This window comes from Somniosus microcephalus, chromosome 13 (assembly GCF_052327205.1).
Source record: "Somniosus microcephalus isolate GS21.2 chromosome 13, FLI_Smic_1.0, whole genome shotgun sequence".
Taxonomy (NCBI): Eukaryota; Metazoa; Chordata; class Chondrichthyes; order Squaliformes; family Somniosidae; genus Somniosus; species Somniosus microcephalus.
The window spans coordinates 169,727,487-169,858,353 of record NC_140999.1 but is presented as its reverse complement, the minus strand read 5'-3'; the positions used below and the strand labels follow the sequence as shown (position 1 = coordinate 169,858,353).

Below are 130,867 nucleotides of genomic sequence, written 5' to 3'. Positions count from 1 at the left end.
AGCGAACAAGGGAGGGGGGGGGACTTTTAGTGTGGAAAGGCTGCAGGTGGTTTGCGGCGGGCGATTTAAAAGGTGTTGGTTGCAGACTGTGAGTGGGGGGAGGGGTCCACCGTATGCTAATGTGACACTTTTAAGGTGGCACTGAAAATCCAACCCTAGCAGCACGGCAGCGCAGAGACGGGGCAGGACTAGAAGTTTAAAATTTTTATATTCTGTGCCCCCAACCGAGAGGGTCACCACACAGTAGCCGCCGACGTCCATTGAATGGGACTTGGACGCCATAGAAATCCGATGGCGCGTCGGCAGGACCGTGAGGGAGTGGCTACATACCGTGTCTGGGTGAATAAAACTCTCTGTGCTCCCGCTGTCGATTAGGCAAGTGGTGGCACGGCCGTTTACCGTGATATCCATCATGGAGCTGGATAGATGATGAGGGAGGGCTTGATCCAGCGTAACGGAGGCCAGTGTATGGCTTAGTGAGTCGGTATGGTCGTCCGACGAGACGGTGGTCGAGTCCGGAGACGAAGTGGCGGTTGAGTGTGGCGGATAAAATGGCGGCGGCCATGCGGCCGGAGGTGCACAAAATGGCGGATAAGATGGCTGCCCCCATGGTTCGCACGCGGCGCTGCTGGCGTTCGCTGGTTTCCCCCTGCAGGCATTGGCGTAATGGCCTTTCTTCCCGCAGCCCGAGCAGGTAGCGGTCTTAGCCGGGCAGTGCGCTCTAGGGTGTTTTAACTGGCCACAGAAATAGCATTTTTGGGCCTGGTTACGGGGCATCGCTGCGGTTCTTACCGGGGGCGGCTGTCCCAGTTGATTTCGGGACATCGCTGCAGCAGTTGGTGCCGGGGGCGGCGGTCCCATGTCCCACGGTCGCGATGGCCATGGCGCGGCGCCGTTACGTGAGTATGCTTCGAGGTTTCGGTGGGCCGCATCTAGCGAGAGCGCAAGGGCTACGGCCGTCTTCAGGTCGAGCTCCTTGCTTTCGAGCAGTCTCTGCCGGGAGTAGTCGGACTGGAGGCCCCTGACGAAGGCATCACAAGTAAGTCCCTCCGCGTGCCCCGCAGCCGTTACCTCCTTACAGTCGCAGTCTCTGCAGAGTGTCTGTAACGCCCGTAAAAATGCCTCTACCGATTCCCCCGGTTGCTGCCTGCGGGATCCCAAGAGGTGTCTGGCGTAAATCGTGTTCACTCGGCGCGTGTATTGCCCTTTTAGTAGTTCGAGGGCCGCCGTGTACGTAGTAGCATCCCGGATGAGCGTATATACTTGAGGGCTCACCTGGGTGGTCAAAACTTTTAGTTTGTTCTCCTCCGATGTCACGGCGGAGGCTCCTAGGAAGGATTCAAAGCAGCTCAGCCAGTGTTCGAAATTGGTTGATGAACCCGCTGCTTGAGGGTCGAGGTCCAGGCATGCCGGTCTGAGGGCTCGCAGCAACGCCTGCTGTTGTTGCTGTTCAGGTGTCGCCATTTTACTTCTAGTTAATAAAATTGATACGCTTATCAATTACTCCATAAAAGACGATGAATCAGGAAGGTGATGAAAAGGCTTTTATTAACTAGAGAACAGAGCATGCCTCTCATGGGTGGCTGGTTCCAAGAAGGAAGTGAGTCGGCGAAACCCCCACCTTTATACCTGGTCATGTGGGCGGAGTCAGCTGAGGCATGCCTTGGTACACAGCGCCACCCAGAGGTAACAATATACAATAACAGTGGTTTACCACATTCCCGCCATGATGTTCTTCAATAGAAGCCTAAGATGTCGGCTGGATTTGATCAAGCCAAACATCAGAAGGGACGTGGAGAACCGGCAATTTCAAGGCATGAATGAAAGGCCAACTAGAACCTTCCAGATAGGTCAACAAGTTTTGGCCTGGGACTACCGTACCGAGAAATGGCAGCCTGGAACTATTTGCACACGACTAGGACCACTGATGTATACCGTGGACATTGGAGAAAGCATAATAAGGCGCCATGCTGACCAGATCATAGAGTCATCCGAAAAGGGACATCCTACACCACAACTCTATACGCCTAATGATGAAGCAGAGATACCCATAGTATCTACCTCCGATCCGGTGATACTGGAACCAGATGAACCCGACACTGGCATTCAAGCCGAATCGACCTTGTCAAAAGAACCTACTGCACCACCAAAAACTACTACATCACCGAGGCGTTATCCAGACCGAGTCAGGAAGCCTCCAGAGAGACTGACTTATACGTGATTAACTGCCGCAAATGTGTAGATTCTTGTTCTTGTAACATGTTAATTAATGATTACTTAAAATGTTATGTATTGGTTGTCTAAAAGGGGAGGAATTGTGGTGTATGTGCCTTTAAGAGCCCCTGTGTACTGTAATGCCGGTAATGGCCACTCGGGCTATATAAGCCTGTATAGTGTCTTGTATCTGTTAGTTCACCTCCAGACTTTGTTCAGTAAACACCTGCAAACCAACTTCTGCATTCCGTGTCTTCATTAACACACGGATACAACAAAAATGTACTGTGGTTATATAAAAAGGAAATGGTGCTGAAAAATGTTGACTACATTTTGTATGGAGCAACAGAACCATATTATATTAATAACTAAAAACGAGTCGATCAATGATAAATTCATTTTTCTAACCAAATCAAAACATTTTGTGCATGGGTCTTTCTACATGATCTGATTAGTTCCTTCAGTACAGTGATTGATCTCAAGTTAAACATCTCAAGAAAAAATCCTTCCAAAACCACAAAATCAGATTCTTATGAACACAAAAGGAAATCTCCTGCAAGTGAATTTTACTGGAAATAAATGAGATGTTTGTGGAAGATTAAAGACTGTCTTACTAAGCAAATGTAGTCTCTATAGTAATAAAGATCTCAATCTAACTCATTTTTTGGGACGTGAACCATAAAAGATAAAATCCTGCGCTGATGTGGAGTTAACAGAGATGACCCAATTCTGCTTTCACAGCTGTTGATGAGTACAGTGAAGTGCACAGGGAAACCAAACAGCAAAGATAATTTCATCAACGTGAGCATATCTTAATGTTGGCAATATTTCAAACTGAAAAATATATGATGCATTTAATCAAGGGCTGCTAAAGTACTAAATATATTAATCTGGGCAAATTTTCAAAGTGCAAAATGAGTAGAAGGATTCACTAAGTGGCATACTGCAATGCTAATGCACAACACTTTTCAAGTTAATTGCTCCTTTCTTTCATGTACTCCATAGGACATGCACCAACCAGAACCAAGTTTTCAAGCTCCTTGTTCCCAGGACTCTCCCACTACCATTCCATGCCAGCGGACAGGAAATGTCTGGCAGTGGCCTGGGTTGGCTCGATTTTCCCTCCTCCTCAGGAGAAGAACCTGCTATATGCTTGGCCCTGCCACACAGCAACACAGTTGAGATCAAAAACTCAATCGTGCATGAGCCCACATCCCTCTCCTCCATATATTCAGCTAGTCACAGTCTGTTGACCCTTCCTTCTCCAGCTAATTTCATCAAGATGTCTATGAGTGCTCCCTTTCTTTTGCAAACAAGAAACCAATATTTTGACACAAATTGGAGCTAGCACAAGCACAGATTCAAGGAACCAAATGGCCTCATTGTGTGCCAGGATTTTTACAGGGGTTATTTACTGGTCTCAGTGCTGAAAGGATAGACTGGAACACAGCAAGCTTTGTATTTGGTAAGAACTTCCATGCTCAACCTGTCGCATTTCCTGGTGTTAATTCTAATTTCTTTGCATGGCAAACTCCTGCCTTGAATTGAGTCTGTCAGTGAGAGCTCACCTAAGGGGATAGGAGGAAACCATTTGCATCACCAGCTCATAAAGAGAGTAATGACAACACCAGGTAGATGGCCCAAGTATGCATGCCAGAACATGTTGCCTATAAAACCTGGTGCATAATTATCACTGGCGTATGCCAAGCACTCACACAAACTCAGTTTTTTTCATTGCTTATCATGAAAACTCTACTTCATCAAGGCATATATGCAAGCTGCAGTTGGAAGCCTTGGCATACTCAAATCTTTGAAAGTTTACACATGTAACACAACTGTTAAGTCCGTGAATGATTGAGACACGGACTAGCAGGAGAGAAAACAAACAGATCTTTACTGGTGGAAGTCCATAACGAAACTAAACAACAGAGGCTCTCTAGCGCCTTTTATACAGGGGTGGTCACTGCCGTTACTGCAGTCTGAGACCAGTTATTCTCTTAAAGGTACATACACAACAATTCCTCCCCTTTTAGATAAACAGTACATAACATTCATTTAACAACTAAATGATAACGAATTACAATCACAATTACTGTTGCTAGATACATTGGTTAAGTTTAAGCAATTATAAGTTCAGTCTTTGAGGAGGCTTCCTGATTCTGTCTGGATAACGCCTCTTTGGGGTAACAGGTTCTTCTGGCAATGTTGAGTCGGAATCAATGTCGTTGTTTGGTTCATCTGCTTCCAATATTACCGGTTCTGCGGTAGCTGCAATTGGAACGTCGATTTCATTACCAGGTGTATCAGATCGTGGTGTGGAGTTGACGTTTTCCAGTGACTCTAGAATCTGGTCAGCATGGCGTCTTACAATGCTCTCCCCAACGTCCACGGTATACATGAGAGGTCCTTGTCGTGTACAAATCATTCCTGGCTGCCATTTCTCAGTGCGGTAGTCCCGGGCCAAAACTGGTTGCCCTATCTTAAAACTCCTGGTCGGCCTTTCATTCATATTCTGAAACTGCCTGTTCTCCACATCTCTTCGGGCATTTGGCTTAACCAAATCCAAGTGGCATCGTAGTCTTCGATTGAAGAACATCATGGCTGGAGTTTGGTTGGTAACCGCATGTGTCGCATTCCGGTAGGCAAACAAGAAGTTGTCCACCTTGTGTTGTAGGGGTATATCTTCATTACACATTGCCTTGCTAGCCTTCTTGAATGTTTGGACAAACCTCTCGGCCAATCCATTAGTGGCTGGATGATATGGGGCAGATGTGTAATGCTTAACACCATTGTTCTTTAAGAACCTCCGGAACTCTTCAGACACAAACTGTGGTCCATTGTCAGAGCAAATCTGTTCAGGCAGCCCATTCCTGGCGAATATGGTTCATAAAACTGTGATAGTTTTTTCTGTGGTGGTTGAGGACATTTTTATTACCTCTGGCCACTTTGAATGTGCATCCACCGCAATTAAAAACATCGAGTCCATGAAGGGACCAGCAAAATCAATGTGCACCCTTTGCCATGGAGATGAGGGCCACTCCCATGGATGCAGAGGAGCTTGTGGTGGGGCGTTTTGGACCTTCTGGCATCCTGCACAGCTCTTGGTCATCTCTTCGATTTCTCTATCGATCCCCGGCCACCACACAAACGCTCTGGCTAAGCTCTTCATTTTTACCCCACCCAGATGACCCTCATGAAGCTCATTGAGCACTCTATCTGTCAACTTAGGTGGAATTACTACTCTGGATCCACACATCAAGGTTCCTCTGCACACTGACAGCTGTTCTCTTCTCGGCGAGAATGCTGGCAGCAGTGGTTCGCCATGTGCTGGCCATCCCTTCACCGTTAAATCATAGACCCGTGATAGTGTCAGGTCATTCTGTGTTTCCTTTACTATGTTTGCATTCGTCACAGGAAGACATTCGACTATGGTCGAGTGGAATAACTCCATTGGATCCACTGCAAGGTCTTCTTCTTCCACCGTCGGCAACGGTAGACGTGACAATCCATCAGCATTTCCATGCTGTTTAGTTCCTTTGAACTCGATGTCATATTGGTGTGCCCCTAGGAAAAGGGACCATCTCTGCAGCCGTTGTGCTGCCCTTCTGAGGGTTGAAAATGGAGACAAGAGGTTGATGATCGGTTAGTAGAGTAAATTTTTGACCGTGCAGATAGTGATTGAACTTCTTCACCCCCCACACTAGGCTGAGGGCCTCTCTGTCAATCTGGGCGTAGTTACGCTCGGCAGAAGTTAACGAGCGTGACGCAAAAGCTATCGGCCTCTCCAAACCATCAAGGAATTTATGTGACAGTACCGCCCCAATGCCGTAGGGAGACGCATCACACGCCAGCCTGATTGGCAGTGCTGGGTTGTAGTGAGCCAATACTTCCTTTGAAGTGATTAAGTCCTTACTCTTCCGAAAAGCACGCTTACAATCATCGCTCCATTTCCATGCTACCCCCGTTCGTAGCAGGGCGTTCAGTGGGTGCAGAATTGTCGACAAATTCGGCAAAAACTTATGATAGTAATTCACCAACCCGAGGAATGACCTCAGTTGTGACACATTTTCAGGCGCTGGGGCCTTAACAACCGCTTCAATTTTGTCAGGGGACTTATGTAACCCCTCTTCATCAATCACGTGGCCACAATACGATATCTGTTTCTTAAAAAATTCGCACTTGGTGCGGTTGGCTCGCAGCCCATGTTCCCGTAGTCTAGTGAGCACCTGTTCTAGGTTGTTAAGGTGTTCACTGTCATCTTCACCTGTTACAAGGATGTTGTCCAAGTAACACTGAGTCCCCGGAATCCCTTGCAGGACTTGTTCCATCGCTCTTTGCCATATCGCCGGAGCTGATGCTACTCCGAATACCAATCGATGATACTGGTAAAGACCTTTGTGAGTGTTTATCGTGAGATACTTCCTAGAGGACTCTTCAACCTCCATCTGCAAATATGCTTCTGCCAGGTCAATTTTTGTAAAACGCTTTCCTCCAGACAGCGAGGCGAAGATGTCTTCTATCCTTGGAAGAGGATATTGTACTGTGCGAAGGACAGGGTTCACCGTCACCTTGAAATCCCCACAGATGCGAATCTTCCTTGGCTCTCCGGACTTATTGCTTAACGTTTTCTTCATGATAGGAATGATGGGTGTCGCCCACTCACTCCAGTCAACCTTAGACAACACGCCCGCCTTCTCCAGATTCTCCAGCTCTGCCTCGACAGCTGGGCGAATTGCATATGGTACCGGTCTCGCTTTGAAAAACTTGGGAACTGCATTCTCTTCTATTTTTATCGAGGCGGTTACGCCTTTAAGCATGCCCAGTTCTTGTTGAAATACCTCTTTGGCGTTAGCTAAGATTGTTGACAATCGTCCAGGAGTGACGTCTTCATCTTTTTTACCGTCCACCGTCATTGCATGAATGGAATGCCAATCTAAGTTTATCTTCCTGATCCATTCCCGTCCCAATAACGGTGGTCCACCATTTGGCAGTATGTAGAGATACAATTTCCGTATTTTCTTGCCATTGTATTTGACAGGCACCCTTATTTTTCCTCTGGGGTATACTTTTTGCCCTGTATACGTCGTCAAGACGATGGATGTCTCTCTCAAGGGTATGTGTGAAAATAGCCGCTCGTAGTCTCGTCGATTCATGACGGTTAGCGCTGATCCTGTATCCAATTCCATTTTAACTTGGGACCCTGCTATCGTGAGGGTGACCCAAATGGTTCGGTGATCCACTTTTGCAATTACATTGTGAAGTTTGAGACAGCTTAATCTCCTGTTCTCGGATTCACTATCGCTCATCTGGTCTTCGGAACTACTGTCCGTCATCTTTTGTACTTTCTTGTACGGTTCCTTAGTAGCCTTTTTGTTGTCGCTGGTCTTCTTCCCAGACCTACAAACTCGTGCAATGTGTCCAATCTTCCCGCATTGTCTGCATATTTTGTCTTTGGACCAGCAGTCCTTCTGGTCATGGTTAGTTCTGCCGCAGCGATAACATTTTGCAAATCCCCGTGTCATTTCGTGGGTGCCGTATTCCTGTGGTTTTTGTTGAATTTCTGCAGCTCCCCTGGCTGCTGCTTCATACGATACTGCCACGCTGAAAGCCTTATCTAGCGTCAGCTCTTTTTCTGCGAGTAACTTCTTCTGTGTTCCTTCACTCAGGAGTCCACAGACAAATTTGTCCCGTAAGGTATCTGCCAGTCCTGCTCCGAACTGGCAGTGCTTTGATAGCTTGCGTAGTTCCGTAAGAAACTCAGCATTGCTCTCATCTTTGTGCTGAGTTCCCCTGTGGAATTTAAATCTTTCTGCTATCAACAGCGGTGCAGGGTTTAAGTGTTCCTGGAGGACAGCAACAATTTCGTTAAAACTCTTCGCCTTCGGTTTGGCTGGAGTAATCAGGTCCCGCAATAGGCCATACGTTCTAGCGCCCATTAAGTTTAGCAATATCGATGCCTGTTTCCCCTCCGCTATATCGTTTGCCTCGAAATATACCTCGACTCTTTCCACATACGTGGTCCAGTCCTCTAATGTATTATCAAAAGCCGTGATACAGCCAGTCTTCGGCATCTTGCAAATCTAAAATGGCGCCTCCCGCGCTTTGCCTTCTTCCCTGATTTAACAAAATGGTGCCTCCCGCGCTTTGCCTTCTTCCCCGCTGTTGTTAGCGCTGCTTTCCACGGTTTCTTGCGCGTATTCTTTTTCTTTTATTATTTTCCCGTCGTGGAGCGGACCCTCTGGGACACTTCCCTCCCTCTTCTTAGGTCCGAACGCTGCCCGGCTTCGAAACACCGGCCGCGCCCTGTATGCTCCACCCTCTCTCTCTCTCTTTGCTTCCCGACTCGCTGCCCGGCCCCGTTGAAAGGCCACCTGATCGAGCTTCAGCCCGCCGCAGCCCAGGAAGGATCAGAGCACTACCTGCCACCAGCCCGATTAGCTGGGAAGCCACGGACCGAGGAACCCAGCCTGGCTCTGGAAAGTCGCTCCTGCAAGTTTTTAAATCGATGATTGACGGTCGACGCCCGTTTCTCAAGTTTCAACGGCCTCTTTTTTTTTTTTTCTGGCTCCGACCTTCAACAACGTCGTCGGAGCTGCTGCTGAGTTGCAGGTAAGTTCCTTTCTTACTCGTCGCCAGTGTTAAGTCCGTGAATGATTGAGACACGGACTAGCAGGAGAGAAAACAAACAGATCTTTACTGGTGGAAGTCCATAACGAAACTAAACAACAGAGGCTCTCTAGTGCCTTTTATACAGGGGTGGGCACTGCCGGTACTGCAGTCTGAGACCAGTTATTCTCTTAAAGGTACATACACAACAACAACCTAGCTGCATGATCTCTCACTGACACCTAGGGTGGGCTGCGGGTTAGGCAGTTGTCTGACTCTGTGCTCCTTGAACTTGTAATATGTCAAGACTACTTCTCTACTTTTTCAGCAAGATGGCACATAATACAAGAGAACAGAGCCAAACTGGTAAAGGGCATAGAAATGACAAGTCCTTGACTCTCTTGGTGGAAGCCAACCTGGACATTCTAGGAACAGGGAAAGATGAATCCACAGGCCTCCTCCAAGCTCAGGGCTATTACCAGCCCGTCCGTCTTGTACCCTTTTCCCACAGAGAAATACACACAACCACACATTACATGTAGTACCATGTAATGCAAGCACTGTTTGAAGGTATAAGAACATAAGAACATAAGAAATAGGAGCAGGAGTAGGCCAATCGGCCCCTCGAGCCTGCTCCCCCATTCAATAAGATCATGGCTGATCTGATCCTAACCACCAATCTACTATCACAGAACCATCTCCTGAATCTAACAGAATTAGACACACGAAATAGGAGCAGGATCAGGCTACACGGCCCCTGGGCCCGCTCCGCTACCCACAGGGCCATGTCCGATCCGAACCTAGACTCATGTCCAAATTCCTGCCCGCTCCCCGTAACCCTTAATTCCCTTTACTTCTAGGAAACTGTCTATTTCTGTTTTAAATTTATGTAATGATGTAGCTTCTACAGCTTTTTGGGGCAGCATATTCCATGGACCTACCACCCTCTGAGTGAAGTAGTTCCTCCTCATCTCAGTTTTGAAAGAGCAGCCCCTTATTCTAAGACTATGCCCCCTAGTTCTAGTTCCACCCATCATCGGGAACATCCTCCCCGCATCCACCCGATCCAACCCCTTCACAATCTTATATGTTTCAATAAGATCGCCTCTCATTCTTCTGAACTCCAATGAGTAGAGTCCCAATCTACTCAACCACTCCTCATATGTCCATCCCCTCATCCCCGGGATTAACCGAGTGAACCTTCTTTGTACTGACTCGAGAGTAAGTATGTCTTTTCTTAAGTATGGACACCAAAACTGTATGCAGTATTCTGTTATGTATTGTGTGTTCTATTGTGTGTTCTCCTCCCACCTGTGGTGGCGCTGTCACAGGAGATAAATGGTTGGGTGTTCTCTGTTAAGTTTTAGCTCTCTTTTTCGGAACTTTCCAGAACTTCCTTTCCTTCTAATAAAGCACTTCATGTTTGAATCTCTGAGTTCTGAGTCCTAAATTGCGTCTAGGTAGAAAGGTACCGACACAACAAGTGGCGACGAGGAGCGGATGAATCTGCGTACGTTACGGGTGCAGTGAGTAAACAGAAAATTTAATTTGAAACGTGAGATGGCTACTATATTAGGAAACATCGGTGACTTTGATGAAAATGTGGAGCAATGGAGCGCATATACGGAACGTTTTGACTATTTTGTATTGGCGAATGTGGTAGCAAATGAAAAGGTCGTGCCTACCTTTTTGAGTGTAATCGGGCCGAAGACTTTCAATTTACTTCGCAGCCTCGTGCAGCCAGATAAGCCAGGAATTAAAACATATAAGTGTGGTAAACCACTGTTATACCTGTCTGTATGTGTATGTGTATTCCACTAGGTACAGGTCTGGACGTGCCTCGGCTGACTCCTCCCACTATTCCAGGTATATAAGTGACTACCTCCCAGTCCCTTAGTATTCTGGACGGGTCGACCACTCGAGACTAGACCTTCATTCTTTAGTTAATAAAAGCCTGGTTGTTACTCGCTAAACCTCAGTATTTTGAGTAATTGATGGCGCATCAATTTTATTCACTAAATTTTTTATAATGGAGAAGATCCTCACACCAGCATGCCTGGACCTGGACAGTCGGGAAGCGGACGCTTCCACCAAGTTTGCTCACTGGCTCATGTGCTTCGAGGCATTCCTGACTGCCTCCACTGCGGTCGTAACGGATGCGAACAAACTGTCTGTCCTGATCTCCAAGGTGAACCACCGAGTGTACTCAGTCATCCGGGACGCGACCTCGTACACAGCCGCCCTCCAGCTCCTCAAGACCCAGTACACGCGCCCTGTGAACGAAGTTTACGCCAGGCACCTCCTGGGGAGTCGCAAGCAACAACCTGGGGAATCGACTGAGGAATACCTCCAAGCACTGTCCGTGCTTGGCCGGGCCTGTGGGTGTAAGGCGGTAACGCCCACTAAGTACACGGAGGAACTGATCCGGGATGCCTTCGTAGCGGGCCACAGGTCCAACTACACCCGACAGCGACTGCTGGAGCAGAGTGACCTCACCCTCGACAAAGCCTCCGAAATCGCACTAACGCTGGACGCAACCTACCGGGGCATGGATGCCTACTCCTCTGCACCGTGGACGCCGCGGGGAACGACAACCTGGGACACGGTAGGACAGCCCCATAGCACCGTGCCACCCCAGCCACAGCCCAACAACGGCCCAACCACCGCAGCAGTGTCCCAAAGCCAGACAGCAGTATCCCAAGGCCAGAAATGCTACTTCTGTGGCCAGGCCAAACACCCCAGAGCGCGCTGCCCGGCGAAGAATGCGACCTGCTCGGGCTGCGGGAAAAAGGGACACTACGCTAGCGTCTGCAAGGCCAAAGCCACCCCGAACGCCAGCAGCGCCGCGTGTGGGCCGTGCGAGCCGCCATCTTGGGCCCCCAACAGCGCCGCGTGTGGGCCGTGCGGGCCGCCATCTTGGGCCTCCCCAGCCATGTGCGAACCACCGCAGCAGCAGCCATCTTGGACGACTCCAGCCACATGGGAATCATGGACGCCGCCATCTTGGACACCAGCCGGGACGCAGCAGGCCGCCAACCCCCCCCCATCTGATACCCGCAGCGACACACCGACCCCTACGCTGGCCTCTGTTACGCTGGACCAAATGAGACCGCACCAACTAGCTCAGTCCAAAATGGACGTTAAGGTAAACGGCCATGCAATAAACTGCCTTTTTGACTCTGGGAGCACAGAGAGCTTCATCCACCCCGACACGGTGCGGCGTTGCTCTCTCCCAGTCCTGCCTGCGCACCAGCGGATTTCTATGGCCGCCGAGTCCCAGTCAGCGGACATTGGCGGCTACTGCGTGGTGACACTAGTAGTAGACGGGACTGTGTTCAATAATTTTAAACTCCTGGTCCTGCCCCAACTTTGCACTGCCGTTCTACTGGGGTTGGATTTCCAGTGCCACCTCAAAAGCGATACGATGGCGTATGGTGGCCCCCTCCCCCCACTCACAGTCCGCAGCCAGCAGCCTCCAAATTGCCCGCCGCGCACCAGATGCAACCTCTCCACACTCAGAGTCCCACCCCCCCCACTGTTTGCTAACCTCACCCCCGACTGTAAGCCCATCGCCACAAAGAGCAGGCGATACAGTGCCGGGGACAGGGTTTTCATCAAAACCGAAGTGGAGCGGCTCCTGAAGGAGGGGATTATTGAGGGCAGCTCCAGCCCCTGGCGAGCCCAGGTTGTGGTCGTTAAGACCTGCGGGAAACAACGCCTGGTCATCGACTACAGCCAAACAATAAACCGCTACACCCTGCTGGACGCCTACCCACTCCCCCGCATAGCTGACATGGTCAACCAGATCGCGCAGTACCGTGTTTTTTCGACCATTGACCTGAAATCAGCGTACCACCAGCTTCCCATCCGCCCCGAAGACCGCCAGTATACTGCTTTTGAGGCAAACGGCCGCCTCTATCACTTCCTTAGGGTTCCCTTTGGCGTTACCAACGGGGTCTCCGTCTTCCAAAGGGAGATGGACCGGATGGTCGATCAAAACGCGCTGCAGGCCACTTTCCCTTACCTAGACAATGTGACCATCTGCGGCCATGACTTGCAGGACCATGACGCAAACCTCGAGAAATTCCTCCGCACCGCCCAACTCCTGAACCTGACATATAACAAGGAGAAGTGCATATTCCGCACAGACCGCCTCGCCATCCTTGGCTGTGTTGTGGAACACGGGGTCATCGGTCCCGACCCGGACCGGATGCGTCCCCTTATGGAACTCCCACTGCCCCACTGCCTAAAAGCTCTGAAGAGGTGCCTAGGGTTTTTTTCCTACTACGCCCAGTGGGTCCCCTACTATGCAGACAAAGCCCGTCCGCTGATCAAATCCACCTCTTTTCCCCTGATGGCAGAGGCCCGCTCGGACTTCCACCGTATCAAGGAGGACATTGCCAAAGCCACCATGCACGCAGTGGACGAATCCATCCCCTTCCAGGTGGAAAGTGATGCGTCCGACTTCGCTCTGGCCGCCACCCTTAATCAGGCGGGGAGACCTGTGGCATTCTTCTCACGAACCCTCCAGGGCCCAGAGACCAGACACTCCGCGGTCGAGAAGGAGGCCCAGGCTATTGTGGAGGCTGTGCGTCTTTGGAGGCACTACCTGGCCGGAAAACGATTTACCCTGCTCACTGACCAGCGTTCAGTTGCTTTTATGTTCAACAACAAGCAGAGGGGCAAAATCAAAAATGACAAGATCTTGAGGTGGAGAATCGAACTTCCCACCTACAATTACGAGATCTTGTACCGGCCTGGGAAGCTCAATGAACCCCCAGATGCCCTATCGCGTGGCACCTGCGCCAGCGCGCAGATCGATAGGCTGAGGGCCCTCCACAATGACCTCTGCCACCCGGGGGTCACCAGGTTCTTCCACTTCATCAAGGCCCGCAACCTGCCTTACTCCATTGAGGAGGTCAGGACCATGACCAAGAACTGCCAAGTCTGCGCTGAGTGCAAACCGCACTTTTATAGACCAGACAGAGCCCACCTGATAAAAGCCACTCGCACTTTCGAACGCCTGAGCGTCGATTTTAAAGGGCCTCTCCCCTCCTCCGACCGCAATGTGTACTTCCTCAACATCATTGACGAGTACTCCCGTTTCCCGTTCGCTATCCCCTGCCCGGACATGACCAGTGCCACGGTCATTAAATGTCTGAACAGCCTCTTCACCCTGTTCAGTTTCCCCAGCTATATCCACAGCGACCGGGGCTCATCGTTTATGAGCGACGAACTCCGCCAGTACCTGCTCGCTAGGGGTATAGCCACAAGCAGGACCACCAGTTACAACCCCCGGGGGAACAGACAGGTGGAAAGAGAGAATGCAACAGTTTGGAAGGCCGCCCTACTAGCCTTAAAGTCTAGGGGCCTTCCGACCTCCCGCTGGCAGGAGGTGCTCCCCGATGCGCTCCACTCGATTCGGTCACTGCTCTGCACTGCCACCAATGCCACCCCTCACGAGAAAATGTTTGTCTTCCCAAGGAAGTCCACATCGGGGACAGCGTTACCGCCATGGCTGACGTCCCCAGGGTCGGTACTACTGAGAAGACACGTGAGGACCAATAAAACGGACCCCCTGGTCGAGAGGGTCGACCTCCTCCACGCCAACCCCCAGTACGCTTACATTGCGTACCCGGACGGGCGGGAGGACACAGTCTCCATACGAGACCTCGCACCCTCGGGGACCGCTGTTACCCACTACCCATTACCACCCCCCCCACGACACCCTCGGGGACCGCTGTAACCCACTACCCATTACCACCCCCCCCACGACCCAATATCCAACCCCAGCAGCCGGCTCGCCTTGGACCGTCACCCACGAGGACTACACTCCAGTGCCCCAGCCTACACGGGACGCGACGCCGGAAGCTCCACCACCCCTGCCGTCGCCACGTCGATCACAGCGGCAGACAAGACCTCCGGAGAGACTCCAATACACGAACTTTTAAATACACTTCACCCCGCCGGACTCATTTTTAAACAAGGGGTGAATGTGGTAAACCACTGTTATACCTGTCTGTATGTGTATGTGTATTCCACTAGGTTCAGGTCTGGACATGCCTCGGCTGACTCCTCCAGGTATATAAGTGACTACCTCCCAGTCCCTTAGTATTCTGGACGGGTCGACCACTCGAGACTAGACCTTCATTCTTTAGTTAATAAAAGCCTGGTTGTTACTCGCTTAACCTCAGTCTTTTGAGTAATTGATGGCGCATCAATAAGCAACTAGTGGAAATTCTTGGAGCACATTTTTCACCAAAATCTCTGGTTATTGCTGAGAGATTTAGATTTCACAAACGGAATCAAGAGGAGGGGGAATCAGTGACGATGTTTATTGCTGCTTTAAAAAGGTTGTCGGAACACTGCCAGTTCAAGGAGGTGCTGAATGACACCATTGGAGACAGACTTGTGTGTGGTCTGCAAAATGCAGCCACACAGAAGCGCCTTCTTACTGAGGACAACCTTACTCTTGAAAAGGCCATTGAAGTTAGTGTCTCCATGGAGATGGCGGAAAAGGAGGCTCACCAGTTGAGTTCAACAGGGAGAGTTCACAAGGTGTCATCTGAGCCTAAAGGTGCGCGGAACGGCACATGTTACCGTTGTGGGAAAACGGGCCATCACGCTAATGATTGCTGGTGTACGGAGCTGGAATGCCGAAATTGTGGCAAAAAGGGTCACATTGAACGCGCCTGTAGAGGTAAAAAAAGAACAGACAGAGCTGGGAAGCATGGAAGCAAAATGCCTGTATTTGGACAAGAGAGGAAAAAGAGTGCAGTATGATGGAACAAGCAAAACAGAGGGGAGCGACACCTCTGAGGAGGAAGAGGTGCACATACTGACGGTTGCAGGTGGTTCAAATGGCTACTGGGTGTCACCACTGGTGGAGGGACAATCAGTGCGGATGGAGGTGGACACAGGCGCGGCTGTGTCCCTTGTTTCAGACACTGTCTACAACAAAATGCTAAAGCATCTTACCCTTCAGCCAACAAACATTGTGCTAAAGACGTATACCGGCGAACCTGTGGCCATGAGAGGCGTCATTGAGGTGACAGTTAAATTGAACGGACAGACTGCAAAACTGCCACTATATGTGGTAAAGGGAAATTACCCATCGCTACTGGGATGTGCATGGCTAGAGAAAATCACGCTGGACTGGCCTGCAGTCCGCATGATGTCAAAAGGGGAGTCAGGTCTGACTGCAGTGTTAAACAAACATGCACAACTCTTCAATGGGGAACTTGGGAGCATGAAAAAGATCAGCGTGAGACTGGACATTAAACCTGACAGCAAGCCGAAGTTTCACGAAGCCCGACCTGTACCCTATGCAATTAGGCCAAAAGTTGAGGCTAACTTGGAGGCCTTAGTCGAGAATGGAGTCCTGGAGCCTGTGAGCGTGAGCAAATGGGCCACACCCATTGTTCCTGTCCTGAAAAAGGATGGATCTGTTAGAATCTGCGGGGATTTTAAAGTGACTATTAACCCGGTGCTGTCTGTGGAACAGTACCCTCTTCCCCTCATTGATGATCTTTTTACGGGCCTGGCCGGAAGGCAAAAGTTCAGCAAAATAGACTTATGCCAGGCTTATCTACAAATGCATGTCGATGACAAATCAAAGGAGCTGCTGACAATTGTGACACACAAGGGGCTATACAGGTACTGCCGCCTTCCGTTTGGAATTACGTCGGCCCCTGCTCTATTCCAAAGGGCAATGGATCAGATTTTGAGTGGACTGCCAGGAGTCCAGTGCTACCTGGACGACATCCTTGTCACTGGGACAAATGAGGAGGATCATCTTCTGAACTTGGATGCGACACTACAACGACTGAAAGAGTACGGACTCAGAGTTCGTAAAGATAAATGTGAATTCTTTCAGTCTTCAGTTGAGTACCTGGGGCATGTGATTGACGCTACTGGCCTGCATAAGGCGCCGCCAAAGGTCAAGGCGATCGTGGAGACCCCAGCATCCCAGAATGTGAGCCAGTTACGTTCATTTCTGGGGCTACTTAACTACTATGGGAAGTTTATTCCAGACTTAGCAACATTGCTGAAGCCATTGCATCAGTTGCTATGTCAAGGCAAAACATGGAAATGGACTGAACTGTGCAACGAAGCTTTCGCCCAAGCAAAGAAAGCATTGCCGAATTCGGAGGTCCTGACACACTTCGACCCAAAGCTACCCGTGCAGCTAGCATGTGATGCATCACCATATGGTGTGGGAGCAGTCATATCCCACATCATGCCTTCGGGTGAAGAGAAACCTATCGCCTTCTCATCACGCACCTTGAACAAGGCCGAGAGTAACTATGCGCAGATCGAGCGCGAGGCCTTGGGAATCGTTTTTGGAATTCGAAAATTTCATCAGTACCTGTTTGGGAGAAGGTTCACACTCCTGATGGACCACCGTCCATTGACTTCAATCTTCGGGCCCCATCTCTCGCTGCAAGCAGGATGCAAAGGTGGGCTTTACTGTTGTCAGGACACACATACGACATCAAATATCGCAAATCAGACTTGCACGGCAACGCAGACGGTCTCTCGAGGCTACCCTTGCCTGTTACTCCCCCAGAGCCTCGTCAGATAGACATCTTCTACTTTAGACAAGTGGAGGGAGCACCTGTCACTGCAGTTCAGGTGCGAAGGCACACCCGCAACGATCCAGTCCTGTCTGAGGTAATGGACGATGTCATTCGAGGGAGAGTGATAGGAGATTCTCCTCGTTTGAAACCTTACGTTTCAAAAAGAAATGAGCTCTCCGTCCAGGCAGGTTGTCTTCTTTGGGGACGCCGTGTCATCATTCCGCCACCTCTGAGGGAACCTATACTGCAACAACTTCATACAGGCCACAGTGGGATGGTTCGGATGAAGGAAATAGCAAGAAGCTACTTCTGGTGGCCAGGTCTCGATGGGAATATTGAGGAGAAAGCCAAAACATGTTCCCCATGTCAAAGGGTCCGGAATGTTCCACAGCTGGCAACCCTACACCCCTGGGATTGGCCTGCAGAAGTGTGGCAGCGAGTACATGTGGACTTCGCCGGTCCTTTCGAAGGGAAGATGTTTATGGTGGTTGTGGACGCTCGCAGCAAGTGGCTGGAGGTTGCTGTGATGAGGTCTACCACGGCAGAGAAAACAATTGAGAAACTTGGTGAGATGTTCAGCCGTTATGGCTCACCAGAACAACTCGTAAGTGACAACGGTCCACAATTTGTATCACAGGAGTTTGCAACCTTCCTGCATGTGAATGGTGTCCATCAGGTCTGCGCCCTATCATCCCTCTACTAACGGCCAGGCAGAAATGTTTGTGCAAACTTTGAAGCACGCCTTGAAGGCATCGCAAGGTCAGGGCTCAATCCACCAACGTCTGAACAGCTTCCTGTTGTCCTACAGGAACAAGCCGCATGCCACAACCAAAACTTCCCCCTCTTCGCTCATGATGAAGAGGCAGTTGCGGACAAGTTTTGACTTACTCAAACCTCCAAGGGCAGAACAGGTTGTCCATTGTCAACAACAAGCTCAAGTTGAAAAGAAAGAGAAAAGAGCCAAGGAGAGACGGTTTCATCCGGGAGAGCACGTCCTAGCTCGAAACTACAACACTGGACCGAAATGGGTTCCTGCTATGGTGATCGCGCAGACGGGCCCTGTGTCTTACACAGTTGAGACTGCTGAGGACGTCTGGAGAAGACACACAGATCAACTGTTGCTTGGAGCAGAGACAGCCACAGAGGCTCCAATGGCTGGTTGGCCTGAACTGTTTCCGGATGATACCGCAAACCAGTATCCTTTGCCACAGTGCTCTTCTCCAACACAAGAAGTCAAAGAGACTGTTCCACCTGTGCAAACTCCTGACTTTCAACTGACACAGGCACCTTCTCCATCTAGGCCTGTGTCAATGCCTACTGCTGTGGAAGCCAGCGATGACCGCCGGTATCCTGTCAGAGAGCAGCGGCCTCCAAGACGCTTGGATCTGTAGCCTTAGCGACTTACCCACAAGACTGGGGCAGAATAAACCCCAGGGTAAAGTCAGGGTTGAGGCAGTCTACCTCTACCCTAGGTTCGTTGAGTGCATTGAAAGTAACTTACCTGTTGAGGAATAATGTGGACCTTCCATTTAAGAGGGGAGGAAACGTTATGTATTGTGTGTTCTATTGTGTGTTCTCCTCCCACCTGTGGTGGCGCTGTCACAGGAGATAAATGGTTGGGTGTTCTCTGTTAAGTTTTAGCTCTCTTTGTTCGGAACTTTCCAGAACTTCCTTTCCTTCCAATAAAGCATTTCATGTTTGAATCTCTGAGTTCTGAGTCCTAAATTGTGTCTAGGTAGAAAGGTATCGACACAACATATTCCAGGTGCGGTCTCACCAATACCTTGTACAACTGAAGCAATACCTCCCTATTTTTATATTCTATCCCCCTAGCAATGAAAGCCAACATTCCATTGGCCTTCTTAATCACTTGCTGCACCTGCATACTAACCTTTTGAGTTTCGTGCACCAGGACCCCCAGATCCCTTTGTACTTCAGTACTTTCCAGTTTCTTGCCATTAAGATAATAACTTGCTCTACGATTTTTCCTGCCAAAGTGCATAACCTCACACTTTCCAGTATTGTATTCCATCTGCCAAATCTCTGCCCACTTACTTAGCCTGTCTATGTCCCCTTGCAGGTTTTTTATGTCCTCCTCACTCACTACTTTCCCTCCCATCTTAGTATCATCTGCAAACTTTGATACGTTACACTCGGTCCCCTCCTCCAAATCGTTAATATAGATTGTAAAGAGTTGAGGACCCAGCACTGACCCCTGCGGAACACCACTAGTTACTGATTGCCAGTCTGAGAATGAACCATTTATCCCAACTCTCTGCCTTCTGTTAGATAGCCAATCCTCTATCCATGCCAGAATATTACCCCCCATCCCGTGATTTTTTATCTTAAGCAATAACCTTTTGTGTGGCACCTTGTCAAATGCCTTTTGGAAGTCTAAATACACTACGTCCACTGGTTCCCCTTTATCCACCCTAATGTTACTTCCTCAAAGAACTCCAGCAAATTTGTCAAACATGACTTCCCCTTCATAAAACCATGCTGACTTTGTCCTATTAAATTATGATTATCCAAATGTCCTGTTACTGTCTCCTTAATAATGGACTCCAAAATTTTACCTACCACAGATGTTAGGCTAACCGGTCTATAGTTTCCAGCCTTCTGTCTACTGCCCCTTTTAAATAGGGTGTTACATTAGCAGTTTTCCAGTCTGCCGGGACCTTTGCTGAGTCCAGGGAGTTTTGGAAAATTATTACCAATGCATCCACAATCCCTACCGCCACTTCCCTCAAGACCCTAGGATGTAAGCCATCAGGTCCAGGTGATTTATCCGCCTTGAGTCCCATTGTTTTACCGAGTACCACTTCCTCAGTGATTTTGATCGTGTTTAGCTCCTCCCCCCCATAGCCCCTGTTTGTCCAGTGTTGGGATATTCTTAGTGTCCTCTACTGTAAAGACTGATACAAAATATTCATTCAGTGTTTTTGCCATCTCCATATTTCCCACCATTAATTTCCCAGTCTCATCCTCTAAGGGACCAACATTTACTTTAGCCACCCTTTTTCTTTTTATATAACTATCTGTCTGTTTTTATATTTTTTGCTAATTTACTTTCATAATCTATCTTCCCTTTCTTAATCAATCTTTTTGTTATTTTTTGCTGTCTTTTAAAGTTTTCCCAATCCTCTATCCTCCCACTAGATTTGGCTACCTTATATGCCCTTGTTTTTAGTCGAATACTATCCTTAAATTTCTTTACTTAGCCATGGATGGCTGTCTTTTCTTTTACACCCTTTTCTTCTCAGTGGAATATATATTTTTTGGAAGTTGTAAAATAACTCCTTAAATGTACACCACTGATCATGTACCGTCTTACCCTTTAATCTATTTTCCCAATCCACTCTACTCAATTCCGCTCGCATACCTTCATAGTCTCCTTTATTCAAGCTTAGCACGCTTGTTTGAGATCCAACCTTCTCACCCTCTAATTGAATATGGAATTCAACCATGTTATGGTCACTCATTCCAAGGGGATCCTTTACTAGGACATTTTTAATTAATCCTGTCTCGTTACACAGGACCAGATCTAAGGTTGCTTGCCCCCTGGTCAGTTCAGTTACATACTGCTCAAGAAACCCATCCCTAATACACTCAATGAACTCATCCTCAAGGCAGCCCTGCCCAATTTGATTTGTCCAATTAATATGATAGTTAAAATCCCCCATAATTATAGATGTTCCCTTATTACAAGCCTCAACTATTTCCTGATTGATACTCCGTCCAACAGAGTTGCAACTGTTCGGAGGCCTATAGACTACGCCCACTAGTGTTTTTTTCCCCTTATTATTCCTTACCTCCACCCAAACTGTTTCATTATCCTGATCTTTTGACCCAATATCATTTCTCTGTATTACAGTGATTCCTTCCTTTATTAACATAGCCACCCCACCTCCCCTTCCTTCCTGCCTGTCCTTCCTGATCGTTAAATAACCTGGTATGTTTAATTCCCAGGCAATGTCACCCTGCAGCCATGTTTCTGTAATGGCCACAAGATCATACCCATATGTAGTTATTTGTGCCATTAACTCGTCTATTTTGTTCCGAATGCTACGTGCATTCAGATAGAGAACTTTCAAATATGTTTTGTGACACTTAGTTCCTGCTTTTGCCCTTTTTATTACCTTACCTTTTACTCCATACCTTCTGCCCCTTCCTGACACGCTCTGGTTTTTAATTTCCCCACTGCTACCTAAGTCTATGACCTTCTCTGTTGTCATTTTTATTATTTACTCTCTAGGAACCTCCCCCTCACTAGTTAGTTTAAAGCCCTCTCTACAGCCCTAGTTATATGATCCGCCAGGACTCTAGTCCCAGCACTGGCCAAGTGAAGCCCATCCCAATGGAACAGCTCCCTCCTGCCTCAGTACTGGTGCCAGTGTCCCAGGGAGCAAAACCCATTTCTCCCACACCAGTCTTTGAGCCACGCATTTAACTCTCTAATTTTATTTGTCCTAGCCAAATTCGCTCGTGGCTCAGGTAATAATCCAGAGATTATTACCCTTGAGGTTCTGTTTTTTAATTTGACCCCTAGCTGCTCATACTCCTTTAACAGAACCGGCTTCCTAGTCCTATCTACGTCATTTGTACCAACATGGAGCACGACAACTGGATCCACCCCCTCCCACTGCAAGTTTCTTTCCAGCCCAGAGGAAATGTCCTTAACCCTGGCACCGGGTAGGCAACACAGCCTTCGGGACTCTCGCTCTCGGCTGCAGAGAACTCTATCTATCCCCCTAATAATACTATCCCCTACCACTACAACATTTCTATTTACTCCCCCCTCTTGAATGGCCCCCCGTTCCACGGTGCTGTGGCCAGGTTGCTCATCCTCCCTGCAGTCCCTGCTCCTGTCCCCACAGGGAGTAAGAACCTCAAACCTGTTGGACAAGAGCAAGGGCTGCGGCTCCTCCAGCTCTACCTCCTGGATCCCCGTACCTGCCTCACTCGTAGTCACACCGTCCTGTCCCTGACCATGGGCTACATCTGAATTAATTAACTTCATAGGTGTGACCACCTCCTGATACACAGAGTCCAGGTACTTCTCCCCCTCCCTGATGTGTCACAGTGTCTGAAGCTCAGACTCCAGCTCATCAACACAGAGCTGGAGTTCCTGTAGCAGCAGACACTTGTCACAGACGTAATCACCGTGAGCCTCAATGGGGTTCACCAGCTCCCACATCTCGCAACAGTAACACATCACCTGCTCCATTCTATGTAATTAATTAAATTTTTAATTGTTAGTTATGGACACCCTCTGCCCGATTTTAGATGCTAGTATCCCCTTTAATTAATTGGATTTAAATTAAATCAATCCCTCTAGTTACACCAGTTAAATGGTTTACCAACAGTCGCTCTGCACCAGAAAGGCCTTATTAACTACAACCCACAGAGTTAAAGTTTGAAAAGAGCACCTAACACCCCACTTACCCTAACTCACACTTACCCAAACTCACAGCACTCTTTGATGACTCGCACTAGGACTGGTCTTTTTATACTGTTTGTTTGTTTACAGTCAAATGAGTCACCCCTGCTGATTGGTTAGAATACTGGTTTCCACTGCCTGCTGTGCCAATTTACTCCTACTGCAGTGTAACCTTGTTTTACTCTTCTTAAACCAACAGAATCCCAAATATTTAACTTTTCCCCTTTACTTAAACTGCTTAAGTAATCTTATCAAGAATGATTTAAAGAGAAATAACAATTAAAGAACTCTCACACTTACCCAAACTCAGAGCACTCTTTGATGACTCGCATGCAGGTCTTGGAGCCTGCATTCAATCATTTGTTCATTCTCTGTTTTTGTAGACCTGTAAGAACAGCGAACCAGAACTGCCAGTGGCCCAGAACAAGACTCCCTCGCCAATACTTTCAAGCACCAGCACAACTGCTCACATCCCGATGGAAGCAGTTAGTGAGCTTCAGGAGGTAGATTTGGGTGAATGACACTGCATTGATGAGGAGGAATCTTTCGATGCATATAAGTCAGAAATTACTGACATGAATTAACTCCAGAGACACAAAAGTGTTAGCTGTTACAGGATACATTTCACATTGCGGATGACAATTTATCACCTTCCAAAGCGCATTAACTATATTAATTACTTACGTTAATGAGGAAGAAGGGACGCAAAGGAAAACCCTTTGAAATGTAGACCTGACATCACAGTACAAAGCACTTAACCTCATTAACTTTTCACTGGACACAATTTAGGCACACCTGCTCCACCCGACCCCACATTTAACCTTTTTAAAAATTAATGCCTGGTATAATTGGCATCGCTAGTAAGGCCAGCATATTTTCACCATCCCCAGTTGCCCTTGAGAAGGTGGTGGTGAGCTGCCTTATTGAACCGCTGCAGTCCGTGTGGTGAAGGTACAGATATTCCCACAGTGCTATTAGGTAGGGAGATCCAGGAATTTTACCTAAAGACGATGAAGGAACGGCGATATATGTCCAAATCTGGATGATATGTGACTTGGAGGGGAACTTGGAGGTGTCTTAATCTAAATGTACACTCTCGGGAGCCGCAAGCCTACATTTCGTTGTACTGCACTTGTGCACTAACAATGACAATAAAGTTGATTATGATTATGAGGTGGTGGTGTTCCCATGCGCCTGCTGCTCTTGTCCTTCTAGGCGGTAGATGCCGGGGGGTTGGCAGGTGCTATTGAAGAAGCCTTGGCGACTTGCTGCAGTGTACCCTGTAGATAGTACATACTACAACAATGCTGCGGCAGTGGTGGAGGGAGTGAATGTTTAAGTAAATAAATGTATTTAATTTCTGTGTTTGAGGAGAAAATATTGTAATAATTTGAGGGCATTGAAGTAAAATTCAGACAAGTGTGCATATTCCTTATCATATTCATTTTTAGGACAACCTGCATCAAATAACATTTTTATTTTGGATATGGACACAAGTCATATATATTTGTCCTGCAAGGTATATGTAATCAGGAAAAGGGTTTCACAAATCGCAGGCCAGAAATTATTGCTGGTGCTATGAGTGGATGAATGCTTAGCAGATTTATATGACAAACAGGTCAAAATAGCAGACTGAGGAATGGCATCAATAAGCATCCATCCACAAATATTGCCAACAGGCTTCTGTTAAAATAATAGAGGAATGTAATATGAATGAATAAGCATCCATTTGCTAAGATCACCAATTGTAATTTCTGTCTTTGCATCTACTTGGGGTGGTAGGTTGGTCATTGCATGATGGGATACATTTCACTGAGTTCCAAATCTCGATTCAGCTTTTGTGGAGAGATTCTGAATGAATTGAAAACTAAAAGTCCAAAAGGCTTTATCTGCAGGAGATACAACTGCTCACAGCAGCCAAGATAATACTGTTTAACTGGATTTGTTTATTCATTCTGAAAGTCAAACATTATACATTTTAGCAGATTTTCTACTAAATCCATGGTATTTTTACTAACTTGATTCATTTCTATTTTTTCCTAAAACTTTTTATTGCAAGTCTTTAAAGAAGGAATATCTTTGAATGCTGCTAACTTTTCAACTTCTTTCATTTCCATACCTATTTTTTAGAATTAGAAGTAGGGAGCGGTTTGTCAATATCGAGGACATTTAGAAATGAGATTTATGATCATAAGATAGAAACTAATTGTTAAATCAATGGGACTGGTTATTTTTTAAGAAAGTGTGCAAAATAGATTCATTTAATTAAAATCAAAAATGACGAACAGCATCATTCCCAGTTAACTGAATAAATCAAATTCTATTACAAAAGCAAAATACCGCCGATGCTGGAAATCTGAAATAAAAACAGAAAATGCTGGAAATACTCAGCAGGTCAGACAGCATCTGTGGAGAGAGAAACAGAGTTAACGTTTCAGGTCGATGACCTGGTGAAGGGTCATCGACCTGAAACGTTAACTCTGTTTCTCTCTCTACAGATGCTACCTGACCTGCTGAGTATTTCCAGCATTTTCTATTTTTAAATCAAATTCTGTGTTGATTTCAACAACAACATGTCATGATTTTCATCGATGTGGTGGGAATTAAGATTACTTGATTCACTGTACTTTTCCATGGAAGCTGCAAATCAGAGTCCTTGGCCATTCTGATGGTCCTTTGGATGAGATGTTAAACCGAGGTCCCGTCTGCTCTCTCGGGTGGACGTAAAAGATCCCACGGCACTATTTCGAGGAAGAGCAGGGGAGATATCCCCTGGTGTCCTGGCCAGTATTTATCCCTCAATCAACATCACAAACAAAAGGTCATTATCACATTGCTGTCTGTGGGAGCTTGCTGTGCGCAAATTGGCTGCCACATTTCCTGCATTACAACAGTCACTGCACTTCAAAAAAGTACTTCATTGGGGCGCCTTTAGGTCGTGAAAGGCGCTATATAAATGCAAGTCTCTTTTTTTAATTCCAAATGACTGCAGTAACCTGGATTGGTGTGCAAAAAACCAACCAGTTGTGAGAACTACAAAGCCCAGAACGCACTGCGAGCCACACACACATACACAGAAAGTGATGATGCGGGGTTGAGGTACTTCGCAGAGATTGGTGACGTTGGCGGCAGGTTTGGTGTGTGCGCGAGGTTCGCGCGCCGTTTCCAGTGGCGAGGAGGAGGAGGAGAGCGGGCCGAGATTCCACGTTATCTGCGAAGGCACAAAGGAAAATAAAAGCGCCGCTCGCCGCCCGAAAAAAATAATAAACAGAAACGATGCCGCGTGTTTACGTGGGAAGGCTGAGCTACCAAGTTCGCGAAAAGGACCTGGAGCGGTTTTTCAAGGGTTACGGGAAGCTGCTGGAGGTTGATCTCAAAAATGGGTGAGAGGAGAAGCGAGGACGAGGGGGCTGAGCCGGCCCTGGATTCAGGGCCCTCGGCATTCACTTCATTCCCACTCGCTCACTGCACCCTCGCTATCGAGTTGTTGTTGTTGTTGTTTCCCCCCCCCTATCCGTGGTTACATCGGATCTGGAATGAGCCAGCGGGGGAATCCCGGACTCCTTCATTTCGCTGCCGAATCAAGGGGAGGGGAGGGAGAGAGTTGCCGCGTGGATGAGCTGTGTTGGGGATAAAATGGCGGCAGCAGGTTGCGTGCTGGCGGGGTCAACAGCTGGCTGTCTGGGGCACGGCGGAGGGGGCAGCTCAAACCCGGGGTGTTTAAAGCGTGTGCACACTGCATAAAACTCGTGCATTTCTCCCCACAGCCTCTTGTCCCCACCCCTTGCATTTGTTAATTCATACTGAAATTGCACTCGGATTATATTTACAGGGAGTAGTACAACCTAATGCACCGCCCTCTCCCAGTTTAACGTGATACTTTTCTGCAAGGAAATGTGCATTAGCATGTTTTTGCGCTAGACTTGATGACTTTTTCCAGATTACGTTTGCCAATTGTTGCAACCTTCTCCTGTTTCGCGGTGTATGGTTTCCACGTGGAGCGACGCGTATAATAATCGATTCTGTCCTAAATGGGATATTTTTTATTTACATTCGGGTCTTAAAACTACCATCTCAGTTTATTTTGCGAATTGAGGTCTTTAAACCGTCGCAAAACCGCCGGAGTGTGTAGTATTTGACCAGCTCTTGCAAAGCCTGAGGTTATGGCAGTGGTTGGACAGAACCACAATAATCTCAATTTTAGATTTTTGATTCGAGAGGCAATGAAGGTAGTTCTAAATATTTAACTGTAGCATATGCATAATGAGGGGTTTTGAAGGAAATGGGGAAAATTGTTTTCACTAGTTTTGACTTTGTAATTAAAGGGCAATTTATCTGCAGTGTTCGGATGTGAAATGTCCTACCAGAAATGGTGGGGGAAGCAGAATCCATATTGGCTTTTAAAAGGGCAATGGATATTTGGAAAACAATTTTTAAAAGGGTTTGAGGAAATGGGACTAAGTGATTCTCTTTTAGAGAGATGGCACAAGTGTGATGGGATAAATGGCATCTTCTGTGCTGTGAATTTGATGATTCTAAGTTGGGGCAATCACTTTAAATGTTACGAATTTGCAGTTTGCAACTTTCTTTCTCGTCTTTAAGCCTCAGTCCGCTGACCCTTCCAGGGACTTTCTAACTTGTAGTCAGACATGGTTTCATTACTGTAACATTAACCCATACCTAATAAAATAAACTGAAGTAACTTTTGCCCTTTCATCCTCTCTCATTCATTTTTCCTTATTTTGAATCCTATTTAACTTTACTGTCAGATGTACAGGAAACTTTGGTTTATCTGGAGGTTAACTGTCCGGAATGCTCGATCCACCAGCAAAATTCAGGAGTCGGTTCAGTAAGTTTTTTTTCTTTTCGTTGCTTTTTTTTCACCAGTCAGGCTCTGCAAGGTCTAGCTAAAGCTGTTGCTTAGCTACAGAGACGCTTGCAAGCTACGGCTGACTGTTTAGAAGCTGTTGCAACAGGGTTTGTTGCTAGATACGGAGCTCAAAAGCTTCCGTATGTTTTAACATTAGCGCTGGTTTGTCCGGCAGTTTTGATGGGACGGCAACAGCTCGGTCCCGTCGGTGCCGGATATCACAGTTTCCTGTAGTCTGTTTGTTTTTGAAGGTACGGGAATTGCTGATGGATGTCCCTCTATCAGAAGAACCTGTATGTAAGCTGTTCATCAAATGAGCCATGGACAGATGTTCTGCAATGTTTTAATTGATGATTTCCTTCAGATACGGATTTGTTGAGTTTGAAGATTCACGTGATGCAGATGATGCTGTTTATGAACTGAATGGGAAAGAGCTTTGTGGCGAGCGCATAATTGTGGAGCATGCAAGAGGACCACGTCGTGATGGGAGCTATGGCGGTGGTGGTTATGGTGGTGGTGGTGGTGGTCGCAGTGAGTGGTTCAATATCTCGTGCAACATATCTTAATTTCTATAATTTTTGAATTTGCTTTAAAAAATTCTAACGGTATTTTTATTATTTAAATTGTGTAACAATGAAAGTGTTCATCCAAACCTTGTTAACGAGACCTTGATCTTTTAATTAAAAGAATCCAATGAGGCTAAGATGTCTGCCCGTTCCGATTGACCTTGGCTTTACCTTACAATATGTAGCCTTTGGCGTTTGGCTGACCTAATGGAAGCCATGACGACAGCTGCCTTTGCCATTAGACCCTGGGTGATGAGGATGCCAAGGGTTAGACATATCTGGTTAATCTGAACTAGGTGCCTGTTACCATATGTGTGTTATACCAAACTTCTAAAATCTGCTAGAATGTAAGTACATAATGTAATATTTAGTTTTAATATTTGGCAAAATATATGCAGACATGCATGGTAACATAATTGTAGCATTTAGTATAAATACAAAATGTGTGGCAATTAATTATTAACAATGAGTTTACTTAAAATTCTGAACTATTTTCATTGTCTTATTCAAAATATTACAGATTTGTCGTTAAATTGAGTACTTACTGACTTTCTGTTAAACCTCTTAAGGCCGTGGTGGTTATGGATATCGAAGAAATGGGCGAGAGAAATATGGACCACCTGTCCGAACAGAGTTCAGGCTCATCGTTGAAAATCTTTCAAGTCGTTGCAGCTGGCAAGATCTAAAAGTAGGTGTTGGAAGTACAGATGATTTTCCAGGTAATATTTAACAGAAGTTCCATTGTTTTCTGACCATGGCTTTATTTCCATTTTAAAGGATTTCATGAGACAAGCAGGAGAAGTGACCTATGCAGATGCTCATAAGCAGCGTATGAATGAAGGTGTCATTGAATTCAGGTCTTACTCTGATATGAAGCGGGCTTTGGACAAGCTGGATGGCAGTGAAATCAATGCGAGAAAGATTCGATTGGTTGAAGACCGGCCTCGCAATAGACGATCTTCCTCTGGCAGTCGGTCACGGTGAGTGCCCTTTTCAGTGCAGGCTTGCTACAAAATCTTTACTCGATAAATAAAGTTGCAAGGGTACAGATCTTTGTTAATTAAACTTGTATTGTTGTTTGCACTTAGTTTGCTGCATATAGATTTTACAAGTGTATTCATGAATACATTTTTTTTTTAAAGTTCTGGCTAATTTAGTAACTCCTTAGGAGAATCAGACTCTAAAATCCTAGTGACATTGTGTACATTGAGAGTGAACTGAAATGCAGTACTGGAGGAAGCTGCAGCGGTAGATTTGGAACAACCATACACTGAGGGCAGGGGTGCTGGGTGAGCAGGACAGTGGTACACAGAATGTAGGTGGTGGGGAGTAGGAGTTTGTGTAAGCAACAGTGCAAAGGGCTGATGAGGGGAATGTTAAAGGATTTTGGAATTGAAAAAGGCATGGGTGATAGGTGTATAGAAAGAAAGACTTGCATTTATATAGCGCCTTTCACGACCACCGGACGTCTCAAAGCACTTTACAGCCAATGCAGTACTTTTGAAGTGTAGTATAACTGTTATAATGTAGGAAACATGGCAGCCAAAATAGCGCACAGCAAGCTCCCACAAACAGCAATGTGATAATGACCAGTTAATCTGCTTATGTTGGTTGAGGGATAAATATTGGCCAGGGCACCGGGGATAACTCCCCTGCTCTTCTTCGAAATAGTGCCATGGGATCTTTTACGTCCACCTGAGAGAGCAGACGGGGCCTCGGTTTAATGTCTCATCTGAAAGACGGCCCCTCCAACAGTGCAGCACTCCCTCAGCACTGCACTGGAGTGTCAGCCTAGTTTTTTATGTGTGCTACCAACTGAGCCACAGCTGACACTCTAGATGGGAGTCATGCTCTCGCAAGCATTGGCATCACAGGAGCACGAAAGCCTCCCTACCACATCAAGGTGCAGTCCTTGGGGAAGAAATCCATGAAGCTGGACCGTGGACCATTCAAGAAAGCAGTGGAGAATATTTAGTTGGAACAGATAGTTCAGATGCGCAAGATAGCATTGTTGATTTGACATGGCAGTCTTAGTGCTGTGGGTAGGACAGGGACAAGATTGAAGGAATGTGAACATGGATTGGTTGGAAGAAAGAAGGAACTTGCATTTATATAGTGCCTTTCACAACTTCAGGATCTTGTAATGTAGGGTAACATAACAGCCAATTTGCACACATCAATGTTCCAGAAACAGCAATGTGCTAAATTGCCAGATAATTTGCTTTGTTGATTGGTTGTAGGATATTTGTTGGCTTGGACACTGGGAGGACTCTCCTGCTTTTCTTCGAATTGTGTCATCTTTTATGTCTACCTGAGAAGGCAGACTGGGTCTCGGTTTAATATCTTGTCTGAAAGATGCAGCAGCCCCTCGGTACTGCATTGAAGTGTCATTCTAGATTATATGTTTAAGTCTCTGGAGTGGGGCTTGAACCTACAACCTTCCTAGTCAGAGGTACGACTGCTACCACTGAACCAAGGCTGGCCTTGTGGATGTAGAGCTGGATGGGGATTTCTTTGAGGACCATCAAAAGGAAGGACATGTTGAGACGGTGTGTAGCTGTTTGGTGGGCTCAGTCGTTGGACTCTTGCCTCTGATTCAGAAGGTTGTGGGTTCAAGCTAACACTCCAATACATTATTGAGGGACTGTCATTCCTCTCCGGTGGATGTAAAAGATCCCATGGCACTATTCAAAGAAGAGCTGGTCAATATTTATCCCTCCAACCAACATCACTAAAAACAAATTAGCTGATCATTATAGCATTGCTGTTTGTGGGTCCTTATATGCATATTGGCTGCAGCGTTTCTTACATTACTACAATGACTACACTTTAAAATACTTCATTGGCTGTAAAGTGCTTTGGGACATTCTGAAGTCATGGAAGTCACTATAGAAATTCAAGCCTTTCTTTTGCTAGCACTTTAAACATTTTCTTTTTGTGCCTATGCCTGGGGATGGTTTTGTGGGCCTGTGCCGTGTCAGTTTGTGCCACTGTGAAGAAAGGTTCCAATCATGTTACTGCCTGACATCCACATGAACTATCCATTGCTGGATATTGATTGGGAAGAATTTGGTATCTACCTGCTCCCCAATGTATTCTCTTGACTTGGACACTTGAGGCCAATGGTGGTGCTGTCCTCCAGCTGTGATTGGCTAACTTCACATAGAGCACGGATTAAACTTGGGTCCGCAACGTCTATGTCTCAACAACGCGTTGAACTGACTTGGGAGCTCACAGTGCTTTAACTGATTGGGTATCATAAAAATAGGAATGACAATGACATTTAAAAAAAAATGCTGTCCTTAATTAGATACGTGGTTAATGAGATATTTAAATTCATGTGCACATTTCACCATAAAATAACTCTCAAAATCACTCCAGTCATTGTGGGTAGCCATATCCCTTTCAAGTAATATTTTAATTCCCAGATCTAGGTCTCGAAGTCGTCGTCATTCTCGTAGTAGAAGTCGTAGGAGCAGCCGAAGCAGATCTGCCAGTGCCTCAAAGAGCAGGTCACGTTCTCGGTAAGTAAATTATTGAATGACTTTGTATGGTTAGACTGTGTTCTTGGAAGGCACGTTGCACAGATTATGGCATGGCATATGTTGGGTCTATTGGGCTCTTAAGCATGATCTAACCTTACAGAAATTGATGCAAAATGGTACAAATTAATTGAATTGCAACTTCTTACTGAAGGTATGTAATACTGCCTAGTTATTTCTTGAAAATTTCCATGCTTACAATAATGGCATGGGCACAATATAAGCAGAATCTCTAATAGTGATTTACATTTGGAGTACTTTAGAGATAACTGGGCCATGAGTAGAATTCTGGTAACTCCCAATATCGTACGGGTGTGTCATGTGTGGCCCTGAGCTATGGCAATTTGGCTGTTAAAACCCAACCAACTTCCCCTCATTTGCTTTTTTATTTCAGTTTATCCCTTTTGAATTTTGTCGACTGTTTTTGCGCTGTTCACCAGCTTCTGTCCATATCAGTAACTTGGGGTATATGCAAATTATGGAAACATTAATTTGCATTTTACGTGGCCCAAGGCTCCATGGTAGGGACCATGTAGCCCAAATGCAACACCTGCATTATGGCATTGAATTTTATTTGTGTGAACATTCCATTTTTAAGCTTGTCTGGAGTGGGTGGAGAAATGGGTCATTTTTGTAGTTTTTTAAAAATGCTTTTAACAAGTGCATATTCTCAATTTGTCAGCAGTTCAGGAGAGTCAAAACACGTTGCCTTGATAGTGGCTCAAGGATTCATGTCTATGAACAATTGGATTGTGTTCATGCTTAATGTATCTACTGTATTTATATTTGAATTAAGAGATCCAGGCTTCCTTTGTGAAGTTGCTGTTTCATATCTTAACTTTCCAGAAAAAAGTCACATAATTTCAAATGTTGCATCAAACCACAGTAGTCTGTTCTTGGGTGCTGAAAATGGCCTCCTAAATCGAATTCTTTGATTTATGAATTTCTTCAAGTTTGCCACAAAAAGATTTTGGGTGTCCATTCTGTTTAACTATCCTGTACTTAATTTGCTTAACTAACTTCAGTAATTGATGCAAGTTCTTCATTTGTGCATAGGAATCTAATTTTATTTTCATAGATGAAATTTATTCATTTAGAATTTGTACAGGCACAAATTTCTTCGCTCAAAAGGGTTGTGAATCTTTGGAATTCTCTACGCCAGAGAGCTGTGGGTGCTCAGTTGCTGAGTATATTCAAGACCGAGATCGATAGATTTTTGGATACGAAGGGACTTGATGGATATATGGGGATAGTGCGGGAAAGTGGAGTTGAGGTAGATCAGCCATGGTCTTAATTGAATGGCGGAGCAGGCTCGAGGGGCCTATTTCTTATGTTCCTGTCTACAAGTGAATGTGGAAATTGCTTTATTTTTGACCTGGCTGAATGGTGCTCACCATGGTGATTTGTGCTTCTTGACGCCTTTGAGTGTTTTCTCCCCCTCCCCATTTGTGCATTAGAGTATTGATGGTTCATTGGGCTCAATTATCTTGACATTTTTGCCAAATTTTCTCCCTTATCTAGAGGTATTGACTTTTATAACTTCCTGAGTGCCCTCTGGAACTTTGTCCAAGTAGCCATTATTTCAGTGGAGTAGGGGGTAGCTTTTTATTTGACCATAGGAAGCTTCTCCTGTCTTTACTGGATATAGCACTTCATACGTTTAGTGAGGGCTGGCCGTTGGATAGCAGTCAACTGGGAGCCCTTGCTGACTGCCTCTTTTTTGCTTTTCCTAAGCCGGGTGGGACCTGAAGAACAATTCCAGTGCTAAGGCAGAGATTAATCAGCTCAGCATACTGAGCGCTTTCTGATTTGTATCCAAATCAAATCAACTTTTATTGTCGTTGTTAGTGCACAAGTGCAGTACAACGAAATGTAGGCTTGCGGCTCCCGAGAGTGTACATTTAGATTAAGACATTTAAACATTCAACATACATTTGGCTTGTAATACATAAACATAACCATAATAAAGTGCATTGGCAGATGTGCAGGCTTTAGAGTTTATTTGTGGAGTTCAGTAGGATGACAGCCCTGGGAAAGAAGCTGTTCCTAAATCTGGTCGTACAGGTGCGAATGCATCTGTAGCGTCTCCCAGATGGCAGGAGGGCGAACAGACTGTGGCTGGGGTGGGTAGGGTCTTTGATGATGGACCGTGACCTCCGTAAACAGCGTTTCTGGTATATGTGCTCTGGTCGGTAGCCAGGTGCCGGTAATGCGTTGGGCAGTTTTGACTACCCACTGCAGGGCTTTCCGGTCATAGTAGCTACAGCTGCCATACCATACTGTGATACAGTTTGTCAGGATGCTCTCTATTGTGCAGCGGTAAAAGTTAGAGAGGATCGTGGTGACCGGTTACATCCCTTCAGCCTCCTTAGGAAATATAGGCACTGCTGGGCCGCCTTCACCAGAGAGGAGGTATTGAGGGACCAGGAGAGGTCTTCCGTGATGTGGACTCCGAGGAACTTAAAGCTGTCCACCCTTTCCACCACAGCCCCATTGATGTGGATGGGGGTGAGACTTCCGCCTTTAGACTTCCTAAGTCCACAATGATTTCTTTGGTTTTCTTGATGTTCAGGGCCAGGTTGTTATCGGCGCACCACTTCACGAGATGCTGGACCTCCTCCCTGTCGGCTGACTCATCGTTGTTGGTGATCTGGCCTACTACCGTGGTATCATCCGCAAACTTGATGATGGTGTTGGAACCGTGAACAGCCACACAGTCGTGGGTGAAGAGGGAGTAGAGGAGGGGGCTCAGCACACATCCTTGTGGGGCCCCCGTGTTCAGGGTCGGGGGGAGGAGGTGTGGTTACCTAATTTGACAGACTGGGGTCTGTTTGTTAGGAAGTCCAGGGTCCAGTTGCAGAGGGAAGTGTTCAGGCCAAGAGTTTGGTGGCCAGCTTGTTGGGGACAATAGTGTTGAATGCTGAGCTGTAGTCTATGAACAGCATTCTGATGTAGGTCTCTTTACCATCTAAGTGATTCAGTGCCGAGTGTAGAGCAGTTGTGATTGCATCCTCCGTTGATCTGTTTGCACGATAGGCAAACTGGTGTTGGTCAAGAGAGGTGGGAACACTGGCTTTGATGTGAGCCAGGACCAGTCTCTCGCAACACTTCATTATGATGGGTGTGAGTGCGACAGGTCGATAGTCGTTCAGGCACGTCACAGCCGCTTGTTTTGGCACAGGAATAATGGTAGCGGTCTTGAAGCATGTAGGGACTACTGCCTGGGCCAATGACAGATTGAAGATGGCGGTGAAGACATCAGCCAGCTGATCACATTCCTTGAGTACCCGTCCAGGGATGCTATCCGGTCCAGCAGCCTTTCGTGTGTTCACTCCGCGTAGAACACCCCTTACGTCGGAGGTCGACAGAGTGAGCACCTGGTCTTCCGGGGGTGGCAAGGCTTTGGTAGCCGGCTCCCTGTTGAAGCGAGCGTAGAAGTTGTTATGCATTTGCTGCTCACTCAATAACTTCTGCACTGGTTTTTTTTTAAATGCAAGTCATTTGGCATTTATGATTTTGTATCTAATCTCTCACAGCAGTCTGCCTTGCTAAATTTATTGTGCAAAAAGTGGATGCTTTCAGATGGAATAATAAATGTTCTTTGCATTTCTACATCCAGATCACGAACCAAGGATCATTCCAGGTCCAAATCAAAGTCTCCAGAAGGGAAAACTAAATCGAGAAGCAATTCCAAAGTCAAGTCTGATCGGGGCTCTCGTTCCCGGTCTCCAAGCAAATCGAAATCTGAATTGAATAATAAATCACACAGCAGATCTAGATCCCCTCAAGTAAATGGTAAAGGAGATGCTAAATCAATGTCTCGTTCGCGTTCAAAGTCCCGCTCAAGATCAAGGGACGTGTCAGTTCCTACATCACCAGTGAAATCAAAGCCAAGATCAGAAAACCTGTCTCCGTCCAACTCTCATTCTAGATCAGTGTCTCGCTCCCGATCTAGATCTATGTCCAGGTCCAGATCTGGTTCTAAGGATTAGCAACAAACTTCTCTCGAACGCTGAATTCCAGTTGGATGTTTTCCTTAAAATAGCTGTATATGTAAATGCAACTTTGAGACTCCAGATTTTTTTCAAACAGGTGTTTTTCTTTCTAGTGTAGAGTACAGTATAGGGATGATTGTATATAAACCTTCAGATTATTAAATTCTGTTAAGCAATAAATGCAAATATAGCAGTTGCTTTTTTTTCTATTGATAACCTTTTCAAAATGTAATGTGCTGTTTGAGGGTAGTTTTGATTTTATTTTCCTATTTTATTGCTGGGGTACTGCACAAAATATTGTGCATGAAGAACTGTCACAGAACATCTTGATAGTTACACATTATTTTAGTGCCAAAACTCTACTTTTTAGATAAACAAGTAATACGACTGAACTTCCACTTGAGTTCAAATAAGCGAATTCAGCTCCCTGGCATAACTATGCAGCAGGCATCGAAGTACTTTTGTGGAGGTGACAAGATTATAATTGTGTATAATGCTCCCTGAAGTATCCAATGTCATGCTTAGGTACCCTGAGCTGTGGTGGTTGGTGTATATGTAGTTATGCCATACATATTAACAATGTAATCTTGTCAAGCTTACATGTAGCTGAGAAGAGCTTTGTAGGCTAAAATGACTTTTCTAAATAACATTGCACATATTGTATGGGACACAATGAATATGCGCAACACTCCACTTACTATGAAAGTAATCTATTCTAATTTAGATTGTTGATCTTTGTGCAGGCCAGCATTTTCAGATGCATGGATTTTTTTTTTTTACACCTGGAACATATTTGAAAATATGCATGGTTTCAATAAAGCATTTTATTGCATCTTTTGTAATTTTATTTCTTGTGGACTTCACTGCTTTTTATGTCTTGAATGTTTAATAAATGCATATCTTGGTAAAGTAGTGGATGAGTACAACAATCTTTCTAAAATTAAGACTTTTCAAATTGTTCTAAGCAGGATGACTACATGTCAGAGCATGCTGCATAAGATGCACAAGCCAACTTCAGTATAATAATGACATTTAAGAATTCCTAGGATGGAATTATGGTGTACTTGCACCGTGCCATTTTTTTTTTTCAATGAGAAATCCAGGAAGTACCTGATGCTAGCTAATTGTAATCTGTATCTATTTCAGCACATATGCACACAGCTCTGTTACCCTCTTCTAGCACTGTGGCCAGTGTAACTTAGTGCAGCATGAAATGTATAACACATGTTTTTACAGATGTAATGTTCACTAGTAGTGGAAAAACTTCATTTGTTAAATCTGAGATTCCCCACTTTTCTCTGGCAAACAATTGATTTGTAAAATAGATTGCATGTCTCGCAGGCAGAACAACATTTGGCTGCGCAGAGATCTAGAATATTTGTAAAGTGGGTGGTGTCATTACTCCTTATCAGTCATTGTAATGTAGTTACTGAAGAGTTGGTGGGGGGGGGGGGGGGGGTGGCAGCTGATTCCATTAATTTCTCTCTTCCCATAGTGGGTGAAGAGTGTTGTAACAGCTGAAACTGCAGTAATGCCTGGCATCGTTGGGTGATTTGCAGGTTGGAGGGAAACAGTTTTGCTGTTTGATTTACTGTAAGTAACAATTGAAGTGTTTGCTTCTTTTGTACAAAGACTTGGAAAAACCTCATTTACACTAGCTTTTATTTTGGGGTGAATAAAAAGGGTTTATGATAGTTGAAACTCACTACTGTTGGGCTTGAATTTTTAAACTTTTCATTATTGTGTTTTCTTGCAGTGTCACTTTCTAAACCATAGGCTTGTAAATTGGTGTCTGTTGGATAACTGAATTTTTTATTTGCTGTATAAGGTTCTGCAAGAATACTGTTTCTTAATTCATTCTTAGGGTGTGGCTGCTGGCAAGGCTGGCATTTATTGCACATCCCTAGTTGTCCTTGAGAAGGTGGTGGTGGGCCACCTTGAAATGCTGCAGGCTGGTGTGGTGAAAATGCTGGGTGGGGAGTTTCAGGATTTTGACCTGGTGAGTAAGGAACAACGATACATGTCCAAGTCAGGATGGTGTGTTACTTGGAGCTCATGGTATCCTAGTTGGTGAAGATTGCATGTTTGGGAGGTGCTGCTAAAGAAGCCGTGCTAAGTTGCAGTGAAGTAGTGCACACTGCAGCCACAATATGATGGTGGTGGATGTGTAGGCTAGTGCGTGAACTGCTGATTTGGATAACGGTGGCTGTTATTGCAGTCGTATCCAAGCAAATGGACAGTATTTTATCACACTCCTGATTTGCGTCTTCTAAATGGTGTAGAGATTTTGGGGAGCCAGGAGGTGGGCTGCTCACTGCAGAATACCCAGCTTTTGAAATCTAGTAGTCATGGCATTTATGGGGCTGACCTAATGGAGTTTCTGATCAGTGTTGGACACCCCAGGATGTTGGTGGAGGACTCTGATGGTAATCCAATTTGATATTGAGAGGTGGTTAGTTTCTCTCTTTGGAGTGGTCATTCCTAGCACTTGCATGATGTAAATGTTACTTGCCATTTACCAGCAGTGGCCAGCTTGGAATTACAGAGCTGCCAAGATGAAGGCACACTTACTATTGGTGAATTATGAATGTGCAGTAAACAAGGTAGATAACTTTTACCCAAGCCAATTGATTTAATATTAAAGGCATATTAAGTATGTGTAATTACACTTGAAAATGTGTTTGCTCTTTCTCTTTACATTTTTTACCAAGAAGGAATTTATGAATTATATTTCCTGAATAATCTGACAAATTTTGGCGCAGTTGAGATTACCTATCTGAGCACCAACCAGGCACTTTGTAAAATCTGAAAATAAAAAATACAGGAAATGAACAGTTGGTTTGTCAGCATTCAATAAGAGGAAAGATAACAACAGTCTTGGTACAGGCTATTTTTTTTTTTAAAGAATATTCCTTGGTTAGGTAGAAGATAGCCAGATACTGAGTAAATTTGCTCTGACCCATACCAGCTGTTGCATTATGCCAATATTCCCACAAAATGAAAAGAATAGTGAGGCGTTTTACACTGAGGAATTTCATAAATAAAAAATGTTAACTTAATTACAATTCCAAAGGCTCATTTTTATAGCTGAAGTATATCATAAAATGATTTGCAAACGTGGAAGTTTGGTCAGAGTGCTTTAAGGAATGTTAACAATAGTAACCCAAGTAGACAAAGGTTTTCGTAGCGTACCACGGCGGTTGTGGAGAGTCATGAACGTTTTAGAAATAGTAAAATGTTGTTTGGAAAAGTTGCGTTGAAATGTAGGATGATTTGGTAAAATAGATAGAAGTATGTGGGCAATGTGTCAAACACTAGTAAAAAAAAGAATGCTGTTGAGTTGGTTGCAAAGACAAGTACAGATGACTTGCCGGAGATATAATCCAGGGACTGAACCTCATCCACCGTAACTGTTGGACATAGCTGTTAACCTACTACTTCTGCAAATATGGTGTATATTTTGTGTTGTCAAATGCATCCAACTTCTTCAGCTTCCAAAGAACAAAAGCTAGCCAAAGGAAAGCAGCGCAATAATCACAAAACGTTTAATTTTTCATGTACAGCAACAACAAAAAATTGTAAATTTAAAAATACAGAAATCTTACAACCCTGGGGATACCCATCGCATTGGACTGTAGGGCGATGGTGAACTCAAGGTTCAAAGCCTGTGGAGGAGTGTGAGGTTTTCATTAGCATCTGCCTATGTAGTATCTTGACTAGGGGGCGGAGGTGGGTGCTGACAGTGGAAGATTTCTGAGTCTTACCCTGCAATCTTCAGAACCTTATAATTGCGGGCGGGGACTTATAACATCGACTCCTGGGTGCTTAAAATAGTTTTAACAAAATGTTTTCCAATGCATCTGAGAAACAAACTGCTAAAGTTTTGAATAAGTTTTTTTCCCCAAAAAATGCTAAAGTAAGCAAAGAAAATTAAAGCGTGGGGAATTCAGGATGAAAAGCTGAGACGTACCAGAAACACAAAACAAAAGCTTATTTGAGTGTAAATGCAGAAAGGGAGGGTGACTAACACCAGAGAGCGTAGCACATGCGCACGAACAACACTCATCCCCGCAAGCCAAGATGCGAGTGAGCATTGTATTGGTAAGAAAACCAAATTATTTCAGTATTAGTAAAAAAAAATATATAAAATACTTAATTTTTTTTATTAAAAAAGGACAAGATCCCGCTGGGTAAATAGCGTCAGCACTTATTTTACAGTTCGACAATATTTTTTTCTCTTGCGACCAAATTGATTCATTGCCTTTCAGTTAATTTTTTTTTACCGCGGATGTCACTTTTTAGCTAAAAAATTAATATAAATGTTTACATTTGGTCAGGAAACCAGTGAGAGCAATGCACACATTTGATTCAGAGGTGCCGTGCAATGTGTGCGGTGGCAATTTGTGAATTTGATACCTTTTTCAATGCTTGTAACTTTTCGCTAACTGTATCTCTGCTGAGAATTAAAGACAGAAAATTGGGGAACGACAACTGGACTGAGTGGCGGTGGATCCATCGCTTGAATTTTAATTCAACATGTATCCAAGTCAAAGGCTTGTATCCCACTTAATTTTACAGTAGCTTCTGCTCTTGGCTGACTGTCAGCTCCGCCATTTTGGTAAGAAATGAAAACCTATTGCCTGGTTTTATTAGTCAATAAAGATGAATGATAATTCCTAATGAACGATCAGGACATTCACCGCACAGGTAGATCTGCATATCATGCTTGATTTTATTAAAATATTTTTTTTATGATCACAAATGCACGCTAGTAAGATTTTTGCCATTTAAACTGCAGCGATTTAATGACATATTTACAGTTTGCTTTAATTAATAAACATTTTTGCAGTTATTTTTGATCATTTTGCACAGGATGTCAAATATCCCTTTTTGTCGGTAATTAGTATTTCGTTTTGAGAAAATCTATTAAGAAAATTTTATTTGTCCAGCAGTATTTATTTATTGAACGCTAGAAATAAAGAACATGTTATGTATATATTGACGAGAAGTATATTTTTAAGTTAATTCATGCGCTGTGTGTTCATTGTAAAATGAAAAGCCAAGATGATTTAGTTCACGTTGAATATCACCTCATTCCACAGTGCTATGTTATGTGTGGGTTAAATACAGAAACAGACCAGATTCAGCAAGTATGCAGGTATTGAAATGCTGGAATTTTTGTTGTTGTTGAAAATTGCTCTATTTTAATTGAATACATTTATAAGCCTTTAAAATTCTTAATTGCCATAATGAGATTTCCCTGGTGGTCGATTGAATCTGGCAATTGATTATAAAGTAATTGGGAAAGGGGAAGGGGAATGCCATTTATGTAAAAAAGCAAAAGAAAAAAGCAATCTGAGAGTAGTTTACTTTGCATGACTGATAAAAAAATGATAAGGTACTCCAATTGGGCTATGTTGTCGACAAACATTTACTTTTTGATAGATAAATAGCTATCACATTCTAGTATGACAAAAATAAAATACTGCGGACACTGGAAATCTGAACCAAAAACAGAAAATGCTGGAAACACTCAGCAGGCCAGGCAGCATCTGTGGAGAGAGAAACCCGTGTTAACGTGTCGGGTCCATGACCTTTTATCAGAACTGGAATATGTTAGAGATGAACAGCTTTTAAGCAAGTGCAGAGCCAGGTGAAAGGGGGTGGGGGCAGGGGAGGGAGCAGGAAAAGAACAAAGGGAGTGCTCTCTGATAGAGTGGATGGCTGGAGTGATTAAAAGACCAAAGTGATGATAGCACAAGGCAAAATGAGGTGACAAAATATAGGTCCAGAGGAGGTCTTAATGGTTAAAGCAGAATAGCAGAGTAGGCGGGAAACACGGAAAATCTGGCAAAGGGAAGGGTTCAATGGCCTAGGAATGTGGTGGAAAGGCAGGTAAACCCCAGGAGTGAACCCTGCTGGCCGTGTACCTACAGGGAACCCCGACCAGCCCACACTTCCTCCACTTCCAGTGTCTCTGAGGCAGCCATCCTCCATTACTAGCACCTGCTGCCTCAGAGAAAATTGGAGCGGTGGTTAACGTTTAAAGTTGTTAAACTCAATGTGAAGGACGGAAAGCTGTAAAATGCCTTGTAGAAAGGTGCTGTTCCTCGAGCTTACATTGTGCTTCATTGGAGCAGTGTAGGAGGCCAAGAACAGAGAGGTTATAGTGAGAATGGGATGGAGAATTAAAGTGGCAACCGATCAAAAGCTCAGGGTCGTGGTTGTAGACTCAACAGAAATGTCCAGCAAAGTGATCATCCAATCTGCATTTGGTCTCCCAAATGTAGAAGAGACTGCATCGTGAGCAGCGAATACAGTATGCTAAGTTGGAAGAAGTACAAGTAAATTGATGTTTCACCTGGAATGAGTGTTTGGAGCCCTGGATGGTGGGAAGGGAATAGTTGAAAAGGCAAGTGTTGCATCTCCTGCGCTTGCACGGGAAGGTGCCAGGGGAATTGAAGCAGGTGATGGAAGAGTAGACCAGGGTGTCATGGCGTGAACAGTCCCCTCGGAATGCTGAAAGAGGAGGGAAAGGGAAGAGAAGATGTGTTTGATGGTGGCATCCTGTGGGATTTGGTGGAAATGGCAGAGAATGATCCGTTGAATGTGGAGACTGGAGAGGTGGAATGTTAGGACAAGGAGCCTATCATGGATCTGGGAGGGAGGAGAAGGGATGAGGGCGGAAGTGCAGGAAATAGAACGGACATGTTTGAGGGCCCCGTCAACCACGGTGGAAGGGAATCCTTGGCTGAGGAAAAGGAAGACATTGCAGAAGCTCTGGTGTAGAAGGAGGCATTGTCTGAACAGATGCACTTCCAACTGGTTCTGCTAGCTTCACTTACGTTTTCTTGGAAAGCAGATATGAGAAATACAAATTATACTCCTGTATTGTTTTGTACGTTACTCGTCAGCAGCTCTGAGGTATGCAGCAATGGAAATTGTTAGATCTCTCTAAAGTTTGAATGAATAAAGCACATACTTTCTGTGTCCTACTTTTGTCAGTCACATGTTATTGTTTCCTGATCAATCAACACTCCTTGTCATTTTCAGATGCTATTTTGAAACAATTCCACAGCTATAACATACTTTTTCCAAAACTAGGTTGAATACTAAGTGCAATTTACTCCCAGTACTTTGCTGTACTTATAATAATTGAAACACTTTTTGAGTTGTGTAGAGATTAGGCCAATCAGTAGCTTATCTCTAGTCTTTCAAATAATCAGGATCGACTGCCAACCAATATGGTGGGTATATTGTGTTTAATCAGAGTTTAAGACGGAATATAACATGCCAGTTATATAGCAAAAACATACGATCGTGACAAGCAGCTGGTACCAGTCCTGATCGGATAGATGGCTGGCGTGTGTGAACAGTTCTCTGGCTTCCGCTCTCTCTCTCTCTCTCTCTCTCTCTTTCTTCCCCCCCGCTTGGTTCTCCCCTCCACCGTCTGTGTGGACAAGCACTCGGGGTGTTACATTTATTCTCTTTTTAGGGGTGGGCCTGAGGCCAAATAATTGACAAGACCATTTAACCTATAGAGGTTCCTCTAAAACCTCATCACCCAATAACACATCAAGTTCTTTGTCTCGATTCTTGGATGAAAGCCCTCCCCAAAAGGGGGTCTTATTAATTCATCCAATTTGTCTTATTTTTTAATCTTTCTGAAGATTTTTTCTTTGGAATTTGTGTCTTAACTCTTGGCTCCATCTTCCTTGACCCAGCAAGTACAAGGCCCGACCCTGTCCCTCTTAATCATGGCCCCAGCCAGAGCTATCGCACTTTAGCCAGTCACTATCTCATTTTCATCTAGCAAATGGCCCATTCTAAGATGGATACCTTAGCCTCCTCAAATTCCTTTCATTCTATGTCTTGTCCTAATTACCTTTTAATTATCCCTACAAGCAGTTTTGTTAAGCTAACACCAATTCCTACATTAGCATTGTATCATGGTTATTAGTAATAATAGAAGAAACGTAGGCATTGAGCCTTAGTTAGTCCAATTAGAGAAACATAAACAAGGTTGAAATCCGAACTTGAAAACAAGATTATTTATGACCGTCACACTGCAGAATGCAATAACATCCGCAGGGAGCCAAAACACAAGTAGATTCTACACATCTATCTAATTATTCTAATACTAGTCTGAGAGACTTTCTGTCTCTAGTTCTAATACAATCATGTAAATACAGCATTACTTGTGTCACAGTTTTATCCACAAAACCAAATACATTTTGAACACCCCTGATTTCTAACAGTTGTTGTCTTTTGCAAATTGTGATTATCCACAAAGAATTCCTGTAAAAACTGAGGAGGGCTCCCTATTCTTGACATAATTGCCCTTTGGAACTCTTGAAATCTTCTGATACAATTACTTTTAAAACCCTGAAGAAATCAAATATTCTTAGCAAGCCTCGAATGAAGAACCAGTAAATTCTTAACTTGCGACTTTGTGAGTAGGACTGATTGTTGAATTTTGTAAATTTCCTTCCAGAGTCAGCCGCAATCAGCTGGTGAACCATTATTAGAATGAATAGCAGAGTGGGATTGGAGGTCCTGATACCCAGCAGTGTGACTCCACCCAGTGATGTCAGCCTACAGGTGATAACCAGCAACAGCTCTACTCAGAACACTCGCCTGTCAACTAAAGCCTTCATTATTCCAGGTACGGTAATGTATAAATAACGAAGGACACCTGTAGATAAAATATAGATTATATATTATCTTATTTCACTAGACAATACATGCTTTATGTTTTATTCAACTGTAATAAGGTGGATCTTTTCAACATATTTGGACAAATTCTTAAAGAATGCAGAATAAAAATATTCAAATATGGATGAACAAGCTTTAAATTCCAAGATATATTTGTGTTGGTTGACAATATTTTATATGTTGTAGTGTAGGTAAGTCCAATTTTTGCTTCACACATGCAGTGGTAGGTACTTTGAAGTTGGTATTGTAGTCATGTAATTTACATATTTGGAAATATTTAACGTAAGGTTTAAGGAGGGTGATAGATACATCATTGAAAGAATAATAAAATCACCAGTCATATATTGAATATGCACAATAACATGTAAATCAACGTTTATTCAACTTGTGAGAATTTTGGAAAGGAACAATTGACTCTTAAACATATTTGCACATGGGAAAGGGAGTCTGAAATGGCTTTACCGATAAATGATCTCTCCATCGATAGAAGAGGAGCACATTGTGGGAATGGGAGTGATGCACGTTTGGGGGAAAAGAAGAAAAATAGAATACAAGGTGTAAAGACGGCTTCTACTGAGTTGCTATTGTTAAGAAAATAGCAATGTTTAGTATTTCAGTTCTAGTTCCATGTTCAGTATGATTTGATAGCAAAATACTGCGGATGCTGGAAATCTGAAATAACAACAGAAAATGCTGGAAATACTCAGCAGGCCACGGATGCTGCCTGGCCTGCTGAGTATTTCCAGCATTGTCTGTTGTTATTTCAGTATGATTTGAGTTGGTCAGGATCAAAGCAAACTGAATACCCAAACTAAATGTCATATTTATATTGGCCATCAGGTATCAAGACTAAAAATGTCTTAAAGCATTAGCAACTGGAATTATTTTAATTTGTTTTTAAATAAGGATAACCTAGCATTTTAAAATATATTTTCAATCCAGTCATGTTTGTAACTGCAATATAAAGTTGACTATTATGTTAAGAAAAAAGCATTAAAATATCAATATAAATCACATTATATAACAACAAAGGTCAAGATTTTTTGGTTGTTACAGTTTTATTTTCTCAGATATAGGTTTGTAGATCTCAAAGAGTCAAAGAGTGTAAATGTGTTGTAGGCTGGTTAAATTTAAGTAAATATTGCCAGATTTTGCTTGTGTTTGCTTTCTTTCAAATATAAATTCAGTTAATCCAGCAGAGAGTAATCGAAAACATCAGAGTTTCTCCAGAGAAAACCCAGGTGTTTCTTTGCCAATCAAAGTGGAACAGCCAGACAGCACTGTGCCAGTGACTGCAACAATTAGTCCGCAGATTAGCGGAGTGCACAAATGTGACATGGTCAGTGTTTTGGAATGGAAAGATGGGATTGCTACCTTACCTGGGAGCAATTTGAAGGTTAGCATTTCTGATTGAACTTATACAACATTCATCCTTTGGTCGTTTTACAAAATATGCTATATAATAGGTACAGTCCATGAGCAAATGGAGGCATTTTCTATTAGATCATCATTTTCCTTTCCCTCTGCAATCTTTTTGATTTTTTCCCCTTGCTCCTTTTTGGAAGAAATTGCTCATGTTGTGGTATTGTTGCTGGTTAATATCTCTCCCAATTTTTTTTATTTTGTATGTCTGAGCCTGGCTATTGAGTGACAGTAGCTATGCAGCTGTATGGCCATCGCAGCTAAACCTGATCTAAATTTCACAAATTAAGACTTCCATTAGGGGGAATGTTGATCGTAAAATGAAGCAAAAACTGTGGCTGGCTTTTCCTTCCGAGGATGCTGAGGCCAAATTAAAGTTGCTTTTACATTGTGGCAATATTGCTGACGACTGGCACATGGGTCCTGCCAAGTTGCTGGCACTGCTAAAATTACCCTTATTGCAAATATGATTGGAGCAAAGATCCAGTTTTTACTTGGTCTTCCAATCTGCCTCTGCCTCCTGAAGCTCTGTGGACAATTCAATAAATGCATTGATCAGCTGCAGATGAAATTCCCAAGACATTGTCGAGATTATGATGTCCAAATGTCAGTACTTTGTCCAATTGCAGGTGCACTTGCATAAAAATGCTGCAGGATGGTTGCTTATACATGGAACTAGAAGGTTTCTAATACAGGAGGTGACATAGAGAAACAATAAAGTGAATTAAGTGCAAAGTGTTGCTTTTATGGGTGCATAGAAAATTCTCTCGCACTGGACAGTGCCTGAATTTGATGCATAACCTGGCTACCAGCCTTCTGGCTGCTGTTGGAGGACAACAGCTAGAAGGTCCCAATGTTTGACAGTACATTAACAGAAACTTTACATGAACATTGCATAAAACACCCAAGGGTCTACCATTGTGTGTTGTTAGTTGGTATGGTTGCACTAGGATGAGGGTGAGTGTGAGGGGTGGCTAGTGAGATGGAGATGTGATAATGTAGATAGAGAGGGATGGGTGGAGGTGCAAGGTAAGTTGGTGTGAGTACGATGTGCTGGAGTAGAGTAGGGAAGGCAGAGTGATGGGGATGTGATGAGTGGCACAGCAGGATGAGGTTGAGTGTGGCTTTGCAATAACGCTTCATGATCTGCTGAGATGGAGCAGCCTGGTCCTCCTAACAACATCGCTGCTTGTGTCCTCCTGTGCACTGTGCAACCAGGCTGTGTTGATCTCCTGGGGAGGTCTCTTCCACCCATGGGAAGGGAAGAGGAACTCCCTGTGAGCTGTGACTCCCTCCATAAGCATATGGAGGGAGTCATGGGAGAGCCTGGGTGCAGCCGTGTATCTCTGTGCAGTGCTTGTCAGTGTTTGCAGCACCTCAGTGCTGTAGAACACTGACAGCAGAACTGTCAAAATAAATTTGCGCATGGTCCCCTTAAGGAAACCGGCTGATGACTCGTCATCAAATGGTGTCATCAGACCTGCTTCCTTCAATTGGCCAGGAAACGTGCTGGGCGGGCTTAACAAGCCCAATCAGCAAAAAATCATTTCACAGAGCGGGCTGAAGTCAGCAGCGGGGTCGCACCCCGCCACCGACCCCGGCCGCACCAGACCCGCTGAGGTAAGCGAAATCGCTACCTTAGTGTTACTGTTTTTCGTACATGTTGCACCTGGGGATTAAGTGCTTTCCAAGTGCAAAGCACAGAAAAGTTGGCCCCAAAATATCTTATTGAGGTTTACCTCAGCCACTTTTGAAGATTGGTATATTTAATTAAAAAAATTGTTGGTGAAACCCATTTATTGTTTATATATATGATTACAAGGATGGTTTGATCACATATAGATTACAGAGGTTACACCACACTACTTAGTTTATGTAAAATTTACTAGGCTTGACAAGTAGTGTTTTCTATCTGGACTCATTACTAAAAATGAAGCTGATCTTTGTTCTTTTATATGTGTAGAGTTACATTATAAGTCACAGTGCCTAATGCAATAATGTATAAAACAATTATGAATATTTTTGATACTTTTATTGGCCTAAACTGTTTCCACTGGCAGGAGGGTCAGTAACCAGAGGACACAGATTTAAGATAATTAGCAAAATAGCCCTGGGGGAGGTGAGGAGACATTTTTTTTAACGTAGCGAGTTGTTATGATCTGGAATGCGCTGCCTGAAAGGGTGGTGGAACCAGATTGAATAGTAACTTTCAAAAGGGAATTGGATATATACTTAAAAAGGAAAAAGAAATGCAGTGTTATGGGGAAGGAGCAGGGGATGGGGACTAATTAGATAGCCTCCTTCTGTGCTGTATGATTCTATGATCTTTGTTATAACACATACTGATAGAGCAGAAAACAGCTGTACTAAATCAGTATGTGTGCATTAAATAAATGGGTTGTTCTTTCTCTGTTTTTCCACTGGAATTAAATCAAGAATCCGAACTGATTCTATTCAGCGAGTTTTTTGTAAGATCTGAACCCGAAATGAAACTTAATTTTAGGAGACTATTTTGATTCTTCTATAATATCACCGGGAATTAAACGGAACAAAAGTATTTCACCATTAATTTGTTAAATTAGTACCATTTGTTGCAGCTTTTTAAGTGCCTTTGTTATTTTGGTGGATGAGGGTTAAATAACGCATTTGTTTATTTTTGTAGTTCCGACTGAATGAGTTTGGAGTCCTGGAGGTTGTCAGCTCAGAAGGTATTGTGACAGAGTCAATGACAGAGGTATCTGTAGAGACCACAGTGGAAGCTGAGAGTGATGCTTGCAATGAGGCTGGCTGGAATTCAACCACTCCCAATGAATGTAAGACATACCTAGTGGGATATATATCGGTGCTTCTGGTTTCAGCCTAAAGTTAATTTCGCAGTGATGCAATCTATGCCATTGCATTAAATCTAAGTAAACAGTGAATTTTGAGTTTTATGCTCCACATTTTGGGAATTATTCTTCAGCTAGCCTTTTAGATAAATTTTAGGCTCGTTTGTAAGGGGAAGGGGAGAATGCACCACGCCTTTCTTTCTTACAATTTTCTTCTTGCCCCTTGATGCGCCATCAATTACTCAAAAGACTGAGGTTGAGCGAGTAACAATCAGGCTTTTATTAACTAAAGAATGAAGGTCTTGTCTCGAGTGGTCGACCCATCCAGAATACTAAGGGACTGGGAGGTAGTCACTTATATACCTGGAATAGTGGGAGGAGTCAGCCGAGGCATGTCCAGACCTGTACCTAGTGGAATACACATACCTCTACAGACAGGTATAACAGTGGTTTACCACACCCCTAAACACAATGACCCCTTTGCTGGCAAACATTATCACATGTGCCAGGGGCTATCCAGTATCTTCTCCAAGGGTCATTGTTTATGTTTGAGCCTCAACAGTAAACATTAGCAGCCAATTCCACTGGGATGGGCAAAGAGATATTTTAGCTGAGTCCAATTCTACCCTCATTCAATCCACATACATGTATCATTCCAGTAGGAGTTCATGGATAGCGATTGGGAATCCTGGACAATTTGTCCCTCCCTCACTCACAGGGACCAATTGCAACACTCTAATGTCAGTCCAAATGAAATCAAATAACCAGCAGAGACCAGAAATTGTACCTGGGATTTTCCAAGTCTGCATGGCTCAGTTACTCAGTAACTTTGCTGAACCATTTGGGCATCCAGCAATCATTTCCTGTTATATTATCTAGCACAGCAACTCTAAAGACTCTGCCAGTGGAGAATTAATTCCACTGGTTGAGAATTAAGACATACAGTCTGGAGTCAGTTATAATATTTAAAGTTGTGCCTTAATTAGCAGAATTAAGCCACTGATCTGTGAAAATGATTTTTTAAATATACTATACAGCTAGTTAACAGCAAAATGTGACTAACACAAGACAGAGAGTAGAACCCAAATAATCCTCAATGGCTCTAAAACTTCTTACCGAGCAATTGACATTTTATTCCTAAGTACCAAAATGAAATTCCTACCATACAGGAAGAAAGATGTTTGCTGAAGAAATAAATGAAGTTTCAAAAGCAATTTTTGTAGTTGAGGACTGATTGTTGAAAGGGTAACTAACATTTAGATAGGCAAAAAGTTGCTTACGGTAAGAGTGGCAATGTCAGATTCCGAAGTACCAAAGTAAACAACGAATAGCCTGGCTAGAAGAAACTGTAGCTGCAATATTCCATCTTGTGAAACAATGATCTAACACCTACTCCAGCTCCACTGATTTTGGTGACTGCTACATGGTTTTGCAAAACCAAGTTCTGTTCATATACAACAGTCTCAACTATTATCATTGCACGTTGTATAATATGCATTGCATTAATTTATATGCAATTGCTTTAAAACACATGTTCTTGACCCATAACCATTTGCTTCTCATGTTGTTTACAGTTCTTGGACAGTTTCTTTGTGATACAGTCCTCAGTTTATGACAGAATAGTCCAATATCACTTGAACAAAATCATGTCCTCATATCTCCATGTATTATTCTTCTACATCCATGTCTTCAAGATTAACATCATGTCATGATCCCAGAGGAGGATGAGATAGCAGCTCATCATGAAGAAGCTGTTATGGTTGAGGAAGGTGTTAAAACTCAAAAGCATCAACAAATGTGGGTAACAGATTCTTGAATATACAGTTGGGAAATAGATGGATGTTTCTCATATGGAGTTAGCTTCTACAGGGCCAGCAGAGGTAAGAGAAGCACATTGGTTCACAGGCATTGTTCCTTCACCTCCCTCACCATACTCCCAGAGTACACAGGAAGGAGAATCATCGAATTATACAGCACAGAAGGAGGCCATTCGGCCCATCATGCCTGTGCCAGTTCTCTGAAAGAGCTAAAAGAAGGAGAACTTGGCTCCATATGTTATAATCCAATTAATTCCACTGCTGTGCACTGTGAATTCAACCACATGCATATCATGGGGCATGGTTATTACAGCAGGACATCTATCTACTCGGTGTGCCGCGCGTACATCTCCCAGAGATGTCGGGGAACATAGGGTCTAATGAGAGGTAGGAACTGAATGAAATCAGTATTTGTAGGGAAATGGTGTTAGGGAAATTAACGGGATTGAAGGCTGATAAATCCCCAGGGCCTGATAATCTACATCCTAGGGTACTTAAGGAAGTGGCCCTAGAAATAGTAGATGCATTGCTGGTCACCTTCCAAAATTCTATAGACTCTGGGACAGTTCCCATGGATTGGAGGGTAGCTAATGTAACCCCACTATTTAAAAAAGGTGGTAGAGAGAAAACAGGGAATTACAGACCGGTAAGCCTGACATCGGTAGTGGGAAAAATGCTAGAGTCCATTATAAAAGATGTAATAGCAGAGCACTTGAAAAACAGTGACAGGATCGGACAAAGTCAGCATGGATTTACAAAAGGTAAATCGTGCTTGACTAATCTACTGGAACTTTTTGAGGATGTAACTGGTAGAATAAATAAGAGAGAACCAGTGGATGTGGTGTATTTGGACTTTCAGAAGGCTTTCAATAGGTCCCGCATAAGAGATTAGCGTGCAAAGTTAAAGCACATGGGATTGGGGGTAAGGTACTGACTTGGATAGAGAACTGGTTGGCAGACAGGAAGCAAAGAGTTGGAATAAACTGGTCTTTTTCCGAGTGGCAGGCAGTGAATAGTGGGGTACCGCAGGGATCGGTGCTAGGACCCCAGCTATTCACAATATATATTAATGATCTAGACAAGGGAACTAGATGTAATATCTCCAAGTTTGCAGACGACACAAAGCTGGGTGGGCGTGTGTGCTGTGAGGAGGATGCAGAGAAACTCCAGTATGATTTGGACAGGTTGGGTGATATGGCAAATGCAGTATAATGTGGATAAATGCGAGGTTATCCACTTTGGTGGCAAAAACAGAAAGGCAGATTATTATCTGAACGGCAATAGATTGGGAAAAGGGGAAGTGCAACGAAACCTGGGTGTCCTTGTGCACCAGCCGCTGAAGGTAAGCATGCAGGTGCAGCAGGCGGTTAAGAAGGCAAATGGTATGTTGGCCTTCATAGCAAGAGGATTCGAGTACAGGAGCAAGGATGTCTTGCTGCAGTTGTACAGGGCCTTGGTGAGACCACACCTTGAGTATTGTGTGCAGTTTTGGTCACCTTATCTGAGGAAGGATGTTCTTGCCATGGAGAGAGTGCAGCAAAGATTCACCAGACTGAGACCTGGGATGGCAGGAATGACGTATGAAGAGAGATTGGGTCGATTAGGCTTATATTCGCTAGAGTTTAGAAGAATGAGAGGGGATCTCATCGAAACCTATAACATTCTAACAGGACTAGACAGACTAGATGCAGGAAGGGTGTTCCCGATGGCGGGGGAATCCAGAACCAGGGGTCACAGTCTAAGGATAAGGGGTAAGCCATTTAGGACTGAGCGGAGGAGGAATTTCTTCACCCAGAGAGTGGTGAACCTGTAGAATTCTCTACCACAGAAGGCAGTTGAGGCTAATTCATTAAATATATTCAAGAAGGAGTTAGATATATTTCTTAAGGCTAAAGGGATCCAAGGGATATGGGGAGAAAGCAGGGATCGCACTGAATGGCGGAGCAGGTGCGAGGGTCCGAATGGCCTACTCCTGTTCCTATCTTCTATGTTTTTATGTTTCTATGTTTCTATAAATTCACCAATCATCCTCTGTACTGTGCTGTTTAATCATCATTCAGACCATTTTGAGGGGGACATTGGGACATCATCCTGTGACATCCTTTCCATCCTGAGGGTCACCCTGTGGAAATTTCCTCCTAAAGTTCCACAGATAGTCAACTTTCTAAACTGCAAATAAAAGGGCTATGTAAACAGTTTAGAGAACATTTGACTTTCACAAAGATACCAATTACCTCAAAAAATAATGTATTTCAGTCCAATATAGAGTTTCTGTTTAAACATTTTGATGTTGCATTTAGTTAGAATACATCTACACTTTAAACCATTACTCTACAAAAGGATTTTTGTTTGGTGTACAAAGAATAGTGGTGTTCCGCAGGGGTCAGTGCTGGGTCCCCAACTCTTTACAATCTATATTAACGATTTGGAGGAGGGGACCAAGTGTAACATATCAAAGTTTGCAGATGATACTAAGATGGGAGGGAAAGTAGTGAGTGAGGAGGACATAAAAAACCTGCAAGGGGACATAGACAGGCTAAGTAAGTGGGCAGAGATTTGCCAGATGGAATACAATACTGGAAAGTGTGAGGTTATGCACTTTGGCAGGAAAAATCATCGAGCAAGTTATTATCTTAATGGCAAGAAACTGGAAAGTACTGCAGTACAAAGGGATCTGGGGGTCCTGGTGCACGAAACTCAAAAAGTTAGTATGCAGGTGCAGCAGGTGATCAAGAAGGCCAATGGAACGTTGGCTTTTATTGCTAGGGGGATAGAATATAAAAACAGGGAGGTATTGCTTCAGTTGTACAAGGTATTGGTGAGACCGCACCTGGAATACTGCATACAGTTTTGGTGTCCATACTTAAGAAAAGACATACTTGCTCTCGAGGCAGTACAAAGAAGGTTCACTCGGTTAATCCCGGGGATGAGGGGGTGGACATATGAGGAGAGGTTGAGTAGATTGGGACTCATTGGAGTTCAGAAGAATGAGAGGTAATTTTATTGAAACATATAAGATTGTGAAGGGGCTTGATCGGGTGGATGCGGTGAGGATGTTCCCAATGATGGGTGAAACTAGAACTAGGGGGCATAATCTTAGAATAAGGGGCTGCTCTTTCAAAACTGAGATGAGGAGAAACTTCTTCACTCAGAGGGTAGTAGGTCTGTGGAATTTGCTGCCCCAGAAAGCTGTGGAAGCTACATCATTAAATAAATTTAAAACAGAAATAGACAGTTTCCTAGAAGTAAAGGGAATTAGGGGTTACGGGGAGCGGGCAGGAAATTGGACATGAGTCTAGGTTCGGATCGGTCATGGCCCTGTGGGCGGCGGAGCGGGCCCAGGGGCCGTGTAGCCTGGTCCTGCTCCTACTTCTTGTGTTCTAATTCTGTGTTAGATTTCAGGAGGTGGTTCTATTCACAGGGATTGGTGGAGACCTCAGGAACAGGCTGCCAGCTAGGAGTCCTTCAAGAGTAAATTGGGCTTGTTCCTGGCTGGGGTGGAGATCACCTTTTACAGAAGGTAAGTACTGCAGGAAATACAGGGACAGAGTGATCTCCTGGACGAGTTTCGATCGCCTAGATGGGTCGGAGAGGAATTTCCCAGATTTTTTCTCCCAAATTGGCCATTGGGTTTTTTATCTGGTTTTTCACCTCTCCCGGGAGATCACATGGGTTCGGGTGGGATGGAGAGTGGAAGTTGATTTGAGGTTAGGATCAGATCAGCCATGATCATATTGAATGGCGGAGCAGGCTCGAGGGGCCGATTGGCCTACTCCTGCTCCTATTTCTTATGTTCTTATGTTAATAATTTTGTCTAATCAGTTAGGGAGGGCGTAGCAGAAAGTTGCACCGCATAATGGATAGGATGAGTATTGATGGGCTTGATAATCTTTTCTCAGTCATTTTTTCATATGTTTGTATGACATATGGTGGCAGGTTTGGACAGATAAAACAGACCAAAAATAAGATATTTGGACAGAATTCAGTTTTCACCAGATGTAGAATTTACTGAGGCAATAATTTCAAATTTCTTACAGACTTCTATATATTTATATTATCAACCATGGGAACCCCATTGTTCACAGATACTAAAATAGTAATCCTGTTTGTGACTTTTAGAAATGTGTAGGTTGAATTTTATTTCTGAACCAGTTCATTCTGGATAGTACAGTTGACTAGAATGCATTGATTGCATTTTCATGTAAGTGTCTATAACCTGTAAATGGGGGGAGGCAGCAGGAAGGTGGCAAATTATGGATTGGTGCAAATGAAAGATTTTGTAGGTTGCCTTATTTAAATTGCTGGCCTGACTCTTACATTCGTGCAGTCAGTGCACTGTATTTTATGATTCTAGCTGTACCTTTTGAGATCAGTGTGGTTTCCATGTGATTGTTCTTTTAAATGATCAAAAAATGCTTTTACATGTGTGTCTTAATAAAATTTAAAGAAAACTTTTAAAAATGTGTTTGCAATTCAAAATGTAGTTATAGAATGCAGATTTCCTCAGTGATCCTTAACACAGTCCGTGATTGATGGTGAGGTACTTCCCCTAAAAACAGTAAGGGCAGTGTAGAGAGCGAACTTATCCTTGTTCCCCTGGGACCTATTCTGATGATTGGTTCAAGAGCAGCATAAGCAGATGCCTGGGAACAGGTTATTTGTTGAACTCCGAGAGGGAAATTTCCTCTCGTTGCTCTGTGTTGTTCCAGCTGCAGCGAAAATATGTGGAGAGAAGACAATTTAAATGTGTCAGCAAAATAATAAGCGTAGCAATCAGAGAAAGTCTTTTAGCTGTGTTAACAATGCCACAAACACTTAGGAATGTCTTGTGTTTGCTATATCTAGTGAACTCACAAATGCTTAAGTTATGATCAGAAAACGTTGTTCTGCTATGTTGACAGGAATCAGATGAAATCTTCTGCCTTTATGATGAAATGATGCAGAATATGGGGGAAATTTAAATCGGGGAGGGGGAAGATATAACTAACTGGTGGGCCAGTGACATCGTGCATTGCTGTGCTAACAGGGTGGTAGTTCAGATGTAAGTTTATCCCCATTATTCTCCCACTGTGAGCTCATGGGGAGATTTCCACTCTGCTATAACAAAATCATAAACTAATTTCTAAAGAAAGGATTCACTATTTTGTTACAAGTAGCACACAAAGAGAATCTTCCTCCTATTGGGTGGGGTGGGCGGGGGGGGGGTGGGGAGAGAAGAGAAATAAAAATGAATCTGCTTCTAATTTAGATACTCATTTTGAATATGTCTTCATTAATTATTCAGAAAAGAGCATGTAACTAATTAGAATCATGTTTTTAATTACGTAGCACTACATTTCAACCTAATTAGAAAAGCTTTGTTAATTACTTATAAATGTATAGTTAGGTTAATGTATTTCAAATTAATTAGTACACTGATTCTAATTAAAAGAATATTCCATTCTGGCCCTATAAAAATTCATAATTAACCTGATATTTGTAGCCACTTATGCTTTTTGAAGGGCCATCAATGTAAAACAGTCATTATTTTTGTTTTTGTTTTTATTAAACAGTTATTGGATATCTTTAAAATTAAAACATTTGAGAAATGTTACAGCAGATAATGTGAAGAGCCATTTATATGGTATGTTAGTGACATAAATTCCTAATGCCTCTGTCTAATACCGAAGGTTGTCTCCTGAGTAGCCAGCTGTTTATGTGAGAGAAGGCAGGAGAATTCTTCTGTTACTTGCATTGAATCAAACCGCCGCACAAAGCTTTCCATTGTTTCAACTTTGTTACAAAGCTACTCGGCTCTCTTTTTCAAGTTGCATTTCATGACCATCCTAGCTTATTAGAAATGTACCTTGCTACAATGTGCAAAATACGTAAAGAGGGGTTTTAACTGGGGGTGGGTTTCGGATGGGCAGTGAGCAACATCTTCAGTTCGAGATTCGGGCTATTTTAACTCCTGAGCCTCATTTGCATCCTGGCAGCCAGCTGCCTGACTGTAACGGGCGGCAAGAGGCCGCTGGCTTCAGGCAGGTGTCAATTTGCAGGGCCCAGAGGCCACCCACCGGCACCAAAGTACATTGCTGGGGGTGCCCTGCTCAGTAGGCCATTAAAATGCCATTGGGGTCCGAATGACATAATGGAATCCTGATTTGCATGCATTAATGAGGCTCCTGCCGGAGTCAGGTTGGCGCATCGGCTGCTTAAAAAAGGGGCGAATTAAGATGGTGGCAGGTGGAAATGGGTCTTTGCACAGCTATTTTAACTGAGTGTCCGCCTACCGTCTGCCGGGCAGGGTGCGTTAAAATTCGCCCCATAGCTTCAAAGGATTATGGGTTAACAAGGGTGGAGTCATTTAGTGTAGTACACCATTGAACTGTGGAATTTTCAAGACTGCCATTTTTCCATTTGAATCTATTGGAACTACCACCCTTTCAAAGATGTACTCGGATTCTGCATTAGCAGAAATTCTGGGCTAACTTCATTAAAGCGATTATAAACTTGACAGCTTCGTAGAAATTTTTTTCTTTAACTTTATCTACAGGGCAACATTTACCACATAGTCTTTATTATTAAGGTTACACGCATTGCTAGTAACAAATATAGAAACTATGTATGAGCAAAAAAGTGCCAGCAACATGGTGGGTGTGAAGATGCTGCCCAACATCTTCTCCCTGTGATAATGTAGGTGAGCTGCTGAGCTTCTGGTCTGCATTGCTTATTACCACAACAGGTGATACATTAATCTGGTACTCGATTAGCACCACTTACGTTTTTCTTATCAGTGTTCAGTTATGTTGTAAAGGTAAAATATAAAAGAGGCAAAATAATCAAGTAATCTAATACTGGAGCAGCAATATATTTTCTGGTATTTCTGAAATATTCTGACAAGTTTCAGTTTTAGCTAGACAAAAAAGCAGCATAGAATGTAAGTTCTAATCTTGCTCTTAATATTTCCTGTTACTTATATTTTGATGATGGTACAGACCTGTCACTTTTCAAGTTATTTTCTCCACATCCTTTAACGCTGGCCTCCCCGGGTCCAGTACCATCTGCAGGCAAGAAGGTAAGTACTCTCAGGCTTCTGCCAGTGGGTCGCTGACTGACTACTGGAAGGAATGCCACAGCAGCTTGCTAATGAAGTTGCTCTGAATTCTCCTATCTTCCCAGGTTCCCACTTGGCAGTTCCTAAAAGTGGTATGGCTGAAAAAAAGAACACAGTGGGGAGGATTTTTGGTGTGAATTTTGTCTCATTACCTCATGAAGTTATGCATTGACACTATAAATTATTGTCTAGCTGAACCACAGTTTTTGCCACCAACAAACAAATTCCCCTTAAAAAGATACGATAACATACCAATTGTTGTAGAAAATTGCAGTAATACAGTGAGAAACCTCAATCACCAAGGATACTTTTTGATCTTGATTCACCCTCAGGTAGATATACATCAGCAGTAAAACTGCAGGAATATGTAAACTAAATTTTAGTTGTTGCAGAGAATGCTTGAGGTAAAAACCAAAGTATCTCCTATATACGCCTCATACCCCAGGAACACCTATTGCTGTCCATTGGTATAAAATATATGTACGTGTGTCCACTTACTCAACCTTCATCTTATCAGCACTAATTAATTAGTCAATAGTTAAACAGAAAGATAAACAGTGTGTTCTGCTGGTGAAGTTCACACAGATATTCAGGTTATTTACCAGAAGAGTAATTTTATTGAATGAATAATATTTATATTTTTCCTATCATATTCTTTGTCCCTTGCAGTGAAACGGACAGGTATATCATACATGAATGAGCTGCCGCATGCTGAAAGTGCCTGCTGCTGTGCGAACTGTGGCCACTCTTATACAGTGAATGAAATCAGAAGCAATCGAAGATTCTGCAGTGAGCACTGCCTGCAGCAGTTTAAAGAGAAGTAAGTTGTTTACATCACTAATATACACAAGATCATTTCGTTTTTGATAGGAGCTAGAGTAAATCCTTAATTTTGCACGTAATGGTAGGGACATACTTGGTGGATAAAAAAAAAAAGTGCCAGATAATTGAGAATCTCAGCACCACTGGCTCGAGCTGGTCTTGTGATTGCATCCAGTCCAAAGTGCAACCCAGTATGGATGAAAGACCTGACCCAGCCTGAAGTTGCAGATCAGTGCTGACAAAAGTTCCGCTGCAGTCAATGAAATTAAATATTCGGCGCTGCGTAGAACGGGCAGTCAATCCGATACCGCCCATTGTATGCCACCGCCCGAGGTGAATTTCTAGCCTCCTGAATCCCTGACCCAATCTGCCCAAAGGCGTAGCCCAGCGCATTTCGAACTAAATGTGCTTTAAAGACCCGGCTGTGGGCTGCAGCCCAGCAGTTAAAAGATGTGACCCAACCTGAAGTCTTGACTCCCATTGGCCTGGCTCGTAGGTAATCACGAAAGTTAATAATGGAAAGGGGGAAAATTGAGGCACCATTGCAAAACAAAGAAAGAATTAACACATATCATTCTTTGGAACAGTTCCAGTGCTTTATATAATACACGCGGCACGGGATAGCATATGCTGCACAGCAGAGAATTTATTTCACATACTGAGATCACAGCCCAGCCAGAAATATTTTCCAGCAAGCTGCTGGCAATTGAAAAATAAATCAAACAGCTGTGCAGTTTCTCTCATCGAGTGAATGCTAGCTGTAACCATGACAACCCGGATGATTTCAGCATTTAGGCTTCAAGTGTTGAAGAGAAACTCACAAAAACTGAACTTACTCTCACTGGAGGAAAGAAAATTGAGAGGGAATGTAGTTGATGTAAGCCCCCAAAGTGTGGACTGAGTGATATACACAGTCGACAACACTGGCTTGTTGTAAGAAAGACAGACCCAATAATTGAAGTAAAAACGGTTTATTCAGGCCTGGGGAGCTATGGCTCTTGCGTCCCAACACAAGGCTCCAACTCCACCGAATCTCTTGAGGTTTACACAGTTATACACATATTCCGAGACCTCCTACTCCAGAGGTCCAATCGATTTAAAAGTCTATACATTAATCACTAATTAGGTGTGCCTAACTTCTACAAGGTAACCAATAACATAAGTTTCACTTTTCACTGTATGGGCCTGTGGCCCCTCTGATTTCTTGGAAATGCGTCATCAGGTCATGTGATTTCTGAGAAACGAGACCCTCTCTCTCTTGACCACTACTGAGTTTCGTTTTTCCAGAAAAGGGTTATGTCATTGTCTCTTTTTGTAAGTTTCATCTCTCTAAACTGGTATGGTCATTTCTGCAATTAAACATACGAGTAATTAGTACATTTCATCTTTAAACATTTTGCTGCGCAATTGCGTTCTACTAAACGTGCCCTGTTACGCTCATTTTTAAATCTTACTTCAGTAGTTCAGATCCTTACATTTCTGAGACAAATGGAACGCTGTGGATGTAAATAGGCAATTAAATTTAGATTGTGATCACAGAATAAGATATAATGAGCACAACATTAGCATGGTACAGTTGGTAGCACACTTGCCTCTAAGAAGGTTGTGGATTGAAGCCCTAAACCTAGAGTTTGTGTAAGCTCACAAGCTAAACTGATGCTCCAGTGTAATACTGAAGGTGCTGTTAAATTGTGGTCTTTCCTTTCTGTTGAGGTGGATGTTAAACATCCCATGGCACTGTTCAGAGAAGAATAGGGGATTCTCTCTCAACCATTAGACCAAAAGCTGATTAAATGGTTGATCATCTTGCTGTTGTTCATGGGATCTTTATGCAAAATAGCTACAGCCTTTGTCTTTATAACATGTCGATGTACTCAGTCTAACTCATTGTATGTGAGGAGATTTGAGATGTGATAGGGTGTTATATAAGTACAGGTCTTTTAGTAAGCTTCAATTGAGAAGATTTCCCCCTCCCAGAGGTTCGTGCATATGTGAAACAGATTCCCAGCCAAAATTATGTTGATTAATATCTGGTTAATAATAGAACTTAAGATATGCATGGATATGTTTGGCATTCTAGGAATCAATCAATTTGCTTAATTAAATGATTGTCTATTTTAACGATCTCAGTTACATATCTCAATGTCTTCTATACCTCTGTTTATGTTTATGCGACAACTGCAAAAATATGCAAATGTCTTTTGTCCATTAAACAGGTCACTCAGAATGGGGAGTGCAGCAGTCAAGAGAAGTGCTGGAGCAATACTAAAACGGGTTAAAAAAAGAAAACGGAAAGTGTGCCTGAGTCCTAGTTCAGAATCAGATGAAGAATATGATTATGAATTAACTGAGTCAGAGCAGGCGGTAGGTATGCTTGATGCAATATTTAACTGGCACAGTTTGATTAGATGTAAAATGTTGACAATTTAAATATTTCTGAATACCTTCAAATATATACAAAAAAATGCTGTGGTGCCGCAATTAGAAAATTGATAATTAAAAATAAATCGTGCTACGTGTAGCTGATGTTATAGAGTTGGCCTCTTTCTGTTGATTTATCGTAAATGTTTCTGTATGTTTTCTCGCTACTTGTATTTAGTATACACATAGTGCACGTACACTGCATTTGTTGTGAGGGTAGATTTTACAATTTGCGCTCCTGACGCAGAGCTTTGCTTGCTAGGAGGGCATTTTGGGAGCAAATGTCAGTGCGCAACAACGTTCCCACTATGCTGCGCGGCCACGCAGAGATCTGGAGGTCCCGCGCAGGCCACTCACCGGCTTTACAGTGGAAATAACCGTACATGTGCGAGAAATTGAATGGGCCACGCAGCGGTCTGGAGGTCCTGCGCAGGCCGCTCACCAGCTTTACAATGTGCGCAAAAATTGAATGGGCCGCGCAGCCAGTTAAAGGGCCCGCGCACCAAAAAAAAATGACACTGAAGATTGGTGGGCACTGCAGGCTGTTCTGTCCACTAATTGTAACAGATGGAAAATCCTGCAGGATATTCTGACCTCCACGCCCAAATTCCTGACATGTTTACATGCACACGTGAAGCTGTACGCCCGGAGCACAAATGCGTAAAATCTACCCCATAATGTATTCAACTATAAGGTTGTCTTGCTGTTATGCATATATTTCATAGCTGCTGCTCTGGTTTTTGTTCAGGTACTGATCTGTATTTCCAGCTGACTTTTGCTACCCCCCACTGCAGCAACCTCAGATTTTCTGTTTGCTGGCTCTGTTTGAGAAATCCAGTAATAATAATTTATATATTTCTATGAGTAGCTGCACATGGAGGAGTAAAACTAATTTACATTTGTGTACGGCATATAGAGAAATCTGATTTCTTAGCAAACTACTGTTAATAAAAATAAAATGACATTCATGTCATAATCTACAGTCTAGTAATAATCTACAGTGGGAGCCAAATAATGATGCCACATTGGAGCTGAACACCAGAGTACTAACATGTAGTGACATGGAGCAGTGACTAACACAAGTTCAAAACCATTTCTCAATCTAAACTACAGCAAGCCGGAGGGTACCAGGCAGAGCCTTCAGGATTACCCGGTGGCATGGAAGGAAAATTGGAAGCGAAAGTCAAACCTGAGAAGTCTCTTGTGCTTCCTAGTGGTCAGCCATAGTGGGGCTCAGTGGCAGTCTGTGCACCTATCCTCATGGCTGGCTGCAAAGTTATCAGGTTAGGCGAGTGAAGAAGGGGTCAGGTTGCAGTAGATGAAACTTATTCCTGTTAGTGGATGTGTCTTTGATCTGTGGACCACTGATGTCATTCACTGAAGACTATACCCTTTGATTGTTATGTGGTAATACAAAGAATAATTTAAAACTAAGATTAAAAATGCCACCTGGAGAGTAGCTATAAATTCCTAGGCTACAGAGCACAAATCTGTAGAGTGCAAGACCAGGGTTATAGCACAGGTTGTGAATTGAACTTTACCCACCAGGAGAGAACTCTTGCATGAGTCCTACACATCCTCAGATCTCTGCTCCATGGTGCTTATCTTTTAATGTTAGGAGACAAAAGGTTCAGTACTAAGTTCAAAGAATTACTGAAGAGATCCAGGGGACTACCCGAATATTTTTTAAACCCACTTCATACTGGATTAAAGTAATACTCCACCTGCTGTAAAATGGCCTCCTGAGGGAGGTCTCCCCCCATTAGGCTTCATTATGTTTTGCATCCGAATCAGGTGCTGACTCCTGAGTTGTGTCAATGTAAAGCATTTTATGGCGTACGTCAATGCAGAAGTATATCTGCAGTCTAAGCTTCATTTTGAAAAAATTACCAAATATAACAAAATCCTAAACCTGACTTTTCTTTGAATGCCACAATGTTTTGTAGGACGAGAGAAAAGAAGACTTAAAAAATGTCAGAGAACACTTTGTGGATGACAACAGTCACATGGAATTTAGACAAAGTCGACTTGATGAACCCAGTTACACACTCACTGGACAGAGTATGTTCTGAGCTTCAATGATCTGTGTCCCTTTAAAACAAATTCATCTCATTTAAGAATTCGTTTCTTTTGTGTTTAGTCTTTTCACATTGAGTACAAGTCATTATTCCTTGTTTAACTGACCTGATGTTACTCAACTCTATTAGAGCCCTCTTATCATCAGATAGAGCTAGAAGTACTTCTGGCAAAACTTCAGGCAGTCATTCAGTTGTCATAACCAAGTTGACCATAGAAGCCTTTGTCGTTTTCCTTTTCCCAGCTCCCGCAGCTATCTTCCCGACTGCATTACCAAGTCAAACTATACATAAAATTTACTATGAGGACAAAACATGTGACAACATTAACAACAATTTGCATTTATAAAGCACCTTTAGCATAGAAGAATTTCCCAACGCACTTCAGAGGCATAATCAGACAGTAATGGATGCTGAGCAAAAGAAGGAGACATTAGGAGGAAGTGACCAATAGCTTGGTCAAAGAGGTGGGTTAAGAGGTGAGTCTTAAAGGAAGTGAGGGAGTTGGAGGGGTTTAGGGAGGGAATGCCAGAGCGTATCTGGCTGAAGGCAGAGCCAGGGGGATGGGGGCGGGTGCACAAGAGGCCAGAGTTGGAGGAATGCAGAGTTCTATAGGGGTTGAGGTTGTAGGGCTGATCGAAATTCCAGAGATAGGGAGGGACAAGCCATGAAGGGGTTTAAAAACAAGGATGAGAATTTTAAATTGGAGACGTTGGGGGAACCAGGCACCAGTGTAAGTCAGCAAGGACAGGAGTGATGGATTTAGTACAGGATAGGAACGAGGCAGCAGAGTTTTGGATGAGCTGAAGGTTATGGAGGATGGGAGGCTGGCTGGGAGAGCATTGGAATATTGAGTCTGGGTGAGGGTTTCAGCAGCAGATGGGGTGAAGCAGAGGTGGGCAATGCTATGGAGGTGCAAGTAGGCGGTCTTGTTAATATGGGGTCAGAAGCTCAGCTCGGATTGAATAGGACGCTAGATTCTGAACAGTTGGCTTCAACCTGAGACTGGAAAGGGGATGGAATCTGTGGCAATGGTACAGAGTTTTGGACAAAGGTTTTGGTCTTCCTAATGTTTAACTGGAATATATGGAGGCTCATCCAAGACTGGATGGCAGACAAGCGGTCTGGCAACACTGAGTAGTGGAGGGGGTCAAGGAAGGTGGTAGAGAGGTAGAGGTGGGTGTCATCAGCATAGACCTGGAAACTCACCCCATGTCTTCAGATGATGTTGTCAAGATCATTAACTGCACTTCAAAAAAAATAAATAATTTGATGTGAAGTACTTTGGCACAATAAAGTGCTATGCAAATGGTAGCTCTTTCTAATATTCCAGTTATTTTTGCTTCAGCTTAAGTTAAAAGTAAATAATGACTGGAATTCAGCAAAGAGCAGCAACTGCGAATGCATCAAACAGACCTTAATTAGCTTGAATGAACTTGAAATCAGTAAAAAGATTCAGTTCCAGTTTGCAGCCAGTAGAGAAATTGAATTTTATTCTTCTGCAACTGTTCCCACTACCATCTCAGCTTTTGATATTCTTCTCAGGTTTAGTACCATTGTCAACTGACACTAGGTCAAAAATCCAGAGAAACTTGTATTAGTTTGGTTCATGTGCACATTCGCTCATGCTTGTCAAAATAGATTACAGTAGCAATTCTACAAAACAGTAAAAGAAGGTAATGTGCTGACATGTGTACTTATCTGCAAAGTTTAGTGAAATACAAAAAGTGTTTACTTGCAGTATTTATTAATTGCAGACAGTTTAGTACCATGATGGTACAGCAGATTTGCCCTCCAGCATGCTGCCTGACATAAGTTCACTCTTATGAATGCCTCATATGGCAATATTTTCAATCTTAGTGAAGAAGTCAGAGGTTGGCACCAAGTGGAAGAGAGGCACATTCCTAAAATAAGGGAAAATGAGTCACACTTGCACACTTCAACTGGTCACTGTCATTTACAAATCTGTTTAAGTGATATATTTTGAGCTAGAAAGAAAAGAGAAAGAACTTGCATTTCTATAGCATCTTTAATGTCTTCAGGACGTGCCACAGTTCTTCACCACCAATGAAATACTTTGAAGTGTAGTCACTGTTTTGTAGGTAAACACATCAGCCAATTTGATCACAGCAAAGTTCCACAAACAGCAATGAATTGAATGACTAGCTAATTAGTTTTGGTGATGTTGGTTGAGGGACAAACGCTGACAGGATACCAGGAGAACTCCCTGCTCTTCTTTGAAAGAGTCCTATGGGATTTTTTACATCCACATGAACAGGCAGACAGCACCTAGGTTTAATGTCTTATCTAAAAGACAGCACCTCTAACAATGCAGCACTCCCTCAGTATCACACTGACATTCAGCCCAGATTATATGCTCAAATCCTTCAGTGGAGCTTGAACTCACATCCTTCTAAATCAGAGGCAAGAGTGCTACCACTGAGCAATTTAAGAAAGCTCCTTTCATGACTAGAACTTGGAGGATGATGGATTGTGTTATACAACTTTTAGAAGTGGGGCCCACAAGCTTTCAAATGGCCACAAAGAAAGGCAGTACTTTTATGGCCTGGTAATCATCAGCACTGTCAACTGTAAACTACACCAAGTTACTCTGGGTAGCAGCGTAATTAGAACTAGGCACTCCTCCAGTTTCCAACATGCTGCAATTTAAAATTGGAACATAAATAATACAGAGTGCTTATGGAAGCATCTACAATTATTGCTTGTGAACACGATCCATTTTGGTTGCATCTGGGCCTGAGTCAGAAATTTTCTGGATCTATAGTACTTGCACTGCAAATAAGGAAAGATGCATGGGACAAAATAAAAATGTGGGGCTGAGTTGCTGTACTTTCACGGAGCTCAAGTGTGAAATTGCCCAGATACAGAGATTGTATTAGAGACAGCCCAATTAAACAGTATGATTAGATATGAATTTTGAATTTATGAAAGGAAATGTTTCTATATTTAAAAGTAAGCACCATTAAATCTTTAGTGTATTTTCTTTTAGCTGCTTCTGTGGTTGGAAAGAACAAAATCTGGTCTTGGGCTTCATATTTAGAAGATGAAAAGGCCATTGCTGCTCCTGTCAAACTCTTTCGAGAGGTAATAATTTTCATTTGCTTTTTTGTTGTTATTAGCCTCAGTATTGTCTGGAATAATAAACCTGATCAAAATGGCTCAATATCTGTACAGAATGGACCTACTCGTCTTTTTCCCAGGCATTTAGAACATCATCACAAACCATGTAGTTCAGCTTTAAGAATTAACTGGAGGGAAGGAAACTATGGGGTTAATTTTGATCTGGCCCTGTTCAGCGTGTGGGCAGTAGACAGAGTGAGCCCACCGCTTGCCTAATTAAGCTCCCCAGTGGCCTGGGCCTTTATCATGGTCGAGCTTCATCTGAATAGAATCGGTGAGTTGTTTGCGCTAAACAAGTGCCGATAGGCAACTCGCAGGGGGCAGGAAATCTAGTGGCCCATTCATAGATCTGTGCCAGGGGGTCACCAGGAGGGGAACAGCCGAAGGTCAGACACCGGCTGGTAGGATTTTTGTGGTGACACATTCATGCTCCTCCTGTCCCCCTCAGAAATCCAGTTTTTTGGTCTTGTCTGAGTGGCCTCCAGCGATCCCTTTAAGGGAGAATGGTCTAGCCGCATTCTGCTCAGTGCGAGTAGGCCAGGCTTATTCAGCATGGGCACCGTCTGTGTGGAAATCAGTATTACATTGGGGCCTTATGTATGTCACAGGATCGTGATTCAAATATATTAGGGCTGTCAGTCAATGAATCGCAGTTAACTTCTGCAATTAATGCATTAATATTTTTGGAGATTAATTTTTTAACATGCGTTATTCGCAGAAGTTACACAGAGAATACCTAAGTAGGAATTATAAGTTAATTACAATAATTTGTTGTCTTGACACAGTGGTTGTAATTTCAACTTTTTTATCACCGGGTGAAAAATGGGTGATAGTAAATCGACAGCCCATTTTACACTCTGCCTGATTTACTTTTTCACTGAAGTCAATGGAAATGTCAAACGGGGAGGGGGAGAGTAAGACGGGGTAACGATTTGCTATCGCCCATTTTTCGGCTTACAATATAAGTTAAAGTTACCCCAGTCATTCATTGACTGCACCGACAGAGATAAATGGGGTGACATTCAACTTCAGCAATAGCGCAAAGTGGGCAATACTGAATCAGCAGCTTGTTTCACACCCTGTCCGACTCTGTTTTTCATTGGAAAAGAAAATCAGGCGGGGTGTAAACTGAGCTGCCAATTTGCTATCCCCCTTTTTGCGCCACTGCCGAAGTCGAATTTTACCCCAAAGCATTTCTGGTTATTAGACTAACTTTTGTATTCAAATATTGACTGCACACATTAAAGCACTAGAAGTACTTAAACCTTCTAACGGTTCATTGGATAGAAAGACGATTACTTGTATCTACTATCAAACTAGTTCCAGTATCATAGAAGTATATCTAGTCTGCTGTACCACCTGCATACTGAACATGCCTTCACTTCTCAAAATGGACTTTCTAGCAGTTCTTATGCTACAGGCAACAACAGGACAACAACAAATGAAACCCGTGAGTTTTGACAGAGTACTCTTTTAGAAATTTAAGTTCGCTGCAAGCCCACAAATCAAGATAAGTACCATAATCAATGCTATTGCAAAGTGGATAGCTACTGGCTGCAGATCCATTAACATTGCAAGCGACACGTTGTAAGAGAAGTTATTCAAATAGCATCTTCCAATGAGCCATATACTTTGACTTCCAGAGGAACCGTCATATCACAAATAGATGATCTATATAACAAAAAGATTGCAAAATTGGTGCTACTGAAGAACGTGAGCAATCACAGTTATCATGGAATTACTGTACACTGCTTGATGATGCTTGGACACTACAATCTTTTGCGCTAACAGCAAAGCATACTAAAGAGAGACAATATGCTGAAATGTGCAAAGCATTTCTTGGATTTGCAAAAGAGTGGGATATACAAGGCAAGGTAACAGCAGTTGGTACTGACAATGCACGCAACATGATAGCAGCAGCCAATCTTTTGATATTTGAACACATGCCATGCTTCATTCACAGTCTACAGCATTCGATCACAGTAGCACTTAATGCTGCCAGGTTCAGAAGCTTACTAGAAAAATGTAGAAAGCTCGTGGGCCATTTCAAACAGAGTGCAGCTAATAATGCAGAATTAGAAAAATAGCAAGTCGCAAATGGAAAGACACAAGACTCGCTTTTTAATTAGATGGAACTCCACATTGCAGATGGTTCAGTGACTGCTTAGAAATAGATGAGCTATCACAGCCACATTAGCTCTTTAGTAGCACAATCTAGCAGTGCCCATTGTTGCTGAATTTGACAAACTTCAAAAGTTGCAAGCCCTACTACAGCCCTGCAGGTATGTGACCGAGTTCCTTGGGGGAGAGATGTATGTTTCCTGCTCCGTGGTTTTACCCGCATTGTGCCATTTATTTTGTGTTATGGCTGTCTGAGATGATGACCCAGCAAATGTGGTTTGCTTTAAAAACTCTTTCACCGTAAACTTAACGAACCGCAAAGAAAGCACCAATCTCGCATGGCTAAAGATAGTGACAGCACTGGACCCAAGGTTTAAAACACTGAAGTGCCTTCCAAAATTCAAAAGTGAGAAGGTGTGGTGGTTAATTCTTACTTTACTGTTGTCCAAAGTCTCACAAGACCAGGAGCCTGGTGCGCAAACTACAGAGGCTGAATCGCCAAAATAGAAAATAAACCTCCTCTTAGCGACATCTGATTCCGAGGACCAATACAAAGTTAAACAACACCACTTTGGATCTTTATAAAGCAGAACCAGTTATCAGCATGGACGATTGTCCTCTTGAATGGTGGGCAAAGTGTATTGGTGCCCATGAATGTTTAGCAAAACTGACTAATACTTAGCGACGCTGGCCACAACAGTGCCATGCAAACGACTTTTCTCACTTTTGGGTCAGATTGTAAATAAGAAGCAAACAGCATTATCTTCCAAAAACGTAAATTAACTTGTCTGTCTAAGTAACTGGTTAAATGGCAGCAAGAAATAGAACTTAATGGGGATGAAATTGGGTGCCTTTGCACCTCCCGTTAGCACCCCTCAAGACGGGGTGCAAATGGCTTTGCGACCTTGCGCGGTGCTGACATTGACTCCCACCGTATTCGGTTGGAGTTTTGCAGTGGTGCTATGGTGTTGCGCCCCGATCGCCTTCGCCCTGAGATCGTGATGTCATCGCCGTGCGCATTGCTCTGGTAGCGCCTTGGACCCAAAATTGATTTCCGCCCCCTGCAGCAGCGCCGGTCGAAAACACCGACAGCTGCAGGAGGCGAGCATTGGGCGGCTGGCCGCTTTGGGACGATGATTAAAGGCGAGGTGGCCGAGGTAAGTGGAAAAAAGTGTACCTTTCCTGTTCTAGTTTTTTCGCGGGTTCCAGCCCGCGATCGATCAGCCCGGCACTCTGCTTGAGTGCTGAGCTGATCGCGCGGGATCACAGCTGCCTTGGTGGTCCAGGTAGGTACATTATAAATTGCAGAGCCTGCAGCGATGGCCCTTCCCTTTAAGGGCGGCAAGGAGCCTTTGAATGCGGCAGCGCTGCACGGCCCAGTGTGCAGCACTGGTGAAGTTTCCGCCTCGCTCGCCGAAGTTAGCGCCCTAAGAAGGAAGTGGAGCGCTTGATTTAATGCTCCACTTCCCTCTTGGTGCGCTAAAACTCAATTTCAGGATTGCCGGCACTAATTAGCGCCGGGAGCTAAAGTTAGTGCCCAGGCAATGTTAGAATGCCAAAATGGTCGATACCAAATTTTTTCCCCAAGTTCTTTTTAGACTCGTAGGTTGCCATGCATTTTTTTTTGGGTGTAGCTATGAAAAGACTACCAATTTTAGGATTTGATGACTCAAAACGTTTTGATGTTCTCTTCACAATAAACGGTTCAGATTATAAAGCGGGAACAACAATATGAATCCAGAAATAGGAAAACAGTTTTTATGATGGGTTGTTTTCTGGATGATAATAACAATAATAATAATAGTGTCAGTAATAATGCATTAATTGTATCAATTAAATATATGATTAAAACCAAGATTAATGGATTAAAACCTTTAATCGCGAGATTATTTATTAAATTGATGACAGCCCTAAAATATATTAATAAGCCTGTTTCTGGAATGAGACCTGACTGCCTATATCAAGGACCCCTCCAAAATTGCAGTGAGCGTGAAGATGACGGGATGTTTGCGGAATGTTTTTAGGACTTTCGTCTTGCTTTCACCCCATTCCTGCCAAAAATTGGGGCAGTAGCGTGACAAAAATAGTCCCGTATGTGTTAATGTCACCAGTATATTACCATTTATGATGTATATGTTATAATGACCTTTTGTGTTTTCTGAAGATTAATTATTAACAAAGCTGTACATTTTTATTAGCATTAAAATGGGGATAGGGTATCTATTTCCCCTGTACTTGAAGTGGTTGTTCCCATTTAGAGGAATCCTTTTGAACATAGTATTAAAAAACCAAATTTTTTATAGAGTGCCCCATAACTTATTACAGACCAGTTTTGTTGGAGAAATATAATATTGTGATTTATAATGAATGTTGTTTTATGTTCAGTGTAAAGTTAATATAGAACCACAAAAGTTTACAGCATGGAAGACGGCCATTCAGCCCATCATGCTTATGGCAGCTCTTTCCTTGAGTGATCTAAAACTAATGGATAAATATTTGTGGGGTGAAAGCAGGGCATAGATTAATGAAGATGGTTGTGGATATTTAAATTAACTGTAGTCATGGTAATGTATTGCTCATATTATATAATGTGATTACAATTTTCTTCTTTTGAACAGTATCAGTCCTTCCCACAGGATAAAAATGGTTTCAGGGCTGGCATGAAGTTAGAGGGTATTGATCCAACGCATCCATCCATGTACTTTGTACTCACCGTGTTTGAGGTACAGAAAGCTTCAGTTCTTTTTTAATATACATACATTGATTTAACTAACAAAACTGAGTAGCTGGTGCATTGAAATAACAGGTTCAAGATATAAATAATGAAGGAACAAGCATGCAGAAAAATTGTCAGTTCCTGAAAAAGCATTCCATGTAGAACACATCTAAAATGTATCACAATAACGTGTTAGTTGGCTTTTAGTTTTAGTTGATTACATGTGTTGATTTTTTTTCAATAAATGAGCCTCCTGCCAAAGGTCCAAATGAGAACTGTTGAAATTAAAACAGATAATTTCAGAAGTACAATAGATTGGTGCATTAGTATGTACTACTGCACAAACATGTGACTAGAGTGCAGGTAATCAGATCTACTTCATTAATGTTTGAATATTGCATTTTTTTGTGACAGATGCAAATAAATGTTTTACAGAGAGCTGCTGTGACAGGTAGGGAACAGTAAATAGAGGAACGTGTGTGGGGGATTGACACAGGAAGGGTGTGGAGAGTGTGATAAATCCATGTAGTGAGACAAGGACTCGAAGAGGCGATATCGTAGAATTAGCACGAGTACTTTATTAACAAACAGAGTAACAAACATCATGCCTGCATCTTGGCATTTCGCCTTTGCTGACCTTGACAGGAAGCAAACCTCTGACCTTAACAGGAAGCAAACCTCTGACCTTAGCAGCAGCATTGGCTACAGCACCACCTGGTGGATAACCTTAATCATAGCATCCCAGATTACTATATCCCTCCCCCCTTAAGATTTCAGTATGAATTTCTTAACAAACAACCATTCCTGAGGGTCACATAAGGAGTCTCCATTCATCATGTTCTATACTTGACGAATCTAACAGTTCAGTATCGATCTCTCTGGTGGCTTGCGAGTCCTTTGTGAACGTCTAACAGTAAAGTCCCTGCTTGTTTGTAGTGAAGCCACCAGCTGCTCCTGAGCAGTGCTCAGAGTATCTGACTCTGCAACGATGGTTTCCTCTTGACGAATGGGTTCCTGTGGAATTGGCTCTGTCCCTGGTGGTGGCACCACAGATGCACTTGGATAACTGGGGGCAACCCTGTCTTCAGTCATTGCATCTGGAACCTTCATTTCAATTTCCCCTTGTCTGGGAAGTATCTGATCTACATGTCTGCGTACTACCCTACCATCTCCCAACATGACCTTGTATGATACTGGACCTGTCATTGAGTCTATGAAGCCAGGAATCCACTTTGGTCCATAACTGAAATTCCTGGTAAGGACCGCATCTCCTTCTCCAAAACTTTGGCTCTTTGTTCTTTTGTCATGGTTCTCTTTTTGTTTGTTTTGTCTGTTTTCCATTTTCCTTTTTAGGTCTGGGTGGACAAGGTCAAGAGTGGAGCGTAGTCTATGACCTAATAACATCTCAGCAGGAGAGAGCCCTGTGGTGGATTGAGGTGTTATTCTGTAGCTGAACAGAACCCGTGACACTTTGGCTGCTAAATTCCCTTCTGCACTTTTTTTCATCATCTCCTTAAATGTTTGTACAGCTCTCTCCGCAAGTCCATTTCAGGACAGATGATATGGAGCCGAGGTCACCTGCACGATGCCATTTTTTCCTCAAGAAGTCTTTTGTCTCTGTACTCACAAAACAAGTGGCATTGTCACTCACCACGATCTCCGGTAGCCCTTGATTACTGAAGCTCCAATGCAGGCAGTCTATAGTAGTAGTGGCGGAAGCAGAATTTACAGGATAAACATCCATCCATTTGGAATGTGCATCAATGATTATGAGGAACATCTTCCCCATGAATGGACCCGCATAATCTAAGTGCAATCTTCTCCATGGTTTATCCGGCCACTCCCAGGGGTGGAGAGGAGCTGCTGCTGGTACCTTCCGGTGTTCCTGACAAGTGCTGCATGTTTTGACTAGATTTTCTATCTCCTCATCTAGCTTTGGCCACCACAAGTAACTCCTAGCCAAGGCTTTCATACGCAAGACCCCAGGATGACACTGATGTAGTTGCTCTAGGATAGACTGTCATGCTGGCTGTGGAATAATCACTCGTGCTCCCCACAACACGCAATCATCCTGCACACTCAGCTCTGTTTTCCTGACACTGTAGGGTGTGAAGTCAGCCCCTTCCGGATGCTGTGGCCATCCTCTCACCACATATTCTCGAACTCTAGACAGTACTGGATCTTTACCTGTCCATGTTCTTACTTGCTCTGCAGTCACAAGTGCCATGTCAGTGTCCTCCAACATCAAAACTCTGTCCTCTGGAGCTGCACGGATAGGTGTGCCTGGCAGTGGAAGACGGCTCAAGGCATCTGCGTTCCTATGGTACTTGCCCGCCTTGTAGACGATGACATACTCATATGCCCTCAACGTCACTGCCCACCTCTGGATCCAGGGTGACATCATCTGTGGAACTGCTTTCATTTCATTGAAAAGAGAGAGAAGAGGTTTATGATCAGTGCATATGGTGAACTTCCTGCCATATAAGTACTTGTGGAACCTCTGTAACCCAAACATTACTGCTAACCCCTCTTTGTCTAACTGGGAATAGTTTTTTTCCGCTGGTGTTAGAGTTCGGGACATAAACCCTATTGGTCTTTCAGTTCCATCTTCCATGCAGTGTGAAAGAACTGCCCCCACCCCATAAGGTGAAGCGTCACAAGAGAGAATGATGTCTTTCTCTGCATTGTAGTGAACCAGCACATCCGAGGACAGCATCAGTTTCTTGGACTGTTCAAATGAAACCCCCTGCTCCTCTCCCCACTGCCACTGTGTCTCCTTGCGCAGTAGTTTGTGAAGAGGTGCTAACACAGTTGACAAGTTTGGTAAAAACCTGTTATAATAGTTCAGCAGTCCCAGGTAGGCTTTTAACTCAGCCACATTTGTAGGAGCAGGGGCGTCCTGCAGTACTTGTACCTTCTCCTTGAGTGAATGGAGCCCAGTGGCGTCCACTCTGTGTCCCAGGAACACTGCCTCATTCCCCAGGAAAGTGCACTTACTCCTCTTGAGCCGGAACCCTGCCCTCTCCAATCTCTGTAGTACCTCTCTCAGAGTGCTCAGATGCTCCTGGTCGGTTCTTCCCGTCACCAGAGTGTCATCCAGATAGATGGAAACATGTGGAATCCCTTGCAGTACACCTTCGATTGTCCTCTGGAAGATAGCTGGACTAGATGAGACACCAAACGGTAAGCGGTTATATGTAAACAAGCCCTTGTGTGTGTTTATGGTGACATACTTCTTTGATTCGTCATCCAGTGTAATCTGCAAGTAGGCATGACTCATATCCAACTTTGTGAATTTCTTTCCTCCAGCCAGGTTTGCAAAGAGATCCTCTGTTTTGGGAATCGGATACTGCTCTGGTTTGGACACCCGATTGACTGTCAATTTATAGTCTCCACAGAGTCTTACCGAATTGTCCGGTTTTAAAACAGGTACATGGGAGCTGCCCATTCCGAACATTTCACTGGCCCCAGTATGCTCTCTCTCAATAGACGGTCAAGCTCAGCCTCTACCTTTGGCTTCATGGCATAAGGCACAGGTCGTTGTTTAAAAAACCTTGGCGGTGCCTCCTTGTCTACATAAATCTTAGCTGGGGGGCCATTAAATGTACCAAGTTCCTCCTTGAACACATTCTCATGTTCACTCAACACTTCTTGCAAAGTCAACTGTTTGCCCGCATCTATTTGATGTACTGCTCCCCAGTCTAATTTAAGTTCTTTTATTCAGCCCCGACCTAACAGGTTTGGTCCGGTACCCGATACTATAACTACAGGTAGCTGTTTCACTGTGTCCCTGTGTTGTACAGTTACATTAGCTGTACCTAATATCGCTACTCATTCACCTGTATATGTTTTAAGATGCAGAGAACAAGGCTTTAACTCTGGAACTTTTGCACGGTTCCACAATTTTGAGTACTCTGCCTTGTTCATTATGGTCACGCCGCACCCTGTATCCACTTCAAAGTTCACCTTAGAGTCATTTACTGTCAGTTGCAATGTGATAGGAGCCACTTTTGGAATGTTCTCTAACATGCTATACATTATGAACATGTCCTCTTCTTCCTCAGCTTCCCTGCTGATGTGGTGTGCTCCATGTTTTTTCACTTCTCTCCCTTGGTTTTGCTGTCCTCCCCCTTTTGGTTTGGATTCCTCCACAGGTGATTTCGCCCTGCAAGCTCGTTTTATGTGTCCTTGTTTCCCACACTTGTAGCACTTTTCCTCCAGAAACCGGCATTCACTCACCAGGTGATCGCCCTTGCATCTATGACATGCCTTCACATGCTCACGTTGTGGTTTCTGACGCATGTTCAACTTGTGCACAACAACCTGCGTAGCATTAGCTCTGTCTGAACCCTGTATTTCTTTTACATCTCGGTTTGCTGTCTCTATGGCTTGAGCAAGTTCCAATGCTTTTTCATAAGTAAGCCCAGTCTCGGATAATAATCTACGCTGCATTCGGTCGTCCATAATTCCGCAAACTAGCCTATCTCGCAGCATTTCCTTCAGGTTGTTCCCATAATTGCAATCTTGTGCTAATTTATGCAATACCGCTACATAGTCCATTACGCTCTCGTCCTCTTTCCTGTTCCTTGAATTAAACTTGAACTGCTGTACAATCTCACTAGGCTTAGGGTTGAAATGTTCTTTTAGCAAAGCCACTAATTCAACAAATGATTTGTCTCCAGGCTTTTCAGGACTGAGCAGATTCTTCATCAAACTGTAGGTTTGGCTTCCCACTGAACTAAGCAGAATGGCTTTCCTTTTTCCGGCATCATTTATTTCATTTGCTTTGAAAAAATAACCAGTGTTCCTCCCAGGTTTGTGCTTGACTATCAAAAGCGGAAACCGTTACTACCGTGGCAGCCATGCTCTCTTCCAGCTGGTAGCTAACCGTAGCTCATAATTTTGTTGTTTAAACATCCTGGCAGACTTTTCTTCTTTATTCAGGGTCCTTTAGTTACCTCGTCGCCAAATGTGATAAATCCATGTAGTGAGACAAGGACTCGAAGAGGCGATATCGTAGAATTAGCACGAGTACTTTATTAACAAACAGAGTAACAAACATCATGCCTGCATCCTGGCGTTTCGCCTTAGCTGACCTTGACAGGAAGCAAACCTCTGACCTTAACAGGAAGCAAACCTCTGACCTTAGCAGCAGCATTGGCTACAGCACCACCTGGTGGATAACCTTAATCATAACATCCCAGATTACTATAGAGAGTGTGTGAGTTAGAATACATAATGTAATGGAGTTAAAGAAAGAAAGACTTACATTTATATAGCACCTTTCACGACCACCGGACCTCCCAAAACAATTTACGGCAAATTAACTACTTTTTGAAGTGTAGTCACTGTTGTAATGTAGGAAACACGGCAGTCAATTTACACACAGCAAGCTCCCACAAACAGCAGTGGGAAAATGGGAAAATGACCATATAATTTGTTTTAGTGATGTTAATTGAGGGATAAATATTAGCTAGGACAAATATCAAACAGTTGTATCAAGCAGATGTGTCCTATGTCTTCTATGTGACCCTAATTGCAGAGGAGTGCAGAAAATACATGCAAATGCTACAACTTTTCTCATACATACTTTGATTGTTGATTTGAATAATAAATAAATTTCCAAGCTCCACCATTAAGTGGACTTGTGGTCTCCACTCAACTCAACAAGTACCTTTATATAACATCTGTAATATAGAAAACAGGTTTGATAGGTGAGTAGGACCTAGTACAGGACAGGATATGGGTAGCAGAGTTTTGGGCAAGTGGCGTTTACGCTCCTCTCCTCTTTACTTCAGGCTAGGAAAGAATTAGGTTTTATGGGCTTGGTTTTGCAGGGAGTCAGCGGGCGCGATCGGTGGCGGGTCAGGTGGGAAAGTGTTTTTTTCCCCCAGCGGGTCGGGACCCAATTGAGAACCCGCTGCCATGCGCCTTTCCCCGATGTTGGGTCTGTCATCGCTGAGTAGACCTGACACGCAGCGGCGGGGGAAGCAATTAAAATCATTGGTGGCTTGTTTACAGCCACTTATCAATGGTTTTTTCCCAGCTTTTTGAATTTGACAGGTTGCCCACCGGTTTCCCGCTGTGCCTAGACCTCGTCTGTGAAGCTGAGGCGGGAGGTCAGTGGCCATTGAATCAACTGATGAGTTCAAATGTCAAGTCAAAATTCACAGCTGATTGAGACATGTTCCCTTAACTACTAGCTTCTCTAAACTGCATTTCCACTGCAGATTCAGGATGCTGCAAGTCTTTACACAAGTTTCCATCCAGTCTAACCTCATTACCTCTCCCACCATTGATAGATCACTTCTGTCATCTCTACTTCACCTGCCATCTATTCCATCAGCATAGGTGCCCTTGAAACTCTCTCACCTTGATCCTCAGAATCCCACCACAATCAGCCCCAACACCAGCAGCATCAGGCACACCAACAGCACCAACAACAACACCAACCTTCTCTGCAATCAACTGATGCTGCACAGGACACAGAGCATCAACACCCAACCACATTGCTGCCTGGGAGGTCAGGGATGGCCTCACCATGGCCAGATTTACTTCATTTGACACTGTACACCCTGGCTGCCACATGATGCGCCAGGTTGGCACCACCCCACACCAACACCATAAAGCATCCCTACAATGCCCAAGCCACTCCTTTCACACTCCTCACCATTGTGGGGGGTACCGTTATGTCTCACCATTCACTGCAACTCACTAAGCCACTTCCAAAGGTGCACACATATCTGTCCAAGAATGCAAAGTGTTGAAAATAAAGGCTTCAGTGTTTGACACCACATTAACAGAAACTTTACATGAACATTGCATAAAACACCCAAGGGTCTACCATTGTGTGTTGTTAGTTGGTATGATTGCACTAGGATGAGGGTGAGTGTGAGGGGTGGCTAGTGAGATGGAGATGTGATAATGTAGATAGAGAGGGATGGGTGGAGGTGCAAGGTAAGTTGGTGTGAATAAAGATGTGCAGGAGTAGGGTAGGGAAGGCAGAGTGATGGGGATGTGATGAGAAGCACAGCAGGATGAGGTTGAGTGTAGCTTTGTACTAACATTTTGTGATCTACTGAGAAAATTGAAACATTTGTGGCACTGCACCCAGGTCCTCCTGACCACATCCATGCTTGTGACTTCCTGTGCAATGTGCAACCAGGCTGTGTTGATCTCCTGGGAGGTCTCTTCTGCCCATTGGAAGGGAAGAGGACCTCCCTGTGTGCTGTGACTCCTTCCATAAGCATATGGAGGGAGTCATGGGAGAGCCTGGGTGCAGCCCTGCACCTCTGTGCAGTGCTTGTCAGTGTTTGCAGCACCTCAATACAGGTACACTATCCCTTATCCGAAAGCCTTGGGACCAGCTGAGTTTCGGTTTTCGGAATTTTTCAGATTTCAGAAGGTATTATTATAAGACTGGGAAATTTGTATTTAATATAAATTTTAAAAGTTCAGGCTACCTCTTGCGACTGTTCCGTGTCTCATTTCCCTTCCTGCTTCTCTGGAAAGCCGGATATCGGCTGACTCCTACTAAGCTGGCCCGCAAATCAGGTCGGGGGTCGGGTGGGGGGGGGAAAAGAATATCGGACGGGCCGCGGTTCGGGTCGGGGGGTCGGGTCGGGTGGGGGGGGGGGAGAAAAGAATATCGGACGGTTCGGGTTGGGTGGGGGGGAGAAAAGAATATCGGACAGGCCGCGGTTCGGTTTGGGTCGGGTCGGGTCAGGGGGGGGGGGGAAGAAAAGAATATCGGTCGGACCGCTGTATTGTTGGGTTCACTCTCCCGGTACCTCCTTCACACTGCCCAGCTCGGCCTGCAATCTCCTACCCAGGAGGGAACTCTGTGACCCTCTGCCCTGCTCAGCGTAAGTCGTGCGCCACTCTGGTCATGTCGTGCGCACGACTTACGCTGAACGAAAAAACTTTCGGTTTTTAGAGGTTTTTGGTTTTCGGAAGTTCGGATAAAGGATAGTCTACCTGTACTGTAGAAAACTGACAGCACAAATCTCAAAAGAAAGTTGGCCATGGTCCCTTTAAGGAAACTGACTGATGACGAGTCATCAAATGATGTCACTAGACCCACTTCCTCTAATTGGCCGGGAAATGCACTGGGCGGGTTTGACAAGCTCAATCATGGTAAATTCATTTCAGAGGCTGGGATGGAGCCAGCAGCAGGGTTGGGACCCACCACCGACGTCGCCCGCCCCGGACCCGCCGAGGTTGGTAAAATCACGGCCTATGTGTTTGGGTATTTACACCAGATACTTTTCTCAGCTCCAACACCTCAGACTCCTCCTGTAAGCGAGCCCTTACTTCCTATCCCTATGGGTGTGCCTTTTCCTGCCCAATATCTTAAATTTTTTCTGCCCTGGGCACTACAGAAAAGTACTGCGATATTAGGCAGGACTCTTCATTGTATTTCAACTCTCTGGATATGTGCTGTCTCTCCCTAGACTTTCTCTGTGTGATGGCTTCAGACGAGCTATTTAATTTTAAAAGGACAGGCTGAGAAATTCGAAGCTAAGAAAATTTAAATAAGTGTGTCTTAAATTCCAAAAGAGCTGCCAATCAAACGTACATACATATAAAACCCACAAGATGCTTGTATTGGAATTGAATGGCTTGGATATTCTCCCTTAGGCACTGGGGCAGACATAGTGGGGTAGAAATTGGTTTCAGCCCATTTTTGGCACAGAATGGGCGCTATTCTCGGAGCATGAAGACGAAAGCTTTGCAACTCTGCTAGCCCTTGTTATTATGTGTCTGTTACTAAAATTCTTAATGTAATTAACTAGTTCATAACTGTTGTGCATGCAATTGTTATCACTCAGTTCATTCTGGCTATTTCAAAAAAATGAAAGGTTATCATCTTGCACAGGAAATTGGGATGCTGAGACTTTGCCACAACTTAATGCTAGTTTGCCTCTTGTTGGTGGTGGTGATAGTGATGGTGGCATGGGATCAAGCATCCAGTTTTCATGGCTGACATTAACCATGGTATATGTAAGGTAATATATGATTTAAGGAACAGAATGAGAGGACTTAGAGTAAGTAATTTAGTTTTTAAACTTCAGCAAAAGCTACCTATAATTGGAGAATCATAACAATGTCTTATTTCTTGAAGGTTTGTGGTTATCGTTTGCGACTCCATTTTGATGGTTATTCTGAGTGTCATGATTTCTGGGTGAATGCTGACTCTCCAGACATCCACCCTGCAGGATGGTGTGAGAAGACAGGTCACCGATTATATCTTCCTAAAGGTAAGAGAGATATACTGGCATCAATCTCATCAGCATAACTCACTTTGGGGTAATTATTACCTGACCAGGCCAATAGTTTCCCCTCAGGTGGGTTAAATTAAAATTACCCCAATGAAACAGACATTTATTGGTACAATCATACACATCATCCTGAAATGCAACTATATATCAGAGGGAAAATGGCGATATGGCAAAAGCTTATTTCGTAAGTTTAATAAGTTAGATTATCTTGCTTGATACAATTTGCGATAAACTTGATAAGATTGCATTAGATTATGATGTCATCCAGAACCAATCGTATGATTTTAGCAAATTTCCTCTGTATTAATAGCTAAGCATGTTGGGTGTGCTGTACTATATAATTAATGTTTTTGTTTAAAAAATTAAACTTTTAGACTGCATCTATGTATTGTTTACCTGTTGGGAAGTCCATCTACAGGGAACAAGAATATACACTTTCCACCAGATGGCGTCATACCAACATATAATATTATCAAAATTTCAGTGTTGAAAATAATTACAAATAATCCTACGGGACAAATATGAAATCTAGGGTACAGAGTGATATTATTTAAGTGGAAGGGGTTATTTAGTAGAGGATTGGTTCAGTTGGGTACATAATGCCATTGTGTTACCGTTTTAGGGTACAAGGAGGAAGAGTTCAACTGGCCAAATTATCTAAGGATAACAAAGTCCCAAGCTGCACCAAAACAACTCTTCATCAATCAAAATACAGTGAGGACCTGCACCCTCCTGAAACAATTTTTTATGTCGGGCTGTTTCAACAACATAGGCTTTTCTTCCCATGTTGAAAATAATACTTTTCTATAAACCTGTTTAAAGCAAAATTAGTTTGGTAGCATGCAAATTAATGTGAGTGGTACGCACATGTTCCATGCTTGTATCAGATTTCTTCTCTCCATTATCTTGACAAGAGTATTACAGCCTAATGACTCTATTAAAACAGCAGAGAGAGGAATTTGATACGAGCTGTTTAGTATTTTGTACAGTAACATCACGCACAGGAATTTGCAGGCTACTGTTTCTTGCTGGTACCTTTATACTAGGATTTATTAATGTTCATACTTCAGTATTATAAATATTGTTGGTATTGATGCACTGACTTGTCGATAGAAATACATAGAAGGTACAACATGGAAAAGACTATTTGGCCCAACCAGTCAGTGTTGGTGATTACTCTCCACGCGAGGAAATAGTGTTAATCACATTTTATCACCTTATCCCTTTGCCGTCATACACTTATCCAATCTAATCTTGAATGTTAACATAGTTTCTGCCTCAACCACTAACCCTGGAAGTGAATTCTGCAGCCTCACAACTGTCTGTGTAAAGAAGTTTTTCTTGCTCTCTGTTTTAACTCTTACATTTAAATTTGTATCAATGGTCCCTCACTTTAGACTCCTCGGGGGAAAAATTCGATTGGTTTGTGCCTCCTGTTAGGGCCTTAAGAGGGCGCTAATGGGGCGCAAAGCAACCAGCGCCCGTGCGCGGTGATGTTTGCGCCGCTCACGAAATTAACTAGACATTTTGCGGCAGCGCTAAACACTACCGCCACGATCTCCTGCGCCCGCAGATTGTGACGTCAGTCGAGTGTGCAACACCCCGGTAGCGCCCTGGACCGGATATTGAGTGGCACCCCCTGTCTTACTGCCTGCCGCTAGCAACGACAGGTTGAGGGGAGCGTTTTGCAGTTTGGAAGGGACTGGGGGAGCGCTATTTAAAGGCAACTGCTTCCTGCCTTTTTTTGTCGGTGAAATTTTTGCACCACGCATTCTGAGCGAGAGAGAGAGGCTGCAGGAGATATTCAAAGCTGTGTTGAGGAGTTTTGGGTACTGAGCAGCACTTTGCAGGTTCTTTCTGATTTGATCTTCCTTGCATCGATTTAGAAGAGAATATGGGTGCTGCACTCTGAGCTCTTTCCCTGGGCCTCTCCATTGTTCTTTCCAACAGATTTGATGTACAGGTCTCTCTAGACCGAGATTCAAGGCTGCAATGAGCAGGGTGTGGATGGAGAGCAAGATTGACCCTCCCCTTTAAGAACTGGCCGGCGCCAGTGTGTCTGTGTTCCATTGCTGACTGACATCACATGAGCTTCACCAGCGCTGTGAGTTAGCGCCTCGCTCCTCGGCCTTTGCGCCTTAAGACAGGTGTGTAGCGCCTGATTTAGCGCTCCAACCACCTCCAGGGGCGATAAAAGCCAAGTTTGCAGTCGGAGGCGATAATTAGCGCCAGGAGCTAATCTTTGTGCCCGGCCGATAATTACACCCCAAATGGGGCAATACTGAATTTCTCCCCCTTCAACATTAGAAACAGCCTGCTTCTATTTGCTGTCTCGCATCCTTTCATAATTTTAAAGACTTCTATAATTTTACCCCAAATTCTGCATTACACTAACAAAAAAAGCTCCAGTTTTTCAATTATTTCTTTGTATTTGTATTTCCTCATACCAGACAGCATTCTAAAGCCTAAGGGCTAGAAATTCATTGTAGCCCAGGAATGGGCTGTATTAGTAGAAAAGTTGGAGAATTAGTGCCAGGCGCTAATGATTTAGACTGCACGCAAAATTCATTCTCACTGCTCAAAGAAATGATTAGAGCGCTAATTCGAGTCTTTAAGCCCAAGCTCAGTGGCGTTACACTCTAAGGGTGGACCAATATCAGGCGCAGTCTAATAGCAAGTCACGATTGCCACAGGCCTTTTCCAGTTCTTAAAGGGGAGGTTCATCGATGCTGCAGAGCCTCATTCTCAGCATTGCTGGCTGTGCAGCTGCCTCAGCAATCAGCAGCAGGTCAAGGAGAAGGAGCCGGAGGACTGAAGCAGCTGTACTCATGGCAGATCCACGCCTCAGGGAGAGAGCCCGCAGATTCAGCGATAAAGCATTGGAGGCGTTGGTGTTCACTGTGGAGAGACGGAGGGCGGTGCTCTACCCGGCAAGTGGCAGGAGGCCCTCGCTGGAAGTCTTCCACACCATGTGGAGGGAGGTAGCACAGAACATCTCGGACAGCACTGTGGTCCCCAGGACCCACGCACAGTGCAGGAAGAAATGTAACAACCTCACTCGGGTGGTCAGGGTGAGTGAATGCTTCAACAAATGCTACATACCACCATCTAAACCACAGTCTTCACACACTGTCCAAAGCACCACACCCCCAGCATTCACCCACCAACAATCTCTACCTACCAACACTCACACCCACATCTTACGCCTTGCACACAATGACAGCTATTCAACTATGGCAGGCATATCACCCAAACACATTGCTCTACACTCACTCACACACTCCTTTTTCTTGTAGGCCAAGGTGGCTCACAACAGGAGGGAGCAAGAGCACACAGGCGGGGGACAAGCCAACACCCAACCACTGTCTGTGTTGGAGAATCGAGTGCTGCAGGTTATTGGGCGCCAGGTGGTGGGCGCCATGGCCACTGGTGACGTTTAGCCCCTTGGGGACAACAACGATATGTTCATCCCTACTCCTTCTTCTCACATCCCACTTCCCCCTCACCCCACAAGCATTTCACACCTTCCAGCTAATCATGCTGTATGCATGCATATCTCCCTTCCTGCCCCCCTCCCCTTACCTTAACCCGACTCTTGTGCCTCAAGCAACTGAGCAGCCTGTCCCTGAGGGCACTGTAGAGAACGAGGCGGGAGACGAGGAGGAGGAAGCACACACTACGTCACTGCATGTCTCACCCGCAGGCACCAGCTCAGATACTGCCACTATGTGTTCTTTAGAGGCTAGTATAGTAGTGGGATCTGCACAGAGTGAGGCACTGGGGATGAATGGCCTGCAGCAAGGCCAGGGGGAAAGGGTAGCTTGGGGGCCAGCTCCCCGGAGGGCAAGTTCACATGCGAGTTCTGCTGCACAGGACTCAGATGAGGACCTCGATCAGGAGGCGTTTAGAAGAAGGGTGATGGGCATGCACACGGAAATGATGGGTGCAATGGCAAGGGTGCCCGAGAGCCTCTTGGCAATGATATGGAGCGTGGAGGAGTCCACCTCCAACATTGCACAAGGCTCTGCGCACACCATGGAGCCCATCATTTGCAGTCTGCAAAGGATGGTAGACTCCCAGAAAGACCGTGGTGACCCAGACCTGATGCCACATGTGATGGGCGATCTCGCAACTTCCATTGCAGCACAGGTGGAAGCGACACAACGTCTTAGTGCTGTAATGCAGTCTATGCTTGGTGGCATCCAATCTCAGACTGCTCTCATGCAGTCTCAGCTTGATGCCACGCAAGCTGTGACTGCGGCCATTGTTGCTGGGTCTACCACCGTTGACCAGGGGCTTTCCTGATGTCGCAGCAGGCCAGCAATCTATGCTCCAACAGATTGCTAGGGATGCTGAGGTGATGCCCCGGGGGAGTGGCAGTGTGTCAGTGGAGCAGGACCCTGCTGTCCTCTCATGATGACAGCATTCCTGCACCCACCACTGCCACTCTGCCATTGCCCTTGTCGCTGCCTGTCATCCAGCCAGCCCAGACTGCTGCCGCCCATGCTGAGGTGGTGCAGTCTATAGCCGGGTCTTCCAGGCCCAGAGCTGGTCAAGGGCGTTCTGCAAGGCCATCTGAAGTCTCTGGCACGGGCACTCAGCAGCCATGCAGCAGCCCTGCTGCAGCCACTGGGCCAACGGTTCGTAGGAGCACTAGAGTAGGGAGAGGCACAGTAACGAGAGGCACTAAGGGATTGCATAAGGGTGAATAGCTAATATTTTTGTTGTAAATATGTGTTCATTGATTATTGATAAATTTATTAATTCAGTTTGGATTATTTTGTGCTGTGTCTCATTTCAGCTTTGCGCAGTTATATGGCCTGCAACAGGGATGGAATGATGGGGATGTGGTGAACAACGGGGATCTGGGGTTTAATTCATTCGAACCACAGTCTGATGAGGCGGTTACGGACTGTCCTTCTGGAAGGCTGATTGAGTGGCTGCCTCCTTCCTCGCTCCCTTTTCCTCCTCCTGAGGTGGTCCCGCAATCCCTGGTGGCAAGGGCTGGGCCCTCATGATGGCCAAGTTGTGGAGCATGCAGCAGACCACCACAAAATGGGACACTCACTCAGCCGAGTACTGGAGGCCTCCTCCCGAGCGGTCAAGGCAGTGGAACCGTTGCTTCAGCAGCCCGATGGTCTGCTCAATAATGTTGCTGGTGGCAGCATGGCTCTCATTATATGAGTGTTGGGCAGGAATGTTGGGGTTGCAGAGAGGAGTCATGAGCTAGATGGAGAACGGATAGCCCTTGTCTCTGAGCAGCCAGCCACGAGCTTGACGTGAAGGCTTGAAGAGGGCTGGCACACCCATCTGGCATCATGGCTGCTGCCAGGATAGTGGGCATTTACACTGAGGATTCGCTGTCTGTGGTCGCACACCAACTGCACATTAAGTGAATAGTAGCCTTTGTGGTTACGGAAGATTTCAGGATTGTTATGAGGTGCCTGCAAAGCCACATGGGTGCAGTTAATGGTGCCCTGCACCATGGAGAATCCCGCTATCCTGGCAAAGCCACATGCACACTCGTCCTGCTTCTCTCGTGATGGGGAAGGAAATGTAGTCCCTTCTCCTACTGTAGAGAGCCTCTGTGACCTCCCAGATGCAGCAATGGATGGCGAACTGCGAGATGTTAGCTATGTCTCCTGTTGCAGACTGGAAAGGTCCGCTGGCGAAGAAATTGAGGGCGACGCTGACCTTGACTGCTACTGTGAGAGCTGTGGTTGCCCTGATCTGAGGCTGGAGGTCTGTTTGCAGGAGATGGCAGATTTCTGTGACCACAACCTTGGTGAAGCGGAGCCTTCTAATACACTGCTCCTCGCTTAACTGGAGGTGGGAGAAGTGCTCTCGGAATACCCTCAGAGGTTAAGGCCTCCTGTTGAGAGACCTGATGGCCCTCCTCCCCCCTCTGGGAATGTGTTCCAGTCTTTCTCGCTGCCTCCGCTCCCTTCGCCGTAGATCCTGGAGGGTGAGGTCGACTGCCATTACAGCCCCCATTAATGTAACCAATTGTGGCAGTTTGAATTTTTTAAGAATAAATAGCTACTTTTTAGTTGCCACAACACTCCTCATACAAAATAACTTCGAAATCAATGAATTAAACTGTTGTACTATGTGAAACTGACAAGAAACCACTGAAACTCCACTAACCTACAGCTGCGAGTTATCTTTAAATAATGTCCCTGGAACCGGCTTCCTGCTGCTTCATGCCAGCGTTCCCTGTCGCTGTTCACTACAGGTGCTAAGGTAGGTGGCGATGATCAATTTCGCAGATCGGGTGGTGAGTGAACGTTGCACACTCACTGATGTCATGATCCACCTGGCGGTGAGGCTCCCGCCGATAACTGTTAGCAGCAGCACAGTGGGGGTGGGGCGGAATTTGGCGTGCGGCGTTGGATTCTCCTTCCCCTGGCAATAATGCTCCAGTGCCCTGTTAGCGCCAGCAGATGGCGCTAACGGGAATCATTAAGGTACCAAATTTTTCCCCCTAAACGCTGTACCCTCTCTAAAGTCTTAATATAATTCCTGTAGTTTGAAGCACAATAATGCACACAGTATTCACACTGACATCTTATTATGGTTTTATATAGGCTCAACATTACCTCTTGGCTTTTATGTTGTATACGTGTTGTGACAAAACCTAGAAGTCCATTACTTTTTTTTACTGTCTTATCAACCTGATGCTCTGCCTTTAATGAGCAAGTTAGTACATTATTCTTCAACTTTAACTTCTGTGGCGAAGGTTTCAAGTGTAATTCTGACTGATAAGATGAAGTCTCCTCTCTCTGTTAGCTGTAAGAGTCTCAAATTAACTGCTTTTTCGCATTCTGAATTTAGTTTTGTTCTGTGAAATCACACCCACTAAATTGAACTATCAATAGACCCCATTTGGATTACTGCACCTCAGGATGGATATATTGGCCTTGGAGGGGGGGTACATCACAGATTCATCAGAATAATTCCAGGGCTTAAAGGGTTAAATTATGAGGACAAGTTGCATAAACCTGGCTTGCATTTCCATGAGTTTAGTAGATTGAGGGGTAATCTAATTGAGATGTTTAAAATGATAAAAAGATTTGATAAAGTAGATACAGAGAAACTATTTCCTCTGGTGGGGAATCCAGAACAAGTGGGCACAATCTTAAAATTAGAGCTCGGCCATTCAGGAGTGAAATCAAGAAGTGTTTCTTCATACAAAGGGTAGCGGAGATCTGAAACTCTCCCAAAAGGCAGTGGATGCTGGGTCAATTGAAATCGACAGATGTTTATTCGGTGAGGTTTTTACGGGATATGGATCAAAGGCGGGTAAATGGAGTTGAGGTACGGCTCAACCATGATCTAATTCAGTGGCAGAACAGCTTTGAAAGGCTGAACGGCCTACTCCTGTTCCTAGGTAATACTTCAACACTAATAGGCATTTATTTGACAGTCTTGCTCAGAGAATCCATGAAGATGACTGATGAGGGAAATGGGGAAAATATATAATTGAATGGGGTGTGGTGCATTGTTGGAGAAGAGAGAAGTAGGAGGAGTTTTAATGTGTATATGACTGATGTTATTCCTGTTTTGAGAGCTTATGAAAAATTACAATTAAAAGCATACATGTATACAGCCTAATTGGGACTAGAATATTTCTAATCTTTGTGTGATTTTCAGTTCTTAAACTGACAATGATGGAGCTTGAAACTATTAAAAATGTTTGTTATAAGGTGATGTTTGGAATGCAGAGCTATTTTTACAATAGATTCCGACTGTATTATGAGACAAAATGGTTGAATCTAATGCTGTTTTAATGATAAGTTTTCTTTCAGATGGTTACCGCTTTGGGATTTCGTGTTGGAATGAAACTGGAAGCAGTTGACAGAATGAATCCATCTCTGATCTGTGTTGCTACAGTGACAGATATAGTTGAAAACAGATTCCTGGTGCATTTCGATAACTGGGATGACACTTATGATTACTGGTAGGCTTTCCATTTGTCATGGATTCCAGAAAAGTTAAAAGAGAAAATGTATTAAAAGGGAGCATGGAAAGCATTGTGGAAAGAAGTAGCAAAGAACAAAGATAGAAGAACAAAACTGCCAAAGCATGACAGTTTTAAAAAAAAATAAGAGAGAAAAGGGACGTAACCATGGATGGATGGGATACATTTTCTTATCAAAAAAATTGAATAACATTTGTCTGAGTTATGCTGAGCTAGTTTTATTTATTCATATTTTTCCCTTTTCAAAATGTTTTTTTTTACCCTTTCTCTCCGTGCTTAAGCATCATGCCCCACCTGAGAAGGTTGGCAGCTGACTTGCTCCACTGGTTCTGCCAATGCAACTCTTGAGTCACTAGGAGCTTCATGAGACTAAGAGAAGTCCAAGATGTCTCGCTCTTGATTTTCCCACTCTCATCGGTTAAATGCCTCCATTTGCTGGCTGGCACTAACACAGTTAAGGTCAAGAACTTGTTCTATGAGCAGTGTGGAGCAGAAACTTATATTCTATCCATTTGTGATAGCCATGATATTTAAGGTAATATTACAATGTCCTCTGGTTTCAGTTACATCATCATCATTATAAATGAATGGAATTAATAAGGTTATAACATTGGAACTTTGCGTACTCTCCAAAATGCTTTTTTTTTGAGAGTTGGGTTACAGATGCATCTACACTTTTCATGTCTAGGAGGTCGCCTCACATCACTTGGGCAGTGCACTGGCTCGTTCAATTTTTATGATAATTCCAGTACAGCTTGAAGCTGAGTTTGAAAAATGACAATGTTCTATTGGATCTCCTGGGCACTTTGTAAACCTAATACCGAATATTTAAAATATCCCGAGAGAGCTGATGCTGCCACCTGTGCTCTCCTAATTTTAAAGAGTAACCACCAGGGGAGTGGAGCTACATGTAGATGTGTAAGCATTTAAAATTCACAGCCACTCACAGCTTACGGTATAACTTGGATCTTGTCAGCTACGATTCACACTCAGCAGCTACTGATCTCAGATCAGTCATGTGTTATAACTGTAACTTAAAAATTGATTGCTTCATGCCCTGTTGTTAATTAAAAATGACTGATAATGTGGCAATTGTTTGAGTGTTGCACTATGATCTAAACTATTTGTACTTCATGATATTTCATGATATTTCTGATTGCATTGTGTGATGTACGCAGCCACTTACCCTGTTTGGCACATAGAGCCCAACATGTCCTCTCCTACTGATGAGGAGCATCGAAATAGAGCAGATCTCTAGTCACCTCTAGCCAGTGCAGATGGTAGAATGAAGTTTAATGGGAGAGGAGGCATTGAGGATGCAGCTAAAACCAAAAAATCAGAAGGCCCTCCTATTCAACAACCAAAGCTCCTTTTTGAAAGTATTTTCTCTCTTTGCCCTTTTTTGGATCTCTTTGTGCTGTGTCGCACCCAGAGCCAGGAGGGGGGAACATGTAACCTGCATCTAACTCACATTTTTTTCTATTAGGTGTGATGCCAGCAGCCCATACATCCATCCTGTAGGTTGGTGCCAGCAACATGGAAAGCCACTGACACCTCCACAAGGTAAATGGGGAAAATCAATACTTCACTGCACAGAATTTGAAGTTTACAAATTCACCTGCAGTTTAAATGGCTGGGTTGAGAGTAGGCCACAAACAGGTGAAAAAAGGGCCATTAGTAGTGAGGGAGCGACAGGGAGAAGCAGGGACTGTGGGGAAGTTGTGCAGGCAGAGCCGAGGGAAAGACATAATGGATGCTGGGTTGGGGCAGGCTTCGAATGGGAGACAGAGCAGAAACTTACTGCCTTTAATACCTTGTAAACTTGTACCCCCAAATCCCTCTGTTCTTCCACAACAACGAGTTTACTTCCATTTGGAATATAATTGCTGCTGTTATTTTTTATCACCAAAATATATCATCTCACATCTACTGACATTGAATTCCATCTGACACTTTTTAGCTCATGCCCAAATTTAACAATGTTCCTTTGCTGCTTCCTTTGGTCATACGAACATATGAATTAGGAGCAGGAGTAGGCCACTTGGCCCTTCGAGCCTGCCCCGCCATTCAATAAGATCATGGCTGATCCGATTACTCCACATTCCCACCTACCCCCGATAACCTTTCACCCCCTTGCTTACCAAGAATCTATCTACCTCTGCCTTAAAAATAGTCAAAGACTCTGCTTCCACCATCCTCTGAGGAAGAGAGTCCCAAAGACTCACAACCCTCTGTGAGAAAAAAATTCTCCTCATCTCTGTCTTAAATGGGCGACCCCTTATTTTTAAACAGTGACCCCTAGTTCTAGATTCTCCCACAAGAGGAAACATCCTCTCCACATCCACCCTGTCCAGACCCCTCAGGATCGTATATGTTTCAATCAAGTCACCTCTTCCTTTTCTAAACTCCAGCGGATACAAGCCTAGCCTGTCCAACCTTTCCTCATAAGACAACCCACCCATTCCAGGTATTAGTCTAGTAAATCTTCTCTGAACTGCTTCCAACGCATTTACATCCTTCCTTAAATAAGGAGACCAATACTGTACACAGTACTCAAGATGTGGTCTCACCAGTGCCCTGTATAACTGAAGCATAACCTCCCTACTTTTGTATTCAATTCCCCCGCAATAAACGATAACATGCTATTAGCTTTCCTAATTACTTGCTGTACCTGCATAGTAACCTTTTGCGATTCATGCACTAGGACATCCAGATCCCTCTGCATCTCAGAGCTCTGCAATCTCTCACCATTTAGATAATATGCTTTTTTATTCTTCCTGCCAAAATGGACAACTTCACATTTTCCCACATTATACTCCATTTGCCAGATCTTTGCCCACTCACTTAACCTATCTATATACAGTATCCCTTTGTAGCCTCCTTATGTCCTCTTCACAATTTACTTTCCTACCTATCTTTGTGTCTGTCATAAATCTCATCATCGAGAAACTACCTATGAAATAACACTGGACGGCCAGCTGGTGGCACCGTCCAAGGAGTATAAATACTCGGGCGTTGGCCCCAGCTTGCCAGGGACATTTTTTAAGACAAGGAGCTAGTGGATACAACTAGACCGCCATGTTCTCAAATAAGTTGATTAAAGCCTTGCTTTATGCTCAAACCAAGTGCGTAGTGAGTTTTATTACGTCAGTGTCATCAGCAAATTTAGCAACCATACCTTTGGTTCCTTCACCCAAGTCATTTATATAAATTGTAAAAAGTTGAGGCCCCAGCACTGATCCCTGTGGCACACCACTCGTTATCTCTTGCCAATCAGAAAATGACCCATTTATGCCTACTCTCTGTTTCCTGTTAGCTAGCTAATCTTCTATCCATGCCAATATGTTACTCCCTACACCATAAGCTTTTATTTTCCGCAATAACCTTTGATGTGGCACCTTATCAAATGCCTTCTGGAAATCTAATTACAGTACATCCACCGGTTCCCCTTTATCCACAGCACATGTTACTTCCTCAAAGAACTCCAATAAATTGGTTTAACATGATTTCCCTTGCACAAAACCATGTTGACTCTGCCTGATTACTTTGAACTTTTCTAAGTGCCCTGCTATAATTAATAGCTTCTAACAACTTCCCTATGACAGATATTAAGCTAACTGGCCTGTAATTTCCTGCTTTCTGTCTCCCTCCCTTTTTGAATAAAGGAGTTACATTCGCTATTTTCCAATCTAATGGAACCTTCCCCAAATCTAGGGAATTTTGGAAAATTAAAACCAACGCATCAACTATCTCACTAGCCACTTCTTTTAAGACCCTAGGATGAAGTCCATCAGGACCCGGGGACTTGTCAGCCCGCAGCTCCAACAATTTGCTCAGTACCACTTCCCTGGTGATTGTAATTTTCTTGAGTTCCTCCCTCCCTTCCATTTCCTGATTTACAGCTATTTCTGGGATGTTACTTGTATCCTCTATAGTGAAGACCGATGCAAAATACCTGTTCAATTCAACTGCCATCTCCTTATTTTCCATTATTAATTCCCCAGACTCACTTTTTATAGGACCAATGCTCACTTTGTTAACTCTTTTCTTTTAAAAATATCTATAGAAACTCTTACTATCTGTTTTTATATTTCTAGCTAGCTTTCTCTCGTACTCTAATTTTTCTCTCCTTATCAATCTTTTAGTCATTCTTTGCTGTTTTTTATATTTTGTCCAATCTTCTGACCTGCCACCCATCTTTGCACAATTATATGCTTTTTCTTTAAGTTTAATACTATCTTTAACTTTTTTAGTTAACCACGGATGGTGGGTCCTCCCCTTGGAATTTTTCTTTCTTGTTGGAATGTATATATTCTGTGTATTTTGAAATACCCCCTTAAATGTCTGCCACTGCAACTCGATTGACCTATCCCTTAACCTAATTTGCCAGTTCACTTTAGCTAGCTCTGCTTTCATGCCCTCATAATTGCCCTTATTTAAGTTTAAAATACTAGTCTTGGACCCACTCTTCTTTCTCTCAAACTGAATGTAAAATTAAATCATATTATGATCGCTGCTACCTAGGGGCGCCTTCACTATGAGGTCATTAATTAATCCTATCTCGTTGCACAATACCAGGTCTAGTATAGCCTGCTCTCTGGTTGTAAGAAACTATCCCGAAAACATTCCATGAACTCCTCATCTATGCTACCTTTGCCCATCTGATTTTTCCAGTCTATATGCAGATTAAAATCCCCCATGATTATTGCCGTACCCTTCTGACAAGCTCCCATTATTTTTTTCCTTTATACTCCATCCTACCGTGTGCTTACTGTTAGGGGGCCTGTACACCACTCCCACAAGTGACTTCTTGCCTTTATTATTTCTCAACTCTACCCAAACCACTTCTACATCCTGGTTTCCTGAACTTAGGTCATCCCTCTCTATTGTGCTAATACCATCATGAATTAACAGAGCCACCTCTTCCCACCTTCCTGTCCTTCCTAAATGTCATGTACCCTTCAATATTCAGGTCCCAATCTATGTTATCCTGCAGCCATGTTTCTGTAATGGCTATTAGATCATATTTATTTATTTCTATTTGCGCTATCAGTTCATCTGTTTTGTTTCAAATGCTATATGTATTCAGATGCAGAGCTTTTAGTTTTGTCCTTTCATTATTTTTGTAACCTCTAGCCTTATCTGTTGATTTACTCTTAGATTTGTACTCTCTATCCCTTCCTGTCACGGTCTGTTTGTCATTTCCCATATTAATACCTTTCTCTATTGCCTTGTCTCTAATCTTTGAATTACCACATCTTCCCAAATTTGATCCCATGCCCCCAATATTTAGTTTAAAGCCCTCTCCACCGCCCTAGTTATACGACTCGCCAGAACACTGGTCCCAGCATAGTTCAGGTGAAGACCGTCCCAACGATACAGATCCCACTTTCCCCAGTACTGGCGCCAGTGCCCCAGGAATTGAAACCCATTTCTCCCACACCAGTCTTTGAGCCACACATTCATCTCTCTAATTTTATTTACCCTATGCCCATTTGCTTGTGGCTCAGGTAATAATGCAGACATTATTACCCTTGAGGTTCTGCTTTTTAATTTAGCCCCTAGCTGCTCATACTCTCTCAGCAGAACCTCTTTCCTAGTTCTACCTATGTCATTGGTACCTACATGGACCATGACCACTGGTTCCTCCCCCTCTCACTGCAAGCTCCTCTCCAGCCTAGAGCAGATGTCCCGAACCCTGGCACCGGGCAGGCAACACAGCCATCTGGACGCTCACTCTTGGCCGCAGAGAACTGTATCTATGCCCCTGACTATGCTGTCCCCAATTACCACTACATTCATATTAACTCCCCCTGCTTGGTCATCTAAAGAACGAACTATACCTCCTACTTATGTATCATCTGCAAGTTTCAACACCACACTGTCTTAGGCCTATATCCAAATCATTGATATACACATTGAACAGAAGTGGCCCCAACGATGATACCCATTTTGAAGCACTCTGGAAAAACTGCCCTTAACTCCTCGTCTCTGTTTTCTCCCTTCTAACCAATCTTTAATCCAGTTTGCTATCCTCCCCCTAATTCCATAACCCTTAATATTTTCTAGTATTCTCTTGTGTGGTACCTTGTCAAAGGATTTTCTAAAATCCACGTACACTACATCCACTGCATTTCACCCCATCTCCTATGTCTGTTACCTCCTCAAAGAATTCTACAAGGTTTGTAAAGCATGACATCCCTTTTGAGATCTATACCGGTTACTTCTATTTCTCTTTACAGTATCCAGACACAATTTCATTCTTAACTAAAGACTCTAAAATGTTCCCTACCATAGATGTTAAGCTAACTGACCTGTAATTGCCACTTGCCTGGATGAGTGCAGCTCCAACAACACTCAAGAAGCTCGACACCATCCAGGACAAAGCAGCCCGCTTGATTGGCACCTCATCCACCACCTTAAACATTCACACCCTCTACAAGATGCACTGCAGCAACTTGCCAAGGCTTCTTCGGCAGCACCTCCCAAACCTGCGACCTCTTCACTTAGAAGGACAAGGGCAGCAGATGCTTGGGAACACCACCACCTCCAACTTTCCCTCCAAGTCACACATCATCCTGACTTAGAAGTATATCACCGATCCTTCATCGTCGCTGGGTCAAAATCCTGGAACTCCCTACCTAACAGCACTGTGGGAGTACCTTCACCACATGGACTGCAGCAGTTCAAGAAGGCGGCTCACCAACACCTTCTCAAGGGCAATTAGGGATGGGCAATAAATGCTGGCCTTGCCAGCAACGCTCACATCCCATAAACAAATAAAAAAAAAAATTACCTGGATTACCCCTGCCTCGCTTTTTAAAATAGGGTATTACATTGGCCACTCTCTAGTCCTCCGGCACACATCCAGACTCTATAGCACTGAAATATAAGGGGCGATTTTAAACCTGCCTGCTTGGCAGAAACCAGGCATGCAGGCAGTTAAAATCATCGATTAGTTGATATCCCACACTGATCCTGTAGGCTACGATTTTACCCTGCTCTTGAACAGGTGAGAGGGACACCCGCCAGAAACCACTGGGGTCCTTCTTTAAATATGCCGATTGAGCTCTGATGATGTCACTGGGGCCCAACTGCGATTTCAGCTGTGAGCTTGAGCGGGGAAGTGTGGCTTTCACGCAAGGTCCACCTAGAGGGAAGAAGCGTCAGGACCCCACAAAGAAAGTTTAGGCCTTCCCAGCCCATCGTCCCCTACCCCCCACTCCCCCCCCGACCGACTTACCTGAGTGGCGGGACCATCCGTTTGGACCCTGGCGGCAGCCTACTGGCACCTGTCCGACAGTTGCCACTTCCTGCAGATTTCAGATGGGAAACTGACTGGAGGCATTAGGCCCAGGAGTTAAAACCTACCAGGAAATCTACTTCTTGCTACAGAGACTAATAGTGTTTCTCAATTTCTGATATCCTAGGCTACCCTCACCCAGAACATTTTTCTTGGGATAGGTATTTGGAAGAAACTGGATCTTCTGCTGCTCCTGCTCGTGCATTTAAAGTTGTAAGTGTAATGATTTTCATATTTACTAAAACTAAGAGCTTCACACGTCCAGTTGTACATTTTTCTGGTATAATGATTTTGAAGATTCAAACATAGTTGGACATTATCTCTTTATGTTTCAGCGTCCTCCACATGGTTTCCAGATAAACATGAAGCTGGAAGCTGTAGACAAACGCAATCCAATGCTGATTCGTGTATCCACGATAGTAGATGTTGATGACCACAGGTTAAAGGTAGTCAAAGAGCTGTAATATTCACCACTTTTAACTGATGGTTTGTTAAAATAGATGATTGCATTGCTCATCCATGTTCCTTTCTTCTCTGGTCAAAATCCAAAATTACAAGATAATGCATTTGTGAAAAGAAAGACTTGCATTTATAAGACCTTTTATGACCTCAGGATGTCCCAAAGTGCTTTGCAGTCAATGAAGTACTTTTTGAAGTGTAGTCACTGTTGCAATATAGGAAGAAAGAGTGAGAAAGTGGCTGAGAGGTATATATATAGGATATGAGAAGGAGCAGATTGGATAACACTCTGCTTTCTGAAGATAGTAAAGAATTTCCTAGTGGGATTTGTTGGTCTCTTTTGAATACCACAACTATGTGGAAATCTTAACTCAGAATAAAGATTGCTGCACATGTGAGGAGAAAGCTGCTCTACTAAACCTGAGTGCCCTCAAACATTTAAAAAAATATATTCGTTCATAGGATGTGGGCGTCGCTGGCAAGGTCAGTATTTATTGCCCATTCCTAGTAGCTCTTGAGAAGGTGGTGGTGAGCCGCCTTCTTGAACCGCTGCAGTCCGTGCGGTGAAGGTACTCCCACAGCGCTGTTCGGGAGGGAGTTCCAGGATTTTGACCCAGAGATGATGAAGGAATGGCGATGATGCAATGGACTGTAAGCCTTCTGGTTACCCCGGGATCACTCCTGCCAAGATTCATCGCAGCCAGAGTGTGTGGGCTCATCGGGAGAAGGGCATCTCATTTGTATGGGGCATCTTTGCAGGCCGCATATCTTGCCTGGACCTACTTATGGGGCCCATATTCACACCTTACGGTTCTGAAAGTATGACAGTGGATTTTATTTGTCAGTATCAAGTACTGAAATGTACAATTTATAAAAATTTCATTTCCCTTTAAACTTTATATTTTTCTGCTGATTTATGTTCTCTGACAGATCTATTTTGATGGTTGGAGCCATGTTTACAATTACTGGGTAGATACTGATAATCCAGATATACATCCTGCAGGGTGGTGTGCCAGAACAGGACATTTTCTCCAACCACCAATTAGTGAGTACAACACCATTCCTTCCTCACTGCTCCCATTTTCAACATTCTCAATATTAGTTTCAGGATATAATTTAACAAATGTACTTAAAATTTTTATTCTGCAGTACCTTGCATGCAAGTTAAGAATTATTGCATAGCTAGGCGAGGTGTATAATTTTCAGGTTATCGCTGCAACTTGGGCTGCCCCCATTAAAAGGAGAACTGTAGCATTGTTGTATTTGTTAAAGATTAAATCAGTGTTTGTTTCTTTGTAGTGCCATTGCTTTACATTTATTCTGCTTTGGGAGTTTCAGTGTAACAGACAACATTCCCAGTGATTCTGGCCGGAATTTTCCCACTGGGGAGCGTGCGGGTTGGTGGTTAAAAGCGCGGAAATTGATAGCGCTTTGGGAACCCGCTGACTTCTGTCTTTAACTTGGGCGCGTTTCGAGGCGCGCCATGGACCCGCTCGGGAGAGGTGGGCAACCTCATTGAGCTACTTAACTGCTCGTTTACAGACACTTAACTGTCTTTTTAACGTCAGGTTTTGGCTTTAACTGGTTGCGCACCGGATTCACGCACCTCAGGAACCTCGCCTGTGAACGGGAGGCGGAAGCTCCGTGGCCATTGTGCGAGTGACAGCTGGAAAAAGCACATGAATACTCACACCCTACACCTGCTTCCTTGCCTAATGGAAAGGTTCTTGCTGACACCATTTTGTGCAGAGATTCAGCTTTTGGGAGTTTGCAGGTCATTTCTGCAACCTCGGAAGCCACTCTCACCACATTGCTAGTCACTCTCACTACATTGGAGGATTGTGTCTCTGATCTCCACATTACCTGGCATTTATTAGATCAGCATGGGTGCCGCTTATGCTGTCTCACCTTGGACCTCAGAATCAGACCAAGGTGAGCGCCAGCACCAACCACACCAGCAGCAGCAGCAACCACAACAGCAGCCTTCTCCTCAATGACCTGATGCACCACGGGAGAGAGGGGGTCAGCATGGGTGCACTGCGCCGAAGGCGATAGCCCCAGCACAGGGTATACAGGCAGAGGGTGAGTTTCCTTGTCATGACTGAACGGCAGTGCTTCAGGAGGCGCAGGCTATCGCGCCAGGTCGTTGCAGACATTTGTAGCTTGCTGGAACAAGACCTGCTGCCCAGAGGACCTGGTGGACATGCCTAACCTGTGGCTGTCAAAGTCACCACCGCCCTCAACATCTTCACCTCAGGCTCCTTCCAGGGATCTGCAGCAGACATTTGCAGGATCTCGCAGTCGGCCGTCCACAGATGCATCACCAAAGTGATCGATGCCATGTTTCACAAGTCAGCCAATTATGTGAACATTCCCACTGCTGAAGCCGGTGTGACTGAGCGGGTGCTTGGCTCTACGGCTCTGGCTGGCTTCCCACAGGTGCAGGGCGTCATCGACTGCAAACATGTGGCCATCAAGGCACCCCCACATCACCCAGGAATGTTTGTGAACCACAAGGGCTTCCACTGTCTCAATGTGCAGCTCGTCTGCAACCATAAAAAGATTATCATGCATGTGTGTGTGTGCCAGATTCCCTGGCAGCTGTCATGACTCTTTTGTGCTGCGCAAGTCCACCCTACCTCAGCTCTTCGCACCTCCAAACAGACTTACTGGCTGGCTGCTTGGAGACAAAGGCTATCCACTGAAGACGTGAATGATAACACCGTTGAGAAGGCCAAGCAATGAGGCCGAGGAGCGCTATAATGACAGCCACATGTCCACCAGATGTGTCATAGAGTAAGCAGTCGGCATGATGAAGATGCGCTTCAGATGTCTTGACAGATCTGGAGGAGCCCTTCAGTACGCACCAGCCAGCGTCTCCAGAATCATTGTTGTATGCTGCACACTGCACAACATAGCTCAGCAGCGAGGATTGGAGCTGCAGGAGGAGCAAGGCGCAGAGCGCACAGCCTCTTCGGAGGAAGAGGAGGAGGAACAGGTGGAACACGAGGAGGAAGAGGAACAGGTGGAATACGAGGAGGAGGAACCTGAGGTGGAGATGCCATCAGCAGCAGCGCACTTTGCTGCCTGGGAGGCCCGGGATGGCCTCATAATGGCCCGATTTACTCAACTTGCACTAGTGCACCCATATGGCTCCCAGATGCTGTACCAACTTCCCCAGCCCCCAACAACACCACAAAGCAGTCCTACAATGACCAAGCCATTCCTCTCACCCAAACCCCCACTGCTCGAGGTTAAGTAATGTCTCACCATTCACTCCAAGTGACAAAGCCACTTCCCAGGTAGCAGGCAAAAATGGACAAGACAAGAAAGTAGTGCAAAGAAATACATTTATATGCGTCAGAAATATAACAGAAACTTAATATTAACATTTTGTCAAACACCCATGTGCATACCCGTGTGCATCTACGATTGTGTCTTTTTTCATTTACGCGTGCTTCTACGAGGTGCAACCCCTATGGCTTCAGCAGAGATAGAGGCAGGCTGCTCACTTCCCTGCTGCGACTGCTTTGACACTTTTGGCGGACGTCCTCTGAGTTTTAGAGCCTGTGAGGGTCCCGCCAAAGACTGCTCCTCCTGCAACTGTGCAGGGGCAGACTCGGCCATCGGGAACCGAGGCAGCATATGGGGCTCTGACTGAGCGGGAGGCAACAGGGGAGAAGTGGGAGCGCTTTGAGAAGATCCCCCACTTCCATGTCTCCTCTCACCATCATCTCTCTCATGGGCCACCCGCAAACTTCCCTGCTAGCAAGGAGCTGGAGAGCACCTTGCTGCACATCAGTGGGGCGGTGAACGCCCAAGTCTACGTTGGTATCCCTCCTTGAGATGAGATCAATGAGTATCTGCAATCTGTTGTTCACAGCAGGCATGTTCTCGTTGGACTGGCACATTTGCTGCTCCATGCAGATGGCCATCCTTTCCATGGTAGAGCACATCTTCGCCATCGCCTGCGAGATGGTGGTGCTCATGTTGGAGACGGACTCCTCCATTCTCTGTACATTTGCACACATCGCGCCTGCATAAGCTGCCAGAGCCTCATGCAATTATTGCTGCCCCTTCAATATCACCCTCTTTCTCGATGGCCCCCAAGGTTCAGCATCTGTGTGCTTTGGGAGAGTAAAGAGATGAATTAGAAGCCTTATGATAAAAATATGTAACGTTACCATTATGCACATCATGACATTTCACTGGCTGCTGACGTCAAGTCACCATGTGGCTGTATGAGATTTAATTCTGTCACCAGGTTGCTTGAAGGTCCCCCTCTCTCTGCCTCCCACCGTCAGCAGCTCTGCAACTCCAGAGATTTCAAGCGCCTCCTCCTCTGCTGGAGTCAAGTTGGTGAATATTGGAGGGCCACCTCCGGTTTTCTGCCTCTCCCTGTTGTTCTGTGCTCTCTTCTCCTGCAAGGCGGGAAAGAAGAGAACTTTGAGCGAGAGTGGTGGAATGAGTGTAAGGAATGGATGGGCTACATCTGTAGGGGGTGACTATGAGGGACTGGCATGACAATGCCAAATGTCCACCCTCTGTGGCGTTACTTGCTATGATTGCATTTGGATGAGGGTGAGAGTCAGTGATGGTTAGGCAGATGGGGATGTGAGTAAATGCATAGAGAGTGAGGGATGGGTGCACCTGCAAGGTAAGTTGGTGTGAGGAGTGACGTGCAGGACTAGGCTTGGGAAGGCAGAGTGATGGGTTGTGGTGACAGGCACATCAGGATGCAGTCAAATGAGGCATTGCACTCACCTTTCCCGACCTCATTAGATCATTAAATCTTTTGCGGCACTGGTTCCAGGACCACCTCACGACATCCCTGCTGCTGACCACCTCCGTGATCTCCAGCCATGCCCTCTTGGTTTTCTGGCTGGTCTTTTACGCCCATCTGCAGGGAGGGGGACTTCCCTGTGCACTCCGACTCCCTGGACCAGAACTTCCCCGTGCACTCTGACTCCCTGGACCAGGACTTCCCTGTGCACTCCGACTCTCTGGACCAGGACTTCCAGGGAGGCATCAGGGAATCTTGGCGCCGCCTTCTGTCAGTGTGACTCCATGACCCACACAAATCTCAGTGATATGCAGCAATTTTTACCTCTCCCAAACAGTCCTACAAATCTGTCCTACAGCAACCTTCAACCTTTAAAGGCTGCTTTTAAATATCTGTGCTGAAAACGAGACATCAGTGACGTCAGCAAACTCGCTCCATTTAATTGGGCTGGGAAACCCGCATGACTGTTTCCATTGATTTAATTGAGTTAAACGCAACGTGCTGTTAAAAGGTTCGGGATGATGATCTGTTATGCAGCCCGCACACACCCGCCCTGACGCTCAGGTAAAGATTCCGGCCTCTGTAGGTAACGCCTGGACAGAAAGCATGCATTTTCAATGAATAATGTTCAGACTGCTGTAAGGTACCTGAAAATCAACAGTGATTTTTGGGAAAATATTGATAGGGAGCAATATTTTAAATATGATAGCAAAATACTGCGGATGCTGGAAATCCGAAATAACAACAGAAAACGCTGGAAAAACTCAGCAGGCCAGGCAACCTCCATGGAGAGAGAAACAGAGTCAACGTTTCGGGTCGAAACCCTTCTACAGAACTGAGGGAAAAAAAGGCAGGAAATGAAACAGATTAAAAGGCAGTTTGGGGGCTGGGAAATGGGGGAGGGGATGAAAGAAAAGACATTAAGAGATATACAAGGTGAGACGAGATGGTAATAGGACAGGTAAAGAAACAAACAATGGCTCTAGATGAAGTGTGAAATGCGCTGGCAGAGTGAAAGACAGCTGCCATGTGGGAGAGAGAAAAAAAAGGAAAAGGCACAAACCAAAAGTGTGGATAAAAAATATAAAAATATAATAGGGGCCGAGGTTATGATCTGAAATTGTTGAACTCGATATTGAGTCCGGAAGGCTGTAAAGTGCCTAATCGGAAGATGAGGTGCTGTTCCTCGAGTTTACACTGATGGTAGGGTAGGATTAAAATCACCCCTAAAATGCAACTATAACCAGATATACTTTAAATATGCTGCTTCATTTTCTTTTACAGAAGTTACAGATTCTTCAGTTGATCCTGGGCAAAGAGGATGTCCAACCCCAGGGTGGAAGGCTGTTAGTCATGCAAAAGGTTCCAAGTACACCACCCATCATCGGTGAGTACCTGTTAAATTTAGAAACAGCCCGATTGGTCAATGCCTTTCAACACCCTACCACATCCCCAACAATTAACAATACAATACAACTCAATCACTGTGAAAAGTTTTGCGAGGGATAAAGTTATAATTTCTTTTTTAAAAGCTACCTGCATGTGCATGGACAGTGTATAAAAATTAATTCTGACGAAAGGTCATCGACCTGAAACGTTAACTCTGTTTCTCTCTCCACAGATGCTGCCTGACCTGCTGAGTATTTCCAGCATTTTCTGTTTTTATTAAAAAAATTAAGCTTCAGCGCACTGCTACTATAAGTAAAGCTGCTGCATTTATTACATGAAGTAAATTGTCACATAGCGAAGGCTTTTAAACCAAGTTCCATCGCTAACTCAAATATGCCTATCACAGGTTATAGTGCAGTTAAAGTATATCTGGTTATAGTTGCATTTTAGGGGTGATTTTAATCCTACCCTACCGTCAGAAACCGGGAAGTTAAAACTGGCCAGTTGACGTAGCCTCCAAAGCCTGCTTTTCCTGACCCTGAAGCCGGCAGAGTCCTTCTTTAAATATGCAGATTCTGGTCCGATGACATCATCAGGCTTGACTGTAAATTTAAATGGTGGCCTGAGTGGGGAAGCTGTTGTGGCTTTCTCGCCAGGTGGTGACAGCGGGATGGGGATCTGGAGCCAGATAAGATATGAGGGCGCTCCTCAAACAGGTACTTTAAAAAAACAATTAAGTTTAGCCTCCCCTTCCCGAATGCGAAACCCGCTCCCTGCGACTTACCCCGTTGCTGCTGTTTCAGGCAGGCAGCTGACTGGGGGCGTGCAGATAAGGTCTGGGCATTAAATTTGCCCCGGCCTTACACCACTGAGGTCTGCCTGATTCTTGCTCCGGGTTAAAATCGGGGGCTTTTGAATTTGTAATTCCCCAAAATAGTGGAGTTTGATAAAATAGCCCCTTGAAGAGAAGAACAAAGCAGGTTAGTCAAGGACTGCGACATGGTTTTGTGAAGGCATACATGAAGAATGTAATTCTCAGCTTAGTTTTATATATTTGTTTTACAAATTCTAAAAAGCAAAGAGCTGATACCAACAGAATTGACAGCTGCAGTTATATTGAACCAATTGGGACTGGTAGCTGCAAAGAGCAGCATCCTAGACCTCTCTTATGCTACACTCTTCCTACCAGAAGAGCTCTGTTCCTTAGCTGGTGAAGTTCTAATTTTTTGAGAGCATCTACTTTCTCCACGTTAGACTCTGTAGCTATTTTACAAAGTGCAGGAGGACCGGCGACACAAGTTTGAAACCACATTTCAGTTATATTCCACATGGTGTCAAGCCCAAGCTTTATGAAACATCCTCCCCAAATGGGTTTCAGATTACAGTACGATGTCAAATCAGAAACTGTCGCACACCAATGCAAAAATGGCAGTATAGATGTAACCTATAACACCTGGGAGCTCTTCTGCTACTGATGTGCATGAGGGAGCAAGAAGAAATGCTCATAATCTCTTTCCTGAGAATGTGGGTCTAAAACACAACTAGAAAGAATCAAGTGTAATTATTGTTCTTGCATCTGGCGGAATCTTAATTCAGGACACCTGGGGTGTGACCCATTGTGAGACCTTGAGAATACCAGGAGATAGCTTTGTTCCAGCGTGCTTGCACACATGGGCAAAGTTGCCCATCCCAGTCGCTAAATTTTTTGGGGGAAAATTGGGTTGCTTTGCTCCCGGGGTGGTGCTAATGGGGCGCAAAGCGCCTGGGCGTGGCGCCGCTTGACTAATCTACTGGAATTTTTTGAGGATGTAACTGGTAAAATAGATAAGGGAGAACCAGTGGATGTGGTGTATTTGGACTTTCAGAAGGCTTTTGATAAGGTCCCGCATAAGAGATTAGCATGTAAAGTTAAGGCACATGGGATTGGGGGCAAGGTACTGACTTGGATAGAGAACTCGTTGGCAGACAGAAAGCAAAGAGTTGGAATAAACGGGTCTTTTTCCGAGTGGCAGACAGTGACTAGTGGGGTACCTCAGGGATCGGTCCTTGGACCCCAGCTATTCACAATATATATTAATGATCTAGACAAGGGAACTAGATGTAATATCTCCAAATTTGCAGACGACACAAAGCTGGGTGGGCGTGTGTGCTGTGAGGAGGATGCCGAGAAACTCCAGGATGATTTGGACAGGTTGGGTGATTGGGCAAAAGCATGGCAGATGCAATATAACGTGGATAAATGTGAGGTTATCCACTTTGGTGGCAAAAACAGGAAGGCAGATTATTATCTGAATGGCAATAGATTGAGAGAAGGAGAAGTGCAACGAGACCTGGGTGTCCTTGTGCACCAGTCGCTGAAGGTAAGCATGCAGGTGCAGCAGGCGGTTAAGAAGGCAAATGATATGTTGGCATTCGTAGCGAGAGGGTTTGAGTACAGGAACAAGGATGTCTTGCTGCAGTTGTACAGGGCCTTGGTGAGACCACATCTTGAGTATTGCATGCAGTTTTGTTCGCCTTATCTGAGGAAGGATGTTCTTGCCATGGAAGGAGTTCAGCGAAGATTCACCAGGCTAATACCTGGGATGGCAGGAATGACGTATGAGGAGAGATTGGGACAATTGGGCTTGTACTCGCTGGAATTTAGAAGAATGAGAGGGGATCTCATTGAAACTTATAAAATTATGACAGGACTGGACAGACTAGATGCAGGAAGGATGTTCCCGATGGTCGGGGAGTCCAGAACCAGGGGTCACAGTCTAAGGATAAGGGGTAGGCCATTTAGGACAGAAATGAGGAGGAATTTCTTCACCCAGGGAGTGGTGAACTTGTGGAATGTGAACAGAAGGCAGTAGAGGCCAATTCATTAAATATATTCAAGAAGGAGTTGGATATATTTCTTAAGGCTAAAGGGATCCAGGGGTATGGGGAGAAAGCAGGGACTGGGTACTGAATTTGGATGATCAGCCATGATCGCATTGAATGGCGGAGCAGGCTCGAGGGGCCGAATGGCCTACTCCTCCTATCTTCTATGTTTCTATGTTAACGCCTCCCGTGGAATTCAGCAGGAGGTTTGTGACGGCAGTAGCCGGTTGTGCCCCACGGCACTGCGCCTCCGTTGATGACGTCATCATCGGGTGCAGCGCCCCCGCTTGCGCTCCGGCCGCAAACTTCGGTCGTGCTCCCCGACCTACCGCCGGATGCTATGTCCAACAGGGTCAGGGTGGTGTTTTTGTGGCCGCAGCGGTGCAAATTAAAGGGCAGGTGCTGGGTGGCTTTTTTTTTTCTGGCCGCCTGCCAGCACCTGCCCTCTTTCGCTTTTTCATGCGGGGTGCCAGCCGTGATTGCTCAGCCTGGCACTCCTCTTGAGTGCCGGTATCCGCTCCCCATTGTTCCAGCAGGGCCCCGGTGTGCGCAGCGTTAGGCCCCTCCCCTTTAATCAGGGGAGGGAAACTTGCAATACCACAGCGCTACGTGCCGATACGCATGGCGCTGTTGCACGTAACGCTGCGATATTCAATGGTAGTGCCCCAGGAAGGAGGGGGAGCGCTTCCAGTAGTGCCCTGTCTCCTGCTTGGGCCGCTACTACTAAATTTATGGCGTTGGGGCGCTAACTTTTTCGGGGCAACAAAATTAGCGCTCCAACAAAGTTAGTGCCCCAAAGCGGGGATCAGTGAATTTTTTCCCCTTTATGTTTTGGAAGCATGGGTAGAGCAGCTTTTTTATTAAATGTTCAAGTGTCTATATTCATTTTATTATTCGCAAAGTCAGCAACTGTTCTCGAACCCGCTGTGAGCTAAGCAGTTCTGTTTAACTTTTGTTCAGGATTGCATCAGACTCCAACTTGTGTTTATGAACTAACAGCAGCAACAACAACTTGCATTTATATAGTGCCTTTAACAGTAAAATATCCCAAAGCATAGTGAAACAAGAGTATGCTGGCGATTTTGAAAAACTGAGATTTGACCTGATTCGCTAAATCTTTAGAAGGAGTAGAAGTGCAGAAAGACTCATATACATATTTTTTTCAAAGTGGAAGAACAAGTTGATAAAGCTGTTAAAAACAAGCATATGTATCCAAGGTTTTGTAAATGGGGTATCAAGTATAAAAGTGCCACCGTGGATACCAGTGCCCTGCCAGTTGGGTTTACATTGAGAAATGGATAAGTGCATTGGGCACAGAATTACTTTATATCAACATCATCTTATAACTGATCAAAAACAACACACCAAGCTGATTCCATTTTAACTGTCTGAGGCATGCTAATTTAACAGAGGTCACAATCAAGGCTAGAAGTTACTAGAGGATGAATACTTAACCCGGTCATACCTTTAGTCACAACTTTAACAGAGGAACTTTAAATTGGGTTACTCCTCTGCTAATATAGCAGAGAAAGAATTTGTCCACTTTTATCATCAACAGTGGAGTGAGCCATTGGCTTAGTGGTAGCATTCCTGCCTCCGAAACAGAAGGTAAAGTGTTTGAGCCCCACTCCAGACAGCCCTGGTGAGTGGAGACTAAAATATGACTCTAACTACTGGGTAGACATCCAGCAGGATACTTGCATCTGGACGGAGTGACCACTGACTCAGTTGTAGTATTCCTGCTTCTGAGTCCAAAGGGTTGAGTTCAGGCCCCGCGAGCTTAAACTGCGCTAGCTCTGAAAACTGGGCTGGCATCCAGCGAGGGTTCTCACACCTAATGGGTGTGAGTGGCTTCCTCCCCATCAAAAAGAGTAGGTGGCCAATGGAAAGATGCTTGGTTTGGTTGATTTATTTTTTGAAATTCTGATTTTTGGATTGGAAATTTTTTAAATGTATGATTATTGACATGAATCTTGTCATTCATGTGGAAATGACTTATGAAATGATACTGGGCAGCCTGCTGGTGGCGCTGTCCAGGGAGAGTATAAATACTTGGGCATGGGCCCAGCTTGCCCAGGACATTCTTTAACAGGAACTAGTGAAGGACACAACTAGATCTCCATGTTGAAAAACAGTTGATTAAAGCCTTGTTTAATACTTAGACCAAGTGCCTAGTAGTCAAGGATGTCTCGGAGCGGGTGCAGAGCATTCTGAAGGGGGAGGGGGATCAGCCAGTTGTCGTGGTACATGTAGGTACCAACGATGTAGGTAAAAAGAGGGAGGAGGTCCTACAAGCTGAATTTAGGGAGTTAGGAGCTAAATTGAAAAGTAGGACCTCAAAGGTAGTAATCTCTGGATTGCTACCAGTGCCACGAGCTAATAAGTTTAGAGAGAGTAAGATAGATAAGCTAAATACGTGGCTTGAGCAGTGGTGCAAGGGAGAGGGATTTAAATTCTTGAGGCATTGGAACCAGTTCTTGGGGAGGAGTGACCTGTACCAAGGGGACGGTCTACACCTGAACTGTGAGGGAGCCGATGTCCTCGGGGTAATATTTTCTAGGGCGGTTCGGGAGGATTTAAACTAATTTGGCAGGGGGATGGGAACCTAGGTAGTGGAAAAGAGGGAAGTCATATGAAGTCAGAAATAGATGGTAGAAAGGTGAGAAGCAATAAGCAAAGGAGAGAAACACAAAGGGCCAAACTAATTCATAATGAGAGTGTGAAAAAAGCAAGCCTGAAGGCTTTGTATCTTAATGCTAGAAGCATTAGGAACAAGGTGGATGAATTAGTTGTGGAAATAGAGGTAAACAAGTATGATTTGATTGGGATTACAGAAACGTGGCTGCAGGGTGGGCAAGGCTGGGAACTTAACATCCAGGGATATACAATATTTAGGAAGGATCGGCAAAAAGGTAGGGGAGGTGGGGTAGCACTGCTGGTAAAGGAGGGGATTAATGCAATGGAAAGGAAGGATATTAACTCGGATGAAACGGAATCTGTATGGGTAGAAATGAGAAATAGCAAGGGGAGGAAAACGTTAGTGGGTGTGATATATAGGCCTCCAAATAGTAATATGGAGGTGAGGGAAGGCATAAAAAGGGAAATTAGAGAAGCGTGCGATAAGAGCACAGCTGTCATCATGGGTGACTTTAATTTACATATTGATTGGACTACCCAAATTAGTAAAAATTCTGAGGAGGAGGAATTCCTGGAATGTTTTCGGGACGGTTATCTGGACCAATATGTCGAGGAGCCGACTCGAGATCAGGCCATTTTAGGCTGGGTATTGTGCAATGAGAAGGGACTTATCAGCAATCTTCTTGTACGAGGCCCCTTGGGTCAGAGCGATCATAATATGATCGAGCTCTCAGTCGAGATGGAGAGTGAGGAAATTGAATCAGAGACTAAGGTCCAGAACTTAAATAAAGGGAATTACGAGGGTATGAGACGGGAATTGGGTAGGATTGATTGGGTGGTGTTTCTGGGGGGATTGACAGTGGATAGACAATGGCAAGCATTCAAAGATAGAATGGAAGAATTCCAGAACATGTTTATACCGGTTTGGCATAAAAATAAACCTAAAAAGGTGACTCAACCGTGGATAACGAGGGAAATTAGGGACAGCATAAAATCAAAAAAAAGGGCATATCAACTGGCAAAAAAAAGCACCAGACCGGAAGATTGGGGGCAGTACAGGATACAGCAAAAGAGGACAAAGGGATTAATCAGGAAGGGGAAAATAGAATACGAAAGTAAACTTGCAGCAAACATAAAGACAGACTGCAAAAGCTTTTATCGGTATATCAGGAGGAAAAGACTGGTAAAATCCCAAGTCGGTCCCTTGCAGTCCGATTCGGGAGAATATATAATGGAGAATAAGGAAATGGCAGACCAATTAAACTCATACTTTGGTTCTGTATTCACAAAGGAGGACACAAATAACCTCCCAGGAATATCGGCAAACATAGGGACTAATGAGAGGGAGGAGCTGACAGAAATTAGTATCTCTAGGGATATGGTGTTGGGTAAGTTGAGGGGACTGAAGGCCGACAAATCCCCGGGGCCTGATAAACTACATCCTAGGGTACTTAAGGAGGTGGCCCTGGAGATAGCAGATGCTCTAAGGATCATCTTCCGGAACTCCATTGACTCGGGAACAGTACCCGTGGATTGGAGGGTAGCTAATGTTACCCCAATATTTAAAAAGGGGGGTAGAGAGAAAGCAGGGAATTATAGACCAGTAAGCCTTACATCGGTTGTGGGCAAAATGCTAGAGTCCATTATTAAGGATAAAATAGCGGAGCACTTGACAAATGGGGAAAGGATCGGACAGAGTCAACATGGATTTACAAAGGGTAAATCGTGTTTGACTAATCTGCTGGAATTTTTTGAGGAAGTAACTGGTAAAATAGATGGGGGAGAGCCAGTGGATGTGGTGTACCTTGACTTCCAGAAAGCCTTCGATAAGGTTCCACACAAAAGATTATCATGCAAAATTAAGGCTCATGGGATTGGGGGCAAAGTATTAACGTGGATAGAGAACTGGCTGGCGGATAGAAAACAGAGAGTTGGAATAAACGGCTCGTTTTCGGAGTGGCAGGCAGTGACCAGCGGGGTGCCGCAAGGATCTGTCCTGGGACCCCAGCTGTTCACAATATATATAAATGATCTGGATCAGGGAATTGGATGCAATATTTCCAAATTCGCTGACGACACTAAACTAGGAGGAGGGGTGGGCTCTGATGAGGATGTCAGGAGGCTACAGTGCGATTTGGACAGGTTGGGGGAATGGGCGGATACGTGGCAGATGCACTATAATGTGGATAAATGCGAGGTTATCCACTTTGGGGGTAAAAACAGGAGGGTAGATTATTATCTAAATGGCAATAGATTGGGAGATGGGGAAGTGCAGAGGGACCTGGGTGTTCTTGTGCACCAGTCACTGAAGGAGAGCATGCAGGTGCAACAGGCGATTAAGAAGGCAAATGGTATGTTGGCCTTCATATCAAGGGGGTTCGAGTATAGGAATAGGGATACCTTACTACAGCTGTACAAGGTGCTGGTGAGACCGCATCTGGAGTATTGTGTACAGTTTTGGTCGCCCCATCTGCGGAAGGATGTTCTTGCCATGGAAAGAGTGCAACGGCGATTCACCAGGCTGATACCTGGAATGGCGGGAATGACCTACGAAGAGAGATTAAATAGTTTGGGCTTGTACTCACTGGAGTTTAGAAGATTGAGAGGGGATCTCATCGAAACATATAAAATTATGGCAGGCCTGGACAGGCTGAATTCAGAGAGAATGTTTCCAATGGCCGGGGAGCACAGAACCAGGGGCCACAGTCTAAAAATAGCGGGCAAATCATTTAAAACAGAGATGAGGAAGAATTTCTTCACTCAAAGAGTGGTGAGCCTGTGGAATTCCCTGCCACAGAGGGCTGTGAAGGCTAATTCAATAAATATTTTCAAGAGAGAATTGGATATATTTCTGAAGGCTAAGGGGATTAAGGGTTACGGAGAAAAGGCGGGGACGGGGTACTGAACTGGTAAGATCAGCTATGATCTCAGACGAAGATCAGCCATGATCTCATTGAATGGCGGAGCAGGCTCGAAGGGCCGAATGGCCTACTCCTGTTCCTATCTCTATGTTTCTATGTTTTTCTATGTTTCTTACGTCAATTATTATAGTAGGAAAAGAAGTATTGAATTTACAATTGCAGTTTATATTCATTCACATTCACCTAACTTCTTTTACGTTGGATTGCAAATTCTTGTGGTATCATTAAAAATGCCCAAAACATTGATACATCATCAACATTCTGAATGACAGAATTCATCTGAACCTTCAGTGAAAGAGATACATTACATTTTCCATGTTGCATACTCATATACTTGAATTTTCATTTCCATGACTTACTGGAATAGATTTATGCAATGTAGTGACTGAATTTCAATGTCTTGTCTTGTGCACACTGATTGCCTCAGGAAGTGCCCAACTCCTGGTTGTGATGGCTCAGGGCACGTTACTGGCAAGTTCACAGCCCATCATCGTCTGTCAGGCTGCCCACTAGCTGAAAGGAACCAAGCAAAGATGAAGGTAGAGATGTCAGATGCAGAAAGATCTTCCCGGAAAAGAAATCTCTTGTCATTTGGGCGAAGGAAGAAATCAAGACATCATGGGAGGTAATAATGGTAAATGCCACAAAACATATTTAAAATAAACAACGAAACATAGCAAAGTTGATTAATGACTGGTGTTTGTCATGGTGTTAAAATGTTTCCACCCCTCCCCCACATTTTTCTTTTCCCCATCCTTTTAGGGCCCATCACAAATCCTTAGATAAGAGAGTGAGAAAGTAACTTGCTCCCATTAATGCTCTTAGCAGGTGTGCAAGGGTGTCTAAGGGTGCCACTGCCTTGTCTTCTGATATTCCACTGGCTGTAGGAAGATATCCAGCCATTGCTTGGTCTCTCCCTTGGCAACGAAATGGCAATCAGGAATTTGACATGGTGGGGAATGATAAAAGGTCTTATCCTTAAACACTATGATCCATCATGTTATAAGGCACGATGCTACCATACCATTTCACCACAAGTCTTTGACTGACCATGTGCTTTATTCTTGCAACAATAAGCAATAAAAATATATCAGAAAGTTTCTTCCTAATAAAATATTGGGTTAAGTAGTTCTCTGGTTGCTATGTGCAGCAACAGTATAAATACTGTTCATAATAATAAGAAATTCGTGAAGATTTTCTCTCTTTAATATTTCTAGTGAAATTGTGAAATCATTTTATAAAATGTTTATCATTTCAGTAGAAGTACCTAACCGAAAATGTTCAGACATTTCCAATGTCATTGCACATCGTGACAAAATGAATTCTTATCTCACTGTCAATTTCCTTTGACAGAAAGCAGCTACTTCATCAAAGACCACTTTATATCAATACACTTTGTAATAAATGCAGATAATTTCTTCATTTTCTGCAGTAACAAAGTTTAGACATTTTATTTTTAGACTTTAGTAAAAATGTTAGCACTTATTACACATTTGGACTGTTGTGTGAAATTTCTTATATTTAAATTTCTGTTTAGTCTGCTTAAGTCCCTGGTCTGTTTTGCACTGTTTATTGTACTTTCACAGATTGCCAACACATAAATTATGTGCACTGATGCATTAGGATAAATTTCTGTATTTATTTAAAAATAAAAATAAACTTATTCTACATAGCCAAATTCAGAAATAACATGATAAACATTAAAATGTGTCATCATAAAAATAAAGTGATTGAGAGAAAGATTCTTGTCCATAACGAGCTGGATAAAAAAAAAGATTAACAAACCATCTTAGTGAAAATAGTATACAAATTTGGTCTTAAGTTATATACACATTTAACAACACAGGAACTTAAAATGTAATGCTGGCAAAGCAGCACGTCGTACCTCTTGAGTGCCAAAGGAAAACAGTGCTCTGTACTGTGATCCTTTTCTGGTTTTGTTTTGATAAACACTGGTTCTTTGATGTTTCACATTTTTGTGCCTCACCTCATGGTAGCATGGCCTCAGATATTCTCTTTCAGCTAGTGAACAGGATGTTGACTATTTTCCCCTATCACCACATTGATTACCATACAGAGACACACATAAATACACATACACACATAGGGTTGACAAAAATTGCATTGACTGTGTAATTACACTGGACAATGAAGCAGCAGAAACATGAACAGATACAAATCATCACATTGGTGAGAAATGAATCAACAGTTTAATATCTTACTTTAATTTTCTGCTGTTTCTCTTTTTTCCAGGATTGGTCGTCCACCTAAGTATCATAAGCTTCAACAAGAGGAATTAAAAGTCAGCTTTCAGAGTGAGTTGAAATGCAGTGCTCTTTGCAAGATGAGTTATTTCTGGCAGCTGTGATGCCTCACATATTTAATATTTGATTTGATTTAAGTACAAGTTTCAATGTTTCCTATTTGAAATCTCAGCAGAAGTCTATTTATAAAGTTAGAAACTCCAATCAGCAAACTTCACTGACAAACACTTAATGTGCTTGTGTCACATCCAGTGTACACTATTAGTACGCATTCACCCATTTAAAATAAATGGGTGAATGTTTGCGTAAAGATAGCATACACAGCAATGCAGTATGAGAGCATAAACCATTTGTAAGTGAAGTTTACCATTTAGAATTTTAACCCCATAGTTTTCTGAACACTATAATGGCACTTTTAGGAGTTTCTTTCTTTATGCCCTACAAGTAAGACAATTTCACTTCTATTTTGGAGTCTACTGGTGAAAAATAAATAGAACAAATGAAATTCAACTTTCACTAATTAATTTAAAAATTCACTGAAATGATGCACATAAACAATCTCTAACTATTATTACACAAAAGCCAAAACTTTGTGTTCTGATTTTTCTTTCTCATTTTGCCTTTTTGTTCTCTTTTTCACCTCCTCTTCTGAAGGCACTGACTGATATGGTTCCAAGTGTACAAACGGCCCAAATTGTTGATCTAGACTGTGCTAGTGGGCTGTTTAACAATTGGAGCATCACAGTTGCCTCCTTACCTGATGCCCAAACATGGGGTAGAAATTCATTTGCGCTTTGCACAGTTTTCGGGCACAAAATCGGCATTCCACTTACCAATTCCGGGTCGGAAATGTGCACAAATTGCGACGGCTGCCATATTGGTTGAGCCATACCTTATGTGTCTCTGGTGGCTGCTTGAAAAGAACGCTGTGAAAATAGTTAAATAGTGTTCCTGTGCTTGCAGTAGGATCCTTTTGGGAAATTGGAGCCTGGGAGCGTTTGATTCGCTCATTCGTAAGCCCGCCCAGAAAAACATGGCGCGAACACTCAGGAAGCAGGCTGTAGCAGCGATATTTAAAGCGATCCCCACCTCCATTTTTGTATATAAAATTAAACTTTCATCTAAGTATTGTTTACCTGTTGTGTGCAGCACTTGGGACGTCCATCGACAGGGAACAAGAATATACACTTTCCACCAGATGGCGCCATACCAACATGCTGGGGATCTTTGGAGCCATTTTTTGGCTGAGTTTGGAAAGTCTTTCAGACAAAATAGCTGTTGGATAGCTGACTTTTGGCTGCAGCTGTAATCTGTCACTTCACTGGCTGCAGGAGTACAGGAAAAGATAGGAATGCTGCTGGGATTACCATTGAGGCTATTGCAGCAGTGGCAATAACAGCAATTTCAATTCAATTCAATTCAAATCGCTTTATTGGCATGACAAGTTACATCTTATGTTGCCAAAGCATCAGAAAACATTCATGTTTGTTCACAAAAATACAGATCTATCCATACAGTGTATAAACAGATATATCCCTGAGTGTATAAATATACTTTCATATAATTTATATATACTCTTCTTATATTTAGTGGTTGTCCCTCTGTTTATGGCAAGCTGTAACATAGTGTGCCGCTAGTGTTATGCAATTTCTCTCTTCCCCTAGCAGGTATGGGAGTTTTTGGTCGTCATTCAAATTTCTGAATTCCGGGCATATTTTTGTGAATTTTGGGTAGAAATTCTTCCTTATGCCCTGATATGCAGAAGCAAGCACGGCAGCACAGACCCGCGCAGGCTCACAGGATGATGGTGAAGGAGGCAAGGGCAAAGGAGGCCTTGTAGCATGAGGGTGTTTTGCAGCAAGATGTCTTACCTCAGCATGACGGAGGAGCAGTGTTTGAGGAGGCTGCACTTCAGCAGGCAGGCAGTCACTGACCTGTCACCTGTTGCAGCAGGAATTGCAGCCAAACACAAGAGCATGCACAGCACTGCCTGTAGTTGTGAAGGTTACGGTGGCCCTCAACTTCTATGCCATAGGCTCATTCTAGGCTGAAACAGGTGACATCAGCAACATCAGTCAGTTTGCTGTCCATACAACCATCAAGCAGGTGATGGATGCCCTCTTTGCAAGGAGAAAGCAATACATCACCTTCCCAATGCAGGCTGCTGATCAGGAAGTGAGGGCTGTCAGATTGGCCTACATTGCTGGTTTTCCCCAAGTGCAAGGCGTCATTGACTGCGCAAACATTACTCTGCGCTGTCCCCGTCAAGAACCAGGAAGGGGTTCCACTCCCTGATTGTTCAGCTGGTCTGTGACCACAGGTAGTGAATAATGCAGGTCTGTGCCCAGTTTCTTGCCAGCAGTCATGAAGCCTTTATCCTGCGCCAGTTCTCAATCCCTCCTGTCTTCCACCGAAACCAGCATGTGTCAGGGAGACGGAGGGTATCCACATCATACCTGATTCAGGATGCCTGTCAGGTGCCCAGGAAGAGATGCTGAGCACTGAAACAATGAGAGCCATGCAAGAACAAGAGCTCTCATTGAGCAAACCATAGGTGTCCTCAACCAAAGAGTCCGGTGCCTGGACCACCCGGTGGAGTTCGGCAGTACAGCCCTGTGACAAACCTAACGGGTGCGTGCTCCAGCCCCTGTGTTCTCCATCCCCTGCGCGCTCCATCCCCTGCGCACTCACCCCCTGCACGCTCACCCTCTGCGCGCTCACCCTCTGCGCGCTCACCCCCTGCACGCTCACCCCCTGCGCGCCCCACCCCCTGCGCACTCACCCTCTGCGTGCACTCACCCTCTGCGTGCACTCACCCTCTGCGCACTCACCCCCTGCGCACTCACCCTCTGCGTGCAACACCCCCTGCGCACTCACCCCCTGCGCACTCACCCCCTGCGCACTCACCCTCTGCGTGCACCACCCCCTGCGCACTCACCCTCTGCGTGCACCACCCCCTGCGCACTCACTCTCCGCGCACTCACCCCCTGCGCACTCACCCTCTGCGTGCACCACCCCCTGCGCACTCACCCCCTGCGTGCACCACCCCCTGCACGCTCACGCTTTGCGTGCTCACCACTTGCGCGCTCACCCCCTGCACTCAACCTCTGCGCGCTCACCCCCTGTGCGCTCACCCCCTGCACGCTCACCCCCATCGCGCTCACCCCCTGCACGCATACCCTCTGCACGCTCACCCTCTGCACGCTCACCCGCTCCGAGCTCCACCCCGTGTGCTCACCCTCTGCACGCTCACCCCCTCCAAGCTCCACCCCCTGCGTGCTCACCCCCTGCGTGCTCACCCCCTCCGAGCTCCACTCCCTGCGTGCTCACCCCCTCCGAGCTCCACCCTCTGCACGCTCACCCTCTGCGTGCTCACCCTCTGCGCGCTCACCCTCTGCACGCTCACCCTCTGCTCGCTCACCCTCTGCTCGCTCACCCTTTGCGCACTCACCCTCTGCATGCTCCACCCTTGCGCGCTCACCCTCCGCGCTCACCCCCTGCTCACTCACCCTCCGCATGCTCACCCTCCGTGCACTCACCCCTCTGCGCGCTCACCCTCTGCGCGCTCACCCCCTGCGCGCTCACCCTCTGCGCATTCACCCTCTGTGCTCCACCCCCTGCACGCTCACCTTCCGCGTGCTCACCCTCTGCGTGCTCCTCCCCCTGTGTGCTAACTCTCTGTGCGCTAACCCTCTGCGTGCTAACCCTCTGCGCGCTCACCCACTGCGCGCTAACCCCCTGCGCACTCCACCCTCTGTGCGGCCCTTTTTGGATGCAATCGAATTTCTAGGCCAGAAATTCTATACTTTATTTTGATATTGTGATAATGGGATATTAAAAATTGTTCAAAATGTTTTAGTCAACTACAGTTGTCCAGTTAACATCAGGAAGAAGAATAGACTGTACAATGATGGGCTAAATTCTGTTGATGAATTTTGCAAATAAACTCGGTATGAGGAAATCCCTTGTTCTCACAATGGCCATTTTTTTTGCCAAAATTGATAGGATGAATTTCACTTCCTTTTAAACCATGGTCAGTGATACTTTTTGAAAAGAGAATCATGAGTCTTTTAGTAAACTAACATCGCTCAGCTTATTTTTGCAATAATGCTCTTATCAATCATTTCTTAAGATGCAAGTTATGTAAATTATTTTTAAAAAAATTAACCTTGGTATAAAATCCTGATTAAAAGAGTAAATAAATGTTAGATATATAGGATCAAATGTATCATTACAACCTTAGTGTTTTTCTGATGCTATATTTCTAGACATTCCAAAAGATGGCATGCAACAAGTCTTGCATCAATCAGTCTTTATGTCTGCCATGTCCCCACATCCAGCTCGTTCATTGTCCTTGTGCTGGGAACAACATTGCAAGCTGCTTCCAGGTGTAGCGGGAATCAGTGCCAGCAAAGTGGCCAAATGGACCATCGAAGAGGTAAGAGAAGAGAAGGAAAAGCGGGTGAAATGTAGCAGTTTAAAATAATATAGCAAATCCATTTGAATGCTGGAATTGTTCTGAAGTAAAGCTGTGTGACCATGCTGTCAATTATTTACTGTCTCTTTCGCAATCATTGAACTCACTGTGGTTCAGAAATTACACTGGTAAAAAGAATCTGGGCAGTTTGCCATTGTTTGAACACATATCATGTCTGAAATGTATAAACCATTTTTGGTGCTGTGGGATTTTGTTTTGGTTTGTTTCTGATTAAAGTTGTTCAGCGTGATTTAAAATATGCAATTGCTTCTTGCACTAAAATAACAGATTGACCTGCAAATAATTTGAAGTCACTTGTCTCACTTGCCTGATTATTAGTAAATATTTATTTTAAAATTAAACATAGAAACATAGAAGATAGAAGCAGGAGTAGGCCATTCAGCCCTTCGAGCCTGCTCCGCCATTCAATGCGATCATGGCTGATTATCCAAATTCAGTACCCTGTCCCTGCTTTCTCCCCATACCCCTTGATCCCTTTAGCCTTAAGAAATATATCCAACTCTTTCTTGAATATATTTAATGAATTGGCCTCTACTGCCTTCTGTGGTAGAGAATTCCACAGGTTCACCACTCTCTGGGTGAAGAAATTCCTCCTCATTTCTGTCCTAAATGGCTTACCCCTTATCCTTAGACTGTGACCCCTGGTTCTGGACTCCCCGACCTTCGGGAACATCCTTCCTGCATCTAGTCTGTCCAGTCCTGTCATAATTTTATAAGTTTCAATGAGATCCCCTCTCATTCTTCTAAACTCCAGCGAGTATTAGCCCAGTCGACCCAATCTCACCTCATACTTCATTCCTGCCATCCCAGGTATCAGCCTGGTGAATCTTTGCTGAACTTCCTCCATGGCAAGAACGTCCTTCCTCAGATAAGGCGACCAAAACTGCACACAATACTCAAGATGTGGTCTCACCAAGGCCCTGTACAACTGCAGCAAGACATCCTTGTTCCTGTACTCAAAACATCAGTTGCTCCTGTGGCTCATTGGGTAAATACACTGTGTAAGATGGGACTGAAACAGAGCAGAAAACTCAGCTGATCTTAACGTCTTCAGTCAAGGGAGTGAAAAAGAAGTCAGCTAGTGTTCCCACATCTGATCACTTTCCATGCTAGAAAATCTACATGCACGGACATCAAATGAGTTTGGACTCAGCTGCAATGCTCCTCAAGGAAAAATAGCTTGCTAACACTCAACGGGGGTAATTTTAACATTTGGGGATAGTGTAAACAGAGTGATAACAGATCTCACTCGAATTTTGTTTCCATCAATGGCGAATCCGATATTGCCCCATTGACACTATCTCAAAAAGTTAAAATTACTCCCAATGACTCTGTTCATAGGTAAAAAATGGCCCTTTCGGCTAGGTACTGGATGGCTGCTGGTGTTTGTGGAGCCATACTCCAGTCAGCATCCTTATGGGAAAGACATGGAGAAAAGAGAAGAAAATTGTGCAGGGAATGGGAGGAGCGCTGTAAAGTTCATTAGTTCTCACTCTGTTCATAAATGAAACATTCCATCCAAGGGAGAAGTGGCTTATCACCATGTGTTTTTTGCCGGATGGTTGCGCACTGCTATTGGTTAACTCACGGACAGCAGTACAAGGAACTCAAAAAATGTTATACTGTGCAAATGCTAGAGCTGGAATTTCAATTTCTTGACATAAAATTTGCAGTTTAAATGATGGAGTTGTTCACTCTGATCCTATTTCAAGAATAAAACTCATGCCATGTTATGCCAGTTACAGTCCACCTGAACCAAGTAAAACATTCACATGTATACATGAATAGTCCATAAAAGCCCGTTTCATTACACAGTATTATGAATTTTAAAATAACATACAAAGTTAAAGAATGTTGTGAGGTTAAAGAAGTTCATCTCAGTAAACGTATTCAGTGTTCCTCAGTCAAGAATGCAAGATGACTCAAGTTCTAAAAAGCTGCGTATTTCTGTTGACTGAGCAATCTTCTTCTACTATCAAAGATGAAAGTAATTCATTGTGCATCTTTTGTTCATTTTATATATTAATGCCACAGCAATAGCAATTTTATTTATTGTAGGTGGGAAACTTTGTCCAGACACTCACTGGCTGTGAGCAACAGGCAAAGCTCTTCAAAGAGGAGGTAGGAGATGAGTTACCTCATACCCCCCAACAGTTTTCATACCATATTGTGTAGTTTTATTAAAGCCCTGAAATGGCGCCATTGGATACCAGCCTATAAATGCTTAACATGTTTGGCTGAAATTCCTTTTTCTGCTATTTTTAACAGTTTTTAGTAGAATTTCAAGCTCATGTGTTAACCTTTTGCATAATTTCAAGATCATTATTTTCTTAAGTACCTAAAACGTGCATCACTGTTCAAATTTATTCTTAGGGACATTTCTAGAAATAAGACACGTGATGTGACATTTTCATTTCTGTATTCTGAACTGTATTGAAGAACTCCTGCACTTTTTTCTTACAGTCGATTGATGGGGAGGCTTTTCTTCTTCTAACGCAAGTGGATATAGTGAAGATCATGAGCATTAAACTTGGTCCAGCATTAAAGATTTATAATTCTATTCTTATGTTCAAAAGTGCAGATGATATTCCAAAATAACATTCCTGTGAATTTAAGTGCAATGTAATCTTGTAGAAAAAAAATGAAACTGCTGCAGAAGTACTGAGAATTGTGTTTTGTTAATTTCTGTTTTTGTTTCTTTTGCACTGGTAAATGTTGTGTGCTAAATGGCAAGAAAATTGAACAAAACAAGTTGCATTAGTAGTTGACAGTATGTATGTGAAGTTACAAACATTGCTTGATTTATCTCTAGGTCAGTGATAGAATATTTAGATTATATTCCCATTTATGAAACCCAGTGAGACATTATGTGAAAGTATACTGGTTTTTACTGTGAAAATTTACATTTTAAGTTTAATTTAATGAAACAATTATTAATAATTTTTCTAAAAGTTGTTGAAATATTGCTGTACAGATAAAAAAAAAAGCATTCAAATTGTATTTGGTTGCATTACTGTTTTGACTCATTGAACAAATTATGGATTAATTTCATTACAGGTGACCAAACTAAAGAAAATGTGATGTATTTTGTACATGTTTAATAGGCTGTTATACAAAGCCTTACATGAAAAAATCGGATTGTAACTTTTCTAATTGTTTCTGAGTTTACATTTGGGATCAGTCCATTGAAAGTATTTTGCCATGTTGAGGCACCGTGGACAGCTGGAGACAGCTTCACTTTTTTAAAATCTTCGTCCTTTCTTATATTTGACATTCGCATAATATTATGGGACTTTTCCCCTGTTGTCACTTACACACCTAACGAGCTTGAAAAAGTCCATGGCTGCAAATGTTTTTTTGTCACGGTATAATGCGGTGCTCATAAATTTCAGTCTTCTTCACCTATAAATGTTGTCAGCAGCATTGCTTATGTTGTGAAAAAAGAGATATTCCAGATTTGTTTAACTCTTTAACAGATATAAAGTTGAAGATTACTGTTGGTGATATTAGTGGGCGATCACCCAATGACTTCATATGATATTCCCCTTTCTGCTTTTTTTAGCACAAGTGTTTACTCATTTATGTTAAATAGATTAATGCCTCTGCTAAATTAGGGGGACAAAGAAATGGCATATGATGACGTCAAGTATTTGCCTGCTAATATTGGCAAAAGTTATTTGTAAACCATATTGTACTTTCTGTGGGTGACCTTGTATAATTCCCACACTGAGCCAAGTGCTTGTATTTCCATTGAAGTCATTTGGAGTACCCATTTATCAGTTTTATGAATACACTGTAAACATCTGGACTATAGCACTGATTCATGCTTGTTTGGTTTGCATAGTGCAGGTATACAATGGATCTTTATTACTTAACTACTGCAAAGAAAACCTACATGGGCTAAAGGGTTGGGAATAAACGATCTTACTTAGATAATCTGGTTTAATAGTTACTCCCTAAAGCTTTAAACATCACTTTGGAATATCTCATAGAGTCATAGAGTTATACAGCACGGATAGAGGCCCTTCGGCCCATCGTGTCCGCGCCGGCCATCAAGCCCTGTCTAATCTAATCCCATATTCCAGCATTTGGTCCGTAGCCTTGTATGCTATGGCATTTCAAGTGCTCATCCAAATGCTTCTTAAATGTTGTGAGTGTTCCTGCCTCCACAACCCTTTCAGGCAGTGAGTTCCAGACTCCAACCACCCTCTGGGTGAAAAAGTTCTTTCTCAAATCCCCTCTAAACCTCCCGCCCTTTACCTTGAATCTATGCCCCCTAGTTATTGACCTCTCTACTAAGGGAAAAAGCTCCTCAGTATCCATCCTATCTATGCCCCTCATAATTTTGTACACCTCAATCATGTCCCCCCTCAGCCTCCTCTGCTCCAAGGAAAACAAACCCAATCTGCCCAGTCTCTCTTCATAGCTGAAGCGCTCCAGCCCTGGTAACATCCTGGTGAACCTCCTCTGCACCCTCTCCAACGCGATCACATCCTTCCTGTAGTGTGGCGACCAGAACTGCACACAGTATTCCAGCTGTGGCCTAACCAGTGTTTTATACAGTTCCATCATAACCTCCTTGCTCTTATATTCAATGCCTCGGCTAATGAAGGCAAGTATCCCATATGCCTTTTTTACCACCTTATCCACCTGTTCCGCCGCCTTCAGGGATCTGTGTACTTGCACACCCAGATCCCTCTGACCCTCCGTCTTGCCTAGGGTCTTACCATTCATTGTGTATTCCCTTGCCTTGTTAGTCCCCCCAAAGTGCATCACCTCGCACTTTTCCGGGTTAAATTCCATTTGCCACTGTTCCGCCCATCTGACCAACCCATCTATATCGTCCTGCAGACTGAGGCTACCCTCCTCGCTATTTACCACCCTACCAATTTTTGTATCATCCGCGAACTTACTGATCATACCTTTTACATTCATATCCAAGTCATTAATGTAGACCACAAACAGCAAGGGACCCAGCACCGATCCCTGTGGTACCCCACTGGCCACAGGCTTCCAGTCACAAAAACAACCTTCGACCATCACCTTCTGCCTTCTGTCACTAAGCCAGTTTTGTATCCAATGTGCCAAGGCACCCTGGATTCCATGGGCTCTTACCTTCTTGACCAGTCTCCTGTGCGGGACTTTATCGAAGGCCTTACTGAAATCCATGTATACCACATCCACTGCGTTACCCTCATCCACACACCTAGTCACCCCCTCAAAAAATTCAATCAAATTAGTCAGACATGATCTTCCCTTGACAAAGCCATGTTGACTATCCCTGATTAATCCTTGCCTCTCCAAGTGGAGACAAATTTTGTCCCTCAGAATTTTTTCCAATAATTTTCCTACCACTGATGTTAGGCTCACTGGCCTGTAGTTCCCCGGTTTTTCCCTACTTCCCTTCTTGAATAATGGTACTACATTAGCGGTTCTCCAGTCCTCTGGCACATCCCCTGTGGCCAGAGAGGTCCTGAATATATGTGTTAGAGCCCCCGCAATCTCTTCCTTTGCCTCACACAGCAGCCTGGGATACATTTCATCCGGGCCTGGGGATTTATCCATTTTTAGGCCAGCTAAAACCGCCAATACCTCCTCCCTCTCGATGTGAATATGTTCAAGCATATCACAGTCCCCCCGCCCTATTTCTATGTCTACATCGTCCTTCTCCATAGTGAAAACAGATGCAAAAAATTCATTTAGAACCCCTCCTACATCTTCCGGCTCCACACACACATTGCCACTTTTGTCCCTAATGGGCCATCTGCCATAACTTGTTACAATTACCTTTCAGTCTTTGTAGGCACTTACGACATTTATGTGTCATTTTAAATGATATAACCATTTGGAATTAAGTGTTTTTTCTTCAGAAATTTTAGGTAGTACAATATTTGCCATAATTTGTTTTACAATTTAGAAGAGCAAAAGGTATTTAAAGAAAAATGTGAGTGGCACTTTTTAAAATCAGAAATACAGAATAATCACCACTGGGTTAAGTATTGCTCTGGTTAATAGGTGTCGTGGAATTATAAATATACCCTTTATAAATGTGTTTGCAATTATGCTATATCCAGAGCAGAGAGGAAATCTCCCCTCTCAGTTTTCTTATCACTGTACATAAGATAGCTGTTTATTGTATACACAAGGCCAGCTCCTTGCTTTCTACTCTACTATGGTGCTCGCAACAATTTGTAGTATTTTGTATTTGAAAAGTATACTTATCATGGCATGACTTGTTACAATTACCTTTCAGTCTTTGTAGGCACTTACGACATTTATGTGTCATTTTAAATGATATAACCATTTGGAATTAAGTGTTTTTTCTTCAGAAATTTTAGGTAGTACAATATTCATATATATAATTATGTTAGCATCAAGATGTCAGGAAAACCTTTTGTGTCTAATAGTAGGAGATGAAAAATACATTTTTAAACATGCAAAGGAATTTTAAACATTTAAATGTGCACACATACGTGACTTGGCACACATACATTTATGTAGACTCCTGCTCCTGTTGTTAATATTATTATTATTTTTTTCATTATGTGGACTGTGCTTTGCCACATTCACCATTTCACTCACCATCGCTAGCATTGACTTTAATATGTTACTGCTTGTGCCAGTCTCCGGTTGTGTACAGAGCTTCTTTCATTCAAGCATTACTGCTGTGCAGCACAATTGTGGAGATATAGGGGTCGATTTTCAGTGTGCCGTGGAGTCGGGATTGGAGGTGTGCGGGGGGGTTAAATTCCCAAATTCGGGGGTCCCGACAGCATCCCGCCCAAAACCCGCCTCCATGTAAGTTTCAAAGGAGGCGGGTACCCGCCCCGCACTGGGACCCGCCGACCCGAGGCGGGAAGGGATTAGTGCCTATTAACTGCCTGTTAACAGGTAGTTAACAGGCAGTTTTTAGACTAATCCCTATTTTGAAGGTTGTCGTGTGGGATTCCCGACGGCTCCAAACCACGCCAAGTTAGAGGAGTCGGGCCGTCGGATTGAAGGACTTGGAAGGGTCGAGATGTCAGTGTTCAGGTGAGTGATGGGTGCATGAGTGCAAAGGTAAGTGTGTTTGGTGTGTCTAAAGTGTGTAAAGAAGTTTAAATTATCTGTACTTACCTTTACAGCTTTCCTTCCTCTAGGTTTCGGGAGTCCATCATTCAGCCAGCACAGAAAGCAGAATGGCTGCGATCTGTCAAAAGTGACAGCCTTCAGCTTTCAGTGCCGGTGAGATTTCTAACTGAGTCTGCGTAGAAGGACTCAGGTTAGAAGTAAGACTGTCAGTGTTTGACAGCTTCAAACAGTTGTGAAACACTGATATTTCATCTGTCAACACGTCTTGACAGATGAAATTTCAGTCTGTGATGTCACCTGTTGCCGGGTGGCCCTTAATTGGCCTGCTGAACCCACTGGGCGGGCTCAACAAGGTCAATCAAGCTAAAATCGCGTGGATTGGCCACATCTCGATGGAGGCGGGACTGCAACCCCGAAAGTTGTAGTCCCGCCTCCTTCCCGACTTCTGAATGAAAATCCTGCCCATAGTCAGAGAGCAGTACCAGCAATGACCAGGTCAAATTATTACCAACTAAGTTATGTAATTTTTCCCACTCTTACTTGGCAATATTACCTGGATTAAATTAAGTACTTTAAGCAAATCCATAAAGTATCCCTTTATACTGGCCCTTTATAGGTTTCAGTTAGGTTGATAATTCCCCTCACCCCTTTTCCATCCCCTGCGCCATATGGGGAGAACTTCAAATTCCTATGTAATTCAGTAGGCCATGACCAGACATAAAACCCAATATTTATTTTTTCTAATGCTCATGTAATGAATAAATGAAACATTTAGAAGCAATTCTGAGATTAAATATGAAGTTCTATAAGTAAAATGATCTTGAATGCCATTTTATTCTTTTTTTGCAGGAGGGACCCAAAAGTCAGTGTACATTTCCACAAACTATGTTACTCTGTTTTCTTAGTAAAGATGGCAAATGTGCACCTGCTCATACTTTATTTTCTTTTACTCATCTATGAGCCATATAGTAAAGTGAAATTGAAATACGGGACTGGAAAGTCAGCTATGCAGCAGCCATATTCAGGCGCTAAGCAGCCTCTATGTTTCTAAACCTCCATTATATGGTGGGCAGGAAACGCATGCTCATGAGCTGGAAGTGCACCACCCACCATATTGATATAGGCCATAAAATCGGTGTGCAGTACCCACACGTGAAATAGGCGATAGACCCTTTGCATATGCCATTAAGGGGCCTACCGCCAGTTTGCGGCCCGCACTTCAAGATTGATTTTCTTTGAGGCAGCTGGCGCCAGACCAGGCCTACATGCAGCCTAAAAGTCAGTCCTTAAAGGCAGCAACCAACAAGTTTTTCCAGCGTTTTCTGTTGTTATTTCGGATTTCCAGCATCCGCAGTATTTTGCTATTGTGTAGCCATAGATGTGCGTGCCCGAATTTCTAGGCCATGGTTTCTTTAGACTGAAAATGTTAATATACTTCCACTAAATTAGAACTCAAGTGACAAAGAAAAGGCGGTACTCATTTCTGAAAGTTTCATATCTCTTAGCAAATAAAAGATAAATGCCTCCTCTGGTGAAGAAATCAACCTTAAGGAATACTTATATATAGGTATGTGTAAAAGAGTTTTGTGTTCCAGATTTTACTTGATTGTAATGATCTTTATAACAATATACGTTAACAGCATTGTTTGGAAGATTGGTAGGAAAAGAGCAAATTTAAATTACGGCAGAGGAAATACATCTTAAATGGTGTGCACCACCATTGCTGACTCACATTTTCCTTTAATGAAATATAAGAATGTGGACTGAATTTTACTGCTTTTAGTGTGATTCTAACATTGTGCATTTGTGCTCCAGTCAGAAACCATTCTGTTTTGCAGTCTGTGAAGAAACGCAATGGCAGCATTTAAAAACATAAATAGTATTATGAATCACCTTCTAGTATGCTTATCTGCCATATTTGAATGCATTTAAGATTGGAGCATTCACTTTGAAATGTTGATTTTTGTGGCTGTTAGATAAATATATAAAGGATTGTCTGCTTGGAATGAAATGTCCCTTCCTGGACTATAAAACTGTTTGTAACTGAAATATGGTGCCACAATGCCTTTGTGAGTCTGCCACAAAACAAGTGTTATCAGTGGGATGAAGGTTATGGAATGTAACTCTTTTAAAATTTTTAGAATCATGTTGGCTCTCAGTTAACGCATGTGATGGGACACATCTATTTTACTGTACTCCACTCCTTCTTAGCAGCAGAGTACTCAACTCTAGTACTGGCTAACCTAAAGGGCATTTAAAAGTAATAAGTTGCACTACAGGCTTTAATTCCTCAGCAATTCGCTTAATGACTCAGTATTATTTTCTGTTTGCATTTAAGCTTTAATCATGTGGCATGTATCTCATTGCTATGGAACAAAATTGTAATACAAAAACTAGTGTTGCTGCATTGCTGTGTTTGGGCTGCTTGTTTCTGGACATTGAATAGTTTAAGGGCTGCTTGGAATCTTTAGAATATAGCATGTATCAAAGCTTTGGCATTTTGCTTCTATTGCTTTATTTGCACTTTATTTATTCAAATTGTCAGCACATTTTGCTGAGCTCAGTATTGGTGTTTGAGAGATCTCAAAAGAGAAATAAAATGACAAAGCAATACTGCAGAACAAATTGTGCTTGTTTCATATAAATGTAAAAAGAAAACAAGTTTTAAAATGTAAAAAAAAATTGTCATGTAAATATTATTTTAGCTATGTAATTTTAATGCTCTTTCCTCAGTTTGATTGGATTAAGACTGGGTATATTCCGAATAAAATAGAAATATTCAGAATCAAAAATGTATCACCTCATTACTAATGAGAAAAACAAAGCTTTTTTTTGTTTTGAATCAAAGAACTCTACCAAATGCTATGTATCACTTTACCCTTTTTGGCACTGTTCAGATGTAGTCTGCGTGGGAGTGTACATAAAGGCGGTGACTGTAATTATTCTTCAGAAATGGTAAGATAATAGGTCAATTCTTATGAAATGAAACCAGGTGTGTAAATATTTGTAATGCAACTAGGCATGCAGTTTTAAATCTCGTCTCCATGGAAGTACAGTCATTTCTAAAGGCTGGTATCCCTAACTGAATCATGCAACTAACTGAAACACAGTTTGGTTGAAAGTACTTCTTTCTATTCCAGTTATGTAAAATTATACTCTTTGCTGTCTTTTACATTGTTTTTAGAGAAGGTAAGCTCATGTAAGCTGATGTGATTATTTTGTTTTTTTGACTAAAGCACAACATTGCACCAATCAGTTGACTGGATTTTAAGTTTTAAATAGTGCAAATATCTGAATCACAGATTTATTGGCTCGTATTTTCCGATCGGAGACTTCCTGGGTGCAGAGGCCTCCGATCTGGAAAAAATCTACGCCCTTAACTGAGGGCTCCAGAGGTCCAGCCATTTCCGCTCCTGGGCCTCTGCTCTACGAAATGCGCAGGGCCCAGGCATCCCAGGGGCACATGCGGTTCACCACCTGGGATCATGTGGGCCATGGGGAACCAATGAAAGACCTGTCAAAAGTATGAATGGAGATCACTCCAAAAACACATCAAAACATTAAATATATTTTTTTAAATCACGTTTTTAAAATTACATTAAATTAAATATTTTAAACAAAAATTAAATTTTTTGAAAAAAAATTAAAGTTTATTACGGGGCTAAAAATAAACTTACCTTTTTTTAAAAGTATTTTAAAATTATAAATGAGTGAAAAAAAATTGTTTTTTTTACTTTTTTAAACTCTTTTATGCTGATAAAAGCAGGCCTTACACCTTTTACCAGGCGTAAGATTTTTAAAGGTTTTCAGCGGGCGGAGGTTCTACAGAAAGTGGAACTCTCCCCCCGCAGAGGCCCTTCTCCAGGGCAGGCGTGCGATCTGTCAAGAGGATTATTGACAGATCGGAAGTGCCGGTTTTCAGCACATGCGCTTTGCATGTCTGAAACCGGCACTTGCAAGGTCCCTACGGGCTCGTACACACCCGTAGGGATTGGAAAATACGGACCACTATACAGTTGAGTACACCAAATACATATGGCATTGTAGCTGCTCCTCTTGTCTAATGACCAACTAGTGTCCGTCCTTTTAGTGGACATAAGTGGCGTCTATTTCAAGACAACTTGGGCTCCAAGAGGACACGCTGCTTGATGAACAATTGAAAGCATCAATTACTGACCCAGTAATCCAATACCTCAACCAAGCAGGTCCACAGGACACCATGACACCATTGATAATTGACCAGCCAACCTGCTCATTAATGGAACCTGGGAGGGGTAGACCTGTTGGAGGTTGGGAATCTTCCCAGTGAGTGTCAGATAGCCCTGCGATCCAGTGCCCGAATGGACGGGTAAGCTGGGCAAAGCTTATTTTTTCTCTGATCTGGTAAGCTGCATGGTTTTAGCTAGTACCTTACAAATCATAAGAAAGCAGACTGTAAATAAAGCATTTACAAGAGTTCAGTAGAACAGGAAGATCCTTAAAGAAGAGGAGACTTATTTCCACTCCAGTTCAGGGAATATTAGAATGTCTCACTGTAAGCTTCAAAGTTCAGTGCCATTGGCGAGGTAATTTAATATTGAGGATGGGAGTTACTTTAAAGCTCCCGATTTGCAGCATTTACTGGTTGAAGTGGTACAGGATGAGAAAAAGCATGCCAGGGAAATCAGCAGGCACGAGAGCTGGAGTGACTGCATCCACCATTGTGGCACCAACTCCATCTGCAGACCACCACACTGTTACCTGACGAGGATAAATGACAATATTAACTGGGCATTTAAGTGGCAAATGAACGTTAACATAGATAAATGTGAGGTAATGCACTTTGGTAGGAAGAATAGATAATAAGAATCTGAATGGGGTAGAAGAGCAAAGGAATCTAGGGATACAAGTGAACAAATCATTAAAAGCAGCATTGCAGGTCAGCAAAGCAATTAAAAATGCTAACAAAGCACTGGGATTTATTTCTAGGGATATGGAATTCAAAAGTAATTGTTGTATCCATGTGTTAATGAAGACACGGAAAGCAGGAGTTGATTTAACAAGTGTTTACTGAACAAAGTCTGGAGGTGAACTAACTATACAAGACGCTATACAGGCTTATATACCCGAGTGGTCACTACCGGTACTACAGTACACAGGGGCTTCAAAAAAACATAGGCTCAGTAATTCCTGTCACAACGCGTGAGTAAGGACGGGGTACTCGCGTGTGCCAGGAGGAATTGTCGGTTTTCAGCATGCACAGCGCATGCGCTGAAAACCGGCATTTCCTGTCCTCTGACCCAAGGGGTTAAGAGGCTGAACGCATGCGCGGTATCGGGCAGCGTGTGTGACTTGGATTTCCTGTATTTTTACAGATTTGCGCGTGTGTAAAGGCCTCCGGTTTTTACGCATTGAAAAACCACACGTAAGTACTTAGTTTTACAGGTAAGTGGTCTTTTAGTACAATTTAGAATTTTTTTTTCCACAGGTTTATTATTTTTAAAGAATCTACAGTAAGGTAAGTTTAGTTTTAGACCCTATTTTTAAAAAAAATTTTCAAAAATTTGATTAATTGTTTAAAATAGTTTTTTAAAGTTATTCATAGTTAATTTAATTATTGGGACGCTTTTTAAAATTTTATTTAAAGTTTAAGCAGTGTTTTGGGGTGCAGTACTTTTCATGAGTTTGACAGTCTTTACTATCAAACTTATGAATGAAGTTTCCCCTCCCCTGATTGGCTGAACAGTGCTCACCTGATCCCAGCCGGCACATCGCACTAATTACGCCGCTGGGTCAGGTTAGCACAGCGCGCCGGGATCAGAACCTGGCCACTGACAGGAAATCCACTGCGGGCCAGATTTCAGATGTCGGCGCGCAGGGTGAGCGCACATCGGGGGCTTGCACGCGCGGCAAGCCCCCGACAGGAATTACTGGGCCATAGTTCCTCTTAAAGGTACATACACCACAATTCCTCCCCTTTTAGATAAGTAGTACATAACTTTTTAAGTAATCATTAATTAACATTTTTACAAGAACAATAATCTACACATTTGCTGAAGTTAATCAATTACAAATTCAGTCTCTCTGGAGGCTTCCTGACTCGGTCCAGATAACGCCTCGGTGGTGTAGTAGGTTTCGGTGGTGTAGTAGGTTCTTTCAGCAAGGTCGATTCGGCTTGAATGCCAGTGTCGGGTTCATCTGGTTCCAGTATCACCGGATCGGAGGTAGATACTATGGGTATCTCTGCTTCATCATTAGGCGTATAGAGTTGTGGTGTAGGTTGTCCCTTTTCGGATGACTCTATGATCTGGTCAGCATGGCGCCTTATTATGCTTTCTCCAATGTCCACGGTATACATCAGCGGTCCTAGTCGTGTGCAAATAGTTCCAGGCTGCCATTTCTCGGTACGGTAGTCCCGGGCCAAAACTTGTTGACCTATCTGGAAGGTTCTAG

At 43.8% G+C, this 130,867-nt stretch overlaps 2 protein-coding genes across 3 annotated transcripts; both read left to right on the top strand.

Moving 5' to 3' along the window:
• The first annotated feature begins 25,957 nt into the window (after nt 1–25,957).
• On the top strand, nt 25,958–36,644 carry LOC147108766 (serine/arginine-rich splicing factor 6-like). Its single transcript, XM_086005563.1, has 6 exons — nt 25,958–26,222; nt 28,074–28,240; nt 28,845–28,963; nt 29,053–29,255; nt 31,704–31,799; nt 35,437–36,644. Exons 1-6 carry the CDS (start codon nt 26,116–26,118, stop codon nt 35,807–35,809), a joined length of 1,065 nt encoding a protein of 354 aa, XP_085861689.1. The 5' UTR covers nt 25,958–26,115; the 3' UTR covers nt 35,810–36,644.
• A 6,783-nt stretch (nt 36,645–43,427) lies between these two features.
• l3mbtl1 (L3MBTL histone methyl-lysine binding protein 1) lies at nt 43,428–121,848 on the top strand. 2 transcript variants are annotated; one of them, XM_086005562.1, is made up of 21 exons: nt 43,431–44,477; nt 45,715–45,923; nt 48,612–48,762; nt 58,360–58,510; nt 60,729–60,876; nt 62,880–62,994; nt 66,019–66,113; nt 70,889–70,993; nt 80,111–80,246; nt 80,890–80,981; nt 88,076–88,227; nt 89,735–89,811; nt 95,679–95,764; nt 95,887–95,997; nt 96,941–97,055; nt 102,078–102,180; nt 111,030–111,227; nt 112,856–112,917; nt 117,135–117,304; nt 119,423–119,485; nt 119,828–121,848. In XM_086005562.1, exons 1-21 carry the CDS (start codon nt 44,342–44,344, stop codon nt 119,960–119,962), a joined length of 2,610 nt encoding a protein of 869 aa, XP_085861688.1. In that variant the 5' UTR covers nt 43,431–44,341; the 3' UTR covers nt 119,963–121,848. The 2 variants fall into 2 exon arrangements, 1 of the variants encoding a protein (XP_085861688.1); XR_015080646.1 differs by lacking the exons at nt 119,423–119,485; nt 119,828–121,848 and having other exon boundaries at nt 43,428–44,477; nt 111,030–111,236; nt 117,135–117,158.
• Nucleotides 121,849–130,867: the final 9,019 nt, after the last annotated feature.

Excerpts from the sequence above, each read along its gene's own strand:
- LOC147108766 (XM_086005563.1), top strand. The coding sequence starts at position 26,116 with ATGCCGCGTGTTTACGTGGGAAGGCTGAGCTACCAAGTTCGCGAAAAG. Across the intron at positions 28,241-28,844 it reads TGGTGGTGGTGGTGGTCGCA|GCCGTGGTGGTTATGGATAT; the intron begins GTGAGTGGTTCA and ends AAACCTCTTAAG. Across the intron at positions 29,256-31,703 it reads TCCTCTGGCAGTCGGTCACG|ATCTAGGTCTCGAAGTCGTC; the intron begins GTGAGTGCCCTT and ends TTTAATTCCCAG.
- l3mbtl1 (XM_086005562.1), top strand. The coding sequence starts at position 44,342 with ATGAATAGCAGAGTGGGATTGGAGGTCCTGATACCCAGCAGTGTGACT. Across the intron at positions 80,247-80,889 it reads CCGATTATATCTTCCTAAAG|GGTACAAGGAGGAAGAGTTC; the intron begins GTAAGAGAGATA and ends TTACCGTTTTAG. Across the intron at positions 117,305-119,422 it reads CCAAATGGACCATCGAAGAG|GTGGGAAACTTTGTCCAGAC; the intron begins GTAAGAGAAGAG and ends TATTTATTGTAG.